The 142,098-nt window shown below is 46.8% G+C and overlaps 1 protein-coding gene across 5 annotated transcripts; it reads left to right on the top strand.

Moving 5' to 3' along the window:
• The first annotated feature begins 40,424 nt into the window (after positions 1–40,424).
• On the top strand, positions 40,425–127,650 carry TP63 (tumor protein p63). 5 transcript variants are annotated; one of them, XM_055723829.1, is made up of 12 exons: positions 40,425–40,551; positions 74,622–74,876; positions 104,442–104,628; positions 106,374–106,489; positions 106,816–106,925; positions 107,207–107,343; positions 108,382–108,464; positions 109,436–109,572; positions 121,113–121,270; positions 122,199–122,343; positions 123,237–123,330; positions 124,581–127,650. In XM_055723829.1, the coding sequence occupies exons 1-12, from the start codon at positions 40,504–40,506 to the stop codon at positions 124,875–124,877; spliced, it is 1,767 nt and encodes a 588-aa protein (XP_055579804.1). In that variant the 5' UTR covers positions 40,425–40,503; the 3' UTR covers positions 124,878–127,650. The 5 variants fall into 5 exon arrangements, with proteins under 5 accessions (XP_055579804.1, XP_055579807.1, XP_055579805.1 ...); XM_055723830.1 differs by having other exon boundaries at positions 40,426–40,551; positions 107,207–107,331; XM_027811878.2 differs by lacking the exon at positions 40,425–40,551 and adding an exon at positions 43,976–44,283.
• Positions 127,651–142,098: the final 14,448 nt, after the last annotated feature.

The following is a 142,098-nucleotide window of genomic DNA, read 5'->3' as shown; positions in this document are numbered from 1 at the left end:
ATGGACATGTACTCATCTGCAAAGGTGACATTTCAAATTGGACTGACTATTGATGCCGTCTGTGAAAGCTGGTGTAGGTATTTGCTGGACAGTTAGACTTCATTTTACAAGGTTACTATTCAGTCATGTTTTTATTGGTGGCACATTGACACACAGATTATTATGCAAACTTTCCGAAATGCTTATCTGTGGTTTGACACTGCTGATCTATAAACAGTTATGATCTCCCTGCCTTTATATCTTTTCCTTCTCTTGGAAGGTGTAAAATGCTACAGGAGAAAAAGCTGTTTTGGTGTGGTGGTTCCCCATCCTGGGTTCCTTGCATGTTCTATTTCCTAGTGATAATTTTAGGGGAAGTGTTTGAGTCTCTGGTAATCCATTCAAACTTCAAAACAATTGATGGATGAGCAATGATGTGAAGCAGTTCCCATAAAAGAAATCACTGTGCAGGTAGAGAGTTCCAGCCCCCAAAAAAGTGAGGGAGAGGGGAAGTATGTTAGTAGTCAAGAAACTAGTGAGTGGCACGGTGAAGGTTATCTAGATCCTTCATGCTCACTTACTCTCAGGAGCTGGAGTATAAAAGTAGACTGGTGGCTGCCAAGCACAGAGCAGCTCAAAGGAGACTGTCTGAAACTTGCAGGTGGGCATGTTCTTTCCTCCTGTTTGAGGTGTTCCCCCTGGCACACTGAGCAGTTACATTGTGTAGCTTACTACAAGCAGAAGCTGTGGATACAAAAAGCTTCTTCCAGTTTAAAATCAGATAACTGACGAAAGATAGGTGACTGGGCTACTAAATGCAACGTGAACATCTCTGGCTTAGGGGTCTCCCAGAGCTGAAAAACATTGAAGCTTGGTGAAGTGCTGCAGGCAGGGATCTGGTGAGCCTCGTGTGCTGCAACCCGCTCCTTTAACCCAAGGATGTGCTTGGTCCCTCTTCCTTAAGCTTCTGTTTGGGGTCAGACAGAAGAGCAGAAAACACGGGAGGTGAATTGTTCTGTTTCATCTACAGGATAATGGGCTTTCCAAGGCACCAGCTCAATACGAAAGATACTGCGTGACTGAGATCCCACCATCCTTCGGTGGCCATGCAAAGGGAACCCATGTTGAAGGCTAGGTTGAGGCCTCATAGGGCAGATTTTTTGGGCCAGCCCCCGCCTCCCCCCACCCCCTTTTATTTTTAAGGAAGCTGTAGCTGACTGGGCAGAACCTCAATGTCCTTCATACTCTAGCTGAAGCCCAGAGCAGGGGGTCTTTGGCTTGCCCTTGAGAAACCTTGAAAAGGACGAATGCTGAGTCAGGTTGAGTCTCCTCTGCAGCCAGAGAAAGGGAGTTTACAGGGGGATGTGGATTACTTGGGGTTGAATGTAGTGACAAAAACCAGATCATGCTGAAATACAATGCTGAATGCATGTAGTCTCACTGCAAAGAAGTTAGTTCTCCCTGAGGCATTACTTCTTGTGACAGAAGACCTGAAGTTCAGGAGGTTTCACGCATGCCAGGTGCTCCCAGGGCCTGTGGGCATCCTGGCCATGCTCTGTGGCAGGGCTGGGGCTGCAGGATGCTGCCAGCATCCCTGCCTCTGTGACACTTGGGAGAAGCACAGGGAAAAGTAGCTAGTTACTGTCAATAGCTAGGCTGCAGCTGATTGTCAAAGGCAGCCTAATTTAATTAGAGCTGAACTGGATCATTATTTAATGAGAACTGAGACTAATTAATTTTTGGAGTCACAGTATGAAAGATGCTTTGTTCATTTTGAATAGGTAATTGAGGCATACACAGACACCCAATGTTCTGCTGCCTTTGCAAAGGGCGAGTTCTCTTTCTTATCTCCATCTTATTTGTATGAGCACTTTGGAATTAGGAATTAATTGTTTTGTTGCTAATGATGTGTTGGGTATAATTATCTTACTTTAGAACGGTAGACTTTGTCCAAGTACCAGGGCTTTGTCTACCAGAGGACACCAGTCAGACCAGAATCGTGCTGCAATGTGTTCACTGGGACAAGACAGAAGATGAGCTGCCCAGGGATAATAAGTTGTCTCTGAGCTGCTCGGAGCTAAAGCTACTTCTGTGCAGGAACAGAGTGACTGAGTGGGAGCCACTGAAGTGGTAGGTGACAGCATTTCACAATACCAACTTCAGTTGGTTTTCCAGTGTAGACAAGCTAGCTTTCATGTGGCTTATCCTCAGCTTGCTCTGCCAGAGCACTACGGTGTCACCACAATGTTTAGCTGGCTGTCTCTGGCAGGAGGAGATTTTGTCTGTTCTTTGTTTGTAGTGGGCCGGTGTGCACCACTGTGCTGTGCTGGATCAGAACAGCTTGGCTGTTTTGTTCCTCACTCCCATAAAGGCCTCTGGGGCTCCAACATTTGCAAACACAACTCAGCATCTCATTAATTGAAGTGACATTCGTTTGCGAGCCATGAATTAATATTTTGAGTTGTGATGTTTCTGGAGTTGTCTTGTGTGACTTGTTCCTCATTGGCACCAGCAATTAACCCACAATGTTCAATATGCAGCAGGTCATTTCCATTAGAAAGCAAACTTGGTGTTTGAGCCCAGCATTTCTTTAGGATGTTCTAGATGAATCTTTTTCATTTGCAAAGTTCAATTCGGAGAGCTTCATGGTGCCTGGCATCTGAGTTAGCGCACAGCTGAGAAGATCTTTCTCCATGATTTTTCTCAGGACCTTCTTACTTTGCATATTTCATGTGTTCTCTGTGTTCCCCCACCGCTTTCTTATGTACATGCATTTATACCTGTGGGTGCATCTGTATGAGTCTGTAAGGAAACCATGTGACACCTACAAGACTTCCATGTGCTTTCTGTGGTGAAGCCTGTTGCAAAAGCTCATTCTTTGAAGGTCATGGGTTGCTATGAAAGCATGGTTGTATGACCAGTTTGTCACTGATATAGCACATGTACTAAAACTTACAACACAGCAGCACTTGGCCCATTAATCCAAAACCAATGAAAACTATAACTTCTTGTGTGACCCAACCTTATTGGAAAAAAAATAGTTTATACTGAAAATGGATAAAAGCTAGGGCAATAGTAGTGTGTCCCTGTCAGGATACTTCCCTGCCCCATCCCTAGATTGATTTTTTTTTTTTTTTTCTTTGCTTTTCTTCCCATCCATATCTTTGGAGATCCATTCTCATGCTCTGATGTCTTTCTATGATGACAGTAAAAGCCATTTTCAGAGGGCTATTGCAGAATGGTGCATGTTTCAGACCTGTTGTGCAAACAGGGAATGCACCGTTGATCGCTTTCTGCCAGCCCCGGTATCTACATATTCAACTTTGGAGGAGACCTGTGCTGAAACATGTCTTCAGAGTCCCTACAGCCTTAACTCTGGGACTCCAGCCTATCCTCTCTGCTGGGGTCTGTCTATGCTGGATGTAATCTCTGCTATAAACATGCTTTCCTATCTTTCATTGCTTCAGGGCTGCTTTCCTATTCCCTGACAGAGTCATTAATTTTTTCCTACTCTTGCACACCTCTTTCTACACCTTTCAGATGGTCCAAACCTCTCTGATTTTCTTCAGAAACTCCTAGCAAGAGGCTTGCTGGTGTCCTTACCTCTAGGGTCCTCTAACCGTAGGCACTTGCCTATGTCAGCTGGCTGCCAAAATGACAAGGCAGTCCTGGCAAGATTTGTTCTCAGTTTCATTGTGACTGGAGCCCTGGAAAGCCATGCTGGTGGCCACCCCAGTTGTGTGCCTGCTGAGGGGGAAACCTTGGCCCATATGGCTCTTGCTGGGCAGGGTATATTTTCATAAAGGGGCTGTTGCTCTCTTTGAGATCCTTTCCATTTGGCATCAGAAGCAGTGACTGCAGGGCTCTTCACCCTTTCTCTTACCCTTCCCAGCTCCCTATCCTAGCTCTGCCTGTCTCCCTGCTCATGTTCCTGCACTTCTGGGAATTCTTGAGCTGCCTCAGGCATGGAGAGGTGCTTCATGCTCCCCTTGATGTGGCAGCGCAGGGAAGGTGAGGTGAGGGTGCTGAGGGCTGAAGCAAGGGAGCCTAAGAGCAGGTGCACCGTGGTTAGGGCAGATGACTCCATCCAGTTACTCATCTCAGAGCAGGTCTCCACTTATTCTTCCCTCTCTTTTTCTGGAAAGTTTACTGTAACTTGCATATTTGTGATGCTTTCTGCCCCTGCAGGCAGGATGACTTATTTACTACTACCCAATCACCTGCAAATCACTTGCTTTTTGGGTCAGCTGCATCATCTAAGGACAGCCTGAATCTGCTGAATGCCTTTCCCAGCCTGATTTTGCAGTTCTTGGCTACTATGAAATGCAAGAGGTTCTCTTGCAGTTTATGGATGGTCTGACCTGAGATGACGCTGGGTGCATCATGAGGGGTGAGGCACAGCCTGAGCACAGAGCCTTGCAAGGTCAGACCTTGCTGCATGGAGAGGATGGCATTGCAGTGTTTGCTGACAGATGTGAGCCCCTGTCTGGTCTGGACAAAAGCCAGTGCTGGTCTGAGACCTGCAGCCGTGGCTATGTTGGTGCTGGGTATATTGGCCTGAGCTTTCAGCCAGGCTCACATAACTGCATGGCTCTTGGTCCTGATCTGAATCTTATCTGGTCAGGGTAGAGCTTGCTATGTGCCTGCTCAGAAGAGTAAGGCAGAACAACTCAACGTACTTATCCCACAGACGTGCCAAATGTGTCTACAGAAACAAGTAGTCAATCCCATCCAGATTCCTCACCATTAATCTTCATCTAGCAACACACGTCTTGAGGTCAACAGCATTGAGATCAGCCAAAATGAATAAAATTCTACATTGTTAGTGTCTCCTTGCTGCACTGCAGCTGTCCTTGCTATGCAGGGAGCATAACTTAATCTCCCAGTGCGACGTGTTGAATTTATTGCTTGGCGATGTTCAGTGAATATAGAGTGGTGGGTGGGGAAAATCCTGGCTTTTGATTCAGATTTTTACTACATCTGTGAGTAAAAGCACACATCTGATGTGCTGACTCAAAGCAAATGGCTCCCATTTGGACTGCAGTCTTTCACTGTGCTGCTTTCCTCCTTTCTCTGTGCTTACAGTGTTGATCTGGGGGGATGCAGAAACTGACTGGGTGAAGAAAAGGGACATCAGAAACAAAAATCATATTGAATAAAACGGATCATTAGTGGAAAGAGAAGAAAAAAGTTTTTTATCCTTTTATGTAAGAGGAGGGATCATTTAAATGAAGAGATTGTTTCCCTTTTAAATGAGCTCTTGAAAAATGCCACAGTGAATTATTTAATCTCCTTAAGCAGATCCCCTAGTCTAGCTTCCTCGCAGGCATTTGCTCACAGTATCTGTGTCAGCCTTTTAGCACAGGGAAAGTTGCTCACAATGCTGACTCCTGTGCTAAGATGGATTTCTGTGTACCTGTTCCCCAGGCTGCTTGCTTGCTGAGCACTCCGCAGGGCATGGAAAGTGGAAAAGTACCGAAAGGGGAAAGATACAGCTGTAGCCTGTTAATTAAACTGAAAGTAATATCCCAGTGGCAAAAACCTTACTTAAGTCCGCGAGAATTCTGTTGTGAGTGGAGTAAGGATAGTTTAAGCCCAGATCTGGATCCCATGTGTCCTGTTAATATTGCTTTTTGTGCCATGTGAACCTCTGCTTATATGTGGGATTTGAACTTCAGGCTGCACTCTCATCCATGGGTTGCCCTTGTGGGAGCTGGCTCTGGTCACTTCTCAGATGACTACTGAATGTGACATCAAAGTCTAAACCAAACATGCATCTGTGGCAGAAAGGGAAGCCACCAGTTACCAGGACCTTTGCAGAGATAAGAAAGACTGTGGCTTGCCTGAGGACAAAGTGAACTCTACATATGGTTCTGGAAAGCTGTAGGAGGTCTTTGGAAAGTGTTAGACTTTGATCTGCTTCTTCCTTGATGTGGAAGCAACTGATACTATTCTTCTGTTGCTTTCCTTATGGGTTAAAATTGAACTAGAATGACAGAGCAGGGCTTTCTGGCTTTAGCTCTGGGACTAACTTCAAGGAAATCATGGAAAGTCGCTTCTTTCCATGCATGGTGTCTCTTGCAGAGTTATTCTCAGTGTGCATGTTATCACCTTGTGTGATATATAATCACCCAGAGGCTAGGACATGCAAGCACATGGTTGTGAGTACCCACAGAAACACTGTGATCCCTTGCCCTGATGCCAGAGATAAACTCCTTGACTCTGGACTCTATTATATTCTTAGAACGAAACCACTCAGCAAATAAGCCTCGTGATTCCACTCAACTCTGTCATAATGATTTTAGAAGAAAACCACAAGAAACGTGGTGGGTTTGGGTCCTTGTCAAAGCACAGAAGAGGAGTGTTGGTTGATTACTTTTTTTTTTTTTTAAATTCATTTTAACATTACTTCAGAGTGAAAGTCTGGGCATATACCTAAATGAACTGAGATGTAAAGAGGGTCTTGCATATGATTGTGGTAAGAAACCACTGCATTTCATGTGAAAACTTACTGTGGATGTAAGAGACGAGATAATTTAAACTATAACTGTGTGAAATCCCACCATGAAAACTGTATGTGCTTCTGGGTTACTCTATCCTTAGCTTCTTTTGTCTACAAAGCTCTATTTTTCCTGGTGCACTACAAAAATATAAACATTCAAACTTCAGCTCTGTGAATGCAACTTTTTTTTTCCCCATCCACTTCCTACACACACATGTGCCCATGGCATACATCTGAAAAGGGGGTACCTTCCTCTCCACACCTGGGTACAAATGCAGTTGCAGATGCCTGCTGTGAATCAAAATCTTTTTGCGATGAATAACTGCTCTGGAGCTCACTGGGCATCTTACTGTTAACTGGTCCAGGGATTGCCTGGGTCAGTGGTGGTGTGCATAATTGCAAAACACTGGGCGGTTGTCCAGGTGGTTTGTGTAGACGCAAGCACACCCTATAGCTATAAGTGTGCTTGGAGGTCTGGACTGGGCAGTGCTGTGGACAGGGGATGGAGGTGGTGGCGGCGGCAGAGTCAGGCAGCTACAGCTGTGTCCCGTGACAGTGTGTAGAGCTATTGGGAAGGTGACAGAGAACCTCCAGAATCCTCAGCAAGCTCACCAGCCTATGGGCAAGGACAGCCAGCCACAGCTTTGCGGGGAGAGTTGGTAACTGCTCACAGTGAGCACATCATGCCGCATGGTAGCTCTGGCTGGTTAGGGTGCTATTGCATCTTCGTCCAGCCCCTTCTTCCCTGCCTGGCCATCGTGCTGAGGTGATTATTGCTGCAGCAGGCATGAAGAAGACAGGATGGGGGCTTTGTCTTTACCTGGTGTTTTTCACAATATGACATCTAAAGAGTCCCACCTTCCTTCACATTGATGAGATGCTGGGTCCATGAAGTGGTACAGCTGAAGCACTTTCAGGGACATGTCCTAGTAGGATGTGTATGGTGGGACAGCAGCCCCAGCAAGAGGAGGCAGGTGGGCAGCTATGCACGGAAGCATCTCTTTAGCCTCCACAGCAAATGCTGTAACTGGTGATGCTTCAGGGTATTAGCCTTTAGCAGGTGATCTGAATTGCTCATCCCTCTCTCCAGCTCTTACGGTACCAGCAAATCTGGGTTAGAGGCCACCAGCAGGTAGCACTAGTGTTACCCTCTGTGCCCTGGTAGATGGAAGTTTGTAGTCCTTCCAAGAGGTGTGAAAGCTGATGCAACAAAGGCCTTTTGGGACTAATAAGAACAGTGGGCTTCATGTACAGAGTATTCTTTCCTCTTCCCTAGTGCTTTAAGCAAGAGTGCAAAGGGTCCCAATGGAGCTAGCCTTGCACACTATAGACTGAGCTCTCTTAAATTTCTTTAACGGTTGGAATTGTGAAATATTTGTTGCATCTATAATTAGCAAGTAGAACAGATGGTTAGAGCTTAGTTATAATTAAAGCCTAATGCACAGTAAAATAACCCAATGCAGCCAGTGATTCAGAGGCAACCAAAGAATTTTAATTCTTTCTTTGGGCTTAAGCTTCTATTGCAAGAATTGGGACTTCAGGGAAAGTCTGTTGCACCCCTTATTACGTAGGGACATGGCTCTATATTAAAGCATTGTGTGGAAATTTTTGATTGCTATGTATTAAGTTATATTGTGTGGTCTTGCTTACCTTAGTAACTTGAAATCATGTGTGAAAAAGGCATGTGAATTGTTTTAACAACACAGAATCTGCATGTTGCAATCTGTTTTAGAAGATACTTACACTTTTTTTAAAGCCTGTCTGCCTAGTAATTGATTGCTAATGCTTTAGGATAAGTTATTTGGAAAAAGGCGTTAATTAGGTGCTCTTAGATAGGAACACACTTTATAAAAGCTGTTCTAAATTGGGTTATCAGTAATTTATTCATATTTAACAACACTTTGAAATACAGATTATTAGAGACCTCACGAGATCAGAACTGGAAGCAATTGAATAAACTTCTCATGTCTGGGAGACAGGAGACGTGGCTAGGAGTTAGCATCAGCAAAAAAACATGGAGAGGTGTTACTGTGAGTTTGGCAGGCTGCAGAAATGGGGGTTTTTATGTTTCAGGGTGTTTTCCTCTACTCGTATTTAGAGCAGAGAGAGGTTTGCAATCAATCTGCTAAAGGTATTTGATGTTAGCTCTCCCAGGAGGAGAACAAGCATAGTCCTGGACCATTCCTGGACACTGAGAAAACACAAGAGAAAATGTTATTATGGGCATTCCACTTCCCTATCTTCTCAGATCACTTACTGAAAAGATTCAGCTCTATCTACTTGGGATATTGGGACATCGGGACATCTATTAGTAGATTAGCAATGCGCTTGCCAGAGCTACAGCTGCCTGGAAGGTTTCAGAGGTGTCCCTTCCTTCCTTTCCAGCAGGCTGGAAAGAGCTGTGTTAAGTGGCAGGTTTTTCTCAAAGCTGAGATCAGCCTTGGGTGGCTCCTGCTGTTCCAGGACCTGTCCCAGAAGGACTTGGGTGGCACCTCTTGCGTAGTGAGTGTGAAGGGAACACCAATTAACTCATGTTTATTGTGGATTATAGGCACACAGGCAGCCTGCAACTGCTCTCAGTGGCTAATGTGTGACAGCATCCCACGAATTTTCGTTGTCCCTCTGGTGTTTTCTTAAGCTGCAGCAGATCTGGGCACAGGAGTCGTGTGTATGGTAGGTGGGCTGCACAGGACTTGCAAAAGCTGCTACTTTTAGCAGAGTTAATGCAGACTGTGGATGCTGCCTGGGAATCCTTGAGCAGGAGGCAGGCAGCATTAAGGTTTCTGAACTGATGCTGTTTGAGCTTAAGCAACTTGTACCGTGTCTTGGAGCCCTAATCCATAAGTAGGGTGACAAAAAAACCCACAAAACAAAACCAAAAAACCCCCAAACAAACCAACCAAAAAAAAAATAGGAATGCTTTCCAGCTCTGCATTTGTCTCACATGTGGTTCTAAGGGCTAAAATACCCTTGTTCTCACGGGGTAGTGCAACCCTGCAAGACAGAGCTGACCTCTGCTTTCACACCCACAGAGACTATGGTCCTTATGTGGAACAGTCCCTGGGAGAACGGTATGGAGAGTCAGGGGGCTGCAGAGACACTGTGGAAGGCAAGATTTGGCTCATTCAGCCTTTTGATGGATGGCCATAGGATGGAGAATGGAGGGACCCAGATCAGTTTTGCTAAAACTCATGCTTGCAGGACTTTTCAGGAAAGCTGGTAGGGGGAAAAAGCAATGCCTCACCCTTATCCCTCCTCCCAGATCGAGCATTTCTGACCCGCTGCTCCATGAGACGACAGCAGCGAGACTTTGCCCCGAAGTTCCTGTTGAACACCGGGGTGCCAGTCCCCCAGTGCCGGGTGGTCTGGGTGGCCGCCCAGCGCGGTGGCGGGGCTTACCGGGTGGCACTGTTAGTGCCCTGGCCTCCCGCACGGCATATGCCCGCTGCCCCGGAACCTGCTGAGCGTTTGAGGAGGCTGATTCTTGGAAATCAACTGTCGGTTATCAATCTGCCCGCTGCGTGCTGCAGCTTGTACTGGTGCTGCTGCTCAGGGGAGGCTCGAGCCCCCAGAGGGTTTCCAGCGCTGTAGGATCCATCGCTTGTGTGTTGGGTACCTCTTGTTCAGCTGGCACTGCCCAGCTTGGAGCATCCCTTCTGGCAGGTCCGCTTCCCAGTGAAAAGCAGTGCTGGCTTCTGCCGTCCCATGGCAAGGGGGGAATTACCATGGTTTGAGAAGCTGAAGGCTGAGTTGAGAGCTTGGGATAGAGGGTTAATCTTTTGTCTGCTACAAGGGTGCAAGGTATGACATGCTTAGGCTAAGTCACAGCAGAAATTGTTTCACTTTGGAAAAAGTTAAGTATGAAGTTTTGATCAATATCACATACAAAGTTTTGGTTTTCTAGGGGTTTTCTTTGTGGGTTTTGTTCTTTTGATATTTTTTTTTGGGGGGGGGGGGGAGTGGGTGTCCTCCCCCCCCCCCCCCCCCCCCGAATGCATATATGGGCTATTAATGTCAAAGTGCAAGGATGGGAGTAATGCAAGAGACTCTTCTTAAGCCCTTACCTTCTCCATAAAGACATGAAACAGTGGTTCTTTGGCTTTCCTGAGCTTTGCTCTGAAAGGGGAAAAAAGGTTTTATTAATTTTCACGTTACTTCAATGGCACCAAACTCTTACTTTATGCCCACGTACTTTACTGTCACTGATTAAGTGGATTTTGCAGTCTATCCTGAGGATGATAGCCTGACCAGCAGAGCTGAGCATGTCCTGTCCTTACTGTTTTTCAAACTGCAAGCCTTGAAAAGGACACCGATGCCCCTAAATGCAGGTGTTCTCAGGCTGTACCTACAGACCAGAGCAGTCAGAAGGGCAATTATTACTTGTGTGAACACACCCATGTTAATGGTAATTTGGGTGAGCTGTGTACTGCTGGCTGGGGAGGTGTGGAAGTGCAGGCTTCAGCAGAGGATGTGCAGGTTTGCAACCAGGGCTTCCATTGCTAGTGGTTTATGCTTTGGGGATTTTTGTTTTAATTGTTACTGGTTCTCAAACTGGCTTTAATCCTATTAGTTTGGGTATGCCTGCAGGAGCTGTGCTTGCACCTCAGCACCTCAGACTGCAAGAGAGGCATAGCCTTAATGCTGGGAACTACAGCTCTGCCAGCCAAGCAGTGAGTTTTTGTTGTATCCTGTTTGGAAATGAGAAATTCTTTTGAGACCAATGCTTTTGCATGGAGGATTTATTTTCTGAAGCTGCCAAAAGAACAGAGACGTTTCTGCTTGTGTGGGGTATGCAGGTGATGCAAAACAGCAGGGGATGATAGTAGCAACAAGACATTGCTACAATTCAGCTCAGCTCTGACTCGCAAGGAAAAGTCAGATTGAAAGACGAGTGATGCAGCAATAGTCAGTCTAGTGCATTTCTATGGCCTGTCAAGGCTGACAATAAATGGCATCCTTGCTAGTGACTTTCTCTGAGTGAACCTCTCCATGCAGGCAACTAGCTGAAAGCTTTTGCCTTGTTTCACGTAGAACAAGCCTCTTGTTTCACGTGCTTCTGGCTATCGTGAGCTCTTCCAAAGCTGATCTCCTCAACACCCATGCACAACCCTCTGTGAAAGCCTGGGAGATGGCAGCAGAGTGTGAGAAAATTCTGGGGTGGGTCTGTGGTGAGAGGATGAGTGTGAGCCTGTGCGAGCAAAATGAAGGGAAACTGCAAGGAGCTCCTGGTTCTGCCCTCCCCAGTGCACAGCAGGGCCGGGCAGACCTTCACCCATAAGGATGTGGTCCCAGGGGCTTCTGCCCCCAACCCGGGCTTGACCCTGCAGGGCGCAATGACACAGTGTGTATTTGCGGCACAGTTCTCGCCAGAATGCCAGACATGTCGCGTGCCAGCTGTACGGGGAGGCCAAGCCTTCCACCTACACAGCTCCTGCCACCCCTTTGATATGCAATCCCAACCCCACGGCAGGGTGTTGCCACCTGTCCCGGGGCGCTCCGGCCTCCAGCCCAGCTTTAGCCCAGGCTGTGGCCCCGCTGTGTCTCCAGCGCCTGGAGATGGTGGCACAGCTGCACTGACGTCAGGGAGGGAAATTCCCTCTGCCCAGCCGGTCTGTCGCTCCCTCCCGCCTCGGGTGGCCGGAGTTTCCCGTGGGAGTCCCATGGTGTCCTGCCAGGTCTCCAGGCCCTGCTGGGACCAGAGCCCTGCTGGGGAGCTGGCCGTGGGAGGGGACCTCCTTTTGGCCTTCATTCTGCTTTATCACTATAGTCGCTGCTCTCTGGCTCTTATTTTCTTCACATCTGCACAAATACCTTTTTCTTTTCAGTGGCATGCCAGGGCGATGGAGCAAAATTCCAGTTTGGAGTGTTAGTGTCCTGGTGTTGGTCTTGGACCTGGTTCCTTTTGCTCCCTCTTCATAGAGAGAAGAGCCCTGGTGCTTAGTAACAACTAAAAGGAATGCCTCTGGTGTCCTTATCTGCTCTACACTGATGTTATTGCCCTTACGGTTAATTTTGTTAGACTCCTCAATATTGAAAAAATTGAAACTACAGCTTCCAAAATGCATGTTCAGCTTCAAGCCTGTTTTCACACCATCTCCTTCTGGCTGTGTGAAAACAAAGGGCAAAATTCCCACTGCCCTCACTTCTGGAGAAAAGAAGGAGAAAGAAAAAAAAAAAACCCAAACCCCAAAAAACCCCTAATGTGGCCTGTGGCCCTCAGTGGTGGGATTGTCTCCAGAGAGGGGACATCCATAGCTGTACTGAGGTTTTGCCATCAGACTGTGATGTAGGAAACTACATCTCTGGGGATCTTGGTGGGGGGTCACTGAAATAGGAAGGCTGGTGCATTAGAAGCGAAGCCTCAGGGCAGGCTCTTTGGCTCAGAGTGAGCCCAAGGAAACAAGCAGAGCTTGCACTTGTGGGAGGCCCAGAGCACAGTCCCAACTAGCCTGCTGAGATGGGTGCTTTGGGCTTGTTCCTAGCACCAGCCTCTGCCATGGGACCTGGGAGACAGGAAAGCCTGGAGGGAACGAGGGAAGCCACTAACTGTCCCGTGGGAGCTGGAAGTCTCCGTAAATGTGTAGGACAACTGGAGAAGAGTAAAAAGTGCTTTGCTGGAAGCTGTGGGGTCAGAGTAGAAAGGGTAGCAGTGGGAAACTGCTGTTGTAGTTGTTCTGGGTGACTTGGAGGTATTAATAGTTTCAGGGTTGCTCAAGCAGAGGACTGTGGCACGTCCTACCAGACAAAGACTATGAAATAGGTGATGGGTAGGGGGTAGAACATGGAAGACTTCAACTTTTCTACTGTGGGGTAGTCAGTCTCGTAGTCCCTGTCATTTGAGTCCCTGCTGATATAAGATCCTGGGGACAAACGCTCAAGAAGTAGTTTGTGCCTCATGAAACCACTAGTTATCCCTGCAAAAGGAAACACTAAACTATACTGTCCTTTACTGCAAGTGGATGGTGCTCTGATACTATGGATGTGACAGAGGAGACACCAAAGGCAACCAGTCAGCTCTAAAAGTAGTTCATATTGTCCTGGGGAGGAGGGCTGGAACAGTGCTATCTCATTTGTTTCTTTCTAGCTCTGTGCAAGAGTTGATGCCAACATGAGGCTAGTGCAGAGCTCTGGGTGCGTGGTATCACATACAAACAGCAGTTTGAATCTGGTGTGCATTTTAAAGCTCACGGTTGTTAGCACCGATACGTTCAGATTTAGCTGGAGGAGGATGATGATGTGGGAGCCGTACGTGACACCTTTCTCAGTTTCTTTTTAGGTGTGCCTAGGGTTGTGTTGGACTGCTCGCTCACTGAGTTGTCACCAGTCCCAAGCTCAGACTTGACTATGGGTGACCAAACATGTCCCGGACCACAGATGTTGCAGCTGCACAGCACTGTCTCAGAGCTGCTGCTCGGGCTCAGCCCTTCATGCCCCTACCAGCAACACTGGGTTCCTCGCGCAGGGCAGTGCCAGCATGGAGGGGCTGGGGTATGAGTACCCATTTTTACTGGTTTATGCTTGCACTAGGCACAAAAGGTGCTGGGGGAACAGGGAAGATTGTATGTTGAATTGTAGTATTTTTATTATTAATTTATTTATTGAAGTTTGCTGTTTTCCCTGTCCCTTGTCTCACAGTAATGAGGGTGGGGGAAAAGGGTTGTGTGAGCCACAAGCCAGAAATCTGACACTTCGGGAGCAGTGGGATGAAGAGGTGGGCTGGAGGCAAAATGTGAATTGTTATGGAAGCTTTTCCCATCATTGTAGTGTTCAAGTAGACCCTCCAAAGCCTGTGAGGGTTATAGTCCTGTTGCCTCTTTCCTTTCACAGGAGTTGCTGAAAAGTTATCTTTCCTCTGCTTGCTTTTGTTCATGAAACTCCTAAAACCTGAAAGTCTTTGTGACCTTTAAACATCTGCAATATTTAGTTGAAGTTGGAAAATATGCTCGCAAGGGACACTGCCATTGTGTATTTCTGTTCCCTTGGACAGCCAAGCTAAAGATGTTTTATTGTTGGTGGGGGGAATTATTTCCCTCTTCAACTTTTTCTAACAAAAAATCCCCAAATATCCCACAGACTCCTTGCTCTTAAAAGAAATTAATTTTAACTTAAAAAAAACCCAAACTAAAAACAGCCAAACAAAATAAAAAACAATAACCAAAAAAAACCCACCCACCACCAAAAACCCCAAACAAAACGACCACAACCACTCCCCTAGAAACCCCAAGCTGTGAATGAAACGTTTCATCCCCTGGCATAAAGGGTGGAGCTGATTCCAAGCAAATCCTGAAGCCAGCAGTTGCAAAGGTGGCTCAGAGCAAAGCTGGCTTCTCCCCTTCCCTACCTGAGCTCACAGCCATTCAGAGGTCCTCCGACCTAGATCAGGACTGGAGCCACAGAGATGTCAGGAAACCATCTCTCCCTTTCACCCTTGTTTAGGACGGGAGCTGCCATGCCGGCATCCTGGCACCGAGTTTGGGTGGCGGTGGAGAAACCATTGTAAATCCCCAGCAGTCTCCTCCTGAGGATATAAATGTTTTCCTCTGCTAAAACATAATCTCGTGGTCATTTCAACGGCAGCTTAAATTGAAGCTGTAGAGAGGGTACGCGGAGGGGTAATGGGAGAGTAGTCCACAGCTGTTTCTCTGGCTGTTTTTCTCTCCCAGACATGAAAGCAGCAGTGGCGGAGCGATGCCCTGCATTCTTGCCCACCTACACACATGCTTCCTCCGCATATCCCCGTGCTGTCTGCTTACCGCAAGCACTAGAGGCTCGGCTGTAAATCCGCTAGCCAGACAGATCCCTGACACCCTGGCTTCCACCCTGCTTCTGCAGGACACGTGCCTGCTGCTGTGAGATTGGCATCACCCTCACTACCAGCAACACACCCTCCTAGGAAGGGCAGTGAACACTGAGGATATCACAAGCCCCTTTTCCTTTTGAGTTGACTCCCTTTGAGGTCTGCTGCTGCAAGAAGTCCCCCTTGTCTGCACTCCCAGGCTGCCATGGTGAAGTTTGCTAGTCCTCATGTTACCCGCTCAGGCCCCTTCTGAAATCTTCAGCTCTTGAGTGTCTTGGGCTCCATCTCCCAGCTTTTCTTCAAGGCAGTGCCGATAAGGTTGCCCAAATACCATTAAGCCTTGGGAGCCCCCCAGCTATGCATGGGGTACCGGCACTTCACAGGCGCGCACACCCCGTGGCTTGTGTTTCCACTGCAGGCTGTGCTATGAGCGCCTTACACCCAGGAGGAGTTCGACACGGGTTAGCTGCAATGGTAGATATCTCTGCCTAACTCCACGGTGTATGAACCCACAGCTAAATGCTGGCTGTGAGTAGGGGAGGAGGAAGGAAGCTGAGGTCGGGAGAGAGAAATCCGGGAGACTTGCTGGCTTTTGTGGGTGTTTTCTGTGCACTGTCACCAGTGGGTTTCCATGGCTTTGTTCTCCAGCTGGAAAAAGTGAAAGATAGACCTTCAGAGTTACTTCAGCACACGTCCAGATCTCTGTGGAAGGCTGAAAATGTCCAGCTCTCTGGGAAAAGCACCACGTGCTGTGTGTGCTGCCAAAACGAGCCAAAATGTGAGTGATTTGCATTTGCCCAGCTCCAGGCATGAGGGATGGTAAGGACCTTGGGCAGTTGGTGGCCCCTTTTGAAGTTTTTATGGAAACGTCCTTGCTAGACACCCATCAGTGCCTTGTGAGTGAGAAGAGAGCCCTGTTCCAAGCAAGTACTTCACATTACAATTATGTGGTGGTGCTTCTTTTTTAAATTAATATGTTTTTTCAGAAGTTATTCTTTTGGTGTGAACTGCAAACTAGAGACTGTCTCCCTCTTCTTGACTGTAATGCTGCTAGATGTGTTCAGCACTAAAAGCAAGAATCACAGGACTGGTAGTTTGGGCCGTAACAGACTTGTATTTCATGTGCCTGAGGTACCACGGGGTACTCGGCTGTGCAGAGTTAAGGTTAAGTAGCCAGAGGTCAGGTTCACCCTTAGAAGCAGAGACCAGCCCGACAGCATCAGTTCCAAGAGCTGCCTGTAGTACTTCACCAAAGCCCTTGGGATGTGTGATCTGGCCACGCAGCAGTATCTGGGTGCGTGCCAGGTGAGGAGACTGGCCAAAACCAGGAGAGCAGGTCTGAGTCTCCGGGTGAGAATTGTTCAGCCTTCCCTTGTTCCCAATGCATTGGCCCTGGCACCTAGGCTGTGCTGGGAAAGACTCTTCTCCGGCTCCTAGTGAGCAGCAAGATTTCACAGGAACAGCCATTTTCACAAGGTCTTTCTTTTGCATGAGGTTCATGCCTTTTAGGTTGAAATCTATCAGGAAAGACAAACTCTTCCAGGCTGTTGGGAGAGCACACAATGCATGACCACTCTTCTGTGAAGCCAGACCTGCAGAGGGAACAGCTAGTCCCACCCCGCGGGCTGGGCAGGAGAAATCCAACAAGCTTCTGGAGTGTCTCGAGGAGCAAGCACAAGGTCTCAGCAGCGTAGCCGCAGCTCCGCCTGGTGCCTGCGACACCTCCCCAGCCAGGCTGGTTATCCGTACGCACGCCTACAGGTGCAGGCTGAAGAGCATGAACCTAAGCTCTTGCTCGAACGGTTTCTGCAGGGAGAGGACTTGCCTGCCATGTCTTTGGTTAAAGGTGGATGTTCAGAGCCTGGCCAGCAGTGTGGGCCGCAAGTTTGAGCTGGCTGCTGGACCCCGTTGCCCATTCCCTGGAGGTATCTGCCGCATCAGGAGAGGAGGCTACACAGGGGTAAGCACAGCCCTGATCTCAGCAGCAGAAAGGGATGCAACCGCTCTGCAGCCATGGCTGCATCATGGGTACACATGCCCTGGTGCGATTTTCCCCTCTTCCCTCCCCAGCAAAGCCTGGTTTGGATATTTCCATGCTTCTTTCCCAATGATGCAGGCAAAAACACAAGTTTAGGTGTTTCTCCATGGCTTACACTAAGAGAAGAAAGTTGTTCTGTATTCCTACTCCTCCACAGGCCAGGCAGGGGAAGCAGTGTCCAGCAGTGAGGGAGCCCTTAAGTGCAGTTAATAAATACATCCTTTGCTTCCAGCCTCTCTTCCTTGGCAAATGCCACTTATCGTAGCGAAAGCTGCTTGAACTTGGCCAGGGATCAGCCCTGCGAGTTTACAGGATTCACAATTCACAGATGTTAGGAACTATCAGGCTGAGTGTGGGTGGAGAATGTCAAGTCTGAAATAGCTCCCCTGCCACCCTGGCACAGGCAGCAAAGAAAATGTTTCCACATGACATTCTTAGAACCAAAATTTCCTACAAGGAAAACACAGAGGGGAAAAATAAGAGGCAATCACTGCCATCTCAGAGGGCTCCTGGCTTTTGCTGGGGAGGTAGGTGTTGTGCTGACATCAGCACAAAAGATGCACTGTAGGTGAGCTATAGGGCAGCCCCTTCCCCTCTCTTCCTACACACAAACATATACATCTACTTGAAGATGCAATCCCACTGGTGCATAGATACATGGATGCTATTTTTTCCTGCTGGAATCCATTTTAATTTAGCTCCTGATTCATATTTCATTCATTCTCTAAAACCACAAAACCAGGATAGGTTTACAGCCTGTACTATTTGGATGAGCCATGGAGGGGGAAAAACAGGGGACCAAACAGGTTGCTTTCCTGAATGATTGTCTGTATGTCAAACAAAAAAAAAATTAAAAAAATTAAAAAAAAAAAGGAAAAAAAAAAAAGGAAAAAAAACCCCAAGGGGGTGGGAATTGAATCCTTTGTTCCTGGCTTTTATTTTCCTTCAGGAAAATTCAATCTGCTTTTCATCTTTGGTAGTTTGTTTTGGTGAACTTTACTTTGCTTTTGTTCCTTTAGGCTATAGTGGCCTAAAAAAGATATCATTTCTGTTTTCTTCTTTTCTTACCCTTCATTTCTCCTCAAGATGTCTGGAAATATTGTTGTTTTTCATGTGGAAAAGGTATATTATTTACAGAACACCAAAACAGTGAAAGATTTCTATATCATCTCAATTCCTTTTGAAAAAAAGGTCAAAAGATATAGAGGGAAACTTTAACAATTGCGTATGATATTTTTCTTGGGGGGAGGAGGGCAGGAAGGGGAAGAAAAGGAGCAAAAGTTCAGAGTTAATTTTAATTGAGGAATTTCCCCATGTTTTGTCATTCAGCTTTTGAAACTGTGACCACAACAGACTGTTTGAACTGTGGCATGAGAAAGACTGAAAATTTCCCCAGGCAGCTTTACACAGGTACTAGCCACAGAGCTGACAAGGAAAGCTTTTAAAGTACGATGAAATTCAGCACGGGAGCTGCACCCAGCAGAGGAAACTCCGGCCATCTGGAGACGAAGATGACCAGCAGCCACAGCAGTTTGCAAAATTGCAAGAGCTGCCAAAATTAAACTGTGAAGTCAGGCAGGAAGGCAACCAATGACAGGCGAGATCAGAAGTTCAGAGATGCCCCAGATGAGCTCCCAACAACAAGTGTGGCCGGTGTACACCAACGTTTATTAAGGATGTTGAGAGGAGGGGAAAATATCCATGCAGAAGATGCCCAGCTGGCGAGGAGGGACTGGTGGTGATGCTCAGGTCACTTGATGAATCCCATTGGCCAAGCCCCTGGGAGATCCCACCCATTTGCAAGTGTAAAATAAATCTCTAAAGTTGTACCTCATGTAACACTTGACCTTATTGCTTTTAGCCTGCTGGCTTTATATCTATTTATTTATTTGATTTTGGTTGGCGCCCAAAGAGGGGCTCGAAGGAAATGAATTTTGAACCAGCACCTTTCACCACCTTGCAGTACTACCCTGATCCCTGCATCCAGCGGTGAGTCTTGGCGTGTGACGTAACTCTCTCCTATCGCAGGTTTGATCTGAGCGACTTGTGTAATTGTTAACTTTTCTGCTATCGTCCAGTGGCAGCTGGGCTGCACGTGGAAAAAATGTGCCGCTCTCTTCATGCTCGGTGGAGCTTATTATTGTTTTTGGCTTTCTAACAGGTACTGTTTAATTATAGGCATCCGTTTAAGATATCTCCCTTTTCCTCTTTGGCATTAGAGGGGAAAAAAAATGTGATAAATAACATGAAAGCTGATAGTATCTTTTCTCTGTGTTTTGGAGCAGAAGGTTACTCTGTGCTTTGGGTAGTGCAGCTTTCTATAGTGTGTTTATTTGTTCCTTTAAATGAAAAAGCTCCTGGAAAAAAATATGAGCTTAACTATTAAGTTCTGAGATTTTAGAATTTAAAGGATAGCATTTAATCATTGAAAAGATTCAGAGAAGAAAAACCTGCCTTCTGAGAGACAGTACTTCTTCAAGAATATTTTTTCGCTCTGTCTAACAGCCAGCCTCAGAGCCTGACAACCACTCTTATTTTAGCTTTGTTGTTACGCTGAGTTTTGTAACTTCCCAGCAGATAAAAGAGCATGTCCGCATGAGGTATCACAGTATCACATTGTCAGTTTGTTTGTTTCTCCCAATAGAAGATACTATATTTAAGCATGTAAATGAATGTAGGTGGTATTTTTCCAGTCATAAAGTTCGGAGAGGTGAAATCCTCTGAGCATAGTTGCTTGTCGAGCTACTTTAAGGCTTGTTTCTGGCTGGGGTTTGAAAAAGCTCTGGCTGGTGTCTCCCAAAGGCATTGGATCCCTAGAAGGGTTAACTATTAACTGCATCCTCTGCAGGGTGCTGGGGAAGGCTGCTTGTGTGGCATAGCTCTCCGTTGAAGAAAGGGCTTGGCCACTGTCACCCAGCCCACAGCATTACAGGCAGTCTTGTGATCTCTTCTTGCCCCCCAATCCTAATTTGTTGCAATGTTTTGGGGGGGGGGGGGTTTATCCCTCCTTAATCCGCTGGGTGCTGGGTGCCACTGCTGTATGGCGACCTGGCAGCGAGGAGGGGCTGCATTTGGGGCCAGCGGAGGGGAGGGCGAGGAGGGGAGCTGGGAAATAGCGTGCAGTCCTTGGCCGTGCTGCCGTGGCAGAGGAACATGGAATGAAGCCAGGGGTATTGGTTTCCCTGGCGAGACCCTCCACAACACGAGCCCCAGGGCTGGCCAGGCACATGCAGCCACGCTCTGATCTCCTGCAAATCCACCCAGTCCCGCTGACCCCGGCAGGGATGTGTGTGTCCAGGAGAGCAGTACGAGAGTGGTGCCCGCGTGGGAAGGCAGGGTCAGGCTGGCAGCAGGGAGGTCTTTAGTAGGTGAATCAAATTCCCAAACAGAAAATTAAAAAAAAAAACCAAAACAAAACTAAAAATATTGGAAAGTGTAAAGATGCACTGGGAAGCGTACCTAAGCTCTGAGACAGCTTCCCAGCCCCAGTGAAATCCCACCAGTTGCATCCCACCCTGTGTCAAAGAACAGGTTCATAAAAGGCATGCTGTGGCTCAGGCAAAAAAACCCTGATGGAGCAGGAATTGGGGGGGGGGGGGGAGGGGAGGATAAAAAGTCCTTGGCTATATTCTGTAAGTTTTGAAATGGGCCTTTCTCCCCTTCAAATCTGCATCCTCCAGCAAGTTACTAGCAGTGCTGCTCCTTGCCACATGCCTTAGCATCGTGATGAGTTTTTAAGTGACCATTGCGGTGTGGGAAGCTTGAGACAGAATTGTGACAGTCCTCAGTCATAAAACCTGATCGAGATGTAGCTTAGAGTAATAATGTGTCTCAGCTGTTGTGTGTGTCTGTTTACATGAGCTGAGAGTGGCATTTGGTCTAGTGGAAGGTGTCCCTGCCCATGTCAGGGTGGTTGGAACTAGATGATCTTTAAGGTCCCTTCTAACCCGAACTGTTCTATGATTCTGTGATTTGTCTGGTCATTAGTGGCTGTGTTCTGCCACAGGTCAAAATCAGCTGAAAGCTTGCCCCAGAGGTATTTTTCTAAGTCTGAGAATATAGATGGTCTCCAGCTTTAAGCTCCGTTGGTTAGATAGTCATGATGTGCTGGGTGACATTCATCTGACTGATTTAACAAAATTGAATAGTTTCAGAATTGCATTTATTTTACACAGTTTGAAACACTTTTGCTTTGATGTGGTCAGAGTACTTTATTTAGCTAATATCAGTGTGCTTCTTTGAAACTTTAAAATTACATCTAGTAGGAATCTAAATAGCAAACTAATAATGTTCAGCTGAGGCATGCTGACAAAATAACAAGAGTGAAAAGTGTTTGAAAACCTGTTAAAATGGAGAGGTGGGGGGTGGGTACCACACAGATTTCCCTGTAGGTCACTGTAGAGGGGGAAAGCAGTTATAAATCCCAGTTAGCTCTAAGATTTGTAGCTTGGATTTACCCTCTGCCGGTGCTCCATCTGTTAGTCTTTTCACTTTGTGGGTGCCCAGCAGGCAGACAATGTGGGAGCCAGCTAAAACACTTCCTCTGTCAAGGTGAACACAGATCACGCTTAGGAGCATTAACTAATGTGCCGTTATAATGCTTGTGTACTCACTGCCTGTCATCTCACAGCAGTGAAACTATCTGCTGCTGCTGTGGTATATCCAAACAGTGCAGTAATTCAGCGCCACAGATGAGGAAATATAACTGGGTGACCAGACTCTTAGTGCTGTGTGTTATTGTTCACGCCACTCCAGCCTCTGTCTCAAACAGCCCAGCTCTCTTGTTTAGGCTATTTATTTCTTTGTAAATGTGGGTATCAAAGAAAAACACCCTCTGCATCATGCAAAAGTGCAGATGACTCAACTGGGGTACAGGATAGGCAGCTGCCTCCTTCACAACCCCACTTATTGCTGTGGGCACTGGAGTTCAGTGCTGGAGTTGCAGCCCAGCCGTGAGGGGCACTGGGCACGGACAGGGACATACATCCCTGTACGTAAGTGAGGGATGCAAATGTAGAATGTGAATGTCTAAGTTGAGGTTGAAAAGGTATGTCCCGAGTGTAGCTGTTTTCTCCTTCTTAAACAGAAAGATCTAAGAGATGTTAAAATTCTGCAATAACAGACTTGAGCAAAAAACAAAGTTTTTCTACTTCTGCTTCCCTTATAAAGGGATTTGCATGAAACGCTTGAAATCAGTGATAGAGCAGGCTCAATGCTCTGGCTCCCGGGCCTGGGAAGGTTGGAAGGATAGAGGCATCTGCAATGAAGTGCCAGGTCACTGACCCCCTGAGTTACTTATTTGAGTGGTACTGTGGGACCTTGTCCTGTGCTGCAGAAAACCCAAGCTAGCTCTGAGTCATAAAATGAGCTAACGTTCTGAAATGGACAGGATTTCCACCTTCCAAGAAGTGCCCACCTAGCTGCAGTTGAAAGCCACTAATGTGAGATGAAGAAGGCACTGTAATTATGATCAAAGTCCAGCTGTTGGGAGCTATGTAATTAGTCTCTCTCCCCAAAGCCCCTTTTCTTTTCTTTTCTTTTTTTTTTTTTTTTTTCCTTTTCCCCAGTTAATGCCTGGTTGGGGGAGTGATGTTTACAGATAAGTTACTTGTGTTCTTGGAAATAATGGTCATTAGGCTGTTTCACCCAGAAGCTCTCTTCTTCTAGGGCTGTTGGGAATGCACCTGCTGGTGCACTGGAATACAGTCCTGCCTGCTCGCCCCTCTCCCCATGCCCAGGCTAATTGGTGGCCTCAGGATTTCGCATCGTTGATGTGTTGGAGGCGTTCACTGTGGCCCACTCCTCCCTTTTGGATGAAAGGCCTCTCACACAGGCTGCTCTTTCCTCTTTCATTTCTGGCTTTGTATTCTCAGGACAACGTGATACGGCACAGCCTTCCAAATCTCACTAATAACAGAGGCTTGAGGAACAACCCTGAAATCCTCTGGTCTCTGTAGCATCTGTGCTGGAAACCTGGTTTCTGAGGGGGGTTGCTAAAAAAAAAAAAGTCATCAAACAAAAAACTCCCAACAAGTTATGTAGGAAAAATTCTGGTTTTGGAAGAGGATGAGGGGAAACTGTCAGAAATGAGTCGGGGCATGGTAGTATCTATTGGGTACTATATCTGGGTAGATTTTAGTGAGCAGCGTCTGCTTCCAGCCAGCCAGAGGTCCTGGGTTCAAAGGGATCTTTTGTCAGGAGCATTGCATGTGCCCCTTCACCTTTTTTCATTGATTCCCACACATATCAAACAGGGCTGCTAAACAGATTGCGATTATCAGATAGGAGTCTCGCCAATGATGATGCTTGCAGTGCAGCACAAAGGTGAAAAACTCGCTGTACCCAGTGTTCATCATCACTAATAGGCAGTAATGAAATGGCAGGTTTCCTCCCTTTGGGTTGGGAGGGGGCACATTCAAGCAAAACGTGCTGGCTACCCCTCCTCATCACAGGCAGCAGTGTGTTGTGCCCCTTCGTGGTCATGGGTTGGTGCTGGCGTAAGCAATTCTCCTTCTGCTTGGGTATTAGCTGGGTGACGTTGTGACAGAGCTTTGCTTAAGCTGTTACAGGGTAATGTCTTACAGGAGTGTTTTATCCCACGTGCAGGCTCTGCAGAATCCCTGCATTTGGGCAACTGCATGCTTTTTCTCTTTCCTCATACTACCCTTTGCTGAAGAATAACTGAACTGCTAGGACAGGGTGAACAAATCTTGTCTGCCTTCGCCTTTGAGATGGGAGCCCAAATCTGCCATGCTGGCAGAAAGACCTGAAGCCGAGTAAGGAAAGCCACATGACTTGGTATAGATCTATTTGCAGAAACAGCCAGTGATACAGCAGGTACTTTCCAAAGACTCAGAGAGGGGCCAGAAACTGTTCTGAGAAGCTTGTGGTGTGGTGCAGTTGAGAAGAGCTGGTGACTTCTGGAGGAGCAGAATTGGCTCCATGCAGCAAGGAAAGGTGGAGAGCAGCCAGAGAGGTTCGCGCTTTTTTTTTTTTTTTTTTTTTTTCCCCTCAGTGAGCTCTCCTGTAAGGTGGTGACCACCTTTATGGCTGTGCTGTCACCCCTGGTAGAAATCCCAGAGGGGAGGGTCCCCAGCTGGAGCCAGATGCACGCAAGGGGACAGCATGCAGTGTGCCAAACCCCACTGTAGCGGGGTGGCCTCATGGGCAAGAGGGCTTTGCAGAGCAGCTGTGCAGGGAGGACATACTGCTAGTGTGGGACCTCTCAGCTGCCCCCCAGCACCTTGCTAAGGCCATGCAGTGGTGGTGGTGCAGAAGGGAGAGTATTTCTCTCCTCTCTGAGGTCTGTTCTTTAGTAGCTCTCCTGTTCTTACACTGCAGTCTCATCAGAAGATGGGATTAGAAGATAGGATCTTTGCAAAATACTGCTCAAGAGCGTGTCAAATCCTCTCCAGTTCTTTCTTCCTGGTAAAGTCCTTGCAGTCTGCTCGTTCCTGCTGCCACCCTCTGTTTTGTCCCTGCTTTTTGCTCTGTGTCAAGAGAGGCATCGTTGTGCTGAGGATGTTGCAACCCCTTCACAGTCATTCCCAAAGACAGCACTTTTTCTCTCTTCAAAACTGTATAGGCCCCTCAAGTGTCACAGGAAAATATTAGTCTGCTTAGAGGTCCTTCTAGTGCTGCTTAAAGGGTTAAAGTGGAACCAAATTGACTGTTTTCTGTTTTTTTCCCAGATCTCAAAGGACTGTAAGGGGGATATGAGAAGTCTTTCATGTGGCCCTTCTTACTATGAGGAGACAATACCTAATTCTTGTTCAACTTCAAAAAATATGGAAGAAATAAAAGAAACATGTTCTCAATAGCTCATCTATTGATCATAATAGAGATGTTTAGGGTGTTTATGGTACATGTTGCAAATTATAATCCCCAGCTGATTTGTGTGGTACCTTGTGCTCCAAGCTAATTTACAGTGGCTCCTCTCAACAACCACAAGGGTTTCTAGCCTGATACAGATCAGAAGGGCTCAACTTCAATTTTTGGAAAAATAAAACCTTCAGACATCTAACAAGTAGCCAAAGGAGTACTGAACCCTTAAAAAAAAAAAAGAAAAAAAAAAAGGTCTATAGGTGTCTCAAAGCATGGGGGAGGAAGGAGAAGTCTTGGTTGAAGAAGAAATCAAGGAAACTTAGCTTTTAATTTGGTTCCTGGGTTTATGCTAGTTTTGCACTTACGTGAAAACCTTGATGGGAACATGGGGATTGTGGTGCAAGCCAATGGTTATACTGCTGTACAAATTTTGACTTCTATTTAAAATGTTGCAACCCATGATCAAAACTGAAATAATCAGAAGGAAAATGTTTTGCTATGATAGATTTCTGAGGTCTGTTTGACTAGGTCTGCTGGTAATAGATAATATCCTTCCATCTGTTTACTTTCATGAAAACATCTGTATGTGTTCCTGGGCTCGCTTGGGAGGTTTTGGTGCCTGTGTGTAATCACTTCCTACTGTGTAGCAGAGCATTTACTAGCAGGATTTGCTGCTGAGTCATCTCTAATCAGGTGTTTCAATACTGCAGGTGGCCTGATGTGATAAATACTGATGCACATAAGCAAGGGGAATTTGGTTAGTGTATGGAGGTATAAAGAGAACAACCACCTCCAAGAGTGAGAAGGGGGAAACCCTGCAGTAAGTGTTCAGGGGTTCGTTAGGCTCTTTACAACATAAAAATAAGTCCACTTACAAAACCTTGCCCTGGGAGGTTCCACACCCATCTAGTTCAGTAATGCTGATATACACCTAAGCCAATGCATGTGGGAAAGAAGCTTGTAGTGTGCTGGTGAGCCAGGCACTGCGAGCAGCAGCTGCTCAGCTGCGTGTTGCCAGCAGCATCTGCCTCTGCACACAGAAGTAGGAGCCAGAGCTGGTGAGGCAAAACGGTGGGATTGATGTGCTTGTTGTCAATGGGGTCTGTGAGGTGTGAAACTGTAGTTCAGCCGGCTCTGAGAGTTAAACATGAGCATTAGGTAGTCAAATATTGCAGAATGAAAAATCTTAATGTTGAACAACAAAATTCCTTTTCACTGTCTTCCAAGTTCTGTTGTTCATATTTGTGAATTTTCCTCTTAGAATATACAGGCTTGGAAACAACATTCCTGGTTTTGACAGAACAGGAGACTGATGTATTCATAGCACTCTAGGAGCTACTGCTTTAAGATAATCACAAGCAAAAATCATAAATCACATTAGATGCGGCAATGTATTGATGAAATTATAGGGGGGGCAACCCTGTAATTTCTTAGCACCAGGCATAGTTGCAAAAGCGAAGATCCTGTGAGCACTCCAGGTAACGTTCCCTTACACACCAGCAGTGCTTCTGATAAACAGTTCATTTGTTCCTGTCTTCCAGGATTAGTAACTGCCCTTAAGTCTTTGTCCTTCATCTGCCTTTTCTTCCAGCTATTTTGTGACAGAGAAAGATTTTTGCAAGTGCTCTTACTTTTGAGAGAATTCTTCTCTGCCCTTAGGCTTAGCAATAGCTGGCCTGCCACAGAGTTGTGCTGTAAAATGCTGCCAGCACAGTATTTAGCAGGAGACTTTATTTTCCTATATGAGTATCACTGGGGTGGAGAACAGAAGTTATTGCTTGTCATCCCAAATACATCCGATTTAGCAGGTTGGCTGTAACTTTAACCAAATTCATATGACGGGAATCTGCACCTAACATCTGCTTTGCTGGCATTTCTGTTTTGCATGTTAATTATTTACTGAAACACAGGATGCTGGTGTTTACAGTTTCATGCTTCTAAAGAGTTCTGGGGACTTTCTGTATTATCATGATGATTTATTTTATATTTTTGTGAAATTCTACCTACTTGAAAGAGTTTGAGAGGGACTTTAGATCTCCTGAGCCGTTCACAGAGAAAAGAATTTGTGTAACTGAAGACTGAAGCAGCTTTCGTAAGAGTAGGTGCCTTAGGGGAGCCAAGAGTCTTACCTGGCTCAACTCAAAATGTCATGCAGTAGACAGTCTCAGACCTTTATGTCCTAAAAAAGAATCACGTATTTCATGGTCTCTGTCCCTCTCCTCTCTGGCTGTATTTATATGACTACATGCCCTGCTACGCATAATATCCCAGGGCTGAAAATCGGTGTGGGCTGCATGATTTCTCTTGCTTTGCTTCTTCCCGGTGGAGGGCCATGTTGAGACCCATGTGGCATGTCCCCTCACCAGCTTCACCTCATCACCTCCTCATGATGGCCAAATTTGGGGAACGCCTGTCCTGTATGAACAGGGACAGCCAGCAACTCTGTGCCTGCAGCTTGGTGTACAGGGGTGCCCAGCACCTTCCCTCAGGGTTGCAGCTACAGCTCACCCAGCACTTGGGCAAACAAACCTCAGGAGCTGTTGGGGTGACCCTGGCAGAGAAAGCGTCTGATTCCTCCACATACCAAAAAGGTTCAAATCTCCGCAAGTTTAAAAGAAACTATTCTTGGCAAGAGTGCGTGCCCTTAATGCTACTGATAGTGAAATGGCACAAGCGGGAAAGAGGCTGCCAGCAGGAAACCTAGGCCAGGCTTTAAACAGAGCTCACAGCACGTTGCAGGGCTGCAAACCCAGCATGAGCAACTGGGGCTGCAAGCACAGCCAGAAAAGCCCATGCTATGTGTGCTTCTGCTGTGCCACAGGATCTGGGTATTCCTGTTGGCTGGGGTCAAAAAGCGCACTCGGTTCAGTGGATGCAGTTCTGGTGGAGGGAGGGAGCTGCATCCTGCATCTCATTTTGTTTGTCTTTGGAGGGTTTTGATAGCATCAGTGCTTGGGAAAGTTTTAGAGGGGATTGAAGCTTCCTTACAACACAGAAGAGAGGGAGAAGCTCCTTTCTCTCCTGCTGGCTGGAAACACCCCAGAAATGGTGTTTGGTGCAGGAGTGTGAGGACAAGCATTCAATTTACCAGACACCTGGAAATTTGAGCTGGGCTTATTGGTTTTCTGAATTCCACGGTGACATGCTGTGAAATTCTCCTCTTTTTCCACTACGCCTTGCAGCATCAGGCGGAACAAGGCACGCACATCTTGTGGTCAGGAGTGGCTGCATGCTGCGCCGACTCTTCACAGCTTTCATGGAGCCACCTTGGAAGGATTCCACATAAATGCACCATATCTAATAGTAGAGTCACTCCGTCAGTTCCCATACACTATACTTCTGTGTTTATCTGTCGCTATATAGAGAATACTGTGTTTGAAATGACCTATTATCTGCTTAGCTGGGTGCTTCCTGTATGTATGCCATGGTCTGGAAAATGTAATCAGCCTTGTGAGAGTTCCACAGATGATGCTTCATCCTTGCACTCCCTGGGAGAAGCACTGAGCCTGATTTCATCTCTGCAGGCATGTGTTGCATATGCAATGATGTTGGGTTCTGACCGTATCTTTTAAAAGAGGTACAAATTAACATGAGATGATTTTTTTCTGATTTAACCTTGTTGCTCTTTGGGAGAAATACTGCTCTTGCCTTGCTCCTTAAGACTGTAACAGTTGCTCTTTGCATCACATAATAAAAATGCAATTATGTGAATAAGCAAGCCAGTCAGGAACCCAGGGAAATCTCCCTGGCAGCTGCCCAGCACAGTACATGTCCCTTGTTTGGGGGACCAGCCGTGCTCATGGCAAACCCTTGATCCGGGGGTTTCTCTTAGGTTTGCTTGGTGATGTGCTGCCATTGGCACTTGCTCTGGTGGAGCACAATCCTTAGGAAAAGATGAGCTCAGGACTTTTTGGTGATGGAGTGGACTGTAGGAAGCTCAGTCTAGACCATGCCTAACTTGTTCATGCTACATAAAATGGAAGGCTGAGCTCAACAGTGCTCACAGTCATTTCCTCTCCAGACAGCCCAGAGCTCAGGCCAGGGCCACATCTGAAAAACATGCTTGCATGTAGGCAAGGGATAACAGGCAAACCAGACCATGAACACAGGCCAGACCAGTGGTGTGGATATAACAGAGGTCTTTCCTTACTGCCGTACCCTAGCTGCAAGTGGAACTCCTCTGTTGGGTTTGGTTGGTTTTGGTTCCCCCCACCCTCATCTCTGGCCTCTTTCGGAGCCTTGTAGTACCTAATGAGAGCCAGTTCCTGACACCCCAACGGCCTTTCTGAAGCTCTGATGCGCTTGGCTGAATTATTTTACTATCTGTATGAATAAAGTAATTTCTCTGTTCTGTGTTGTGGTCTCTGTATTGGTGTGGTGGAGGTAGAAGAGTGAAACTTGAGAGATGCTGGCTGCATTCAACGCTGCAAAATTTCAGCAGACAATACTTAAAAGCACCCTGTTTCCTGTGGGAAATACTAAAATCAAGCTCCTTGTAAAAGATAATAATAATGAACTGCCGTTGATATTGTTACTGGGTAAATGCTGTGCTTACAGGAAAAATACTGATGAGCAAAGCTGAAAAGGGGGAATTTGATTCAGGAAGCCTCAGGAAGGTTGGATTTCTGGCCATCATTTTTCAGAACTTTTCAGTTTTCCTTATTATGTACCTAAAGTCACTACAGAAGAATAGTGAAGGCCTGTAATAGCTGTATTTTGTCATGGCTGTCATCTCTCAAAAATGACCTCGCATGCTTTTATTCCTGGGGTTGTTGCTTTCTTTTCTTTTAATATTTCTTGATGCTGCAGAGGTCTTGATGCAGGACATAGTTAGCTGTTTTAGGCTGCTTTGGACATTTAACACCGGCTTCCCGCCTGAAGATGAAAAGATGAAGGGTCTCCCCATACTGTGCAGCAGAACCCAACAGCCGATATCAGAGTCTCCTTCTCCCCTGGTAGCTCACGGATGTGCCCCCAGGCGCCTGCTGCAGACCACTACCAATGGTGGATGGGTGGGTCATGGGCTGATTTGGGGTTAGGCAGACCCCTCAGAGGCACAAAAGATGGTCTCTGTTGTCTTTAATTGTAGCTGCAGCTGGGCAGCAGAGGTTGGCATGTGTCAGCAGGGCTGGAGGCAGCACTGACCTAGCAGGAGACTTCTCAGCAGAGATCTGCGCTCACACTCTCCTGCATGAAGGGAGGAGGCATCACTGTTTGTCCTGCTGTAAAACTATCGGGGCTGGCTGGCTGCGAGAAGTCTTGTGTAAACTTTGAAAGGCAGACCCAAATGCATGTTCTCAGCTGGGTATCTAAAACTGAGCAAACGATGTCTATTGTTTAGACCAAAGGGATTTTTTTATTTTTTTTAAATGGACTTGAAAATGTTTTGTGGCTTCTGAACGGTTTGCCTGTAAAGTTTATCTTACAATATTTATTTTTGGACTCGGCTCAAAAATACCTCAGAATTTTGAGGGCTGGGCCTGGATTTTCCGCTCCTGTTGCTTTTGAGAAGACTTTCTCACTTTCTGCAGTAAAAGCTCTCACCTCTGCCCAGCAGCTCTGACTCCTTCCTCTCCAGATGGGCACTGCTCTTAACCATCACTGCAAATAGGTTTGGGGAAGGGATTGAAAAGTGAGTTACAAAATAATACAATTGCATCTGCTTTTTAATTGGGTTTGGTGTTAACACTTTTTAAAAATGGATGGAGATTTAAATTTTCTTTTATTCTTTAAATTTGGAAAGTCTTGGGACTACATGTCTGTACTGATGGTCTCTGTATGCTTTACAAAGTCTGTGGTACTCCTGTGCCTCAGGAATGGAAGGGCACAGATGGACAGGCCACCCAGGGGCCAGGGGATGAGCTGGTTGTCCTGAGCTCCAGGCTTGCACTCTAACTCTGGGATTTCCAACAGGGTTCCTCAGGCTCCTGGAAGTTTCGAGGGCTCTGCACCCCAGAGAATTGCAGTGGGCAGGTGGAGGAGCTGCTGTGGCAGTGCTTTCACCTTGGCCAGAGCTCCGTCTCTCTCTCTAGCGTCTCACCCCCCTGCTGAGAACGGGAGTGGGTGCCAGGGCTGAGCAGGAGGGGAGGGGATGTCCGCACCTGGGTGGGGAGGTAATTTCCAAGGATGGGTGAGAAAGGGAGGGTGGAGAAGGGGGTGTCCAAGGTAGGGTGGGAGATAAGAGAGGTCTGTGAAAGTTTACAGGATGCTGAAGGAATCCTTAGAGGAAAAAAACTTACCTGCTCCAACAATTAGGGGATGGTTCCTTTAGCACTGGTGAAGTGGTTTGCTGCCTGAAACCCTGAGGACAGAGAAATGCCTCTGTAATGTAGACATGGTCACTGTTGTCAGGCTGATAACGATGACATGTAGATAGCAGATGTGACAAGATGTAGATAGGAGATGCAGTGGGTTCCCGGGCTGTAGGGGTTACTGATAGCACTTTGAACTCGTTCTGCTTCCAGAAGCCATTCCCATCAGTTTGCAGAGAGCAGGCTATGCAGTGCCCAGGCTGGGAGCCCCTCAGCACAGTAGCAATGGGAACACAGAGGGAGCCTTTTTCTCCCGAAGGAGCTCTGCTGCCAGCGTGGGCCCGAGGCTGCTGTGGTACAATGTGTTTTGATGGGCCACTGCAAACGCTGCACCTGCTGCAGGCATAGTCTTACTCAAGATGACTCTAACTGAAAGAAGATGATGAATGGGAAAAAAATCCCCCTTGTGTTTTGCGGCATGGTGTATTAGGAAGATCGTTCTGTGCAGCCGGTTTCGCTTTCTCTGATATAGGTCAGTCTTGCCCGTGCACTGAAGGCTCTAGTAAAGAGCAGCCAGAAAGCTGAACCATCCCTTCCTACCCCTTTCCATTCAGCTCACACATATATGCTTCCAAAAGAGGAATCAAAAGAGATCAGGATGTGCTGTTACAGCAGACTCCAGCAGACCACGGAGTTTTTATAAGCAGCGCAATCATCATTGCTCTGAGACAGAATTGCTTTAATTCCTCTAAAATATCATGTATCTCACAGCTGAAACAGGGCGTGCACAATACAAGTGTTGTTTGCCTAGAGAATAGGAAGAAGCTAAGTCTGTCCTCCTTAGGCTGTCCTCAGCAGATGTGGTAGGACACCAGCAGTGCCACAGAGCCCCTTGCCACTGTCACTCCTGGTTCCTTCTTGCTTTCCCCATATATTCTTGGTTGGCGGCTCCTTTTGAGATCAGGATTCACCCTTTGGGCAGTTAGCCGCTTTCATTTTCTAATGCATGTCTTCTGTGCCACTGGACCACTTTTCTCTCAGCTGCCCCTCCCCATAACCCATGCTGCTGGCCACATGTTTTTTAGTGAGATACCAGATATGGGAAATAGCTGAAAAACGTGGGATCTGGGAAAAAAGAATGGGCACTTAAACCATAGATGAAAGTTATATTCTGTCTCAAAGAAATCCTGCGTGTCGGTGTTAGTTCTTTCTTACATTCACCCTTCCAAACTCACACATCTGTCATTCTTCTTTCAGAGATATTTTCTAGGACCAACACATAGGAGCAGTGCTAAACAGAAGGAAAGTAAATGATTTAAAGAAGTTGCTGGAAGTTTAGATTTTATAAAGCTGAATCTGGAAGCTGGGCTGGAAGTCTAAAGGAGAATAAGTACTTGTGAGTGCAGTTCAGCAGGACCTGCCCCTGCTGGGATGGGACAGTCTCTTTTGGGCCAAGCCCTCAGAATACGGCATCAGGCAGAGAAAGGAAAAGGAAATTGCACAGTACAGTGTGGTTCGTAGTGGGAAGGGGGGCTGCTTGTTGGTGAAGCAGACACAGAAAGCGGCAAAGGCAGAGGGGCAATACAGGTCCCTGAAGTTCAGCAGCAGTCTCCTCTGAGGGGGCTGAGAGCCAGCCTGCCTACCGCTTGGCTTTCACTTTGCCCCCACCCTGTTATGACTACCAGAGGTCTCTAACGGGTGCTCCCAGGCTGTGCTTTGCCACGGAGGGTGGCTGTTGCGGCCGTGGGGGACAAGCGTGCTCCGTGCTTCGGGGAATTCCAGCTGACACTGCCTGCCAGGCACACGCTTGTCCCGTGCTGCCAGACCCCGCTTCCTTCTCCTCTTGCACAGCTGTGAGCTTCATTAGGTAGCGAGGTCTACAAATCACTGCAGTGTTAAAATGCGGAGTGGGGGGAATTCCAGCAGGATGAGGGCTGCCAAGTTCCTAGAGTTTTTAACAGTGCAGCCCGAAAAGGAGCCCCCTCCCCGCTCAAGAACCAAAAATACAACTAACACCAAGATTCAGGTAATTAACCATAGTGCTCGTGAACTTTAAATCATTTGTTTACCGTTGCTTTTGATGCACTTCAAGGTGTAACCAGAGAAGGCAGGGACCAGCATGTGGGCTGGAGTTGCTGGAGCTGCCAGCTTCTCTGCTCTGTGACTTACTTCTCTATCTGGCCCACATCCCGTGATAGTTGAGGGCTAATATATATTAATCTATGCATGAATTAAGGGCTGTTAAGTGGTTAACTACTGTAAGCACTCAGGAAGAAAGATTAGTTTTTAGTCTGGGCATCTGGGTTTGAATTCCACTTCCACCCTGAACTCCAAATGTGATTTAAAGCTGGTCATAGCATTTCTGTAGCCTTGATTTTCATTCCTGGGCCATCGGCATTTTGGTGCCTGAAAATAAATGAAGTTTGGGGGTTTCTTGCTCTAGGAAGTGCAGTGTACACTCTACATGGAGAAATTAAGGCCTCTTTGAATTTCTCTATCTATACACCCAAGATCACTAGTTCCTTTTTGAGCAGCACCAGACTGGGACTTAGGTGACCAAGGTTGTATTTCTGGCTGCACAACTGGCTTGCTGAGTAATGATGAGTAGTCCTATGACCTCCTGGTGCCTTAGTTTTCCCACAGGTAGAATGGGAGTAATTACACTGTCTTCCTTTGTAGAGTACTTTGAGAGCTATGAATAAAATGAGCCATATTAGATATCATTATTTAGGCATTATTAATTATTCTTTGGGTGCATTTGTATAATGTGGAAGTGCTTTCTTTAGAAGAGTAGATGTTCTTCTCTTTGCATCAAGGTTGCTTCTCTAGCAGGCCCTTTAGAGGAACATATCTTGTGGGAAAAAAAACCCAGCAAAATCTGCAGCTTACAAAGAAGGACTTCTTTGGCCCATCTGCTTGTCCACCAGCTGAGGATTACAGACCCAGCAACAGAAAATCATACACTACTGATAGACATTTAGTGGGGAAAGCAGAAAGCATCATCCTGTAACTTTGGCAGCAAACAGAAAAAAGCTCCAAATCATTTTGCTTATCCCTACTGTGAAAGATTTCTTCTCACAAGATTTTACACTGTGGCTTTACACCATTATCAAGCCACAAAGTTGAGAATCTACAGACCACACTAATAGTTTCCAAGGCTTTGCATACTATACCATACCAGAGCTCCAGCTTATGAGGGAAGCTAAGGAGAACTGAAGGTGCTTGGATCTCTTGAAACCCAACACAGCAGCTTCACTGAGATATGTTATTAATTTCTGGTTTCCCCATAAACTTCAGTATTAACCCAGGGGTATTTCAGAGTGAAGCTCTAAACCTTTTTGGATGAAAAAAACAAAGCCGTGCTGTCTCTTGGTTGAAACAGTCTGTCTTATTTTTGGGAGGAGGTTACTAGCCCTCCTTACAACATGTACCCTAGCAGTGCTTGAGCTGCACCCTGCATCAGATCCAACCCTATAGCAGTGAAAGCAGGTGGCATCTGCCTTTAAGGTTAAAGCTACAGAGGAGGGGCAGGGCATACTCCATATCAAACCTAGGTCTTGTTTTCCTCAGGAGCTTGTGCCTTCTCCCTAGCAGTAAGTCAAGCCTTGGTGTACTGGGTTTAGACCTTTCTAAGAAAGGTTGTCTGCAGTGAAAGGTGGCTTTTTGGGTGAGAAGTGTTGTCATGTGGCAACAGTTGATTTTAATAGCTGTCATTGTTTTCTCGTGTGGAAAGTGGCTTGGGTTGTTTTGGGGTTTTCTGTTGCTTTTCTTTAATGTCTTTGATGTGAAAGTAGGAAGGGGGAAATGTGGTGAAGAGTGGAAGCATGTGCTTAGAGTGAGCCGGTGGGAGCAGAAATGTCTTGTTTTCTTTCTGGTTTGCCACCAGTTTATGTCGTGCTGGGCCAAGCAGGCAGGGCTTTGTTTCTGCCAGTGTTGGGATCATTGGCTCCATGGAAAGGTAATAGCAGTGCAGATGGGCTAAAGGCTTATGAAAGGCAAATGCTGCGCTTGCCAGGGGTTCTTTTTGTTTGGTTGCTGGGTTTTGGTGGGGTGAGGTTTGTGTTTGGTTTGTTGTTTTTTGTTTTGGGTTTTGGTGTTGTTGTTTTTGGTTTGTTTTTTTTTTTTAAGTTTAACATTCCCAGTCTTCTGGGAGACTCTGAAATTGAGTGCTGTGTGGGCACAGCTACAAGGGCACGTTGCTCTCATTGCCATGTTTTGCAGAGATCTCACTTATCAGCATGATGGTAAACTGAATCAGCTGGGATGCAGTCCCACTCCAGTGGGCTGTAACACAGCACTTCTGGGGCAATGATCAGGAGGCAGCAAAACAACCAGTGTGCCCAGGACTTCAGCCCACTAAGTGAATATGGAAAAGTGCTTTCACCTGGGGTCTGAGCCACTCTTGCTTCAGCAAAATAAATAGGATGGAGCTGAGCTAGATATCAGTGCAAGTGCATTGCTGGCTGGAACTTGTCCTGGGATTCAGTGGTTCAGGAGCAGTGTCCTAGCACTGTACCAGGAAACCCTGTGCTCTTGGTGAGGTGCTGCTTCTTAGAGATTTAAACCTGTTATTTCTGTTGATTAATAATCCCCTGGTGGTTTTTAAAGGAGGGGCTTGTGGATGCAATGTCTTATTCAGCTTGCAGTTTGATGGGGGCTGTAAATGCCTCTGTAGTTCCAGCGTGGTGCAGCTAGTACTCTCTGCATGTGGCAAGCTGCCTGCCAACTATTTCAGCAGGTAATGCAGGGAATTAGCTTGTAGACATAAAGCAGAGGGCAAGCTAGACAAGACTTTCTACTATGCTTTGTCCTGTCATAGTCAGTAGCTTAGTGTAACAGACTGTGTTTGGTAGTGTTATATCCTAGATGCACTTTGGGATGAGTGGTTGTGGGTAAAAGGGATGTTGTTTAAATGTCTGCTAATAAAAAAAGCAGCTGGTAAGAGTAATTTGAACAATGCAAACTCCTGTTACCTTGTGATTAACTTTAGGCACTTGGGGGTTATTTTACTTAAACTAAAGTGTTTGCTGATGTGGTAAAACATAATTGACTAAAGTAGTGAAACTTATGCATAGATCTTGCTTAGGCTTTAGCTGTTCTTTTCTTGTGAAAGAGCAAATTTGGGCACTTGCGTATGCTGTTTAGTAGATTGAGGCTGCTCCTTTATGTTGAAGGCCATTTGTTAAGGAAAATGGCTTAGATCTTGCTAAGAACACAGGGAAGGAGGCAGTTCAGCTTGCATGGAGTTTTGTGCTGAACTGAAGTTGGTTTTCTTGCTGCTTGACAGCTCTTTCCCACCTGAGAGCAGAATGCACCGAATGTAATAAAAAGCCACGCTCACTCCCTCTGTAATGCTGTAGCCTTCTCACAGGTGCCGTGCCAAGGCTGGCCACTTATTCCTGCGCCACCATTTGGAAATAGAGCTCTACAGGCAGCAAAAGTGTTACAGAGAGCGTTGAAGGAGTCTGTCAAATTTAGTTTCTGTGAAAGCATTAACAAGGGAGCTTCTTTTGCTTGGTGTAGGGATATGTGCATTTTTTAGCCACCAGGTGAAATCCGATAATGCTTTTCTTTGAAACAGTAAGCCAGGAGCTTGGTTGGGTACAAGAGGTAAAGATGAGAGCTGGAGAAATTTGGAGTTGTGTTTAGCACAGAGATGCACCAGCTGTGTCCTTAAACTGATCTGACTCTTTCCAACAGCTCTGTTAGCTTCAGAGGCGCAGAATAACAAACCTGGCTTTATCAGTCTGTGCAGCTCATGTGTCCTTCCTCTCCTGCGCTGCAGGTTGTGGACATTGTAAATAGTGCTTGCTTATGATGAGCAACTTCTACTTTCCTCCTGAATGGGACCACAAGGGCCAGAGCAGGCAGGGCTCAGCTGGGTTGCTTTGCCTCCTTGAGACCTAGGACTTTGTTCAGCTGTGAACCAGAGCTTGGGCATGTCATGGCATGTAGGAACCTCATTGCACTGAGACTTTCTGAAGGAAAGAAGGTCCCTGAGAAAGGTCTGTTTTGTAACAGCTCTTTTTGGTGAAGTTGTTCCCTGTGTCCGTAGTAAAGAGTTCATGTCAATGGTTGTTGTTGCTGCCTTGGTAATGAATTCCTAAAAAGTGGTTTTCAGTGTTCAAGTCAAGGGCAGTTGTGAGAAGCGGTAAGTAATTGTTAAAAGTGAGCACTTCAGTGGCTTTGGAGAACATGTTGTAGGGTTTGTCTGCATGTTCCTTAGAGGTCAGGAGCGGGTGTGTGGTATCAAGCAGTGCCTGGGGTCTGCGGGTTTAGAGGCAGTGCAGGTTAGGGACCGTGCATGCCCCATTGCTCTCCTCCAAAGCTCGTGGTAGTGTTGATTTGCAGCTTATATAGCAGGCTTGAGGCCAGATCTGTTCTTCTGGGTTTCGGTATGGCACTCCTGAAAGTGCCTTACCAGACTGAAAGCTTGAAAGGAGTAATTTCTGGTACTTTGTGGGATAACTGCTGTTCTCTGAGGATTTGTGATTATTTATTCACATGTAGCGTGGGCATGTGCTCACATCTGAGGCAGAGTTATTAGCTACGACACTTCTGAATTTTATTTTTGTCTCTGGCTATTCATGAACTTTTAAAGGATGTTGGGGTTTTTTTGTTCATCACAAAAAGGATGAGCAACAGAAGTGATACTTTCACCTGTTTTGAGGCAAGCTGAGCTATGGTTCTGGGGGCTGAAACTGCTTTAATTTCTGTTAGCTTAGGAAGACTGTCCGCTCTTCTCAAAGAGTGTGCAGTTCTTTGGGCAGCAGAGGTGAGGAAAGTCCTGACTTTTGCATCCTTAAAACATAAGAGGCCATACAAATTCAGTAAAGAGAACCAGATCCCTCTCTGGCAGCAGTCAGATGCTTCAGGGAAAAGTAGAGCAGAAGAACAACTGTAGTGTGATCCTCCTTCAGAAACACTTTCTTAATTTTGACAGTTTAATAAATTGGTGTCTTCCGTACAATTTGTTTAGACCATTGTGTCAAACAGCACCAAAATGTGCCAAGCTAAATGTTAGTCCAATTCTCTTTGGAATCCGTTTATAGCCCTGGCTCCTGCCACAGCCGTTTCCCTGGCAGGGAGCACAGCCTTTCACTTGCGTCGTGCCGAAACAGCTCTTCTATATGAGAATTTTGCAGGGTGCCCTGTCCTTGTAGCAGGAAAGGCGGTCACCTGCCTCATACTCTAATTAAAGTTGAACTGAGACTTTTTGCCAACTAAATATACTTGAGAAAGTTTTTCTGCACCCCCACCCCCCGCCTTACATCCCTGCAGCCGTTGAGTATTTTGACACTGGTGTAAAAGCTGCTGCGTTTGAATTTAGAAATTGGCCAGTGGGATGAGAATGTGCAGCTGTGGAAGGCGCGAGTGCTCCAGCTTCGTCACTGCTCCTCTTGGGCCCACCTATTTCTGTGAGGCTTGTGAGAGCTTAAGGGGATAAAAATGGCCAAGGTAATTAGCAAATCTGGTGGAAATCAGCCAGTCAGGCTCAGAAATTATTGGAGTTGAGAAGGCAGTAGACAAGTAGATATAACCTGATGTGACGGAACTTACTTTTGAAGAAAATAAAGCAAAATGATTTTTTTTATTATTGTTAATGTTCAATTGTATTTTTTTTCTCCAAAATGCTTATTTCAGTCTAAGACCTCAGCTGCAGTGGCTAGGTATAGGAGAAGTCACCTAAATCATCCAAGGGGATGCAATCTAGAGACGCAACCAGCTGGGAGCAGTGGAATAGCACACTGCTGAGGTGTTTCACCTGCTGCAAAGACTACCCGCTTTATGCAGAAAGTTGGTTATTTGGGGGTAAAATGGAAGGTGGTTATCTTCTTTCTTCTGGGATTCTTATGATGCAGCATCCCAGTGGACTCTGAGAGGTATTTAACTTATTGGAAGGGTGGCCAAATTCTCTCCCGTCTAAATACAGCATCTGCAGCAGTGTGGAATGTCTGTTATACAGCTGTGAATGTTCCAGGCATTCAGTGTCGTGTCTCCTTTTTCACACAATAGCTTCTATTTCTGGGTTTTCTTCAACTCGGCCTCATGCATTCAACGTATCTCTCTGTGTTTTTCTTTTGTTTGTTTTTTTTTGTTTGTTTTTTTTTCTTGCTGTCTCTTTTTTTTTTTTTTTTTTTTGCGTTTGTTTTTTAAGGTTTGTAGAAACTCCGAGCCACTTCTCCTGGAAGGAGAGTTACTACCGATCAGCCATGTCCCAGAGTTCACAGCCCAGGGAATTCCTCAGCCCAGAGGTGCTCCAACATATCTGGGACTTCCTGGAACAGTAAGTAGCCTTTACATGGAACCTGTGGAAGGAGGTGTTTTGGGGCAGGAGGCCTCTGTAATTAGGCTGCTCAGGGGACTGGTGCTGGGGGTATTGGAGCCTTCTGCACATCTTGATTAGAAGAGGCGAGTGTGAGTCTATGATGACTGACAGCTGTTGAGCTCTCAAGAGGTTCTGCATCCAGGCTACGGGGAACAGATACAGAGATCATCAGTGACACTGACTCTCCTCAAGATCTTTGGATGCTGAGCTGACTGATTTCCAGCATGCGGTCACTTAAGGTGGAGGACTGTCATTTTCCTCTAAGAAAGTGAGGTCATTACTCTGTGTCCAGGCTGCACGTTCTCCCCTTTTGCTGATGCCAGGGAAGGAGAGGAGGTGGAGATAGTGCAGAGTTCACCCTGTCAGGTCCACTGAAGGAAATAAGACTCTGTTCCCATTCCTGACTTGCCATGACTGATGTTGAGACAGTTACTGCTATAAATCCTCCAAGAGTTCTGTCTTTCAGTGATTTAACTCTTACCTCATTTTTCTGGTCAAGCAAGTGAAACGCCCCTCCAGGCCCTGTCCTGTTCAGGGGCTGTTAGCATAGCGGGTAATGAGGTAGTTGTTCATTAGTAATTATTGCAACTGGTTTGTGGTCATGCCTAAGTCCTGGATGACACCCTAGCTGGGGAGTGGAGGGGTGAGCAAAGAACAGATTTTGGCCAATTTTAACTGTATTACTCTGTTCTTCTCAGGCCAATATGCTCGGTTCAGCCGATCGATTTAAACTTCGTTGACAGCCCATCTGAAAATGGCCCTACAAACAAAATTGAAATTAGCATGGACTGTGTCCGGGTGCAGGACACGGAGCTGAATGACCCAATGTGGGTGAGTATAGAGAAGAATTTCCTTCACTTTTGGGGACAGATGGGTTCATTAGGTCTCTTCTCCCAGATAACTAGTGAGAGGACAAGAGGAAATGACCTCAAATTACAAGGGGAGGCTTAGACTGGGTATTAGGAAAACTTCTTCACTGAAAGGGTGGTCAAGCATTGAAACAGGCTGCCCACAGAGGTGGCAGAATCACCATCCCTGGAAGGCATTTAAGAAACACATAGATGTGGTGCTTAATGACGTGGTTTAGTGGTGGATTTGGCAGTTCTGGGTTGATGGTTGGACGTGATGATCTCAAAGGTCTTTTCCAACCTAAATGATTCTATGATTTCTTTCTGCATTGCCCTGGGGCCATCTTCCCCCTCTTGGTGGAGGAGCTGTGGCAGCTGTCTGTGACTGAGGAAGTTCCTCCTCCCTTGGCCTGTTGTGCCCACCCACAGAGGCTGGCTGGGAGCATGGCTCTGCTGAGTGACCCTGGTGGTGAACAGCAGTTCTGTACGTGTGGCTAAACTGGATGGTGTGTTACCCGCAGTGAGGCATCGCTCCTCTGTGCTTCTCCGGGGCTGCAAGGGTGAGCAGGCTGGCTCCTTACCTGCTGCTTGCTCCTCTCCTGCAGCAGCAATGGCAGGAGAGGGATGAAGCATCTGAACGGACAGAAGAGCTGAGGAGTCTTTTGCACTTGCCTGGCTGCTCAGCTGTCTCTGGTCTCTCCCTGCTTAGAGCTAGTTTGTGTAGCCTTAGGGTTGAAATAGTTGGTATTCTAGGCACAGCTGCAATTTTGCTGACCAAGGGCAGGGGTTCTTCGCCAGTTTTTCTTCTCTTGAAGGTCAGATGTGAATGAAAGCTTGGTTTCAAACCGTGGTTGGGTTTTTTGCCTCTTGTGTCTCCAGACAGGCAAAGCTAGAGAGTGTTTGTAACAGGTCTTGGCCATCAGTGTCTTACCAGTATGGCTCAAGACTGGAATGCAGATGAGGCACTGGTGGTTGCTGGTTCATCGCCTTTGGCACAAACTGACCAGCTCTTAACAACAGTTCTGATGAAGAAGCCAGGTACTGCACTCTCCTGAAATCCCTCCTGCTCCAGCCTGCAAGAGTGTGAGCTGTTTGTGTCCTGTTTCTGTTCTTCCTGGGTTTTATATACCTAGGGGTAAAAATCACACGTAGTTTTAAGTCTGTGTTGGTATCTGCAAATTTTCTTGTTCCTCTGTATTTTCATCCTGAGAAACTGTGTCAATTAATTCCCTGGCTAATTAATCACCATTTTTAACGTGCCCGATGATGGTGTGTTAGCAGTCTACATCCTGGCAGTGTTTGTAACCTGAAGGATTGCATCTGCAAGGACAGAGCTTCCAGGTCACACTGATTGCAGTCCCCAGTGACAGAAGGCTTGACCTGTTACTGCTGCTCTGGTGTGACTGCTGAGGAGACTGCTGTGCTCTTCTATTTCCTTGCAAGATTGCAAAAGGTAAAAAAAGCCTCTTTGAAGTTGGGTATGCGCTTGGCTAACGTGGTGAAGTTAATCCACGCACACAAAGAGAAGTGACTGACATCAAGTCTGGTTATCTCTTTGATTCTGCATTTGAGTTGGGCACAGAGGCGTGGTGTGCAAGCCTTCAGTCAGCATCTGGATCTCGGCTTTTTCCAACACCATAGCACAGCTCCAGTCTGTGTTTAGAGGGGCTCCTAGTTTTCAAAGTGAGTGGTAATGTTCTGTTTGAACTAACTATGTCCTCTTAAAGAAAACAATCCCCAACAGTTTAAAGGTCATCAGCAGAAACTTTGTCTTTTCCATGCTCAAAACTGAACTTGCTGCACTGAGTGCTAGCAAAGCTTCCCCGTCTCCAGATCTTCCGTGAACTCTCTGCAGAGCACTGTGGTAGCTGGCAGGCTTACTTGAAACCCTTGTTCTGAGTGTCCCTCTCCTGCCTGTGGTGCAGTGAAATATGAATGGAAAATGCCCTCCTCTTGTCCTCTCTGAGCACTGCTCAGGTGAGCGCTGGGGCCAGGAGAGGAGGGCAGGCAGCTTTTGCTACGCAGTTACCTCTTGCTTATAATGGGTTTGATCCCAGCCTTGCAGGAGGCATTTCTGGAGAGGCTGAGCTGCACGGTGACTTCTTTTAAGAAGTGTTTTCCACTGACATGACAAGCCAAAGGGGGAGTGGGGAAATTCCATCCCATCCTCACCCTTACTGTAAGGCAGCGGCTCAGAGTACACTAATGTATGTACATTAATAAATGTTCCAGTTTGTCTTCAGTGGAAGACAGCACCTTCTCTCAGTTGAATGCCGGACAAAAGACTTTACAAAGCAAAATATGCATCGCAAACCTGTGCAAACAGCCCGTCTTTTTAAATGAGGAAAGCTCTTTTTACTCCCCTTACCACCACCACCACCTCCCTATAAATTTGCAAACGTCCCTGACAGGTGACAACTCCCCCTTGCAGAGGAGTCCGTGTTTGCTTTGCTGTTTCTGGGGCTCGTAGCCGCTGCAGCTTGCATTGGCGGAGAATGTGTAGCCTGGGGCAAGGTGTTTGCTGTTTGTCGGCTTTAATCTGAAATACCTTACAACCCTCTTCCCCTCCAGCTTCTTTTTTCCTCTGGATAGCTTCGGGGCAAGAGCTCCCCTTGCACCTGTCTCTTCTGTAACCTCAGCCATGTCACTTCCAGACACGAGGTGCTGCACGCAGCTGATTGCAGCAAAGAGTTGAAGAGGGCAGATAAACACAAAGGAATGCAGCAGAAACAGAGGGGCCCTGGGAGATGAACAGTGAGATCAAGGCAGAGTGCTTTTTATTATTAGATTTGTCTTAGGAAAAGAGCGAGGCCACCTTTTATCCAAAATGTACCACCACGTGAGATTTAAATAAGTGCAAAGCAATTAAGACTGGTTTATTTAAAGCAATTGTCCTTATGTGGACTTTAAGGCAATCCCAGGCAGCCTCTAACATAAGCTCTGTACCTTCTTGCAACTTATGGCTGAAAAATGAAACTTTCAGCCTTAAAAAGATGTCTGGCCTTGATCCCAAGAGTTGTGTTGGCAAGAGCTGTGGGGTTTTTTCTTTTAATTATTATTATTATTTAATTTGGGGGGGATACAGTTGCTTGTTCACAACAGAGCTGGCAGGGGGGAAGGAGCTACAGTGGAGCAGTGGCCACAGGTGGGCTGGAAAATGAGCCTGAGTCCTGCCCTGCTGAACACCCATCAGTGGCTGCATTTCAAAGCAACGAACGCTTTTTGGGGAGAGAGCTGGAGAAGAAGGTCGGGTGACAAAGAAATCTCTATTGTCTGAGCTACAGCTGTGTCTCTTGCTGAGCCAAGACTTTTCAGTTCTTGCACTCTTGTTTTTGAGGAAGGAATGTTCTTCCTGTGTCCCATATAAGAAAGGGGCAAGAGAAACTGGTCATCACCACTACCTTGGCATTAAAAGAGCTGGAGGGGACAGGAAGAGGGTTTGTGGGTCTGGTGTAACATTAGACAGTCAGCAGCCTTTCCAGGCTGTGTGCCTTGTGACCGGCTCTTTCACAATGTCCTGGGTGGCCCATCTGTGAGGCTGCTGCTGTGCCCCTTGCTCTCCCATGGCTTTAACCACAGGCAGGCTGGGAAATCCCAGCAGAGATCTGCCTTTTTGCATAACTGGAGTGAGGGGCTGGTGGTCCCTGTGGGTGTGGAGAACATTCAGTCTCTGCCATGGCCCTGGCACAGGAAGGAGCTGCAGATGGCCAGGAAGGTAAGTTGATTGTGCGTCCCTGTGGGCTACATACCGTTTGTTAGGCCTGCCAATGAAGGTGGTCCCCAGCCCCTTCCCTGAGCAAGGATGCGGCTACCAGCTGTGGGGTCTGTGATGGGGTGGTGGCCAGCTCTCTGCATTCAAGAGGAACACTGGTCTCAAAAGCTGTATCCTCCAGTGCTAGAAACCAGCTAAACTTATAGGAATATTTTTTATTTTTTTTTCCCCTTGGCTGACTAAATGCCCTGGAGCTACAGGCAGGAGGGGTCTGGAGACCACTCGAAGAACTTGTGTGGCAGCGCAATAACCCCTGCATTGCCTTGGAGCCCTCCTGGTGTGCTGTCAGCCTGCCGTACCAGGTGTAAAACTGCTTTTCTTACCATCCCTCAGAAGTCCTTTAAACTGCTCGCCAATGCTAAGAGATGCTGGTCTGGGCCCAAGCAAAGCTGGTTTGGGCTAAGGACTTCAGTGGGCAATATCCAGGTAAAATTGGTTTTTTAAGGGCTTGCAGAGTCTGAAATTTTTCTGCCACCATCCCAGCAGCATGTCCAGGGCTTCAGGGACCTCTCTGGCAGGAGCAGGAGTGCTGTCCCCAGTGATGGAGCAGCTCATCCCCCTCCCCCTGTACATACTTTCCTTTCATGCCCCTGAGCAAGCCGTCGTCCCACAGCCCCTTGCCTAACCAGTTCAGTGGAATGCCTTTTCCCCAGACAGTCGCTGTGGTCAGAGTTTTCTTAACCTGGATCTGTCCCTCCCCATAAAAGGGAGAGAGAATTCCTTGCCATTTTTTTTTTTTTGCTTTGTTTTATTTGTCCTTCCTCATCTTCTGCAAATAATGGTGGGGATTTGCTGTATGTGGCTTGTAGGCACTCTGTGGGGTGGGTTTGTGCCCTGGGGATGCTGCTGTGGGTGCTTCAGACAGGGCTGTGTCCTTTTGGGTTTGGGTCCTCAGCTTCACAGGCTGTGGGTGTCCCAAGTCTGGTGGCTACAGAAATTTTGAAGTTGCATCATGTATTTTATAGTTCTAAAAATGAAAGCTCCAGCTCTGTAACTTTGCTGTTCTGCTTTATACACAGAGGTGGAGATGAAAGTAGGTTGTAGGGGAGACTGGATGAGGCCCATACAGAGGTGTTGAGGGCCTCAGCTCTTGCACCAATGACAAATCTCAGAGTTGGTATTTGATGCTTCCCAATGGAAACAAGAAACCTCTCCCAGTCTTAACCAGCTGTAGGCTCATGGAGGTGCCACCTTATGCACCTCCATGTGCTGAAGCAGCCCAGCAAGCTGGAGAGGAGTGAGGTTGAGGCCCCTGCAGAGCTACTCTGGCCCCAGGTGGCTGCTGGCTCTCTTCTGCATGCTCTCAGCCTTAGCACAGTGTAAATCGGTTCAATAATTCATTTCTGGTGACCATACAACGAATTCCTGGGCCCCCAGGAGCCCCTCACCTGGGAACTGTGGTCAGGATCAGGTGTGCAACAATATGATGGACAGACATAAAAAAACCCAACCCACTGTCCAGAAGGATGTCCGTTGCATCCTATCCAATGACTCAATATTAAAGCACAGGCTCTGATCTTTAACTTTTAATTGCTTGCTTTAAAAGTGTCTTTCTGTGTCAGGAGAAGAGAACTTTTCTTGTTGCAAGGTCATGGTTGAGGAAGCAAATGAAAACTGGTTAAAGGGTAGTGGGACTGCAGGACAGGGAGGACATCCCTGTGTACTGACAGCGAGGCAGGGAGTTGGTGTGGCAGGTGCAGTGTGGTTGGGTAGTGCAGGGCGAGTGTCTTGGTGCAGGGACTGACTAACGCATGGTGCATGCTTCCCAGGGCTCTGGCAGGTGCTGCAGCCCTGCATTTTGTTGGGAAATGGCTTTGCACCTGGAGGATAAGGCCAATTTGATAAGGAGATGCAGCAAAGTGGGTTGTGTGGCCATCGGTTTCCATGCCTAAGTGTTCCCAGATTGATCGTGGAAAGGAAGGAAGGTCTTTGTACAGCACAGGGATGTGATCAAAGCTTTTATTACTGTCTGGTTTGTGCTTGAGAGAGTTTGAGGCTTGCCAAGTTTCTCTTCTTTGTGGGTATTTGTTCGTTCCATAGCTGTGCAAAGAAAGTTGAAATTATGCAAAAGCATTTCCATAATGAGCAAATGCATTATTCTGTTGGAAGTTCCCCTCCAGCACCTCTTGTTTGCAGTTGAACTCATAAGCTCTCCTAATTTAGGCTTGGCTTTAAACATTCAGCAGAATTACCATCTGCAGCGTAGGTCCCTCCAAACAATCTAATCATCACACTTAAAGCTGTAGGTCCGAATCCAGAACTGGTCAGTCCTTTCAGATAAAGGATGCACATAGAGAATGCATTTGTACATTCAGTTTGGCCAAAGCCTGAAGACTTCTCTCGTTCTGCCTGTAGTAAAGACATATTCATGTTTCTTTAAAATAATTTTTCACCAGCTCCTTTTCCTGCGCTTTTTCGCCCTGGTTCTGGCTGCAGACCAGGGCTGGCTGCATTTCTTTTTGTAGGAGTGCAGGCGGTTGATGAGTGTTGTTACATCAAGTGTTTTAATGCCAATTCCCTGAATTTTCAATGGTATTGAAGAAAACCAATGGGTGATCCGTCTGCTGTGCTATAAATCACTTTAGTACTGTATTTAAAATTCCTTTAACACTTTTGCCCTTTCAGTATCTTGCTTTAGATTCATCTTGGGAAGGAATAAACTAATTCTAAGCTGAAAAGAGCAAACCTGCTGGAAGAGAGCAGTCTGTGAGACAGGGCATTTTGCATTGGTTCTGGGCTGGCCTCTGTGGAGGGCTGGCTTTAACTCCCCAGCTCCTACAAGCACCTGAGGTGGAAGTGTTGCAAGTCCTGTCATCTGCCTACATGCAAATATCTCTGAACAAAAGCAGCAGTCAATTCAGAAAACACCATCCCCAAGCAGCTAGGCCTGCCTCCAAAGGTTTCCATGGTGCTGCACATGCTGCTTGCTTAAATATGGAGCAATAATGTGTTGGAACTTCTTTTACGTCTTTAAAAGGTCTGCACAAGCTTAATCAAAACACATCTTGATCTTGGAGCAACAGATCGTAGGCACTTTTGCCTCCCAAGCAAGTTTAAGATTTATGATGTCTTGGTGTGAATTTCACTGTATGTTTCTATCTAGTTGATAGGATTTTCCACCCCACCCCCTTTTTTTTTCCTTCTCTTTCTGTAAACTATAAACATAATTCTCATATTTGTTGGGAGCACTTTGATTGGGTTAGAGCCCATACTTGGTAAAACCTTTGGGCAGCTGGAGTTTCAGCAAGCTACGGAGAGCAGCTTGAACACCAACAGGAGTGGAGCGGCCATCCCCAAAGTTCACCTTCCTCTGGACTTTGTTTGTTTTGGTTTTTTGTTGTTTGATTTTGTGTGGTTTTTTTTTTTTTTAAACAAATTGCTGAAAGGAGGGAAATGAGGTTTTTTTCTTCTTGTTAGCTGGAGACGGAGTGATGAATTGAGCTTTCCACATCCAGCCAAATGATAACTTTGCCAAGCTTTGTAGCACCCCCTTTGTAGGGTGAGAGCGATGGAGAGGACATCACAGTGCAGTTGCAAGCTGCAGTGCTGGCCGTGCCTGGGAGGGGTGGCCAGGCTCACAAGGTGGTCCTTTCATGCTAAGACAAACCTGGAGCGCAGCCCTGGGAGCGTCCCACTCCTCTTCCTTGTCCAACACAGCCAAAGCGTTTGTGCTGCAGTGAGCTGTGGGGTGTAGCTTTTGTTTTTAAAGTCCTCTCTTGCATTAATTGGGATTCTTGCTTTGAAGAGTCTTATGCATCCAAAGTCTCACTACATATGTTGCTTTGTGGTTCTGCAGATCCTGCCCACAGTCCTGTTAATGACTATTATTTTTTCCTCCAACATTTCACGAGGAGACTTTTGGGCTAGGTAATGCTTTATTCTGAATGTCTCTACCATCTACTTTCTACCTCACTGTCACTGATTTGATAGCATTGAAATTAATGAGGGAGTGAATTGTCAAGCAGTCACAGAAAATTAAATCTATCTCTGTGAAGCATAGATTAAGGAGTGGTTTGTGGCCTGGGTTAGTTTGTTCACTACTGAATGAACTCTGCTAATCAGCATTTGAATTTGCAGAGATTAATGAAAAATCAAAGGAGTTTTCAGTAATGAGTGTAAATGTCACTCCAAAAGCACGGGGTTTTATCTTCAGCCTGCTTAAATAGAAGGAAAAGATACCCTGAAGCACTCCTCTTTGAGGGCATGGATGGGTACAGTGGGTCTGATGGTGATGTCCATACTGGATTAAAATTAAAGTCAGGAACTAAAGCAATCAATCTTTTTGGGAAGGTCTCTGCCCAGATAACTGAACCTGTTCACCCTATGGCTGCTGCCATAGTGGTGGTGGACATGGCACGTGAGAGCGGACAGAGGGCACCCAGACAAAGACCAGCACTGCAAAATACACTTCTGCATAGGAAATGAGGAACAGCTGGGCTCCCTGGCTGCCCCTGGGTGTATGTTGTGGCCCAACCCACCAGGGCAATACAGGGTGGTGATGTGCTCACATGAGAAGCAGGAATGGCCATTGATTGCAGGGTTAGGGTTTAACCAGAGATTTGGGAGACTGTTCTTGAAGTATTGCGAAGCGATAACTTTTTTTTTAATACTGGGTTATGGTACAAGGGCTTGGGTAGGAAGGAGCTGGCAGCATAGCAGAGGGCAGCTGGAAAGAGCTGCTGTGGCTGTGTTTATGAACACTGGTGTGTTTCCCGAGAGCAATCTGTAGTTTATATAAGATAAGGGAAGAATAACACTTTCCCCTCAGCTGCTTGTGCAACAACCCTGGTCTGTCAACAGTTGCTCCTCTCTGGTAATTAAAAACAAAGACTCTAATCTGTCGCTATCTCCTGTTTTTTCCCTTTCCCTGGCCAGAGCACTCTGTCTCTGGGATGCGGGCTTGTGCCATGACCCAGTCCCACCTCCAGCTGGAGGGATGGGGCTGTTCATGCTGCTCAGGAGCAATTCTCATTAATTTTCTTGTGTCGCTTTCTCCCTCTTGCTTTTGCAAAATATTTTATAAATATGGGGGGAGGGTTGTCAATCATGCTGTGCTGAGCATCTGAAGATCTTCCTCAGGCAAAAATGCAGTTTGAATGTTGATGATTTTTAATATGACAAAAGAGCTGCTGATAGCGGAGGCTTGAACCCCCAAAGTCCCCTTGTCATGTCTCCATCCGTGAGTGTCCACCGACCCGTGTTTTTGCACCCATCTGTGCAAAAGTGCCTGCTCAAGTGTCTGCTGGCCAGCGGGTTTGCAGGCTTATCAGCTGCCTTGCAAAGATCTCTGTGTCCAGGTGGTTGTTTCCTTTTATCTCTAAGCATTTTTAGTGAAAGCAAATCTTTTTAAAGAAGACAGTTACCAGGGTACAAAAAGAAGTAGGAAAATGATACTAAAGGAGAACCAGGAATAAACACACCTTTTGATAAATCATCTGTATGCTTGGTGCCCTGCATTGTATACCAACTGTGGGAAGCGTGTCCCTGCTGGCACTTTGGTGGGAATGACCTGCCTTTGATGGGGTTAGAGGGATTTTTGGCTGTGCAGACGGTGGGGAAGGCGTAGGGACCTTGCATCATCTTGGCTGGAGGGCTGAATCTCTCCAAAGGAGTGTCTTGCTCTTATTAGGTGGAGCTCAGCAGCTGGAGGGCAGAGTCCCTGGGGGCTGCGTGCACCCTTCCTAAACCAATATTGCACAGCGGTTGTGAAGGGAACTGGTTTTGTTTCACAACTCCTTTCCACCTTCCCTCTCCCTGCTTCCCCCCATGTAGCGTTATCTCCTGACATGATGCCATTAACTCTCTAATTAGCCCTAGGGGTGTTCTGGGGGAGATAACGAGGCTATAGGAGCTCAAATAGCAGCGTGCAGATGTTTACCCAGGGTCGGAGGGCAGGGCTGTTGTGACAGGCAATTGCCTTGGGGAGGGCTCGCTCCTGGGGGAAGGAGAAGCCAACCTGTGCATGGGCAGAGCCAGGAGCTGGGCTTTCCTCCTGCCCACAGCCAGTCCATCTCTTTACCTTGCAGTTTTAAAAACTGGGGAGGGTGTGATGGAGGAAAGTGCAATTGGAACTTCTTGGAAGAAAGGATTGATTCTCAGCACCAAGGACTTGCAGCCAGGGCATATTTCTAGCTTGAAGGCTCACGCTTGAGTGCTTTCTAAAGGAAGTTCTGGGCATCAGACCTGTCCCTGGGTCAGTGATGGGGAAGCCAGGAGGGCATCAGATCTTCTTGTGGGTGCAGCAGAGCAGTTAAACCTACAGGAGCTGGGGGTGCTCATCCCTCTCCTGCCTATGGGTGCACCTCACATGCAGTGCTGGGAGCAGCCAGCCGGGAATGTGCACAAGGCTGTAACCAGTCAACAGCAGGCAGGATGCTGCCTTTCAGCAACATATTTTTCTTTTATTTTTATTGGGTTTATTTATTTTGTCTTCCCATAGATTACTTTTTTTTTTTAAACAAAAAAAAGGGGGAAGTCCCTGTTTCAGTATGTGCTGGGTTCTTTTTCTTCTCTTTGTGGTTTGAGCAATGAAGCTCTGCATGAGTTTTCAAAGGCAGAGGGTGACTTTTACTTTCAAAAATGTATTTTCTTTTTGCTCTGGCTGCCTGCTATTGCAGTCTATCACATCTGTCCCTGTAAAGTCTTCACAGAAAGATTTCCAAAGCCAAGTGACAGAGCCTTGGTTTTTGAGCATTCAGCAGTTATTCAGATGTAACAAACAGCAAAAAAACCCAAATCCTACATTCTATTTTTTTCTCTCCTCCTGTTATCTCAGTCCTAATTTGTAAACACTTCTGAGCTGAGCGAATGTCACAGTCTGTGGTGATGCAGTTGATCCAGATGCTATTTTTATAAGAGTGGAGAGGACTGAGCAGGTTATTTTTTTTTCTTTGATCTGCAGGAAATTCTGCATGAACCGCCTAACATGCAGGCAGGTGTGCACACACACACCCCTTGTACAAGAAATTTCAGTCTCCAATTAACGCTACAGTTGTGGCAATGCTATTTTAGTCATTGTGATTTAGGGCACTTATGTTGCATCCAGGAAGGGTTATTAAGAACTTGTGAGTGGTACCAGTGAGAGAGGCTGAGACAAACCATATAACAGCATGGGGAAAGTGCATTCAAAGAAAGCATTTGAATCAGCAGTTTGACTTGGCTGATGCCTCATTTTGGAAACTTAGGGGTCTTGTTTGCATATTATTTTGTTCTTCGACATACCTGCAGTAGCCACAAAGCATTTCCAGAAGTTTTCTAAAACATCTGAGTCACACCTGGGAGGGACACAGCTGAAACTTTCAAATCTAACTAGCAATTACTGCTTTTAGTTTCCTATAGTATTGGAGGTAAATTGTTTTAAAAAGACTTCCTTTCCCAAGGATGAGCAGCTCTGTGGGTTTTTTTTTTGTTTTTTGTTTGTTTGGTTTTTTTAAGTTAAATCCAACTAAGCATTCAACCCCTGATGCTTTGGGTTGATTTCTTTATTTTCTAGTTTGTTATTTTTCTCTTTGGCATAGGGGGGAGCTTTTTGGACAAGAAGAATAAAGTTAAACCTTGTTCATCTGGCCTCAGTATGAAGTAATTCTTTTCAAAATGTGAAAGGAGGGCCTTTACCCAGATCTGTTTGCTTTTTCTGACTAGGCTAATCGGTATCATAAGGTATAATCGCTACCTGCAAAGATTGTCTTGCCATGGCTTTTCGACCATCACAGTTGCAAAAGGACTGATGTTGGTTTCCCTTGGAGGTCTGTCCAGAAGGCTCAGATAAATGATAACTATCGCTGTCCCATTGCTAGGAAGCGAGTGTGCAGGCTGAGGAGGTGGGAGGTGTCCCTTTGGTTTTGTGACTCAGCCGTTGGAGCACAAGCTATTTTGGGCTGTCAGGTTTCCCTCTGAGAGCCTCGAAGAGATGCTGCCTTGCTGCTTTTAGGTTGTTGGAGACTCATCTGTGGGAAATCTTTGCGTTTGCAAAAGGAGGGAATCAAATGAGACCCTAGGAGCTTCCTTTACTCATAATATAAGGCAGACAGGCAAGTGATCAAGCCTTTACTCTTCCCTTGTGCCATTGGTGTTGGTATGAATAGTTAAGGCATGACAGCAGCCTGTGGGCTGGGGGAAGCATCTTATGAGGAGGGTGCATTTAGGTCTGAATCCAGTGAAATAAGGTTTGGAGCCCTGGGGTGATGAGAGCGGTGCACTTGTGCCTGGGTTGCAGCAGTGCTGGTGGCCGTAGTGTCTGGTACATGCTCTGTTACCTCCTGCTGCCCCTGTCACGGTGGTTGTGGCCTCCTTTGTGTTGCTTGTGTATGACTGATTTGCAAAAAAAACACTTGTCCAGCATCCACTTCAAGGTGACTGCACAGGCTAATGCCTCTGAAACCCTGAGCCAGGTTGGGGCTGTGTGTACAGAGGGCAGGGATTTGTGCTGACATGTCAATTTATTCATGCTATATACCCTTCTCCTCATGTTTGACATGCAGATCTCTTTGGATAAACTTCCACATATCTCTCTGTAGTGCATCTGGGTGTTGCTTCACCCACAGCCACCTCCAGCCACCTGTGGGACAGAAGATAGCAGATACCTAACACAACAGTGCTGCATTAATGACTTGGAAAAGGAGGATCTTCTGGGTTTCATAGCACAGCTAGTAAAAGAGGTTTTTTGCAATGACTCACTGAGGTTGGGAGATCTATGTATGTACCTTCTGCTCCTCTTTCCTTCCCTTCAATATCTTTTGGACTTATGGGCTGGTACCAAAACCTTGACAGCGTTCAGGGGTCAAAATGGTCCTCTGAGCAGAGCAGAACTTTTCCTTGCTATTAGACAGAAGAAAATCCACAGGTGACTTCTACCTTGATGTCCAGCTCTGTGCAAGCTTTGCAGTGGTGCTATGAAGTGACCTGTTTGGCAAATGGTGCTGTGGCTGCTCCCTGCAAACCTTGCCTGTATCTCCAGATTAGTGCTTGTGCGGCTTTTTTGGCTTGTACCCATCTCGGGTGAGATCAGGAAAGTGCACAAGCTGTAGCCCCTGGTGTCAGGCAGTGCTGGGGTGGATGGAGAGGAGGGGAAGGGGCTGTGGCAGTGGTCTGTTGAGTTATTCCTGTGATGTAGGAAACCTGCCGTGTGCTCAGCAGGCTCTTGTTGGCAGTTCAGGAGTGCTGAAGGTGTGTGCGGCCCCAGCTGAAGCTGGGATGTTGCTGGTGGTGGTAGGTAGGGACCTCCCTTGGCTGGGGAGTGCTCAGTGCTCCTCTCTGCAGCCCATTCTTGAAAGCACCTCCTTGCATAGTCCTCGGTGAAGGAGAAATTGGGAAGGTGTGCGGGACGTACTCGAAACCTTTTGCTTTTGGGCCCAGCAGTCCTCCACTGAGCTGTGCTCACAGGGTTAGAGCTAAAGGAGGTACCTACCCTGCTTCTCGTGGCAAGGAGCTTTTGCAGAGTGGGGAGGCACTGCAGTTCTCTGTGTTTGCTCTTATGTTGGTTCCTACCTGAAGATGGTTTTGGCCCGTTTTATTAGCAGCAGCAGTCTTATGAACATGCTGTCCATCTCTAGCCTGGTAAGAGGCTGGCGCGAGCTTGCAGTGACCTTTAATTTGCAGATTGGCAGGAACTGGTGGCTCCTGCTGCTGCCGTACACTGGGGAAGGCAGAGTAGAGAGCCATTAGCACCTTGAGCAGCACAGCTGGCTTACTCGCATCTCCTGTGAATGTGGACTCCCCTCCCTGTGTGCCCAGAGAAGCTGGGGTTAAACAGTGCCTGGAGGTGAGGGAGCTGGCATGGCAGGGAGCAGCAGCTCCTAGGCAGAGGCTGCACAGAGGCGCTGGGTCCGTGGGTGGGTTCCAGCCCTGCTGGGACCCCTCTCCCCGCTGCAAAGCCCCCGTGGGCGGGTCGCTCACCACCCGCAGCGGGAGGTTTGGTGTTCGATGCAGCGCTGTTCGTGCAGGTACTCGGCAATTAGGCACCAGTCTGCTTGACAACAGGTCCTCAAATAAGAGCTCTGTCATTAGGCTGGGAGGGCAGGCCAAGCTCTGATCTGGATGTTTGGTTTCCTCTCTTTCCCCCTCCCCACTCCTTTAAAGAGGTGTTTTGTTTCCCTTTTCTTGATGGCACTTTACCCTGCTCTTCGGGAGCAGGCAAAGCGAGCCGCCTTTTGTTCTCACTGTGCACCCCGCTGGCTCGGTGGGACGGCAGCAGCGGACCCCTGGACCCCTTCCAGAGGGACAAGCCAACCCCGCTCCGGGAGGGCAGCTGGTGCTGCCCCTGGCACAGCCCAGACCTCGCACCACTGGCATGCTTGGGCATCTCCGCTCAGGACACTGGGACAGGATGGGGGACTCTGCTTGTTCAGAGTGAAATCACTGGGGCTGTTCTGATCTGCCTGTCCGCTCGCTCTGTTCTCCCAGAGGCTGTCTCAGCTAAGTGCTTTTCCCATCTTTCTTTCCAAAATCTTTAGTTTGCTGTGGGCACGGTGTCCAGGTGGTTTTTCCTGAGCAGTACTCAAACAACTTCTCCCATATATTAATTCAAAATTGCAAGTCCCTTTGGATGAGTTACCTTTTTTACTACTTTATTATTTTTTTTTAACATTTCCTGGTTTAAGAGAGATTATTTTAAGATTTATTACTGTGGCGTGAGTTAGAAGTAATTGCAAAGGAGGGGAAAAAAATGTAGCTGGAGTGATGTCCTGCAAACACAGGACCTGTTGGCTGTGAGCATGGGCGAGAGCACACAGATGACTGAGAACGTAGCTGGATCACGGCGCATGTAACAGCGATTGCTTCTCGGAGAGCTCCCTGTGGGTTTTGTCCCAGACCTGCGTGCTGCAGCAGCCAGAGCTCGGCTGTGTTACTGCACCACCCGTCTTGAGTGCTGCATCTCAGTCTCTTCCCGAACATTTTGGGCTTTGGCAAAGGCAAAGCCTGTGCCTGAAAAAACACCCTGGAGTATTCTCAGAAAACAAATAAACACGATAAGTTTCTTGGAGCAGCTCCTTTGGAGCAACTCTGTGCCTCTCTTTTGAGTTCCCAAAATTGTAGGAAAGTGACAAGGGAAAGTTATAATTTCCTTTCTTCTTTCTTCTGCTCTCTCTCCTTTTCTTTCTCCCTCCCTCTCTCTCTTCTGGTGTGTCATTTCCCCCCCTTCCCTTCGCTTGCTTTTTAGAGATTGGTGATAAGGAATTCTAACTACTTAATGAGCTGGGAGAGGCCTCTCTCCATTGGAGTGGAGGACTCCAGGTGGCACTTTGACAGATTGGACAGGTAAGGTAGGAGAGCCCCACCTCCTCCTCCTTGCCTATAGTTAGGTATATAAGGGAAACTTCAATTATGCAGAAAGGCACACTCCGAGTCCTGTTATCTTCCAAGTAGCATCACATATTTTTAGGGTCTTCTAGGGGGTGGGAGGTGTTTGTCAAAATCCTGGAGCCAGAAGAAAGAACAGCAGCACTGATCAATTTGACGGCTAACATGTTGTACCTGGAAAACAATGCCCAGTCCCAGTATAGCGAGGTAAGGACTCTAGGTTTGAGCTATAATATCTTCAGTATATTTTTAGTGAATGCATGCGATTTCTTCACCCTTGTAGTCCTGAAATTACGTGTAGAATATACACTTCTTTTCTGAAACTTTTGCACTTTACAATGGGCAGTGGAGTTTGCTGGGCTAAATACCTGAAGGAGAGTGAACTTTGAGTCTTTGAATTTGGGACCGTGAATTTGTTTGGGGAACCTTGATCAGTCAAACATAGCTTCCTTCCATTGGAGAAGCAAGGCAAAGCAGTCGCTTACTGCAGGCAATGTGTACAGGTTGTGTTCCTGTAGCAGTCCGAACAGTATCGGTGTTGACTGCATTATAACTCATTTACTAGTCTTTTATTGCCAAAATTGCTGCTCATTGTTAGAAGAGGATAGTATCTAGGAAATAACTAGAAATGCATTATAAATGCCTTCTTAGGTTACCTTTTAAAGTAAAATAATATAAAGACAAAGCTTCTCTGCTGCAAGTGTTGCATTAGCGTCCACACCAATAACTCTTTTACTCAGTGCTGTTAATACCTTTCCTTATGACTTGCAGCAGCAAGATATTTTATACAAGGTGTTTGTCTAAACATACGAGCATGAATGTGTGTACAATGGATGCATTTTGCTTTCTACAGCCCTTTCTACCGCGTGGATGTGAGTGGAATGCAAACTTCAGATGAAGCTTTATTTTTTTTAATTATTATTATTATTTTTTAAAATGTATTTAATCACTTTTAACCAACTGGGCCAATGTTTTGTGAGGTGGTAGTGGAGAGAATTGCCACACACTGTTGAAATCTTTGAGGAAGTTACCTGGGGTTGAGGGAGATCTAGCGACGATATTGGTTTACATTCCAGCAAAGACAGCAGCTGTGTTGACACTCGTCAGAATGGCAATGCAGCAAAAGCTCCTCTGTGCGTGTGTGTGAGTGTGCGCGCGCATGTGTGTGTGTGTTCCTGGTGAAAATGCTTGAAGTGGAGGGCATGGGGTACGAGACTTGAAGCAGACGGAAGCTCAGCCACTTGGAAAAGAAAACAAAATAGGAATTGCAAGGCCGGCAGCACAGCTAGAAGATGCAATAGCTGGCGAGGAAAAACCAGTTAAAAGTAGACTTGGGGCTTGCACACCTGGGATGGCAGGTTTGCGACTCGGGGGGAGCAAGGGGTAAATTGAAACCGGTGTGCTTTCCCCATCCCCTCTCCTGCGGGGAGTGCAGACGCCCAGTGTGCATGTGGGTTTTACCTGCTGCCGCCAGGCAGAAGACCCGAATTGGTGACTCTTTTCCACCCTCCCCAGGTTAATTATAAACTCTTAAATGTGGAGAGAGCACTTCTCACAGTGTTTGCTTGGCATTATTTGTCTGCTGCTATCTGATCAACTTTCGCTGAATAGCAGCAGTGGGGCTGTGGAGTCCCTATGGTTGACTTGCTGGGCTCATCTGTCAGAAGCTATGCGCTCAGGAGCGTTCTCGCTCCGCTTAAATGCTGCTAATCACCGTTGCTGTCAGGGGAAGTTTTTTAAAAGGCTTTAGCTCTGATTTTTTTTTTTTTTTTTTTCTCTCCCCATCACCAACCCCTCCCACCCCTCCTCCTTTCCCCTTCTTGGATTTGAACATGGTGCACTGACTTTGTTCAGCCAGTGAAGCATTGCACGCTGGGGAAGGCAAACCTGATTAGCATTGACTTGGCTGTATTTCTGAGGAAGAGCAGCCTTTCCAATGACTCCTCTCAAAAGAGAGGGAGACTCGTTAATGCTCAATTAAAACCTATTGGTGATGATGAACCTTGCTCAGCCTAAGCTTGAAAACCAGGTGTAGGCTTTGGCATGGTTTCCTTAAAAAAGAAAAAAATGATAATAGTTCTCAGCGTAGAAATAGAAGTAATGATTTGTTGCAATTGGTGCTTGCTAGAGTTTAGATTTTAGAGCTGTTGCTGGATTGTGCAGAAGGCGGCCATACCAACTCATTAAAAACTTGCTGTAGACTATAGTTTGGGTTTAAAAACAGACAAAAGAATTCATTTGAAGGGGAGGAGTAATTTTTTTTCCCCTCCAATTTATGTCAAATTTTAAAATGGAAAGCAGGGAGTCCCCTCCTCCCCAAAGCTCGTTTCTTGGGGTGCTTGGCCCAGCTGCCCCAGGACACTCGCTGCCTGCTTGCAGATGCCGAGCTCTGCTCTCTGTGCCAGCACACAGCCTGGGAACTGGCCCTTGCACAAGCCCCAGCGCAAGCTGCGTGGCCAGGGCGGTGAGCTTGCACCATCGCCCACAGCCCTACAGCACCCATGCCCGCAAGCGTGGTGCCGAATGCTGCGGTGGGATGAGGAATTCTTCCCAAATAGGAAAATTCTGGTTGTGAAAAGCTGAAAGAGGGGAGAAGGGTGTTGAAGTGAATCACAGCCCTGAAAGGCTGGAGATGGAACCTGCCCCAACCACTTTTGCAGCTTAATCTAACCCAGCATTTGATCTGGGTTGACTATAAGAACAATTAAGCCCTTTGTTGGCAGAGCACCGGACTTGATGACCCTGGAGATCCGTTTCTGTGTGTTTATGAGTAGGAGATGTGAAGAGGAGAGAGACGTTGGGGCGGTTATAATGGGATGATGAGGTGCTGATGTGCAGGAACCTTTTGGATCTCACTGTGTCTTCCTACCGCGTCTCCGCATCTGGAATTTTAGGTGTTGTGCACAAATGCTTGCAGAGGAACGTGCCCAAAATTGGGTGTGAAGAGTGTATCTGCAAGTTTGTCCATTCTTGTCCAAGTTTCCTGAGTACTGGGAAGCGAGGATGAGAGCACTAGAGATTCCCTTTGGAGACTCTGGATTCTTCTGCCGTTTGGCTGAGACAATGATGCAGAAGTTGGAGTGTTTGCTGAAATCAAATTAAGGCATTGCCAAAAGGATAAACACCTCTTGTTCAAACACTGATAAGAAATGCGTGCTGTGATTTTTATTATATCCCTCAGCCTTCCCAAGCACCTTCCTGCTCTTTGTGGGAGAGACACAAATTAAAGAATCTCTTTCCGTTAAGATTTTTATCATAGTTTTGGGAGGGGAGTGGGGAAAACTGGTTTTATGCTAAAAAGTCTTATGCTCTGCTTTATGGCTTTTTGGCAGCATTCCTTCACACTGCAGATTAAGAAAAATTGTATACAGATTGCTGTGAATACCTTTGAGGGTTAGGATAGCCTGTTCAGAAGGGTGCTTTTTTTGTTTTTCTTTTCCCTCTTAGCTTTTTAAAATAACTGTTCAGATGCATGTGCTTGACCTCTAGTGCCCGAGATGCGAGGCCTTCCTTTTTGCAGGAGCAGACATGTGGGTCTCTGGGGTGGTCTGGAAGGATGTCCTGAGGGAGATGGATCTCCTCAGTGAAAGGAACATTTCTTGCACCTATCTTGGGATGTTGGTTCAGCTAACATTAGTTTAAGGTTAAGGGAACCGAGCTGCAATTCATTTTTGAGCATCAGCTTCATTGGTGTGCAGTAAAAGCATGACTGGGGTTTATTATCCTTGCTGTCAGCCTTGATTTGGCTGTGAACTACCAAAGAGAACAAAGCCATGGCCCCTCTGGTGCTCCTTTCTTTGGCTGGTTTCGCCACGTGGCAGAGGTCACCCTGACTGCATTTGGCAAAGGGTCTTTCCCTCCTGCTGCGTCTTCTCTGTGGCTCTCAGCCAAACCTGGGGCGAAGGAAGCGGTCTCTGAAGGACACTGCCCGGTCGCTGCCCAGGAGAGCAGCTCACCTGCTGCCTTCCTCCAGTCTGGAGAGGCGAGGGAGAAAGACCCATCTGTGCAGTACCCTCTGCACCCCACAGCTTGTCCTACTGCAAGATGAAAGCACTTGGATAGACACTATGTGAAACCTAACGAGTTTCTCAAGGAAGGTTTTGGCTAAACCTGAACCTCTGTCCTGGTCCTTCCTCCTATTAATTGTGATGATGTCTCAGAGTTCCGCTGGCTCGGAGTAGGCAGGCAACTTTCAGTCCCTGGGAGGAAATCTCTCCCTGAGCTGTGCAGGACTCAGGTACGAGGGCTTTGCCTTTCAGTGGCCTCTGTTTATTGAAATGGTATCAAAGCCCTACAGGTTCGGACACAGTCTCTCATTAAGAGCAAGAAATAGGGAGGTGCATTGGGGGTTGTAGTCCTTGATGGTGTCCAGCTGCAATTCCAGCTACGCTTTTTGTGTATTCATCCTTCATTTTTGCTGTAATTGCACTCAAGGGGCTAAAGTTTTTGTCATGTATCTTCTGTGCAGGTTTGTGAGGCATATGTCTTATCCTTGGGCTACAAAGGTCTTCTGCAAGGATGTAGAGGCTCTCTGAGGGGTTTTTAAACCTTTACAACTGGACTGCAATTTTTCCTGAGATAGAAAAGTGTAAGGTTAGGTATGCCCAAATCTTTTGTTTGGAGAGACTGAGCGGATGCTGCTGCCCTGTTTGTGTGTGCCAATGAAGAGACTGAAGTAGTCTAGAGAGATGGGCAGCGGTAAGCTGGGACCTGCCTCTTGCCATGTGCTCCCATCTCTCTCCCACCTGAAACGAGAGGACTACTCTGGGGGAGAAATGCAGACAAGGGCAAGAGTTGAGTGTGTTTCTGATGAGGGTCCAACCACTTGCTGGAGCAGGTTTGTCGTGCCGTGGATGGCCTTCTGTTGTTTCATAATAGAGTACTAAAAATTTTTGGTGATATCAGTCTTGATAGTAGAGGTAACGTGACCCCCAGGTTGAGCAGTGAATTGGGGATGTTACCTGGAGAAATCCTCTCCTTGCTTTAGATGGAGGGACTGGACCTCGGCAGTCTGAGGCTGTGGGTGTAGCCCAGAAATAAGTGATTGTAACCTGCATGTGGGTGGAAAGAATGAATATATCCCTTAATAGACAAAAATGAAACCTGATGATATTCCGTCCGCCTGCACTACTTTACCTTCTCTGTGTGTGTGCAATACTTCTGCAGCAATCAGGATAGTTCTTCTGTGTGTAAAGTGTCATTACTGCTCAGTAACACGTTTTGTGGTTTGCACAGTAATTTAATTACACTGGACATCAGATTGGAAATTACATCTGTTTTACAATTTTCCGTGCTCAAAACTAGTCTTAATAAGCAGTATGAAATCAGGGACGAGGATCTTCTTAGTTGTTGGCAAATTTTTAGCATGCTTCCTTTGTCAAGAAACTAATACTAGATATTTTCTACAGTGAAAAGGTTTTTACTGTGAGAGATGGAAAAGAGCTGCCATTGCAGTGCAGTGAGGGCATTTTACATCTTGAGCTGTTGGTTGTAACTGATGATCCATTTTTGTTTGCTGTAAATTAATTTCATCCTGTCTCAACTGAGGCTATCTGTATACTTTCTGTTCAGGATTATTTCTTGGGGAATACATGAACTGCTGTTTTGACTGGTTTATTCATATCAGTCTGATTATTTGAATCTTCCACAATGTCACCAACACCTGAATTCTCTTTTTTTTTTTTTCCCCAACACAGGCTCACTTATGCTACTGCCTAGCTCCCTCAGGAGCTGTTGTTTTTTCTTTTTACTTTGTCTTTTTCTAATAATGAAGTAATGGTTTTAAATCAAGTGGAATCGTTTTTCTTCTCTCCCTGTCCCTGAGCATACAGAAACAACAGAAGGAAGCTTTGTCTGCCTTGTGTGTTTCAACCCATCTGGTGGTGACCTTTCGGGCTGCATCTGCCAAGTTCTGCCCAGTAGAAGGGTTTATTTCCAATTGCAGCTGTTCTCTGTGAGACAGAAGCTTCACTAGTTCAATGAGGAAGACATGGCATCTGCAACAGGAAAGCTGTGGATGTGGGATGTGAGAGGGTGTAAACCATGTGCTTTGCTCTTTCTTTCCTCTGGAAGACGTTGGCTATAACCGGTGGAGAAACTACTTATTCCATTATCGTGAAGGGCTGAATAAAAGCGGGTGTTGCCTGGCTCAAGGCAAATTTTAAATTCTATTTACAAAATGTTCCCACTGAGGGGAAAAAAAAATATCTGGAAACGCTTCAGAAAGGAGCTCTTGCACCCATGGATTTGTGCTAGACACTGTTAAACCCTGTTATTTTTCTGGCACTGCCTCCAACGCCTCTTGAGAATGTGCAGAGTAGGCAATAAAATGAATGCAACTCTTTTAAAGTGAGGTTGCATAAATCATCAGAAAGGAGAGGAGCTTCTCATATACCAACAGAAACACTCCACTCCATCCTCTCCAGCAGAGAAGTGAGCTCAAGCTCTTTGTGCCACTTGGCCTGGATTAGTGTCAAGTCAATTTTGGTATCAAGTGGAATTAAGAGGAAAATAATTTCTCTCCGAGGGTGTTGAGGTTCAACTTTTTTTTTCACTTGTACACGTTTTCTAGATTCTCTGCTGTCTCAGCGCCATGCAAAGCCACTTTGCAATCCTGTGACAACTAACCAAGGCTGTGATCTTTAGAGAGATACATGAGCTCAGCCATGGTTGGGCATGCGAGTGGGTCTTTCCAAGTGAATAAAACTTCCTGGTTTTTTTTTATTATTTCTTTAGTTATAGTATTAAATTCTTTCTGAGGAATCTTCCAATCTGTAGTCTCCCAAATGGAGCTTCTCACCAGACGTTTGATATGCTGGGAGAAGATGCTGTAACCATTGTGGGGATTTGGAGCTGCTTTTCAGTAGGGGCAAACCATGGGCTAAAGCCTTAGCAGCCAAGCCCAGGAGAAACAGGAGTCTGCATGTTGTGATTTGACTGTAAGCTACTGAGAAGGAAGAGCAGTGAAATGCAGGGGTGAACCTATTTCCTGTAAGCAGACTGGCTCCTGCGGAGAGTCCCAGCTCTCTTCTAATGAAAAGCCTGAGAGGCTTTCCAGGTTTACCTTAGTTGCTTGCCATTACCTTGAGCAAAGAACAAATAGAGCAGGATGAGATTTAAGATGACTGGGCTTTTATTTCTGTAAGATTTCTAATATAAGGTGTAAAATCAGTAAGAAATGACTGTTCAGGAAGTCTCAGAAAGAAGCGTGGAAGTTTTAGTTCCTTGGCATTGGCAAAGTAAACTTGAATCCTCTTTGGGAACTTGAATCTAAACTTGATGATTTTGTTTGAAATTACTGACTATTGTTATAAGCTCCATGCACAAGGAAGCAACAAAGACATTAAATATGTGTTCATGGTGGTGTTTTGGGGGCGGTGTTGGTGGGTTTTTTAGGGGGTGGTGAAGTGGTGTTGTTGGGTTTTTATTTGTATGTTTTTCTTTTAGTTTGTGCTATGTTTGACTGATTTGGAGTTGATCCAGGAAGACTCAATGATATCTTGTATTTTTGCAAATCCCCTGCCACTGCTGTTTCACCCGGAGTCTTAATGGTACAACTAAAGCAGCAGTGTTTTCACCAGGATGTGCCTGTTAATAACTAGAATAGATGGCTAGAGGTGTGATGTATTTCTGGGCTTGGGCTCAGCCGTCCGCTCTGGTTGGAAGTGGACCCAAGCGGCAAGGCTGAGCATGCTTGAAAATTAATGCATTGATTGGATCCCAGCAGCCTCTTGGGATTGATTCCAGAGTTTGGATCCGGATTAAACTTCCCCCCAAGGACTTTGGGAAGTGGTATACAAGGGGACCTGGTGAAATTTGAGACGAATCCAACTTCCTCAAGATGGCAAGAAGATGAATGTTTTTACCAAGGGCAAGAGAGTGGGAGGAAACGCCCAGTTTAGGGAGGGAAGGGGAAATATTTTATGGTGGGGTAGTGTCTGGGAATGAAAGGGATAGATTGTGTCTGGGCAGATATGAATCTTTCAGTTTTAATCCAGATCTAGGAAGTAAATACAAAGAAACTTGCCGACTTCTGGGAACGGGGAGAGGGGAGGAGGAGCAGTGCTGGGCTTTTTGGCTGTGCGCTGAGGCAAAGATCCCCATGCCACAGAGCCGCAGTCTAGGGGCGTACGGGGGCTGGTGTGCGGGGCTGGTGCGCGGCGTCTGGGGAGCGGGGGTGAACAGAACACTAGGAATAGGTGGATGTGCCCTCTCAGCCTGCAGCTGCAGAGGACTGAAGCATGCTGCCAGCAAAAGTGTCAAGTCAGCAAAGTGGATCTCTCTGCTGCATGGGAAATGACTTCAAGTATTTAGTCATTTTGCTTGGGTTTGGTTTTTTGCCTTTTTTAGGTAACGTTATGACATCTTTATGCATCATGAAATACTTTTTTGGGGTGTGATTGCTCAAAGAAAAGAATAAAATTCTGCCTGACTGCTCTGTAAAATCTGGATTCTTCAGATTTATGTTGTGTCTCTGAGAGACCCTCAATAGCCTCTGCGAGCCTTTACTGTGATTTATCACTGCTGCCGTTTTAGTCTGCATTTGATCTGTAGCATAAGAATTTACTCTCTCAGGAGTGCTGGTGGTGACTGACCAGCGCTAAGTAGATGAGTGAATTTCCCTCCACCCTCTTTCAGCAGCAGATAAGCGTGCAAGTTCTTAAAAAGGAAACTAGAACATACACTGGCTAGGTGTGTTCTAATATTTTGCAAACAGGGAACTACTACTTGAATACTGAGGTGGGAAAGCTGTAGAGATGAGCCTTTGTCAGTCCACTGTGCTGTGTGTCTGAAAGCAACTGTGAATGTTTCAGTTGGAGGGGTAAGGAGTTTAATGTGGTATTGGATGGAAATTGGTAGGTACATTGTTTCTCAAGAGATCTGGAAGACCCCCTCTCTGTCTTTGGCTATTGAAATCACATGCATTGGGGGGCAAGCAACTAGAAATTCCTTGCAGTTAGCTTAGCTAACTTGCTTATTGCAAGCAGCCACTAAAATTAGGAAAATCTAAGCAGAAAATGTTCCTGTCTTTCTGTTAATGTGAGCGATTCCATTCCGAATAAATCTATTAACATCTCAGTTTGGACAGTGAAAGGTCTGTCCAGGTGAGCACATCAAATGTAGATCTCTGAAGCCATGACTTGTGTAAGTGACCCTGGCACCAGGTGTCTCGGTGTTTGCCGAAGTCAGCAGGATTGGACAGAGAGGGAAGTACTGAGAAGTGGGTTTGATTGTGCTGTTAGACATTGGGGGGCACACACCAGAGAGCCCTGTGGAAATCCTGGGTGTGCAGAATATGTGTTAACATGATTTAAATCATTGGGGAAAATATTCTTCATGGTTGTAAAGCCGATAGGGTGAAGTCACTGTGGAAGAAGCACTGAGTTGGCATGCATGTTGTGTCTGCCTAAACACACACACCCCGCAAAGACCAGCTTGTGGGTCTGGTGCATGCACAGCTGGCATCTTTGGAAAACACCATGTAAAGCTCCTGCTGGTGTCTTAGGAGTAGGTTGCAGCAGTGATGTGAAGCGGTGTTCCTGACATGTACCGCAGAGGGAGGGGCGGTTAGGGTTGTCCCCCAGCTTTGTGTGTGCTGCTGTACTGAACCCCAACAGACCCAACCTTGGGTGCAGGCAATGCCAGCTTGGTGCAGGTCAGGAGCTGCTTTAATATACAAAATAAAGTGTTGGAAGGCAAAGCCCTGCCTCCTTTTGTTCTCTGTAGTTGGGGCATAATCAGAATTTGGCAGCCAGTCCTTTCGACTCCCTGCTCAACCTTGAAAGCCTCTCAGTCTGCTGTTTGGTGTCTCAGGCTTTTGAGAACATCATCCAGGAGTGTTCTCATCTCATTTGGATGGATGAAATGGCCAAATACAATAGAAAATCCAGTAGATCTTCCTTTTAATCTATAGGGACTCTCGTGCTGCAGTGTAACCTTTTTCCTTTGCTTGCTCTAACTTGTTTTAATTTGCCCTTTGCCCTCCTATAACTCTTCTTGCGAATTCTTATATTCTGTAGTAGCACCACGCTTCAAAGAGTGGGTGTGGGGGATTTATGTGTGGCTGCTTTTTTTTTTTTTTTCTTTCTCCTTTTTTTGTGTATGTTTAACTGCTTGGCTTATTTTAACTTGCAGATGATCTGAATTTCTTGTTCTGACTAAAATGTTACCTAACTGGAGTATTTTACCTTGGTGTCTGAAATCTGGCATAGTCAGATCTTATTGAGCATAATGATGAATTTTGGAGTTAACCTCAGGCCCTGGTGCTATTCTGACCTGATTATTCATTGTCCTTGTGCCCTATGGCCATACTTTGGTGGTTACAGTGTCTGCAGCCTTTCACTGTGGATGACACACAGATATCATGTCCAGCCTAATGCTGCCCTCTCAACACAATAAAATGCTGCATGTCTGAAATGACTGATAACCATCAATGGTTACCGTCCAGTAAAAGCTCAAGAAACAAAGCAGCTTTAATCAGCTACTGGAGTTTTCCTCTTCAGCCCCTGCTTCACCTCCCCCTTTGTATTTTAATTGGTTCCTCTTATATTTAAAAATTCTTATTTTTTATCCAACTTTTCAACGTTGCTGTACAAACTCAGCACATAGGATCACAGCTCAGCCAGGTGCCCAGAAATCCTACAGTTCTTCTCAGCCACTGAAATCAGGCGAAAAAAAAGCCTTGCTGAAATCTTGCAGTCTTTCTCTGGTTTTCCTGATGTAGGTCTTTGTCTTCAGTTATGTTTACATCTCTTGGGAGTGTGAGAGGGTGCCTTTGTAAATCATCCATACTTCATGGCTCTTCAGATCCTTGTTGACATTATGTTGTCCAGCTGGTAATAGGAGAACATAAGAAACTCTTGGTCTCTGTTTTAATTCTAGGAAGCTGAGTGTTTGGGTTATTAATCAATTTGATTTAAGATTATGGAGTTCTGATGTCTCATGATTTGTTGCATGTCATGGAGGTAATATTGTATGATTTTTTTTTCACCACCTCTTTTTTTTGTTTATATATTTTCCTATTACATGTCAAATTGCTGTGCACAAGCTCAGAGTAAAGAAACGACTGTGTGCAGGGGGGGTGGATCTTGGACTTTTTCCTGGTTTAAACTGTCTGAATTTTCAAAATAACTAAGCATAGCCTAGATACTCTAATGAAAGCTTACATAAAGTGGTCTGACTTTTGGAAATGAAGTTGTTTTCTATGTAAGAAGAACTTTTTTTCAAGAGTGCAATTCAGAAACTTTTTTCCTGTTGTTTTTTTTTTTCTTGATTAAAACCTAAATTACAGCTCTAGGGAAGTCAGTGATACTATTTTTATGTGCATTGGAAAATACTTAGAAATATTTACAAAATGTAGGATATCCAGACTTAATATTTGTGTGAAGTGGGATGTGCTGTCATTCTGATAATCACCAAATTAGACAAGCTCTTTTAGGTGAACCTGTGGCAGGTGGTAGGAGTCAGGAATTGCAGGCATTCCTGCTTTGGGCTGTGCTTGTTTAAAAGGCACCCTGCTTCTGGCTGAAAAATACTTCTTGCTGAGTTAAATGAATTAACCAAGGGGCAAAACTCAAAGTTTAGGTAAAAAGGAAAACAATTACAGCTGGGGGGAGTAAAACAACTCCAAAGCTTACAGCCTTTATGGGTGAGTAGAAACTTGCCCTCACATTGCTTTTTCATGGATTTATCTTATTCTCCAAGCCTGTGAATACCTGCATATGTGGACTTTAACTTGAACAAGAAGTTCTGCTGAGTTCCACAGAACTGTGTCTAGGTGGAAACAAGTAGGCTGCAGCCTTACAGGGTATGGCTCTTAAAATTGTGCTGTCTATGTAAACCTAAAGGATGTAGATGTGGCATGATATGCAGAGTGGAATAGCTAATCCCAGCAAAAATCACCCAGACTTTCCTCCCTCCCCCAGCAAACAGAACATGGCATTTTTCAAGCGTGATGGTGTGTGTTTGCAAATTATTGATGTGCACCAATTTCTCCTGTTTAGTGTATGTAGGGTGTTGGCTACCAAGCTGGCTGTGGCCGAGGGGCTGATTGGTGGTTTCTGGAAGGGAAGGCATGCTGCAGTTTAGTTGGGTTTTTTGGTTTTGTTTGGTTTTGGCAGGGGGAGTTGTTGATTTTTGTTTCTTTCTTGCCCCCTGCCCCGTGAAATGAAGGACTCTGTTTTCTTTAGGTTGTGCATTACCTGTCTAGTTGGTGTTGGAAGCTACCCAGGCAACCTGCTGGGGTTATCTTCCTACTTAACATGAAATAACTGTGCAGGACGTTTGCATGGGGTGGAGAAGAGAATCAGTCTCTCTGCCTTTCTTACAGGAGGCTCGTCCCTTTTGGAAGAAGAATATTTTCTTCTTTATTGTTCTTGCATTTAGTTTCTTAAAATTAATGTGGTGGTGCTTATTGCACAGCCCTATGGATCTCAGATAGATCCCCTTCTAAATAGTGCAGGAGATAGTGTGCTTACAGGTGGGATTGAGTTGAGGAGTCGTTGGTTATGCTGTAGCAGGTCTGGTAGCCAGGACAAGAGTTACTGACTCCAGGACCTCTTCTAGTCCAATGCACTCCATCAAACTGGGAACCTGTAATGCTACTGGGATGTGAAATAGTCTCCTCTTTTCCTGGAAAAAGCAATGACCCAACAGTAAGATTACTCACACAGATTTGTTATAGCGCTAAAAGCCATGACACATGGTAATTAGGACTTAAGAGCTATAGTGCCTGGGAACCTATCTTGGTAACTGTTGATGTCTTTGGTTCAACCAAAGCTATTTGGTCCTTCGCTCTACACATTGAGTATATGGTGCACATTATCATTCTGTCTGTGGGCTTTCGAGTGTTTGATGTATTTAGCTGCACAGTAGCTCTGAGGGAAAAGCTCTTCAAACTAGATTTATGGGGTTTGTTTCCATTTTAGAAATAGAGCTGGAGGGAGTGCAGAGTCTGTGAGACCTGCCGCTAGCACCCTGGCATTCTGTGGGGATTTGGGTCTGAGCTGGTGTGGAAAAGACTGTATGCATCTTCCCCTCGTGGCTTGGAGGGGACCAGAGCAATGTCCAAACTTGAGCTTGTTCCTCCTGAAAGGATGGAACATCTTCCTGAAGGATGTATGTGACCTGAGTGGAAAGTCTGATGCATAAGTAAGTTTTTCAGTCTTTTTTTTTTTTTTTTTTTTTTGATTTAATGACAAAAGAGGCTAAAGATGCAAACCAAATCATTGCGATGAGTGAGTTAGATATCTCTTTCAGTTCCAGCCCTGATCTTAGCTGAAGGGGTGGGTGGAGCCTTTTATTTCTTGGCACTTCTTTGTAATGGCACAGGCAGTGTGCCTGCATCGGGTATCAGCTGCCTTCAGAGCAACTGGCAAAGCTGTACAGTCTTGCAGTCAGCAATAACTTGATAATAATTATGGTAGGAGCACTTCTGTTGGGCTTAAGTGCTTTACTTCCACCTACCAAAATCCTTTGCTAGGAAGGTGTGAAAAACTAGGCTGATTTAAATCTTTCCTGATACATTTGAGGTGTCTGTCTGCTGATTTGGATAGGCATTGAGCACTCTGGAAAACATTTATCCTGCTGCTCTTGAGAACTGTTTTCCAACAGGAATCTGAGTCTTTACCTGGCCCAGTGCTGAAGTATTGCTGTAAGGTGCTTCCTACCAGCCCTGCAACTGTTTAGCCCTAGTGCATCGGCTGTGGTGCAGTTAAGGACAAAGTACAGAATTAGCAAAGTGCCTTGCAAAATCTTGTTGCTGGCAACCCACGGTAGTGTATTAGTTTCATAATCTCTTATCTTGGGAGAATAAGCACCGGTGGTGATGTTTTGCAAGGCCTTCTGAGTAGCTGGACAATGCTCTTGAGCTGCATAGATTCAGCAATGAAAATTAAGATTTTGTTGGTATGTGTGCATGACACATGCATATTCTTTTGGAGATACAGGGAAGGGTTTTGATGGGGGTGGAAGGCGTCTGTGTGTTCTACACCTGGAGATGGTAACTCTACCTTCATTTTCCCAAGCGGAGAAACTCTCAGAGCTTTCTCTGAAAGGTCGATAACTGGGGAGTTAATAGCTCAATCCGTGTATTTTAGGGGATTTTTGGTGTGGAAGTCCCCTTGAGAACTTTATTTGCATTACTTCCCTCCTACTTTCATTCTGGGGGTCTCTTTGCAGATCTGTCTCATAACCTTATCAATTAACACAATGAGCTTAGAAGCAGGCTGTGGCAGCAGAATGTGGGGGGGGTGGGGTGGGGGGCGTTTCTTGCTGCAGGGTAGGGTGAGAAGGGCCCCTCTTTGAGTGGGTTGGGGGCTCTGCCCTAGCAATCGGCTCTGGAGCATTTGCATTGCCCTCTTGTGGCACATGCCCCGGAGCCACTGGGGTCAGGAGGATTCGGTGGGGAGATCTGTCCTCCCGGCAGCAGAACCGTGATGAAACAATTCTGCAGCTTTCAGGCAGGTTTTTAATTCAGCAGCCTCTCCAGTGAAATCATGGCTCTTCTAATCTGGAAGCGTGAGTTAGCATGAAAACCTGAAAGTGAAGCTGATGGGGTGTAGGAAGCGAAACCGATCATTCAAAATACATTATTGAAACGATGTGCCAAAATACATAGCCTAAGATTTAATTGTAGCACTCTATTTGCAGTTAAACTCATTGGAAGGTTTTTACAATGCCTCAGTGATATTAATAATTTCAGAAGCTTGGTGGAGGGAACAAAATAGAGAACAAAGGCACTGAAAATTAGATAATCCTTTCTCCCAGCTTTGCATGCATTTCTCTTCTTGCCACCGAATAGCATTCTTCCGCCAGGAATTGGCGGTGGGACTACGTCCTGCAGTTGTTTAGAACAGCGCCGCAGCAAAACATAAGCATGTGCTGCATTCTGGGCTACCACCCTGGCAAGAGCTCATTGCCGAGTGAAACGCTGTTTTTCTCTTGGTAAGTGGTGAAAGGAGGCTCTGTGTGTGCAAGCACACACCCTGCGGACCCCTCCTGGAGGGCGATGCCTTGCAGACGTGTCCACAGCCCCTTGCTTCCTTTGTTCTCTCCATCCACAGCGTGGCTGAGGCCAAGGGGTTTTATTGCGGTGGAGGGTGAATTCCTGCGCCCGACTTCCCCGGGCCTGCTGCCCCTCTAATTGTTGTGTTGTCAGAAGGCGTGTGCCTCGGAAAGCCTTATCTGATTCCTCCAAAAGCCTTGCAAGCAATTCAGATGTTGACCCCTTGAGCACAAACAGCTCTCCGCCTGCCTTGGGGCATAGCTGCGAGACCAGCTTTAGTGCAGGGGGTGTGTGTGTGCAAACCCTGCGCTGGTTTTGTCCCTGTGGATGGAGCACCTGCCTGGGGAGGGGAGCAAGGGGCCAGGGAAGGTGAAAGGCTGGTGGGACTCAGAGGGGGAGAAGGGGAGTCCAACAGCTGCTTGTGTCAGCACGAGGGTAAGTGCAAGGAGATTAATAGTTATTTAAAGAGCAAATGGGGACATGGCATTCGGCTGTGGCATGTGAGTGTATAAATGTGGTGGAATGGCTGCTCCACTAGTAACATTTAGACAGATGGTCCCTGGACTGAAAGGAATGAAAAGGATCTTTGATTCTCTTAAGGATATCTTAAATTTTAATGGGGCACTTATTATTTTTCTTTTTTTCTTCCCCCCCCGCCTCCCCCCCCCCCCCCAGTTGACTCTCAGGCAGCACCTTCAGCACTTCCAGACTGTGCTGTCTTGTTAACATCAACTGACTGCTTGGCCATCTTTCTCCGTCATCTTTAAGTAGCCCAGGATTAGAGGGAATAGTTTTTAAGTGAAAGCTGAAACACTATTGTTTTGCTGTCTGTATGTCTGAGCTGGTTTAGGAGACTGTTTTCATCACAGCCGTCTTTTCATCATTTGTTGGTTAGGGAGTGTGTCTGATGGTAATCTCCATGAGAAATTAAACAACTGAATGATACTCCTACATTTTTGAGACATCTTCAGGACTTAGTTTTGGGGCAGGAGGGCAGGGAGGTTTGTTCTTTGATTAAATACAAAAGTATTGAACAGGAAAAAGACTGTCCCTGGGTGCAGTACATCAGCATTCTGGCTCTTGCCATACAGAATGAGCCTTAAGGGAAAACATGTACCAAAAGTCCGTTAAATAGGTCTTGACTGGCTGAATAGCCCGCAGGAGATGAGACATAACTGTCATCTGTATTGCCAAAGCTGCAATCTCCTTTTGGAGAAGAAGAACCAGTCTGGATTGCTTTCTCCTGCGTCAACTATTTAGCGAGCTTTGAGTCCAATTGCAGATACTTGCTTGCCCATCTAACAGGGGTGCTGGGCATCTATAACGTTCCCTGCTGCTGTAGATGGGGAAACTGAGGCAGGGAGGGCAAATGCCTAACCTGAGGCAATGAGGAGAGTCACTGGTTCACCCAGGATTAGGACTCAATATGTAATTGCTTTTATTACTCTGCTGCCTGAAGGCCTCAGACAAAACAGCGGCCCATTAAGCAGAGTGCTTTTTACAGTGAGGGCAATCCTTGCCCTGCAGACCTTGCTGCCTGAAGTAGGCTGAGGCTGGGAGGGGGATGCGAGGTGGCTTGCCCACGGATGCAGCACCTTTCTGACAGTGCAAGGGAGGGAAACAGCTCTCCCTTCTCCCTGCAGACCATCCCAGCTCCCACAATGAAGTCCCTGTGCTGTTCTCCACCGGACCTTCTTCTTCCCAGCGCAGCTCGCAGTAGCAACCTGATCCATCTCTGGGAGGTCCCATGTGCGTCACTGAAGACCCCAGAGCACCAGCCTCACCTGGAGTTTTTAATTAAACCCCCATAAAATATCGGCCTCTTCCAGTGAAACAGAAACCTAAGGAAGAGCTCTAATTGATGGTTTAAATCTCTCTACTTCCTCCCCTCCTGGAAGGACAGCTGAGAGCATAAAGTGTTTGGGTATAGGGAGGGCACTTTATCTTTGCAAAGGGACCAGCCATTTTCCTCCATAGCTGAAATGACTGGCAAAGCTGGGTGTTAAATGGCTTGTCCAAAGTCCCTGGGAAGCTCAGCAGATAGCTTGTGCCATTCCCTTTCAGGTCCTTTGAGGAGTGACAATGTGCTGCTCCAAACTTCAGTAGGACTGGTGGGATTCCCAGTATTGGGAAAGCTTTTTGTTATGGGTCTTGCCATTGGTGCTCTGACTCAGGGAATCTTTGCTGTTTGGCCGATAACACCAAGTTGTCTCTGGAAAAGGGAGCAGCTGTTGGAAAGAAGAGGGAAGCTGGGAGCAGACTGGCTGAAATACTGAGAGATATGTGAGCTTGATGGTTCTGGGTGGGATTGAAGCTATAGGATGTGCAGGGATGTGAGGTGCTCGGACCCTTGGACAAGGAGAAGAGCCTGAGGGCATTCTGCCATAACAGTAAAACCAGGTGCACGTATTGCTGCGTGTTCATTGTTGTTCCCAGAGCTGCTGGGGGTGGGTACCACAAACCTGTTGGATGCTGCTCTGCCTAAGCTGGGCACAAACAATGCCCTTTGGACATACACAAGGATCAGGCTACGTGTGCCTGGCTGAACCCCGTGTACCGCTCACCTGCTGCCCTGTCTCTGTGGCCAGTGCTGGGTCCTTTGGAGGTTTAAAAGAGTGGGGTAGTTGTGCAATTGTCTTTCCCCAGAGTACTTTCCCAGCTTACAACTATTTGTGGTTCAGAATTTTAAAATCAGATACGCTTGCCTTGATGGATTTTTCTCCAGCAGAACTTGTCTGATGCCTTTTGGAACATATGTAAACTTTTAGTATCCGCACCATTTTGTGGCAGAAAAATCCATGATTATTTGTGGGCTTTGTGAAGAACCACTCTGTGTGTGTTAAACCAAAATTCTGCTCGAGATGTTTTGTTGTTCCCCAGCTTCTCTATTAAGAGATCATGAAAATTAATGTCCTGTTTCTTTTTTTTTTTTTTCCATGTAACTTAGGAATTTATCCACTTCTGTCATACTGAGTTCCATCTCTCTCCTCATTGTCTTTTTGTCCAGGCTGAAAAGTAGTCAGCTACTGCTGTATTACAGGAAGACACTGAAAGGGTTTGCTCGCTCTTGTCACCTTTCTCTGAACTTTGTTCCCCTCTCATCTCTTTGAGGCAGGGGACCAGGGCTACACATAGAATTCAGGACATTAGATTAGGGAGAGGTTAGCAGAAAAAACCATATGCCTAATCCTAGCCTTTCTGTGCTCCATTCCTTAGCCTTCATTTTTGATATCTTCAATTTTTTCACATTGTTTGTACCTGGAGGCTACTTTTGGGGCACAGTGACATCTGCTAATTTAAGTGCTGCACACTGTGGCAATTGCTGCTTTCTAAAGTATGTGGAGAAGCCTTCCATGCTACTTGAGGAGACCTTTAATTCCTCTCTGTTACTGCCTGTGACTGGTCACTGGGAATTGAGTGCATGGTGCAACCTGTTCAGTGCTATGAACCTTTTCTCCAGTGAATCACACACTTCAGTGCAGTTACTACTTGAGTTAGAGGTCCTAAATGGCACTGTGCATAGCAGGGTCAGATCCACAAAAAGAGGAGCAGTCTTTGTGTAGAACAGGAGACCGTCAGAGACGATGCAGCCTTGGGCAAGTTAGAGCCAGTTGCACTGTTGTGAACCTGGTGATTTTTATCGGGTTATAGCAGCCCTTCTAAAAAGGTCTAGGTCTGGGTGTTCTAGACATAGGCAGCCTGTCTCTTCGAGACAGCTTGCCACCCTGTGAATCACATCCTTGTTATGTGTAAGGTCTTCTTCCCAGCTCGGCTGTTGATCTACTATATGACTGAGAAGCTTCTTTCGGTTTCAGTCACCAATGTGAAGGGGTCTATTCTTCACAAATCTCTTTCCTTCTGGTGTGACACGTGTGCTGAGGTCATGCTGTGCATCCCCAATCATGAAGGCTATGCTGTGGCTAGCCAGCCTGTGCTAATGTTGCTTCTGTAACATTCCTGTGCATCTCTTTGCCTCTAGCCGCAGTACACGAACCTGGGGCTCCTGAACAGCATGGACCAGCAGATCCAGAATGGCTCTTCCTCCACCAGCCCCTACAACACGGAGCACGCGCAGAACAGCGTCACAGCCCCCTCGCCTTATGCCCAGCCCAGCTCAACTTTTGACGCCCTCTCGCCCTCCCCAGCCATCCCTTCCAACACAGACTACCCAGGACCTCACAGCTTTGATGTATCATTTCAGCAGTCCAGCACAGCAAAGTCAGCAACGTGGACGGTAAGGACGCAGCATCGCTTTGCTCCTCTGGCTTCTGTCCCAATGCCAGTAGTAACATTATTCATATGATACATACCCAGGCTTGTGCAAGAGCAGTGTGACCTGTGTCCTCTTCAGTGCATGACATGTCACACAAGAGGGAGAAATTTATCTTGGCTGCTCTGGGAGGGTGTGGTGGGAATTTAACCCTCAATAATATCACTAAATCCCAAATGAATAAAATGCCTTGCAAAAAAACCAGTCGCCTAAAGACCACGTGTGATAAAACAGTGGCTCTCCACTTGGGTCGAGCAGGTACACTGGTGTAAAGCATGGGGTGGGCATAAGTATGTCTTCAGCACTTCCCCGGGCTGGCTTCAGCATCCATGGGTTCATGTGAGGTTTGGCATGCAGGGCCATGCCAGCAGCACAGAGATGGTTCTGCTTGCTCCGACCCATGGAGTGCAGGGCTTTCTTCTTGTCTATGTCCTTCCCTTCTTGGAGCTGATGTGGGAACCCCAGCGTCACCAGCTCAGGTCAGCCCTGAAGTACTTGGCTTGTTTGTGTGTATATTATTTTAATTTTTTTACTTAACGTTTTTATTCTTGCTGTCAGAATAGTACCTTTCTTCTTATAAAAGGAAAAAAACAAAAACAAACAAACCAACCCAAAACACTCCAAACCCAAACAAAACCCAAACCTGATGGATGGAGCTTGAAACCAAACTTGATTTTTGGTGGAGCTGGCTTGATTGTTCAAGCTCTGGAATCTTTGTAGCCCAGGACACAGAACTGCTGGAGATGTACATCTGCTGTGGTTCAGGGCTCTGGAGCAGAGATGTTTGCCGTGGAGAATATTGCTGTCTTAAAGTTGTTCTATATTTGCCTTCCTCTCCTTCAAGCACTTGGAGTAGGTGCACTGAATAATGTCCTATTCCATGATACCTGAATAGAAGCAGGGACTCAATTTTCGTTGGGATGTTTTGGGGTTTTTTTTAAGCAAAACAGATACACTTTTTACCTAAAGCTAAGACCATTAAAATAGTGTGGGGTTTTTTTCCTTTTTAATCCTTTTTAATCTGATTAACTACTTCAATCTCAAATTTAAATACAATCTAGCTGGAATTGCAACTAACAAACTCCTGCCAGCAAAGCAGTAGAGCCAGTGTGCTCCACTCTAGAAAAAGATGCCATGTAACAATAAATCACAGTAACTTCACATACTTATATTTTAAAAGCCTTTCCCAGTAAAATTTCTCTAAAACTCATAAGAAAAACTTTGTTCAGAGTATTATGATAAAGGGAGTTAAAATGTGATATCTCTGCTCAAAACTGCACTTTTCATTTGTTTATGTATAAAAGAGTGAAGGGTTTTTAAGTGAGGTCGAAATCGCACCTTTCCTTATCTGCACTGGGAGTGATGCCCTGCTGTAGTTTACACTTGTGTTCATGTCCAGGTTTCTCCTCTTACACTACACACACTATTTATTTTCACTTCCCTTCAGGTAAGGAAACCATTGGTTAGCTCTACTTTCTGTTTCTCAGAGCAAGCAAATTCTACCCTTGGATTTTTGCAGGCTGTTCTGGAGAGGGTCCTTTGAAGGAGCTATGAAAAGACATTCTGTTTTGTTACCTATGGTACAAAGAATCATCTAGTGCAGCTGGAGGGAAGCAAAGTGTTTGATGCTGTCCTTTCCACTACTAAAAGCGGTCTTTTGAAATGCGGTTTGAATGTGTGGAGTAGGCTGTTGGCAGAGCTGAAGACAAGCGAACTACTCACAAGCTTAAAGTTAAGCCAGCACTTGAGATGTTTCCCTGCAGTGATAGTGGCTTTCTAGGGTAGAAGTGGAAGCTGGGTTTTGAAGTGGATCTGGGTAGCAGTTAAAGGTCAGATTACATGCTGGCTTTAAAAGATAAATAAAATTACTCCTTGGTGACTACAGTCACCAAACATGTGCAGCCTGGGAGAAGGCATGTTTAGCCTCCCCTCCTTTTCTTTTGCCCTTTTGTGGACCACACTATCAACAGATGAAGGTGTGCTCCCCGTAACTGTTGCAGTCTGTCTAGGTGTAAGTCCTTATATTTTCCTAGAGGAATGGGCATCCAAACAGCTCTCTGATCAGGGAAGACTGAGTGTGGTCCAGGTGTCCCTGTGCTGAGCCAAGTGACCTAGTTTTAGCTGCTTGTGCAGGAGCTGGCAGTGTACTGTATGTTCACAGTGGATGATGACGGTCTTGCGGTGGTGGCTGGGGACCTTCAATCAATACGCCTTTTACAGTAGAGCATCTTTCCATCTTCGGAGCTCTGCCCTTCTGCTAATTAATCCACCAACTCATTTCACATGGGCTCTTGAGTGGTTGGTAATATGCGTTCGACAGCTTTATCAGTGGGGTGGGTGGGGAAGGACGTGAAGGCTCTCTTTCCCGCTGCCATCCTGAGAAATGTGGAAACATGCATGAAATGTTGATGAAAGGAGGAGTGATTGCCCCATCCTCTTAGCAAGAGCAAGTTCTCGGAGTTGCTCATCCCCCCCATGTGACTTCATGTGCTTTGATTAATGCCTGTCGTCTTTTTTTTTTTAATGATGGATTAGGAACTTACCCAACTGGAAGAGTTTCTTCCACTGCAGTGACCTATTAAAAGTTTAATTACTTGGTGGCCCCACCCTTATTAAGAGTCCAAAACTTGAAAGCCTTGTTTCTTAGTTCTTTTTTTCCCCTCTTGCTGTTCCCCAGGGTAACAGTATTAAGTAAAGAAATCCACTGTATCGCACTTTCCCCTGTTTGGGGGAGGATGAGCCAGGCTGACCCACCTTGCCCTGCTGGGAAAGCTTGGTGGTGACAGCAGGGGATCTGCTGTCCTGGCTGACAGTGCATTTCACTGGAGCTCCTCTGAGCTTCTGGGTTGAGTCATGTCAGATTAGGTCATGGGAGTGAAGGCTGTGGGCTTGGTAAGAGGACTGGGTTATTTCTTTAAAAAGCTAGAGCTGCTTTCATGGGAGGACGAGAGACCTGTGAAGATGCTCCTCCAGGTTTCTCAGCCACTTTGTGCATTTAGCTCCCAATCTGAGTGGTTTGGAGGCAATAATCTGGAACCATGTGTGAATCCAAAGGTTACTTCTGTTGCAAGTGGGGGAAAGGAGAGAGGGTACTCGCAGCGTACGTAAATGCCACGTCTCTGAAAACAGCCCTGGAATCATATTTTTTCCTAAAACTATCTCTGCTCCTCCCTTCAAGTTCTGCAGACTCTTCTATGGGGCAGGTTTATTGTCCTAGGACAGTGCCAAATCATCAGGATTTGTATAGGGTAGGCTGGGAGGGAGATGAGTCTAACATCAGGACTACTTCTTTGCTTAGGTTCACGATGGGCTCCTAATTAAAGGGGGGGTGGGGAGAGAAAAGTAAATGCCCAAAAATTTCAGAGAGAAACACTAGCTGCTGCTAGGTGAGAGGACGATTTCATATGTATGAGCAGTTCACTTTGAAAATATTACAGATTTTTCTCTCTGAAGTCTTTCATGACCTTAAGTAGGAATTCCAGTAAAACATGCTGTCTAATCAGGTTAGGTCTTCATTTGTATGCAATGTTGAACTAATTAATGATGACAAATTGAGATTGGATTGCAGAGGACTTTATAAGCATCCTTGATTATTTTTTTTTTAATTAATGACCTGAGAACACAAGAAAGAATATAAGCAGGTTAATCAGTCTTTTCAGAAGGAAAATCTTTAACAATGGAAATTCTACTGAAGTGTTTAAAAACAAAAGCCATAGTAGTCTAAATTGAACAAAGTTTCTCACATGCATACTCATAGTATGATAAAACCTTGAAAACCATGCTACAAAGGAACAAGCAGTTATCGTTTGTAATGCTGAGATAGAGAGTAGGTTGTTGAGGATGAGCGAGAAGCCCTATGAATTGGGTGCAGTAAGACCTTATGCACAACTGTGTCTCATTTATTGCGGGATATTTCCCCTGCAAGAATTCCCATATTCCCATGCCTGCAATATCTCCTCCTGTTTCTGCAGCAGAAGAAAACAAGGCATTTCAAAAGTGTGCCACCTCAGATTTTTTTTTTTTTTTTTTTTGTGGAAGTAAGTTGTGTGCCAATCTTCCCCACCCACTCTGAGCACAAATAAATAAACAAACAACTGCACTGGCTTCCCCCCCAAAAAAAGATTTGGCAATCACCTGTCACTAGCAGAACCTGTTACATGGGGAAGAACATGATTGCAGTAGGAAAGTAAAAATTAAAATTGTATGTCAAGGTAAGTAAAAGTTAACAGTACTGCCAAATGCAAGCTATCAAAAAATGAATCGGATCCACCCATCCCCATAAGCAAGATACCACCTTATAAGTCATGAGACTTTTAAAAAGACAAACAGGTTCTTCTTATTCTCCCCCAGGTTTTTGAACCTTTAGGGTGCATCTACTAAATCTTTTCCAAGCTTTTCTTGGTAGTCACGAGGGTTAAGGAAAAAGGAGGTAGAAATTGCTTTAAGTTTTTAAATGAAAACTGAAATTTACTTGCAAATTTTTGATTCTGCTGAAGACAGACACCCAGCCCTGCAAGACTTGCATAATTCAGGTGTTGGCAATACCAGAGTTTTCCAGTTTATTCTCATGCCCTGCAGTAGGCTGAAGCTAAGCTGGGTTGGTCCTTTCAGGGCTTTGTTATGAAACACAGAGCTCTGCAAAGCTGCAACCTGTGCTCCAGCCAGGCTCCTTGTTCTCAATAAACTCTACTGTACCTACAGCTATAAGAAAATGCTCAAATTTTGGACTCTTTTTGCTAGCAAAGCTGGATAACAGCCTGTGCAACATGCATGAAAGCAAGTAAAGGATTGTGCTGGCTGGGGTTAGTTTATTTGGAAAAGCTGCATTTTAAGGAAGGTGAAAGGAATGCACTTAAATTAGTCCACGCGAGCAATAACAGGTTTCTGTGGTTGAGAGTACAGATTCCTTGGCTGGGCTATCTCAGCCTTTTTATTTCAGATTGATTTATTCCATTTTATATATATATTCTGTGTCCTGAACCACCTGGTAAAATTGGGAATTTTTTTCCTAATCTCTATAAAATGAATTAGAGGACCATGCACAAGCATAGTGAAGTAGTGAGAGGGTAATTAGATGTGCGCATCGCCTTGACTCAACAGCCCTTAATTAGGTGTTCAGTGTTCTCTTAAATAATCTGTTCAAACAGTGCATTGCTTCAATAGAACTGGTAATGTCCACTATTGTCCTGGCTGTTGATTATCTTTCTGCATCATACATGAGAACTTTTTATTTGAAGGCTGGTGACTCTCCCAGTGAACACGCTTGTGGGGCTGTGCTAAGTGTTCATGTGAAATCTTTGCTTTCTTACTCCATGGTGATGTGTTGGTCAGTGCAATCAGAGCTTTCCAGTTTCACCCTTCAATGTTATGTTTAAAGCTGTCAGGAGAAAGGGAGTGGAAGTGGTCTTGTTACAGGATTTTGAATTTCCCTGCCCTCAGAGGCTCCCAGTCAGCAATGATGTAGGCTTTAGCGGTATTCACTGGGCAGCTGAGAAGGGTCCTTCTAAGAAACTCATTTGTGCAGAGGGTCTGGAGTCTTCACCGAGCACTGAAATTGGGAGCCTGCCGGCCACTCTGCTAACCTTCTCATGCCTCTAAACGTAGGCTTTCTCTTCAGCCCAGCGTTGCCCAGCAAAACTGATTGTGCTGGTGATGACACCACTTGTTACAGCAGGAGTGAGGAAGGGAAAGCCAAAGGGGTAATCCAAAGGGAGAGAAGCGATCTGGAAGGAGAAGGCAGTGGAGGAGGAGATGGGGTTGCAGTCGGTGGATGTGCACACTGGGGGCTGGGGGAGCTGATGCAATGGTGTGAGCTCAGAGCCTGGCTGGTGGCTGCTGGTGGCAAAGCAGGAGGCTTCTGTATTTGGGCATTTGTCTCGGGTGAGAAGGGTTAAGGTTTGGCTTCCTCAAGCTTCCTGCAGCCTGCCTGCCTGGAGAGGCTGTTTCCATCATCATGTGCTGCCTCCTGGCCCAGAGCAGCCAGGGAGGCAGGGAGGGTGTTGATTGCCACCATTGTTCTCCTGCACAGGGAGGTTGTGATCACGCTTCCCTGCTTGAACAGCTTGTGAATTGTGTTTCCCTCTCTGACATTACAAAGCCTAACGCTAAGGTTGCTGAGGCATATGTAACTTGTCCTAGGTGTCATCTACCTGGAAACAGAGGAGTCGGGCTTGTCTTTGAAGGAGGTTCCTTTCTCACGGCAGGGAGGTGTTTTCAAGCTAGCGAAGCTGGGAAGAACCAGTTCACCTGTGAGAACCAGCCAGGAGGGGCCTGCTGGCTTCTGTTTGGGTTTTTATGCTTGAGTAAAAGGAGATCTGAGTGCATTAGGTTCCCATTAGAATGTAATTGTGCTTTTTCCCCTTAATATCATTGTCATGTATATTTGTTTTTATGAGCAGTTATCTTCTTCTGTTACTCTTTACAAGCAGCCATAGAGATCTGTATAATAGTTTCCAGAAAATGTCTTACGATATGAGCTGTCTTGGTTCGTTTTTTCATTTTCCTTTTTGTATCCGGTATTGTTTTGTAAATCCTACCAAGGGAATATAGCCTCCCTACATGAACTGGGTATTTGCCATATGCTCCCTATTAGACCAGTGCCTTCCATGATGACAGAGCTGCGCTGTGGTGTAAGACCGCGCAGTGGGGGGCAGCCTGTACCCCATGCAGCTAGCGATGCCCAGGAGGGATGAGAAGGGAAGTTATTTACTTATTGTATGAATTGCTATCTGCCAGCACTGGGAATGGAAAACTTGGGTCTCCTGCCTTGCAATGGCATGTGCTTTGCTCTTCACATAGTTGGTGTTGGGCACCCAGCAGGCTTCAGATGGTATGGATGTCCCTCTCTTTCAACTAAGATTTAGCCTCTTGGTTGCTGTTAGCAGCTGATTCTCTCCCAGTGTAACAGGAAACCAGTTAGAGCTTGCTACAGGTGCCCCAGGATCTGTAAGTGAAAAACACTGAGACATTAGGATCAGACACAGGAGGATGGAGAGGAAAGTCATTGGGAGGGGTCGTGTCCTCCACAGGGGCAGAAGATCCCTCAGCTGTTTCACACAAGCAATTTCTAGTTGTATGTGCATCACACTTCCCCCTCCCCCCCCCCTTTAGAAAATGTGCTTTAAGGTTTTAGTTATTTTTGAAGAAAAATTCAGAGGAGAATTAAGTGCAAGAAACTTTCTTTGGTTTTTAATGAGAATTTTTTTTTTGTCTATGTGGAGAGAAAAAAGTGTTAATTAAACATAATTTTCATCAACGCAACTTGCACAAAAAAGCCCCACCTACTTTCATGAGAAAGGAATAAAGAGAATCATAATCCTGGATTAGGTATCTTTCACTACACATATATAAAAACAACACCGTATGAAAAGGGGGAAAATATATATGTGTATATACACACACCAAACATACCAATGCGCCTCCAGCAATATTACCAAAGGAATTAACTTTACAAGAAACAGCCACAGCCTGGAAAGAAGCCATTTTTCAAATAAAAGCTGAATGAGACTTGTGGTTTCTGAGAACTATGAGAAGGAAGGGTTAAAAAAACATTTACAGATAAGAATAGCTGATGTTGGGAGATGAGTGAACATCTTGAAGTAGGGGAGGGTCACTATTTAAATTACCCTTCCCCCCCTTTCCTCTTAGTTAAAAATTGGCTTCTACTAAGAACAACATGTAGGATTAATGTAGTACTTTAAATCTTCAAAGTGCTGCACAAACATTACTTTCCTCATCGGCAAACACCTTTGCTTGCTAGGCAAATCAGGAGTGTAGTCGCCATTTTAGAGAAGGGAAACCAAAGCACCAGAAGTGCCAGAGTTTTCCAACTAGTAGTTTTTTTTTGGAGTGAGGTGTTTGCCTTTCTGAGGTTTTTTGCGTGGTGGTTGGGTTTTTGTTGGGGGGGGGTTTTTTTGGATGCTTTGGGTTTTTTGTAGTGTTCAGCATGGGGACTGCCTCTAGGCTGCCTTGTGAAAGCTGCTGTGCTCTCCTGGGTTTCACAAGTGCTAAGCATACAAAGTCACCCGGCAGAGCTTGAATGAGGCATCAGCGGAGTCACCTCCTTACCTCTCCAAGGGTCATGGCAAGCTGGGCCAGAAGGAAGGCAGCCTGCTCTGGGGCAAGGAGGGTTTCCTACAAAGGTTGCCAGTTTCCCCCATACCATTAAGCCGCGTAACTTTAAACTGTATCAACTGAGCACTGTTAAAAGATATTTCAATAGTACAAAAATTTGTGCAGAAAATATACCAATAACTGGTTTAAGTTACTTTTGGGTAAAGGTTTTCAGGTAGGCTGGTGCAAGAGATATTGCTCACCTTGCAGACAGACTGACCTTGGAGCTGATCATTCCTTTTCCCCAGGTCGGCTGAAGTATGGCAATTGTCATAAATACTCTTTCCCTGCCAAATTGATACAGAACAAGCAGCAGTTTGGCAGCGTGCTGAAGCAAGCAGAATATTGTGTGTGTTGTGTGTGTGGTGCTCTGTATGCTGAGGGTTCAGCTCCAGTGCTTGGCAGATCATACGCTGTGAAGAAATTCCTACTTTGTTTAAAAAAGTAGTGTGCTGGGTAGGGATGGCTTCTGTATAGACAGAGCATGAACTTTATTATGCAATGGAAATCTTTTCATGAGGTTTTACTATGTGCAGGTGTGTCAGATTTGATATTGTAAACACAGTAGGATAGTTACCCAAATAAGAGCTTAGATCCTCTTGCAAACATAACCGAGTATTGATACAAACTTTATCATTTCCAGTTGTTAAAGATAACACTTAAACATCGGAGCAAAACTCGGTGGAGCCACTGGAGGAGAGTGCTACTTCTCCCTGTATTTTAGAAGAGCGTTTTCTTTGAGGAGAGCAAAATATTACTTGTCTGATAAAAAGGAGTGGTTTACTATCTGCTGATATATGTTACCTGCTGAAATTAATCTAAATTCAGCTTTACAGAAAGCTGAAAAATGCAGGAAAGCAGCACTCGAGGCTGACCTGTATTTCCTGAACAAATGAGGTGGGACTTGGGTTTAAACTTTGTGGCTCTGCTGTTTTCCCCATTGGCCACGATGGCTGTACTGCCTTGGGGCTCTCCCCCCTGCCTGCTGTGTGCCCCGGGGTGCCCCACACTCCCCTCCTGGGCAGAGAAGCCGTGTCGCCCGCAGATGCCGTGCTTAGGGAGCAGCATGGACGAGCAGCAGATTTGGCTCGAGCCCAGCCTGAGAGCTGCTCCTGCTCTGTGATTTAGATGTAATCAGGGTGATGTTGTGCAAGTCATCCCTCTGCCTCTGTTCCCTTCTCTTCCCCCTTTCCACATACCCATCCTCAACTTTGGGACTGTGTCACCATGATGCTGTGTTGTAAAGCGCTTAGACCCCTGATGCGAAATGCCCGGGGGGACAGCGGGGGACTGCTGCTTGCTGTGTGTCTGGTATCACTAGACTTAGCTTTCAAGCCTCTTATTTTGACTTGTTTACAGGACATCAGCCTTTTTACAAACTAAATATTGAAGGAACCAAAGCATATCTCCAGGCTAAAGCTTGAAACTACCTGGGTGTTAGTTGGCTTATTGCTTCCCCTGCTTGAGATCTCCAGCTTTACCAGCATCAGGCCTGCCAGGTGTGAAAATTACTGCTGCAGAGGCCATTTGAGGGCTACAGCACAAGGGAAAGCCTCTTCCTGTTATGTAGCCAGAGCATGATGCTATAGCAGCACTGCTGTGTTAGCTGTGGTGCAGAGCCTTGGCAAACTCACCCTGCCACTTGTCAGGGCTTATTAGTTCATCCACGTGAGCCATGGCTGGGAGCTGACTTGCTCCTGACCTTGCAATGGAACCAGAGAGAGCCCAGGTTTGCAATGAAACCTGCACCCACAGTTCCTTGGACACGGTTTAAAATGTGGGGCTGGAGGGGGTGCCCACAGGGAAGGGACAGGAGCAGTGCTGCTGGCCTCGGTGCCCAGCCTGGAGGGTGTTTGCAGGGCAGGCAGCCCACCTGCTCCGCTTGCATTTGAGTGTCAGCATCACCATGGGTGGGAGAGAAAAAGTCTTCCTGTGAGATGTTTGTCAGGTGGCTGAGCACTGAATGACACCTGTTCATTAATCAGCGAGGTGGTGGCTGGTTTTCTGATGAGTTCCTTGTCTCCTGTCTCTTTGGCTGCAGACCGCTCATATTACTCATTCTTAGTCACTTTTTTTTTTTTATTTGACCCATCCTTGGTTGTGTTCTTGTAGGCGTATGCGGAAAGGGGACTCCAACAAAAAACAGTCTGTGCATTTCTAGATATCCTACTAAAATTTCATACAGTACTGGCAGTCACAAAGCAAGAGACCCCTAGGAAAAGCTTCAGAAGAGTCCCAATTTAGTTCTGTAAGATTTAACAAAGACAAAGCATGTGGACCACTTGTTTTGCCATACAGTTTCTATACAGAATTAATGAATTTGGCCTTTATTTGGCATCCCCTTTGTGTGTGACTTCTCTGAGTCATTTTTGCCTGCCTTTGTCAAGCCTCTCCAAAAAGCTACAGAGGTTGGAGTCTTTCTGGGTTTGTTTTTTGGCAGACTGATCCATGCAAGATAAAGATGGGGAGAACTGGGTTGCACTGGTGCGGCTGGTGTTCAGAGGGAGCACCACAGCACGGTCCCTGGCCGGCGGGAAGAGCAGCTCTGTGGGCAAACCAGGTTCCAGGTTGAATTTGTAGGGACACACGTTGCAAGAAAACAGTTTCTATGCTGCACATCTGACTTCATGAGCACAAAAACGCTCTGACGCTGTTAGTCACCCTGCTGATCGCTATCTGTTTAATGGGGCTGTTTTGTTTCAGTACACTGATATTCTGATGCATGTTTTGCAGCTTATTTCAGGGAAGCTTCCTAAACGCAGAACTCGCAGGGTCTTTCTCTTAAGTGGGGTGGCTTGGTAGCATTCTAAAGGTTGATAATGCACATGGCCAAGATTGACTCTGTTGGTTATGGATTGGGAATGATCACTTCCCTCTCCACCACGCAGGTCTGAGCTGTTGCCAACTGTCCCCTTGCCTCTGAAACTTGAACTCCTGGGGTGCACCTTACCCTGGACCCCCCAGATCATGCAGAGTCCACAGTATGACCCCAGCATAACCTGCTCACTGGGGAAGTCAGCATTTCTCTACTCCAGGAGAAGCAGGGCTGAGCACGCAAGCAGGCGCTGCCTGCCAGGGAGTGGTGCAGGATGGTCAGGTATTCCCGTGTGCTGGGGGCTCTCCAACTCTCTGCAGCGTGCTGCCTTCAGCCTGCCTGGCATGGCTCAGCAAGGGTGTAACAGTTCACTCAGCTTTTTTTTGCTTTTTTTTTTCTTTCTTCTTTTTCCACTGGCCATACCAATCTGATTACACCTTCCAGGGATCATCTACCCCTAAAGCTTAATTAAGAGGCTCTTGTCTGACTCGTCACTGACTCACCTGCCACTGTATGAGCTCATGTCTGACTTGTCCTAGGAAGATAGTGAAATATGTCAGGCTTCTCTGAAATATATCAGGTTTTTGTTTTATTGCACCCCTGACATTGCTGTTGGCTGCTGCAGAGGTGAACAGAAAGATGACTGCCCCAACTTTGTTACATTTATCTAAACTTAGTCGCTTGCCTCTTTGTGCCTTGAAAAACCAGATGGGGTTTTGCTTGCACAGCTGTAGGTATGTTAGAGTTAATAAAAAAAAAATATTAAAAATTAAATAACCTTTGAGTTTTGGCTTCAGGCAAAGTAGGTGAAATGATGTGTTTTGGAGATGAATGCTCTTGCAGGAGACAAGATGTAGCTTGCAGGAGAACATCTGCAACCAATCCATTCTGTATGAGATGGGGCCAAGACTTGTTTGTATCTCAGTACCTGTTCAAACATGTTTTAGCACAGCAAAAAGAGGTTTTGAATGCATTGAGGAAGGGTGGGTAAGAAGGGAAAGAGACATCAAGCTGAATGTTTGCTTAATAGCTTTGATTTCTTCATTAAACTTTTAAGCACTTTAATGATTTGATTAGCTGTTTTCAGAGCACTGTAGAATCCCCCCTTTTTTTCTTTCTTTCTTAAAAGAAAAGAGGAAAAAACACTACTCATCTTAGTGCTGCAAAATGAGCTTGCTTTCTGGCCTGGAGCAAATCTGGTAAGCGTTCGCTACCTTTGTGTACCCACCCTGAGGACTGTCGGTGGAAGGATGTTCTTTAATACATCGATCAAAGAGTGTGCAGAGATCCAGTTACCAGGCTGACTGCCTGGACACCAGAATACAGCTTCCCAGTCAAGTGCTCCTTGCCAGCTACTCCCATCCTCTTTGTTCTGTAAGAGCCGAATGTGGAATGAACATCTACCAACTGCAGTTTGCAGAGCTCGTTTGCCTGCCTTTAATTGTACCTTGAAATGCCTCTTTCTCTAGGCCTGTGGCAGTGTAGAACAGTTATATGACTCAGGAGCAGCTGAAGTGGTGAGGCTGGTAATAGAGGTTCTCATATCATCACACTGATGGGTTCTCATTATCATACTGAGATTTGCAGTTTTATTTATTATTTTTTAAGCTGACCCCCGAGATGCACGTGCAGCTATATTTCTGGTTTGCACATAAAATTAATGTGAGTTTTGAATGTGCAAACTGTGTGACTAGAATCTATTACCGGTGGAGTATAGCTACTGTTGCTCAGATCTTTTTTTTCCTTGTCTTGTGGGCTAGATTCCTTTCTGGAAAGCTGGGGGTAACTAATTTGGGCTGAATAAGGTGAAGAATGTGAACACACTGCCTCTAAAATCCTACCAGAGGAAAGGGGCGTGCATTCAAAGTGCTTTGTTCTACATAGATGGAGTTGTAATACTACTTGGGTAGTATTTTGCCAGTGCTTAAGATCAGCAGGCTATAATTTTTTTTTTCTTGGGTTTGTTTTTTTCTTTTTTTCTCCCTTTGCCACGCACCAGATTCTGCTGTGACTTTACCAAAAGTGCTTGCCGAAGTGAGGCAGCCCTGGTCATGTGCTAACATTCTTCAAGGCCCCAACACACAAGTGAATTATGGAAGTGCAAGATGCAGAAATGCCTGTCCTCTGCCTTTGATGTAGACAGGGCTCTTCCATTGCGCACTTGCTCATCAGAGTGAGGTTACTCTTCTTACTCTCATGTTTTTATGCATTTGTCAAGTCCCTAGTGACTGTGTTCCCTGGCCAGCTACCAGGAAGGCCTCCTACAGCTTGTCCGTTCTCAGCAGGTAGACACCCATGCTAGGGATAGCCTTAGGCTCCATGCCATGCTGCATGGACTCGTCATGCTGTGCCTAGAAAGAGAGCTGCTGTGTCTGTGTGGTGCTGCAGAAATGGGTCAGGTTCATTACCTCTGGCACGTTGCAACTTGAGTGTGACATTCTGGGGGCTCTGCCGAGATGACTTGGCCATGGCTGAACTCCTCCTGCCTGTCACACACTGAGTTAGCATGTGGCAAGCCAGCAGTCCCCGCAGCTGCACTATGGGCATGCCTTTAGCAGGCATTGAGCAAGAACACTGGTTGCTTTTGTCTTGCCCTGCAGGAGGCATCCTGACCTAGAGAGGTAGTCAGAGCTGTGTTCAGGTGCAGGTTGTACCTCACTCCCTCTGCTTAGGGCTTTCAGTCAAGAGGGCTTTAGGTGGCTCTCTCATCCTTCCTTGAGTTTGCTCTGCTGGACTGCATGAAAAGCCTGATGCGTAATTCAAGCTACCCGAATGGATGTCTGTCCCGATGCGCTGGTGACTCATGCAGTCTTTCTTTTCTGCCTTCAGAGCTGGGTTGCTGTGAAGTTCTTGAGCAATAGCAGAGCTCATCTCTGGAGAAATCTTTTTTTTTGGAGAGAGCTTCCAGAATGGTTGGCTATTCAGGGGTTTGTTTCCTTGTTTTAGAGCTCCCATCTCAAAATCATTGAGGAAGGTGGCCAGAGCCACATGGTGGGAATGACACTCTCTTCCTCAAGTGCTGGCTTAACTTTCAGGTTTTATGTCTCTCCTGTACAAACTTTGCCTTGTCCCCAAATCCCTCCAGCCACTCTGGTACCACACATCAAAACCTCTTCTCACTCTTTCTCTGAATTTTGTGATGTAATTAAGCCTCTCAGCCCACTACTGCAATGTGAAAATGGGTCCCTCTTGCAAGGACTTTTCAGGACCTTGCTCTTTGGAGAGGCAGCACATGGAGAAGCATACATCAGCCTGTGTGGGAACGGGGGGGGGGGGGGGGGGGGGGGGGGGAGGGCGGCAGTGTTTTGTTTTGTTTTTTCCCCTTGGCTATATGAGCAGCTAAAACCTGTAACCTACAGGAGTTGGAAGCTCCATGCAGAAAATTAGCTTAGGCTGGTGGAAGAGTTGAGATCACATTTTTCTTGGCTAATTAAAGGATTAAAGGTGCAGAGATTTAGAGTGAACTGTCAGTGTGCTACAGAAGAGAGCCTTTGATGGTTGAATCCAACTTGAGATTAAACAAATTGCATTTAAATAAGAAATATGTGGCAACAGTTACAGTCTAGCTAGGCCTCTATCGTTTGCTGTCCTCCAGGACCAGGTAGCTGGTGTGTTGTGACGAGGGTTTCTTCTCCCTCACCAGTTTGCTTCTTCCAAAGTGCCTCCCTCTGGGTTGTGTCAATCTGTTGCCTCCATGCTTTGTAAAACCCAGTTTATTTCTTCTCACCTGGTGTTTTGTGCAAAGGAGCCTTGCGAGCCACCTTAAATAATAATGATCTTGCTGTCCATCATAGCAGTAGCATGGTTGTATCCTTGTAGTGTGTTTTGTCATATCTCTGATCCTATTTAGAGGGGGGGTTGCATCCTGGCACTTTGCTGTCTGCAACTGGAGAGATGAATACTTGTTTTCCTATGGGGCCTTTTCTGTTATTCAGTTGTGATGCTGGTCAATGGAAAGAGGTTTTTGGGGTTATACTGATAGTTTAATGGTGTCTTTCTCTGCATAGTGGTGGCTGATAAAATTCTGGAGGGGTAGTTAGCTTCTGCAGTTTTGAAGTCCTTGCTTTCTTTGGTGCCAGCTGATTGTCTTCAATAGGCTACGCTTGCAAATGGCTTGCCAGCGTTAGTCCCAGCCCTCTCTCTGTCTTCTCATTTTGGATAGCGTTTGATTCAGAGCTGCTAAGGGGCTGGTTTTAAGTCTTACCTTTGATAGCACTTGCAGTGGTGCAAGCTTATGAGACCCGTGGTAGCTGTCTCAGGATGAAGCTTGCTTGTTGCAAGGGCAGGAATTCACCTGCAGAGCATCGCACAGGGTAACAGCACATTCTGTCCATAGAGGTTTTGCGCCTTTCTCTGATGCATCGTGTATGAGCTGTAAGGAAAACGGGAGTGCCGGACAGTGTGAGCCAATAACTTCTGATGTTGCAACGCTGTCTTGTTTTGATCCTTTTTGTTTTATTTCTTTTTAGGGAGAAAGGAGCTTGCCTTTAATTACCTCCTATCTATATGAGGGGGTGGGTGGGTGTTGTCTTTGCCTTTTTTGTTGGGAAGATGGAGGAAATCGCAAACTTGCAACTAGTGAAAAATCTGCAGGGATTCCATAATTGCTCAGAAACATGGCATTACTTACTAATTGGGTGTGGTTAGTTAGGAAATCTGACTTTAAAATTATGTTTCCCAGGGAACTATTCCTGTTCTCATTGTTATTCAGTAACAAAGACTGCTTTTTGTTTGGGAAAGCAGTCTTGCTTTGAATGGGGTAGGTCTTCTCACAAAGCATCCATGGCTTGGGGTCTTCAGAAGTTGCAGTTTGCAAATGGAGCAGTACAGAGGTAGGAGGTCTGCAGGGACAAAGAGCTGTTTGGTGTTTTTCTTGGAAAGCCATCTTCAAATTGTGGTCATGAGGATTTGCATCTAAATCCACATTCGTTCCTGTTAAGTTTCCAGTTAGGTCATGCAGATGACATTATTACCTTTCATTTACACAGTGAAATAAATTGCTGGGTATTGAGAGATTTGCTGTAATCTGTTTTCAATAATTTATAGATCTGTAACTATGTCATAGAGCATTTGGACAATTATTCCTGATGAGTTTACCTAGCAGGCTTCTAGATTTGCGTGTAAAGTGCATCCAGGTCTATGCAAGCTTGCTTTATGCACTTGCACATTCTTGCTGAGATTATCAAGCAACGAGATATTGGCTAAATCAGGTGTGAACTATGCTGTGTTCAAGCCTTCCATTTCTCATGTGACGTATTACTGCACATCTTCCTTTGGCCTGCATACCAACTGGGATGTGGTTTTTCATTCTTCTCTTGGAGGGCAGGAGATGCAAAACTGAAGATTTTGATTTCTTTAAGAGGGATAGGAAGGACTGCTGCTAACATTCCCCATTGCAAGCCCTTTCTAAATCCTGCCCTGCAGAATGGCTGTCTTCCCTTAGCTGCTGCAGTTGCATAGCTTCGGGGCTGCTGGAGAGCATAACGAAAAGCTGGAGGAATACCCCTAGCCTGGGATGGGCTTGTTGCACTTCCTAGCAAAGAAGATGCCACAGGATTGACTTCGCTATCTGCCTGGGGGTGAGGTGCTGCGTTCTGGACTTGGGGATGTCTCAGTGGCCTGATGGCTGCAGCAGCAATGCTGCTGCATTCCTCAGTGTAGTTCTTGACAAGCTGTTTCCCACGGTATGTAGGAAAATCAAGGTCTCTGTTCAGTAAGGCGCTTGAGTGAGTGCATAACCTCTAGCACGTGAATATTCCCTGTGAAATCTATTGGTTCTGTTGGAGTCAGCAAGGCTGCTCCCATCCTTAAAGGTAGGCATCTGCTTAAACACCTTGCTGAATCATGTCTTGACTTTGAAAGTAGGCTCAGGAGAAACCACATGAGTTGACTCAAGGACTGTGCTTAGCTAAGTCATTGAGGATGGAAGGAGAGCGCTGAGAAAGGGGAAGATCTGGGTAAAATACAGACCCAAGAACCTTGCAAATGCTGGTAATAGCTAGTGATGATGTTCTTGTCTGACTTTCTTGCTATTCATCCCCAAAGCTTAATTGTATGAATAAAAGGTTTAAAGGTTTGACTTAGTCACCATTCATCCTAAGTATGCTAGAGCTGCTGTCATGCTTTATTGATCTAGCTTAGCGCTGAGTTACTACATCTTTATGTCCTCAGTAAAACTACTACTTGCTCAGTTAGGTGTGATTTTTTGTCTTTCCTAATCCTTACGTTCTCTCTGTGACTCAGAACTAGAGAATGGCCTCATTGGGTCAGTAAATCCAGAAGACAGAGGGACTTTTATAGAAATGGTTTGGTCCTTTAGGAGTAGGAGAGGGCCTTTATCAGGTGGTCTTCATACAGAGGAAGAATATTTGCCCGTGGGTTAGTTTGTTGCCTCACTTGGCATCCTGGCCAGAAGAGCTTTGCTGGCTTTTCACTTTAATTATCAATGAAATGCTCTGCAAGCAGGGGAACAATATTTGCATAGATGTAATTCTGGAAATTGAGCGTAATGTGATCAGGAAATGGGACAGGCCCTGGCTGTTATCATGGAAGAGACTTGCTGGTACCTGCACTTTGTTTCAAATGTAATAAGATCTGACTCAGGAAAGTTTCCTGGATGTTAATAGAGAAAACTCAGTGCCCTTTTGGCAAGGGACTGGTGCTCACCTTCTGCACAGGAACAAAAGAGATTTTTTGCAGATTCAGAAATCTGTTCTGAAAGGGCTGCTCACAGTATGCTGAAGATTTAGAGGGAAATGGTCTCCCTCAGAGCAGAAAGGCAGGGGCGTGTGTGTGTGTGTGTTCAGGACTTTCTTTTTCTGAGATAGAAGCCAAGGAACAAGGCACTTGTGTGCACTGCCAGTGAAATCTCAGCGGGAAGACATGATGCTACTTGCAAGGTATGCACAAGACAAGACCAGAGGCGCCGCAATGCTTGATTACTGTCAAGGGCTCAGTTGGAACTTGCCTTTGCTCTTTGGCCTGCAGCATTTATGTAGAAATTGGGGACGCTGCTGCTTGCTTCCAAAGCTTTGCCTTGATGGGTCCTGCCCACATCTTAGGTGGAGAGGAAGGAGGGGGGGGGGCTTAGAGCCTATGAAGTAAACAGGAAAATTACTCACCTTAATGATGCATTTCACTGGCACTGCCGCTTTGAGAGCCTGTCAGATTTAATACTTTCTGTCTTTCCTTCCATCGCCTCCCATAGGTGCGATTATTACTTTATTAGAAGGATGAAGTGGAGAGGTATCTGTACTTCCCCTCAGGTGGAACAAACGGAGAGGGGGGAAGGAAGGCAAGTAGGAGAGAAAGGGGGTTGCCTTTCTCCATTGGAGCCATTCGGTCTTTGTTGAGAGCACACATATGGAAGAGTGCTCACTGACTGACTTGGCTGGTGGCCCCTGGTTCTGTTGCAGCACTCTGGTTCAGAGCTGAGATCCTTGGACTCCCAGTTAGCTACCAGCCCTGCTCCGTGGGGTCCAGTGGCTGGTTCTCTGCTCGGGAGACAGCCAGGGACCATTCCTGCACTTAGTCACAGCATGGCATTGAAGTAGGCTTGCCCAGCCAAGAAAACACCCACACAGTCATCAACCTGCTCAAGCTGCTTAGTCGGCTGTAGAGGCAGAGGTGTCCTGCCCTCTGCTCAGGAAAGACCTAATGTGTTTTGCCTGTGGATTTCAGTATAGGTAATCACCCCCTGTGAAACATGGGGTTTGTCTCAAAGGTTTTTGTGTTTTCTGTGCTTGTCTGGGCTGTGGTGTCACAGAGCTCTTGCACTGGCTGTGTCTGACCTGTCTCTTTGGATGGAAACTTTGGATGAAGAGCTACGGAGGGCTGCTGTGGGAGAGCCCTGAGCTGTCACATGCAGAAATGCAGGATCTTGGAGGTGTGTTGCACTATCTGAGGAGGCAGGAGTGTTCATCCAGACCTGCCAGCTTTCCCTCTGGAAGAATGTTGCTGAAAACTGCCCCCTCTGAAATAAATCTGGCATCCCTCGCTTGCACTGAACTACACTATGTGGAGATGTCCTGCAGCTTGTGTCAGTAACGCACTTGCCAGCAGGAGGGCTGTTGTGGGGCCATCTGGAATGGGTAGGGAAGCTGATCCTCCATGTGGGCTGTGGGAGGAATGGAAGAGGAATCTCTTAGGGTCATTTGCACGAGGCTTAGCAGGTAACAGAAGTCCAACTATGTCTTCAGTAACACTTTAGGAAGGCAAGGAAAAAGTACAAATCATCCCTACGTGAATTTCATCAGGGGTTATTTGTCCTCTAAGTAGAGTCCATTGATTCTAAACCCTAAGTCAAGAAAGAGTGAACAGGGAAGAAAATGTGTCTGGGCAAAGGAATTACGTATGAGAGGTCAGAAGATGTTGCAGCACAAACAAACCAGCAGGCTGCAACAAGGCTTTACTGTTGGTCAGATTCTACTGTCTGTGCTGTATCTCCTTCCTCCAGAGGTCAGACCACACTGCTCCTCCTCCATCCAACCCCCTCTCCCACCATCCTCGGGGCTATTTAACCACTTAGTGGGAACGAGCTACAGCTGCACATCGTCCATGTCAATCAACCCACTGCCTCTGAGGCAAGGCCACAGCTGCACGTTATCAATGCTAATCAACCCACTGCCTTCATTCCTCTACAATAAGACATTAAACTTGGTTTTAGCTTTGAATTGCTGGAGTTTTCTCTCCTTTAGCCACCTATCAGTATAAGAGTGTGTAAAGGCAACCAGCTTGCATCTCCTCTGAACCTGTCAGTGACCCAGCTAGGAAGATGTGCCCATATTTGACACTCAAACTCTTACCCTTGCAATATACTGACCCTGTAGCATTTTACAAGTAGGTCAGCCCTTTGACATGAGCCAGAATTGTAGTGGAACCATGTCACCATCTAGCAAAGTGTCCTGCTTTCTAGGGTGTTGAATAGCTGGTGCAGTCTGTAGCAGAGTGCCCGATACCTCTGGGCATGATTCTGCCCCTAAATCACAGTCTTGGGATGTTGCTGATTGAAAAGACTATGTTGCCAGAACAACTTCATTGTATGGTGGCTTGTTTTTTTTCATTTTGTTTTGGGTTGGGTTTTTTTGTTTCATTTTTTTGTGCGTGTTTTTTGTTTGTTGTTTTCTGTTTTTAAATGTGTTCTCTTGTCCACCATGGCTTCCCCTCTGCTGTAGCAGATACTATACTAATGACTCATTTACTTCCCTCTGAGATATTTATGAAAACCCCTGATTTGCAGATGAGGGAACTAAAAAGAGTTTTGGAGTTAGGTCTTACACTTGGCATTACCTTGTACCGCGCTTCATCCTGTTGATCTTCAGCTGGTGTGGAGCTATCTGAACCTGTGACTATATCCTGCATTGCTGAGGATCCAAAGCCTATGTCTACTCTGTAGGGGGCTGCAAGGCTTGACCTGCTTGTCTGGGACTCTTACAAATGACTCATGTTGATGAAACCAGGTTAGATTTGGTGGGAGCAGGCTTATTTTGGAGAGCTTTAGGATTTTGTTTTGCTTTTGGCTGTTTGCTTTTTATAATTGAGCATGCACAGGAACAATCAGTAGTGACAACCTTTATGTGCTGCTTTGGTTCTTCCCTCCTTATGGCCGAGTTAATCACCCTTTGACTTCCAGCAGGGGACAAAAGTGACTGGAACATGCATTAAAAGCTGGCATCTGATTATTCCAGGCAATGTTTCCTCTGGCTGGTTAGAGTTCTTGGAGTTTGACTGGTAGGATGAAGCATGCTGGAACATGCGGACTTGAAACAAGTGAGATCTGGGAGGCTAATAGGAAACAAACAACAGCCTTCCTCTTTGGCTGAACCCAAGACAGATGATTGCAAGAAGGTTTAATCCCCCACGCCAAGCTAGGAGGAGGTTTGAAATGGCCAGCCTGGGCTTTACTTAAAGCAGTGCATGAACAGAACAGGTTCTGGTGCTCAGTATCTGAGGCTGAGGCACATGAGTCAGAATCAGTATGGTGGTGGGGTGGGTTTGCTCTCAGGAGCCTGAATATGTTCTTTCCAGTTCATTTTTGGAGTCCTTTACAAGAAAATCTTCACTTGCTTTAAAATACAAATTGAATCAGACCACCTTAGGTCTAGGTTTGGCTTCATAAATGCCCTTATGCAGAGGCATACCGACTTAGGCAGGAGGTGGTTAAAGCACTGCCAGAAGTTAAGCATGTACTGAAGTTTTCTTGCTAAATCAAGGCTTTTTACCTGCAGCTTTGGGGTATACATTCTGGTGTAATGAGTACAATTGCTTGGAAGGACTATTGCTGGTTATGTCACTGTCACAGTTTCTAGCTGGTGTGACACTTGGTGTCATACTAATCAACTTAGTTTCATGTAAGCAAACACGTGGTCATATATATACTGTACACTCGCTTGGATTACCTGCAAGCAGGTGTGTGTATCTTGTATAGGTGCAAATACTTGTAACTTCAGTGTAGCACTTTGTTTGCAGTGGGTTCCCGTCCTGCTAGGAGGGTGTGAAGCAGCCAGGTGTCTCAGGATAGTGGAGCTCTGAGAGGAGGGAAGAAATGCAATGGAGTCATTCATGGACCACCTTCTGCATTCACTGTAATGATAAGAAATCTTGCTGTCAAGTTTTATTGGTTTACCAATTAACATTCAGTAATTGAAGGGCATGTTTTTCAAATCCAATTTTAACTAATTTTTTAACCTAACTTTTTTTGCTCCTCACTATTCTGCCAAATTTTAACACTTCATAGCCTTTAAGTGAGATTGGGTAATGTGAGAGTGGGCTTCTTGCAGTGTATGTTTCTTAGTGTTGCATCTTCTTTGGTAATTAAACAGGTTGCTTATGTTGTGCATTTGTAATACAGGAGTCACTGGGAGAATTAGGTATCAGTTTGAGAGGCTAAGAGTTGAACAGTATAAACAGAGCCTGTGCCCAGCCCTTACAGACAAAAATCAAACCAAAACCAGCACACAAAAAAAACCCCACCAAAACAAAAAAAACCCCTACCACCCAGACCCCAGTGCTTTAAGCGTAACAATGCAGCATGTGGCCCCATGCATGGGAAGATTTATTTGTGAAATTATCCTAAAGAAAAGTCCTTTGAGGAAGAAAATACCACACAGTGTTTTACTGGTGACCTGTAAATTGGCAATGCAGAGCCTATGAAAATAGCATCACAGGGACATGCGGGAGACACTGATCCGATCAGTGAAATCAGCACAGCATCTGGAGCCCGGTACAGTTTCAAAGTCCGTGTGCTTTGGCCAGTTCTGTTGCATCAGAGGGAACCGTGCTGCAGGCAGGATAATTCTCAGGTGTTTTGTGCATTTGTGTAAAATTGTGTTTGCAAGAAGGTATCTGAGAGTGTACCTCAGGCTTTGGGGAATAACATAAAATAAAATGCTTCCTGTGGAAGCTACTCCATTCACTGAAAATGTCCATGTTTTGTAACGTGGGATCTCGCCATCAGTGCGCGCTTACTGCGACCCACGGGGGAAGGTGTTGTTAAGCATTGGCTCAGCTTTGGCTTTTCAGCACATTTTCTATTATTTCATACCTCCACCTCACTTGCAAAATTTCTAGTGCAAAGTAGTCTGTCAGAAATGCAAATTACTAGACATTTTTAGCATCCGAAGCTTATTTGGTACTGCTGAAGTTTCACTTTAGAAACTGGATATGATACACAAGTAGAGTGTGAGCTGGGTATGCAAGGTAAGGTCATTTGACTGCAGGAGACTTACTATTTTAGTTTTAAAAGAAGTTATTTCAAAAAGATTTTTAAAAAAATAGAACAGCAAAGGAAGAGAACTAGCAAAATAAAATAGTGAAGCCTTGCTTCACAGCCGTCAGTTTGTATCAGAAAACATATGTAAAATATTTCCCAGCTTGCCTCTGAAGTTTTCCATCAGTTTTGGGTTGGTTGGGGTTTTTTTCCTCTTGAAACAGGATACTTTCCAATTAATTTTTTATTTGTTGTTCGTTTAAAGTGTTTTCAAGCCAAACCTCGAGGTCTTCATTTGTTGATGAAATAGTTCTGTAGATATGAAACTGCAATGTAAAAGCCCTTGAATGTAAAGTTTTCTAATTTACAGCTGTTTCACAGTGCAAAGGTAATATGCGAAAACATCAGTGTTATTTCTGTTATCATTATGACTTTGCTGGCAGTGTTAGGTAGGAGTATTCCTAAAGCAGATAGTACATCCTGATCAAGGTAATTTTGAATTAAAATCTCTGGGGAGCCTCAAGGGAGGTGCTGAAGTATTGTCACATGAATGAATGATCTCATTTTCCTAAAGATGGGAGAACCCAGCAGATGCTCCAGATGCAATGATTTGGGGATTTTCAGGGGGGTGTCCTACAGCATGACCACTTGTGCCTGTCCCTGCGCAGACTTTTTGGCCTGCTTCAGCGCCGCCCTCCGAGATGGGGTGCGTGGCTGGGTGTTTGCAGGGCGGTGGTAGGGGGGGGCTGGCCGGGGGTGCAGCGTGGAGGAAATCGCAGGGGGTTCTACGTGGAGGGGGGAGCACGGAGCCGGCGCTCTGTGCCGCGGTGAGTAGGTGGCTGAGCACGCAGCTCCGCATCTGCCCGGGGGGGGGGGGGGGGGGGGGCGGGGAAGCGGCTTCTGTCCGCGCATCGTGCGACAGCGCGGCCGAGCGCAAGCATCCCTTGCCACCGGCATGTGGGCAGCGCTGCTTTCCCCGGGTCCCTGCCCCTGGGCTGAGCCGGGGGGCGGTGGGCAGGGGGCAGCCCACCCCACGGCCCGCACGCAGGGGACCGGGCGCGCCAGGCACCGTCCCGCTGAATCCTTGCCCGCGGGCTACGTTTCTCCCTTCCCCTCCCTGCCACCCCTCCTCTTCCCCGTTTACCTAAGCAGCTCAACGCACGTATAGGTATTCGTTTATTAATTTTTTTCCCCCACTACGGTTTCCGAGGCCGGCACCAGCGGCGGGCGGGGGGGTGCCGCCTGCCCCGGGGCTGCGCCCACACGCTCCGACACGCTTCTCCCCTCGCTCCTGCGGTTGCGGCGGCGCTGCCCGTCCCCACGCCCCTGCGCCGTCCCCTGCGCGCTGCCGGCCGGGGGACGCGGGGCCCACCTGCCTGATGTCAACATCTCGGAGGGTGAGGCCGGGGAGGAATGTGCCGCTCCCAGCCCGGCACAGGTAATTAATCCCTGCGACTGACAGGTGGCAACAGGCGGCCTTTGGCTGCGGCTCCCGGGGAGAAGCGCTGGGAGGAAGGGTTTTAATGGCTCATCGGCACCCTGCGTGCGGGGCGCGGGGAGGGGCAGAGGGGCTCAAGGGGAACGTGAACTTTAAGTCCCTGCAAAGACAGACGCCCTTGCATGAATCGCTGCCCATCCTCAGGAGGAAAAACAGGGCGATGTGGTTTTTCCTTTGCCCCGGGGTGGAGAAGTTTGGTAGATGTCTGCAAAGCACTGGTGAGGGCTGTGTCAGCATCCCCTCTGCTCCCATCCTCTCTGGCCGTAGCACAGTGGTTTCTCCTGCAGATGGGTGATGCTCGCAGGTGTGTCTCACTGGTGCAGTGGGCTGCGAGTCTGGGGGCTGTCGTCGCCTGTGGTGGATCTGTAGGGCCTGATCTATCGCTGACCTGTCAGTTGTGCCCACGGGTTGAACGTCAGCTACGTCTGCTAGCAGCAAGATTTCTGCTTTTCTCTGGAGCCTGGTGAGACAGAGAACCTCAAACTGGAGCTGCAACATGTCAGCTAGTGAGCAGTGGGGTTAAGGTTACGCTGATTAAAGTTAAATCTAGCAGGAGACATCCATGTCTGCAGCGCTCTGGGAAGAGCTCTTCTTGCACTTCCCTGCTGTGAGCATCCTCTGGGTACACACTAGTTCCAAAAGTGTGTGTGTGTGTGTGCGTATATGCACACACACTCTTATCTGGTGTGTGTCCCCCATGGCCCCAGCAGTTGTGGGATTTTTCTTGAATGAAAATTTAAATCACTGTTCATCAAAGCAGAGACATTTAAGGTACATGCATAAATCTTGATTTTTATTTTTAGTAGGTACCTTCCTTTCCTTCCACTAGCTTTTTTTTTTTTTTTTTTTTTCCCTCTTAAATGAATAAAGCTTATGCAGGTGATTTTTCTATTTCTTTGTGAGTCTGCTTGTTCTCATCTGTGAATACTTTGGTGCAAGTAAATGTTGCTTTCCTGCTCTGCTAAGCTGTTCTTTTTTTCCCCTTCTTGGAGTTACTTAAGTAGGGGAGAAAGCATAGCAGGCCAACAGCTTTTGAAAATGAATGTAATGTAACTGAGTTGACTAAAACATGACTACTTGAAAGAAATTTGCGAAAGATTTGAAAGACCTGTTGATCTGAGCAGAAGGGGCTCAGGGAGCTGTCATGCTATAAGCCAACCTCTGGGATCACCTCCAAATTGACATCCATCAGCATTCGTAGAGCTCACCAAACCCCGCTCCTTTTAAAGACTTTGGGACCATAATCCCTCAGCTAGATCAGATGGTAAAACAGATATTAGAGGTAGATTTCCAACGTAGTGTTTGGGGGATTTTGCTGTATCGGTATTTTGCAGGGGAATTGAATTCTCAGTGAAAAACCATTGCAGCTTGTATTGCACGGAACACTTATTTCCAGGAGACTTCTGTCCTTTCTAACAAAAATTCTCCATTTGAGAGGTTAAAAAGTGTTTTGTTTTGTCCTTTAAACCCTTTGTTGACACACCTTCCGGAGAAGAGGCTTGCTAAGAAATCAGACAGGTGTTGCCTGATGGTAGCTGGCGTGTGTGTATTGTGATACTGAATTACCAGCCAGGGTGCCAAGAGTGGGTAATACGGTATGTCTGCACAGGCAGGTGGGGAGGGCAGAGCTGCAGGCACTGGAATGTTTTCTTCTTTCCTTTTAAAACGTATTATTAAGCAAAAAGCTAAATTCACTGTTGTACTTAATCTCTTGAAGTCTACTTATGAAGTGCTACATGCAGCACTTGAACCCCGAAGAAAAGTCAGAGCTAAAGCTCTTTCCTCACCCTCTTGAATGGGTAACACGTTGCCAGCTCTACTGTCTTGTTTTAAATAACTTTCTGGTCCATACATCTGGTAGAAGCAGTGTTTGTGCTTCTCGGGCTGTTGGCACAACTTCTGTGCCTGCTGCTAGGTGATTCGTAGTCTTGCTAAATGATAGGCTTGTTGACTGGGCCGAGCTCATTTTTGGTTTTTTTTGCTCTTAATTTAGTTTTCTTCCTCAAGCAGGTAACAGAAGCACACTGATTAACAGTCATGCTCTGCATTTCTGGGAATTGCTCACCCTGTGGTCTGACCCCTCATACAGTGGGCGTCTGTCAGTTCCCATAGCAGAATGGTGGGCAGGGGGACTGTGACCCCTGCAAGGTGGGGTCATTTGGGGACCGCTGGGGAGAGGCACCTTGCTTGCAGGCACTCTCTGAACACAGACAGCTCCTTCCTCAGAACTTTTTCCTGAGGCTTATTTGCTTTGAAATCTATATACAATATCCTGTCTTGCTCTGTGGATATAGCTATTATCACTGATCCAGTACCCAGTCACCATGACCTAGTTGTTTGCATCTATTTATGCCAATAGATGGCCGGGCGTCAGGTTACCCATGGTTGCAGCAAAGTTGGCAGGGTGGGAAACTCAAGCCCCTTACTGTCTGACAGCAGGTACCCCGTGGACAGATTTACACCGGTGTTAAATGACCAGCCGCTCAGTGATTACACGCTCACGGGCGGCTGTGCCTGGGGTAGATGTGAAATCGTGGCTGCGTGCCATGTCCCTGAGCCCTGTGTATTGCCTGTGAGGACTGAACTCCTCTTGCAACTTGACAACAAAAAGGCAGCAGAGCCCTTTTGCCGTCTCGTCTGCCTCTGTGCTGAGTGCTGCTGCTTGCCTGCCTGTGCCCTGACCGTGTCCTGAAGCAGAGGTGGGCTCCTGATCACCCTCCTTCTCCAACAAGCCAGGTTCAAGGTGTTGGCTAGTCTCTGGAGCTCTTGAGTCTGCCCTGTGTTTTGGGGACGTTATATTTGTATTTCTTTGTTGGACAGGCTTGTTCATCATAACCCGTTAGCCCGTGGCTGTTTGCTTTCTATGAACTTCAGCTGCAGGTCCAGTGCCTGCCTTGCTGGTTGTAGTCAAAGGCTTCTGGCAGTTGGGGTGCTGAAGGGTGGGTGAGGAGCCGATCCCTTCCTTTGCTGGCAGGAGGGCCATGCTGGTTGACCTGGAGCCTTGGTATTCGTGCTGGTGTCAGGCACCTCTCCTGTTCTTCTGAAAGCAGTGATTTTTTAATGTTTTCAATATTTTTTTCCTTCTTGTAACCCCATCTTTCTGTCTTTGAAGCTATTACACATAAAATTACAGTCAACACCAACACTTCTGATCCGTGACCACGGGGCGTATATCTCCTTCCATTTGTTCAATTCTCCGAATGCCTGCAGACACCGGACACGTTGGCTTCTGGCGTGTGCTGTGCCCTCTCTGCGCCATTGCGCTTCCATATTTATGCTTTCATTTCAGCCCATCGTCTTTGGGTGCCCAATTTCTTTATGCTTCAATGATGTTAAGGCATCCAAGCAATTAGTTGGCTTTTTGAGATATTTAAGGTTTTCTGTCCTTGAAACCTTCACAATGCTATTAGCAAACCGTTGTGTTGAAGGAAACAATGCTTTCTAAATTTTCTTCCTCTTCACATAGAAGTGATTCTTTTCCTGCCTCTTGAGATGAAAAGACAACATAGTGAGCTCACTCTTACCTTCACTAAGGAATTGCTTTTTAATTAAAAAACAATAAGGAATTTCAGGTTAAAGAGATGTATGATATAAATCACCATCTAGATCTTTCGCAACTTTTTTTTTTTGTAATTGTTTGGCATGTTCCCCGTTTCCGCGGGCTGGGTAAATCCTTTGTGGGTTTAATCTCTAGCCTGCAGGCACATAAAATACATTGCACAACTTGGCCTTTGCATTTTAAAGATGATTTTTCCCCCCCACCTTAGCTTAAATACCTGTAGCATTTTCTCTGCCATGTGGCAGGGTGGCGTTGAGTGAGGAGGGAAGGGACTGGCTTGGCTTATTTTTAATCCCTCTCTCCTCCCAAGTGTCTCTCCCAACTTTGGTTTTTCCTGTGTTAGCAATGTGTATGCTTCAAAATGCAAATAATCCCCAAATATCACTGGCTAATCCTTATGCTGCCACGTCACCCTCCACCCACCCATGCATGTGCCAGCTCTTCCCATCCCAGTGGGGTGGATGGCCATGTTGTGCTCTCGACCAGTATGGACCTGTCTCTGTGCCTTGTTTGAACACTTGGGACTGGGGCGGTATCAGCCACGGCTGCTGGAGACTTTTTTTTTTTGAGGAAAACAACCACCTTGGGGCTTTCACTTTTCTTTCTCTGCAAGAACCAAAGAGATGGAAGTGGGGAAATGCCAGTAATTCCTGTGGGTTGCGTGGTTAGAGTTACTGGGAGAGCTCTGCGCTTGTGAATGTCTGAGCACCAGGAGAAAACTGGATGCCTCCGGAGCGGGGTGCTGACAAAAACTGCTGTATTTTAGAACAACCTTGTGCAGCAGAGGAGGCTGGAGAGTCTCCTTCATGGGGGACATCCCGAAAAATAGATTCAGGTTATACTGCACTGAACTACGTAAGAGTTTCCTTGCACCACTCCTGCTAAGCACATGTCCTTATTTTAGTGAGGATTTTTAAACAGAAACCAACACCTTGGTGTTTTGCTGAGGAAAGGTTTCCAGATGGGAACGCTCTTCAGGAAAATGCTTCACCAGTGTTACTGTTTTAGTAGGGAACATCTTAAAAGAGGAGATCTAATATGCTCCAAATTAGCACAGTGAATAAGAGCATCTTGTTCTGCTCCAGGTGTTCATTGCACAGTCACACTCTCCCTTTTTAGAATCAGCTGCTGGGTTGTGCTCTAGGTGTCATCATGGACCTGCTTTTTGGGCTGTTCGGTGCTTCTGACCTTTGATTATTTTTTTTATATATATACTATTTTTTACCTCTATCATGGATGTAACCCTTTGCATTTAGAAGTGTGGAGATTGCTGCAGAGGTGGTCAGCAGAGGTGTGAGATGCTTTTAAAAGATAACTGAAGTGTCAGATTTGGTACAACTCCCAAACAGGTTAGGGTCTTGCTTTCAATTACTGTTCAATTCCAAAGCTCATGCTTTTATTTCATCCCTCTGCAAAGGTAGGAGGGCTTCTTACAAAACAGGATGAAACACTTTACGTGTGTAGCTTCCAGGATTATAGAGTGCTTTGAAAAGAATAGTGTCTGTTTTGTTAGGTGGGTAATATGCACCCCTTGGAAGAGGGGGTGTGTGCCCAGGAGAAATAAAGGCTGTATTTGTTCTTGTAAAAGCAGTACTCTTTATCTAAAGATTTTTGCCTTTGGGAAAGCTAAAATGTAGATTTATACTCTGCTATTTTAAAACAGTAAAGGTCTAGGGGTTTTGCTGCTTGTGTGGAAGTGTGGCTGCTGCATCAACAAATGCAATGCGCATGCTGGAGCTGGTGCATTCAGTTACATGTGCAAACCCATCTCTGTCCTCCTCATGCCTCCATTTCTAGCTGAACATCCTGACTCTCTCTTGCTCTTTTTCCCCATCCAGTATTCCACTGAACTGAAAAAGCTGTACTGCCAGATCGCCAAGACATGTCCCATCCAGATTAAAGTGATGACCCCACCACCTCAGGGAGCTGTCATCAGGGCTATGCCAGTCTACAAGAAAGCTGAACATGTCACCGAAGTGGTCAAGCGCTGCCCGAACCACGAGCTGAGCCGGGAGTTCAACGAGGGTAAGGAGGGCAGTGGTTTGCTGGCAGTCCCTCTCTGAAGCTGCCAGGCAGATGGGTGGCCAGTGCAGGGATTTGGTGGCAGCTTCACAGCAAACCTGCTAGAAGCAGACCTCCCTGCAACATCTTGTCCAGCTTTTTATTTCCCATGCTTAGCAGGAAGCTTCATACTATACCTTAACTGTCCCTGTGCAAGCACGTCCTTGGGAAGACAGTACTGAAATAAACTTCACGCCTGCCCAGGCTGGATGGATATGTGTCCCCATGGCAGGCAGTGCCCTGCTGGCAGCATTTCCCCACTCTACTTTTGCTCCTGTGATGCGAAGCAGCTGTCCTTGTGCTCAGGAATGAGCTTCCACGTCGCTGGGACAGGGATCTAGTAACAGGATGCAATATCATCTCCAGTCCTTAATCCGTGCCTCAAAGACGGAGAGGCTGTTTATCTCTAGCAGGATAACACTAAGTGCCAGCATCAGCTGTAGGCAGCCTTCCTGTACATTTAATGCTATCAGTTCAGTATTAATGTTTTAATCTTTTACTTGCTTCTCCTCATGTTAGTGAAGTGGCAGCTGTTTTAGAAATGTCCTGGAGTTTTCTGCAAACTCATGGGCTGGGCTCCATTTTGCCTTGGCCACTTAAGTTCACATAAGTTCACATGAGCATCTGTTTTATTCTACGTGCATTATTTATCTCCTACTGTAAAAAAACCCGATTGGTGTCAGTTATCAGGATGTCTTAGGAGCTGGATCCCTTTGCTGGTTGCAGTGTACCCGGCTAGACAAGCCCAAAAATAAGGAAGGACTCGGAGTGAAGTGAGACAGTTCTTCAGAATAGTTTTTTGTATCAGAAGGTGCTTTTCTGACAGAACTGGATTTTTTTTAGGGTTGTTACCTGGTTCAATAGTGGCATTTTAAGTAACAAAAACCTAAAAGTGTAAGTTCTAGAAAAATAATTATTTCAGAATAAGAAGTACACAATACTTTGAGTGTATTCATAAGAATATGAATATCATATTCATAAGAAATTAACAGTTCAAACACAAAACAAACTCTTGAGATGAATCCATTACAGGCTGCTTTTCTCAGAACTTAGTTGTATGTTCTAGAAACGCTGAAGAAAATTTGCAGGAAGGAAACTATTATTTTTTTTATTAATTATTGGGAAGGGTCCTAGAAACAAAGAAGATATGTTCCGTTCTGCTGCTGTGGCAAGCAAGCATGATTTTTCAAGTTGACCATTAATTAAATGCATATTTCTTTTGCTGCTTGAATCTTTTTTAGCTCTGTAGGATCAAGATTGATGGGAGGGAACAGAAGAGGACTAGCAACTGATAGGGAAGAGTAGCAATTGAGACCTCAAGGAATTCACTTTGTGTATGCATTAGGGGGAGGAAAAGAAAGGCTTTCAGCTGCTGTGAAAATCCGCGTGGGGTTACCTGCTGGAAGAGTTACTGTGAACTGCGATTAAGCTCACATTTGGGCTCATTTAGTCTGGGATCTTGGGAAGCCCGTGTTCAAGTTTACTCACAGGTGTCCAGCATGAGCTTAAGGAAGTCTGTGTTGCCTTTGGTGTCTGGCAGCAGGGACCTTGGAAAGGGGATGCTTTGAGGGCTGGGAGGCACATGTGTGCTCTGATAGACCTCTGGGGCTATGTGCAGGGGTTTTCCTTGGTGGAAGATCTTGCTGCCCTGTGTGTGACCTTGCTTCACTGAATGGTGTCTCTTGCTTTTTGCCTCTTTTTCCTCGCAGGGCAGATTGCGCCTCCCAGCCATCTGATCAGGGTGGAAGGGAACAGCCATGCTCAGTATGTAGAAGACCCCATCACTGGGAGGCAGAGTGTGCTGGTCCCCTACGAGCCACCCCAGGTACGTTGTGAACTCAGGGTGGTGGCATCCCAGCACACAAAGGGATTGGGATTGTGTAACCCTAGTCAAAGGAGTCAGGGTCTTGTGCTTTCCCCATCCTCATCACAATGAATCCTTTCTTCCTCTTTGTCAGATATGAGCTTTTAAACACCCTCTTTATCCCATGAGAGCAGGAGTTCTTCATGTCTTTTAAGGAAGCCTTGTGCTGGGGCCTATGTCGTGCTAGACTGATTGCAGCACAGCTGTAGAAGTACAAGAAGGGAGCCTGGAAAAAGCAGAGCTTTCCATCCACCATCTCCTCTGTTCATCCCCTTTGTCTCATCCAGGTTGGTACGGAGTTCACAACAGTCTTGTACAACTTCATGTGTAACAGTAGCTGCGTGGGAGGGATGAACCGTCGCCCAATCCTCATCATTGTGACACTGGAAACCAGAGAGTAAGTAGCACATCATGAGTGTAGCCCTTTGCTTGAGAGGTGGCCTTCTGGCCCCTCTTCTGCTCAGGGCAGCATTGCATATCCTTAGGGACAGTTTGATCTAAGGGGCCACAGAATGTTTTTCAAATCGTTGCAGTTGGGAGTTTCCCAACATCTGGGACATCTTGACTGGGAAATGGGAGGTTTGAGTCTGTCTGTGCATGGTCTGGTGTGAAGCTGAGGGATGCTGCTGACCCACATCTGAGCTGCCAGCTGACACTTCCTCTCACCTCTCTTCCCAGTGGGCAAGTCTTGGGCCGCCGATGTTTTGAAGCCCGCATTTGTGCTTGCCCAGGCAGAGATCGCAAAGCAGATGAGGACAGCATCCGCAAGCAGCAAGTGTCTGACAGCACAAAGAATGGTGATGGTACGAAGCGCCGTAAGTAGCTGGCAGAGCTGGGCAGATTGCAAATTGTGCTGTCACAGGGCGCAGGTGTGACCCCACCGCTTGTGCCATGGGGACCGAGCGGTGCTGTGCATGGGCTTGGAGGCAGAAGGGCCTTAGACGTTTGTTCTCCCAGGGTGAATGAGCCTCAAAAATGAGCTGGTGTTCACAAGCTGGGTTTGTGGGCTCCCTTGCAGTGCTGCCTGTGTTGATTAGCCTTGCCTGGCTGGAGGGGGTGTTTACTTGCCATCCTCAAGGTACATGTCTGGGACTCTGTAACCACTTTTTGAACCTTTACTGCTTGGTTAGGACTGCGCTGTCATTCTCTGCTCCTTATAGCCAGTGTCTTGGGCTGTGGCATATGTCTTCCAGCTACGGGGAATCTAGATTAAGAGTGCACATAGATCCTGCTGTGCATCGGAGGTACTCTGACAGGTAGCCTCTCTCTGTGCTCTAAAGAGCGCAGTGTACTCATCAGATATGCAAGATGTGGAAACCCAGCATTCGTTTCCCCCGTACACTCAGTGATGGCACAAGGCTGAGCAGCAGGGAAGCAGGTTTCAACAGGAGGCAGATTGTAACGGAGCTTCATTTTTGCAGTGAATTCTGCACGCTCCCTGCCTCTTGCCTTGCCTTCCTGGATCACTGATCCACCAACAGCTCGTGAGCACTGTTAAACTAAAGCTCTCAATCTTCCCTGCAAAAAGCCGGTGCTGATTCTAGGTACAGAATTTGTTGGGGTTGTGCCGTATATCCAGCACTCCTCGGCTGATGTGTTTCCCCAAGCAGTATGGCCACACAACATCTGCAGAGTCATGTCTGCCTTGTGGAGCCAGGAGCTGCAAGCACAGTTCTGGAGGGGCTCAGGCACAGACCCTTTCAGAGCGCTGCAGATATGAGCTGAGCTGGCCATGCACTTCATGTCTCTGTGTGTATCTCTTTTTTTCTTATTTTTCTTTCTTCCACTCGCACACACACCACCCCCCCACCTTTTTATTTTTTAATGGGATGCTTTTGGGATTTCTCTTCTAGCTTTTCGACAAGGAACGCATGGCATACAGATGACATCTATCAAAAAAAGACGTTCCCCAGATGATGAGCTCTTATACTTGCCGGTGAGTTTTCTCCTTCTTTGCATTTACCTTATGTTTAGTATCTTCTTCCATGACTTGAGGCAAGTCAGCTGCTCACCTAGACCTCAGAGAGACCTGGGGATGGGATGTGGGATTTTTTATTTTTTTATTTTTTTAATCCCCAGAGCTACCTATTTTAAATACAAATTGCAGAGGGAAAATATGAAATATCCCATTAGCTGCTGACTGAGAGTGGCTTGTGCAAGGCACATGAGAATATCCCAAGGGATCTGTCTGTCCTGGTGGAAATGTTGTCCTGGAGACTGAGTTTCCCTCGTCTGTCATTTCTGGGCCTGTGGCACTTTAGCTTTCTCTGGAGATAATGGGTGTTGCCTTACTGACAAAGGTGGATGCTCCTGTGGCTTTTAGATGTATTACCAGTGTAATGTAGTGATAGAAGTGATATACACTGTATTAAGTGTTTGGATTAGAAAGGGCAAGAAGTATCCATAACTGGCCATTTAGCTGCTTCCCCATGAGCCACACTTAGCTGAATAAATCACAAACCATGGTGTGCTCTAGAGGAGAAGGGAGATCCAAACCTAACACCCAAATTTAAGTACTCTTTTTAGTCCTTGCCCCTCCCGCCACCCTCCACCCAAGGCATGTAAGATTCAGCACCAGATCTGCTTATTCAGAGGCAGATAATGCCATTGCCTGTCTAACAGATTGGATCAGAATATTGCTTTTGGCTGGCAGAGATTTACATCGAGCCAGATGACAACCTCAAGATGTTCACTAGCCTGCAGTGTCAGATTATTGCTCTTTAACATTATCTGCTGTACCTCTAGCACAAGGCTTAGCCGTTTTATTGCATATGCAGTGTATAAACAGAGCATTTACATGCTACTCAGGTCATTTACTTTATCTAAAAGTTGCTAAGGTGGCCGTCACTAAGGACCATAGAAGCAGTTCTTTAAGGCTTTTCTTTTCCCCCTCTTCCCATGATCCAGGTGAGGGGACGGGAGACGTATGAAATGCTACTAAAGATCAAAGAGTCCCTGGAACTGATGCAGTACCTTCCCCAGCACACAATTGAGACCTACCGGCAGCAGCAGCAGCAGCAGCACCAGCACTTGCTCCAGAAGCAGTGAGTATGAGTATGCTTGCAGCGACCTGTGCAGTGAGGATGATGGGGAAGGGGAGAGAGGAGAGAGACACAGAAGGCTTCTGCACAGTTGTTCATAGGGATATGGTGCTCAACCAAGAGCCAAGCACTTGTAGAGTACTGCATTGGCAAAATCCTTTCCAACAGCGCACCTGTTTGACCCCATGGTCAAAGCTGGCAGAAATCGATGTCAGGAGTTTGGCCACAGCCAAGTTTCTGTACAGAACTTGAAAGACTCTTGAGTTTGAGATCCACATTTCATGACCTGTGCAATGGGACAAAGCAGTCCTTCGCCAAGCACACGTCCTGACTGCTTGCAAGGTCCCCCTCATCTCACACAGTTCACCTTTTGGCCTCAGAGGATGAATGAGGACAGGCTCGGTCCCTTGTTTCTGACTTCCAGCCGGAGCCCAGGGCGTAGCGCAGCCAGGCAGTGCCATTGCACAGCCTGCAGGCAGAAACCTGCTGCATGTGCGTGCCCGACCTGGGGGCCACAGGGTGGGTGCGCTCTGCTCCCCTCTGCTCTGTGGGAAGGGCAGCAAGCGTGGAGCCATCTCCATGCCTTCTGCCTTCTCCAGGGTATCCATCTGAGCATCTTGTCAAGAACTTGTGGAGCTGGGGCTGTCAGCACCAGCTCAACCAAGTGCTTAGACTCTACTACTGCGCATCTCTGGTGCTGTTGGAAGGCTGGTGTTTCAGTGGGATATAAATACCATAGGTTCCACAGCTTTAAAACGTGAAGATGAAAGTCATGAGTGAAGATGAAACAAGTAAGAATTCCTTTGTGACCAGTGGGTGCTTCAAAGACAGACTCTATGCCTGCCCTTTTAAAGTGTTTTTAAAATCTGTACTTTGTCACTGACTCTCCACATTGCACACAAGAAACTTTCCATCTGGGCAGGCATAGTCCCTATCTGAACTCAGCTGGCAGGGCTGTGCCAGGATTGCTTTGGGTGGTGTAAGTGCCAGGAGGACGAGGAGAAGAAGGGCCAAATAAGTGTCTGGTTTCCATTTTCCCCTCTGTTCCCAAAGCTTTGCAGTAACAGGGACTGAGTCAGAGCTTGACTTCCCAGACGGAGTGTAAGCGGTGTCATTCATGGGCATGCATTGCTTCACCTGCTGTATCGGGTGACAGAAAATAGCCCCCCGGGCTGTAGGTAGCCACCAGCGGTAGTGCTTAGGATCTCACGCGTTCCTGCTGGTAAGCTCACGCATCAAGAGGCTGCTGGTATAACTCATTCCTCTGCAGAGGTTAGCACGAGGCCAAGGCACCACATAAGTCCCACTTGAGCCTGTAGGGATTTATTTCGGTGCCTTGGCCTTGTCTCAGGACTTCTGCAATACCGTGGCTTTTTGCCAGATCTCTGCATGTGTTCACATTTCAACTTGTGTGTTTTTAGTGTCAGCTGGAGTCTTGTGGAGGTGTGAAAGAAGCCTTGTGCCAAAATGGCTGGAGCATCCAGGGGCTCCGGACTCTTTTGGAGGGCACTTAAAATTCTCATTATTATTACTATTTATTTTTATCAGTCATCTACACTGTTTGTATATACTATAGCTTGTATTTACTAGCTCCTAGGCTTTGCGGTCTTTGTGCATTCAGCTGCGTGTCTTCAAAGCTCCACCTGAACTACAGCCATTTCAGTTGAGAAATGGTTTTGTAAGCAGAAATGGACGGCAGCAGATGACAGCTTTCACTTGGTGCTGACAGTTGCTTTGCCATAATTACTGTTTTCATTCTTCCTATATCAATAGGATGGGTTCCTGGCAACTGAGGTTGGTATTTGTGTTACCTTTAAGACCAGCATGTATAAGTCCGGCCATTTAATTTAATGAAACTTCTTTTGGCATGTCTCATGGCGCTTTTCCAGTTATAAACTCATTTTTCTCAGCTGCTGAGTGTGCTCAGATACTGAGGAGAAAGATTAGGAACTTTCAAGGATACCAGGAGCAGGGAGAAAAATAACTTACAGTGTTTGTCCAGAGCTGCTGCAGTTGTCTCTGCCGACAGCCTGCCATCCACAGGGTGTCCTCTGTGCTGAAACGTGTGGTCAGGCAATAGTTTCTTAGGTGCAGTTGGGTTCTGGTGCTTTTTCCTCAGTAATCCAGGGTATGACTTAATTCCTGAAGGAATGTGTTCAGGGCAAAGGGGCATTTAGGCTGAAAAGACCATAGATGCAATTGCACCCCAAAAAATTGTAAAGGAGCTCAATGGTCTTGAGCTTCAGGTCTCAATGTGAGAATTTGTAGGAGCTGGTTTGGGTAAAAGCAGCCTTGCCAGGTGGGTAGGTTGCTGGGGGATGTCCTGCCACTGCTCCCTTGTCAGGCTGTCCAAACTCAGCAGCACTGTGACTCCTTTGCGAGTCTGTTCTGGCTTTAAAAGAAAATGCCTTTAACTTTGTAAGGTAGGGATGTACTTTCAAAACTCTGTCTCTGCTTTTGTTCAAAGTATATGTTAAAACTGGGAGCTAGGAAAGTGCATATGCAGTGACCAAGTTCGAATGTGCAGGAAGCTGTAGGGTCCCAGCAGGGCTCTGTGGAGCTGGAGTGTTGGTGAGTTGCCTTTGGCTCTCTCTTCTCAAAGTAGAGCTGCATCATCCATATGTGCTCCACAGTCAAGCCTTGGTAGAGGAATTGCTTGATTTTACAGTTTACTTGCCTGAGCAATGGCTAACATAGAAAAGCTATCTAGGTGTGTGGGAAGAAGTTTTCCTTTCATTCCTCCAACATGGAAAGCTTCAGCTTTTTTTGAAGAGTAGGAAAAGCAAGGATGAGATTAGCATGGTGAAAGGTGGTTTTAAAAATATAAATCTGTCATTTTGGAAAAAAACTGTATAGTTACTCTTTGTGCACATACAGACCAGCATTGCATTTGGTAGGCCAGCAGAGGTAACTGCCTTACTGTTCTGGAATAAAAAGGACAAATCTGGTGACAATCAGAAAGCTTTGTGTCCCACAAGATGACTAAAATACTGCAATGCTTCACGTTGTGCCAGACCACAATCTTTCTCTGTCTCATCTCCTCTCTGTTTGCTCCTTTGTGCATGGTTTTCTCTTATTTACTGTTATGCCAAATACCTTCATGATCACAGGTGGGAAGTGGGGGGGGTGGGGTGGGGGTGCTGCATTTTCTATTCTTCCTTTTCACTGCCAGATCCTGGGGTCTATATTTGACCAGCAGAACACAAATTTATTAAGAATACTTCCTTTTTGTGGTCTGTCACCATTTAGAACATGGATTTGCCGGAAGACCCCTGCTGCCAGGGATACCAGAGGTAGCCTGTGCTTTGTTTAGGAGGGAAGGTTTCTTTGATACTCTGCTGTGCAATACTTTTACCATCAACATTCCCAGGGAGTATCTGCACGGTCTTTAAGGGTTTCACTAGAAAACAGGTTTTCAAGTTCAGCAAAATTTCCTGTGGTGGGTTTCACCCTGCTGAGCACTGTTTTCAGAACAGTCTTTTTTCAATTGGACGTAGCATAGAATCACAGAATATCTCAAGTTGGAAAGGACCCATAAGAATCATAGAGTCCAACTCCCATGACTGAAGGATTTTCACAAAGTCTTTCAATGGCTAGCAAGAAGAGGACTTTTGTGTTCGAGCAGTATCTTATCTCAACAAATGTTCCTCTCACATCAGCAGGGCTGCAGCCTACCAGCCCACTGGCTGCCTTTCTCAAACTAGTGAGCAGCACAGCTCTTTATCCAAATGAGAAGGAATTAACCCCGTAAGTGATGTATGACAGAGCCAAACTATCCAGTGCCTGGAGTGCTCCAGCTGAGATGGGAATTGCAAGGATCCCTATGCTTGCTGTCGTGGGTAGGGGGCTGGGGGGGAAGGTATTCTTCATACATCCACCTAGTTTTTCTCATTTTTGGTGTGGAAGCTAGATTATTGCATGGCTTGGTTTGGCTCTGTAGCGCTTGCTTGCATGTGTTGTGAGCTCCAGGCACTTGGATAGAGTTCTCACCAGAGAATGGCCGACGTGAAAGTAAGTGAGAAAACAAGTGGGATTAGGTATGTGAAGATGTGCTGCATTGGCTTCGCTGGCTGCAAGGGTGCAGTGCCTTCTGCATCAGCTGGCAGCCCCAGGGACCCCTCTGCTTTAGTGCAGAGGGTCCCCCGGCTATGAAAAGGGGAGTAGTTGAGATGTAACTATTATGGCCCTTTCACAGTAGGCACCATCCCTTCTCCCTAACACCAGCTTCTGGGTTTTAAATAACTGAAGTTTGAAGCGGGGTCAGTGGAAGCTGCTTCTCTCCTTTTCCCCTTTTAACTGGGTGCTTTATTTTATTTCCTCTTGTATTTGCCACTGGAAACAGTATTGGGGCACCATTTGCAGTATGAGACTGGAACATAGAAATCAGATTTTATTCCCACCTAGTTGTTTTCTCTTCCTTGCCAAGCACTTGCTTGTTCCTCAAGCTTTCCAGCTTTCTAAATCTCCTGTCACATAACCTCACTGTAGGTGCTAAGACATCTGCTTTTCCCCTCTTTCAAAGCCCATACTGTGATCATGAAGGTGGAAAGTGACTGTTTCTCTCTCGGTGGTTGGCACAGGGTCCTGTACATTCATCTTTTTCTTTTCTCTGGTTCCTTCTCTACAGTCTCCTTTCGGCCTGCTTCAGGAGTGAACTCACGGACTCAAGGAGAGACCCTCCCAAACAGACCGATGCCATCCTAAAACATTCCAGCCCCCCAAACCCATCAGTATATCCATAAACAGAGCTGGTGGGGTCACTTTGTCCAGCTGGCGGGACTAGGAACAGTGGGGCAAATATACAGCCTGATAGCGACAGAGTAAATAGTGAGAGTAATCTTCCGAAGGGACTCAAACTTTGCAAAAACAACAGACACTTCAACAGACCTCTTAACCATAGCCCGTAGCATTGGGAGGTTGGGAACCATGATGTCGTCCGTTTTGGTGTAACATTTTCTTCCTGTTTTTGTAACATGTTGATACTCTTTCCTCTTCTGTATGTGTGAAAATCAGCAGGGTTTCTCTGAGCAGGTCTCAATTTTAAAATGCTTCTTGTCTTGTTTAAATTAAAACGTGTTCATGGGCTGGGAGGGATGAAAGGGGGTGTTTAAAGAGTATGTGATAGTAAATTTGGCCTGTTGAATGCTGGTCATGCAGCAATAGTGCAAGTAGCTGAAGTATTTGTACTGCTGGACAGAGGGAGGTAATAATTATATCAATTGGCACTGGTAAGAAGTCGATTTTATTTTTTTCTGTAGAAGTGCCCACTAATTTGGCTTCATGAATTGTTTCCCCTCATTTTTAATCTTAAAGGGTCTGATCTAAAAATACATCTAAAATTGTAGGAAAGACGGGGTGACTCTGACTTTGCACCAGCACCGCTGGCATTAATCCAGTTTTGCTGAACTTACGAAGGTCCTTCCTGACTGTGGGCTTGATCTAAATGGTGGGCTGAGCTGCACAAGTTGAATGTGAGGTTGAAGTCTTTCTGTATAATGACATCTGTGTGTGCTCAGTATCCCTATCCCTTTGCAGCTGAGCTTGTAAAGGCCAGAGTGTACAAAACTGCTCATTGCCCAGCCTGTGGAAAGGGGTCAGAGCTTGCTCCTTTCCTTGCAGATGTTTAGCAGTTATTAGATGTTGCCTTAGAGTTTTCATCAGCCCTACTACGTTTTAGCCCATCACTCCAAACCTCATAGTTCAAAGGACAGCAGTGCCAGCATATGTTGCAGTTGACTTGGCCAAGTGGCCTCAGGCCATGCCCACCTTGTCCGTTAATCCTGCGACCAGTGGCTTTTGCTTATTGTGTCCATGAAGCGCATCCTGGCTTAGCAATTCCTGCACAGAAGATTTTCTTAGCAAGGACTTGTAAATCCTTACACTACTTCTATCAAACGCTACCTCTGAAAGCCATTTGTATGGGGCTTGACAAGGAGGATTTGAATCGTTTGGAAAGTTCATCTCTAAGTGTCAAGCCCAGACCAGCACAGAGGAGGAACAGGCAAGTAACATGCTGTGGAATTAACCTGGCATTGCTGAACATGGCACTGGGTGTGGATACTGGTAATGAGGGAGGAGCCAGTTGAGGGTGGGCATGATGCCTGCTGTGGCTCTTCCCACTGAGAGGTGCCCAAACATCCTTACATGAAGAACAGCCCCTAATACTGGTAGAGAAGTGTCTTGCAACCTATGCCCTCAGGCAGTGTCATCTCTCCCGAGGAACCCTCTGATGTCGATGGCTGCAAGAAACAGAAATGTGAAGGAATTACTGAAGGTCCGTCAGGAATGCTGCTCCCTGAGGGCTGGTGTCTGCCCATATCAGCCATGGTTGGGGAGCAGAGCTCGATGGCAAATGCCAGTGATCAGCAGCCCCCAAGAGACACAGGGGGTTGGATCAGTACTGATGGGGACCGGTGTGCCTGCAGTGCAGTCCATGCTGGATTTATCTGGGGCAGGTACATACCCAGCTCTGACACACTTGTGGTTAGGCACAGCCTGAAGAGACGCTGCCTCCCAAATGCAGAGCGGGCCTCCTGGCCACCCACCAAGGATAAAAGCCTGATGCAGTGGGAGAAGACTCTTATCTCTGAACATCACACCATCCGCTTCCAGGCAGCAGAGCTGCGATCCGAGCAGGTGATGACTTGTACTAACATCTCCTTTAAGAGCCGTATCCCATCGCTGGATATCTCCTTCATTGTCTTAGCAAGACTTGTTCTACCATAGCAGTATGGGGGAGGACTGATGGAAAAGAGCCCCCAAAATTGTGATTAAGTATAAATAATAGCTAATTAAATGCTAGCAGTAACTATTTCATACAGTTGCAGCTCTACCATCATTCCTTGTGTAAAGCTAACCAAATCAAGTGCCTCTTTACTTTGCCTGGAAATTTCAGGAAGCACTTGGAGATCACAAAGCAGACAACTATTGCTCTGTGCCACCTTATTTGGGAGAAGAAAGGCAATGCTATTTCTTTCCCTCTGAGAGGTGGGCATCTGAAACTGCAAAGGCAGCCCAGGCACAGGATTATACTTTGCCCTGTCAGTCTGTCCTTCCAGTGAAGGTTTATTCCTGGATCTTGGTCTTGTCTCCTTGTGGATGGCAATACTGGGACACACTAATCTGTGTCTAGAGCTCTGCTTCAGGGCCTATTCACGAGCAAGTTTGAGGAGGCAGCCCACCAGATAATACAAGACATCGGCAGCCTGCACTGGGAGATTCCAGCCCATGCTACAGTTGGTCAACTGGTCCAACCTCTAAGAAATCTCTTGTACTGTGATGGGCAATGCAGCACCTGGGACTTCCACCAAACAAGAATATAAATTATTTGGATCCAGCTGTCCTCTGGAAAGGCTTTCCTGTTTGTCCTCCTTACCTGTAAGAGGATGATGATTGTGAAACTGGTCTTTAATGGTCACTTGGTTTGCTCTTCAGCTATAAGGTGCATATTCTTATTTTTTTATCAAATAACTTAGAGCTGGAAGCAATTTGAGCTGCTTCATAGCCTATCCTCTGCAGATAAAAGAAGAAAACCTTTTTCCAGCTGTCTTTTGATTGCTTCTTTGTCATCTCTGGGGCTTCAAAGTAAGCCTTTTCCTTTCAAGGAATACCGGGTGGACTAATTGAGCCTTATCAGTCAGGTCATATCAATCTATGTCAACTAGTTCATGTATATCCACTTGCCATATTATAGCTCCATTCCCTGGAGAGCAGATTGCATCCACTGCGTGCCTTGGGAAATTCCCATACCTGAAATCTAAGGGGAGTTGTTATTGCCATCCTTATCCCCGTGCTGTAGTTGCTGTCTGCCTCATGCCTGTCAGAGCTTCCCCTTTCCCTGCTCCCAGTTAGTTACCAAGCCTACATACCATTTCTGTGGTTGAGAAGATGCACTATTGCTTGCTATAGAATAGCAGCTCTTTGAGATATGGAGAGCAAGGGTATCTCTCTGCTATTTAGTGTCCCACTTCATGGGCCTTCAAAGTGGATGAGTGCAACTGAGCATCATCTATGTCATTTGTGTGCCATTACTAGACTACATCAGTGACATCTCAGTGTTATGCAGCCCAGTGGGCAACCTTAACTGAAAAAACATTGCCAATGGGCACGCTGACCATGTGTGAACTTGGGATGTATCCTTGCTGCACTTGCTGTGGCTACAGTAAGGAAAGGCAGCCCGGAACTGGATGGCTTTGATTCCACCGGGTCTCTGCATTGTGACTAGCTCTAGGGAGTATTCAGGGATAGCAAAATGTCGGTGCAAAGGGCTTGGGTGCAATCTAAAACTCTCTGAGCCTGAGCTGCCCTATTCTTGCACTTAATGAACCTTTGATGTCATTTGCATTAAGGCTGCTTACATGACGGTGTGCTCATCTAATGTGAATGAGGACTCTGGGACTTGTCTACTGAATCAGGTAATTGGTCTATCCAAGCAGTTTCCTACCTCTGGTGAAGGGCTGATACCCAGCGAGCTGGGAAAGCACGGAATTTATACAAGGTAACCTGTGACCTGAACTGTGCTTCATATGTGGGAGAGGAAGGAAGTTCCTTCCTGACCTCCTCAGATGATCAGTATATGCCTTGAAGCATGAGAGGTGATTGCCCTCATCTGAGCTTGCATAACTACAGATGTTATTGGCTAAATAATTACATAGTCTCTTGAAGAGAGAAAAATCAGTTGCAGAATGTGACTCAGTGCCTTTCATATCAGACTGTTCCAAGAAGTATAATAGTCTCTTAATTGAAGTCCTTATACCTTGATATTAAAATGCATTTCATTGGCATTGATATCAAAGAAATGTTAATGCTCCTACTTCTAATCTTTCTTGAGACATAGTAAATATAATTTTAATGAAAACCACTGTGCATGACACTCTTATACCTGTTTTTTAAAAAAAATGAGAAAAAAAGCAATATATTTTAAATGAATCCTCAAAAACCATGTAGTCTGTGTGTTTAATACCAAAACCATTTTCTTGTGTTTCTGAGGCTGTGGCTATGTTGATGTGTGACATTAATTTTCAATAAAATTTTGCATCTTCGTTTATCTTGGGACTTTTCTTTGGCTAGATGACTTTCTCTAGACCTTTTATAAATCCACTCATGTGATGGAATAGTTTAGTTGAAAGAGCTATGGGTATGAAGAAAAATACTTTTGTTTCCTGTTTTATTCACTTGAGCTTGATTGTCTTAGTCTTGATTCTTGTATGAATGAGATAAGAATGGAGTCCTTAAGCTATATGTTAAAGTTTGCATTTGTTTTCTATAATGTAGGTTGCTTTGGGTTGGCTTGTGTTTGCTTGCTGCTTTTTTTTTCTTTAATCCCTGAAGTATTTTGTATTCTCCTAACTACCTTTGCTGAGATCACTGTTGGTGGTGGAGAGGGCAAAGTTAGGCCCACTACTGACCTCCTCGGAGACCCTTGTTTCATAGCAACGGTCATCCTTTTAAAAATAAGTTGAAAGTCATGAGTTTTTAACAAAATCTGTCGTGGGCTTAAACAATGCAACTAAATCTTCTTGGGGAAGTCTTTGCTGATTTCATTTGGAATTTCATTGTGTATGTGGTGGCCTACTCACTTGCAAATTGTGCAGATTTTGCCCTAAAAGACTACTCAGTCTTAATAACGTGTATTAATTTCAGCTGAGGCTTAGTTAAGATAGGTGCCCAAACCTGTAAAGTAGAAACATTAATTTTGGTCCTAAACCCAGAAGCCTCTTTAAGTTAAGGGTGGTGTCAACCTGACTTGAATTTCATGGCTGACCTCAACTTTCATAATTGGTGAATTGAAACCTCAGGTCTGAATCATTCCCTTCACCCTGCAAAGTTGGGTCTGAGCTTCATGGCTCGGTTTCACTTCCCCTTGGGAGTTGCTGCCATCGTTAATATTAATTTGTGAAGCTTCTTGTGCTTTCCACTTCCTTGAGTCTATGAAGTTTGCTGGATCTTGTCCTGCACCTTCACTGCCAAAGGACAGTTCACACCCTTCTGTACCTCCTGTAATTGTGTAATTAGGTAACATTTCTTCGGGGCCTTAGATACTCTAGCCTGTTAGCATAGATGTTTTCTCCACCCAGCACTGCAAGTCTTAAAAGTGCAGGAAGCTGGAGACAATGTAATTGTATGAAACTTGACCTTGAGTGCTGAAGGTTTTAATAAATTATCTAGGAATAAGCCTTTTCTTTCCTTTTACACTTTGCTTATTTGAAGTAATAACTATTCTCTTTGCATAGAAGGAAAGCCAGTTCCCGGGAATTGGTGTGACCAGTTATACCCAGACTAACAAGTTTCCCAATGGGAAATAAGGTGGGAATGTGCCCTTACACATTCACTGTGGGGTCACCATGATATGGCCAAACGAGTGCCAGGCTCCGTGGCAAGCCAGGCAACCTCTGCTCACTCTGCTGGCCGAGCATGGCTTGCGAGGGTACGTTGTGTCCGGGAAGCATGCCCGCTTCCCCAGCGCCTTTGCCCAGTCTTGCAAATCCTCCTGGTGTCAGAGAGAGAAAAACCTGCTGTCTCGTGGCATGGCGGTGCTCTGCCAATTGTGCTGTTGGACCCACTTTAATGATCATTTTCTGCATATCCCAAATAAGACCCCACTCCAGATGGGATGCCACAGCCGTAACTCGATCTGAGAACTGGGCTGCTGTTCAGAAGCGGTCTGGTCTTCGCACACTGGATCGCTTACGAGGCAGGGTTGCAGCTGGGACCCTTGGGGCTGGGCAGGGGGGAGCTCACCAGCAAGCTTCTCTGGCCCAGTTCATGGATATGTTGGATGGAGTTTGGGGCTGTCTGGACTTGAGGGAGGCTAGTGTTGCTGTCAAGTGGTAGTAGGAATCTGATACTCTTTGCAAGTGGCCTGCGGGGTTTGGATACCAGGTTCTTCTTAACACCAGCAAGAGCTGCATGTCGGCGTCGCAGGCAGCTCTGTCCATCTCAGTAGTACTGGTCCCTAAGGTGTACGGAGTCTGTCTGGAGCAAAGAGCCTCTGGCTATTATATATACACCTGATGATAACCTGATTATATGAGTAACCAGGAATTTTTGAGAAACCAAGGTCGTAAGTATGACCTGATCTGGAAATTGTTTCTGCAGTCAGGTTTTAGAAGTAGTTAAGATGGTTTGAGAGAGCTTCCTCAGTTCTTGTTCTTATGAAAAAAGTCTTTGACCACAAGGAGAGCTTAACTTAAAAATACTCCTTTTGAGTTTTGGCAGCTGTTTGCTGGCTTTGTGTATGTTCTTTTCAACTGAAAACGTACATAGAAACTTTTCCGTAAATAAAGCATTTGAACCAAAAGTGAAGCTTCCTCTTACTGGTATTTCACCATTTGTTTTTTTAAATGCCCAGAATATCTGGGAAACGTCTTACTTCCTGTTGACTCTCTCTCCAGTGAACTTTTATCTGTGATGCTCCCATGGCATCAGTGATTTCACTAGCAGTAGCTCACCACTACCACAAGCAGAAAACATAGTTCCTTGGATGCTTAACTCTTAATAACCAATTGCTATGATTACTGTCCTAACATCTCTTTGGTTTGCAGGACCTCCATGCAGTCACAGTCATCCTACGGCTCCAACTCTCCACCTCTCAGCAAAATGAACAGCATGAACAAGCTGCCCTCGGTCAGCCAGCTAATTAACCCTCAGCAGCGCAATGCCCTGACCCCAACCACCATCCCTGACGGCATGGGAACTAACAGTAAGAAACCCTTGCTCCTTCTTCTCCTCTTCCATGTGTGCTCCCCGCTAGTCTAGGCAAGGAGACTTGGCATCACCAAGTGGCTAGTGTTAGGCTGAGGAGCCCGGAGTCATTTGCTGGCTGCAGAACTGAATATTGCTCACTGCTGTGCCATGGGGCAAGGCTTCAGCATCCTGCTCTGAGCTCAGAGGGGTGAACAGAGCTACTTCTTGCTGCTGGTCTGGCTGGCTGCACTGTCATCTGTCTTTCAAGATTTGTTTCTTCTTCCTTTCCCAGCAGAGGAGATGCAAATGTTGGCAAAGTTTTTTTTCCCTCCGTTCAATTAAGACACTTCTTAGTTTCAAAGGAAATATCTGCACCTCACAGCTCTGTAACCTGCTTCCTGAAGAGTGCCCAGCAGCCCTGTAAATCCAGGATGACAGACATGGTTCTGGGGCTGAGTTTTGTTGGTTTTCTTTTTTTGGTTGGTTTTTTTTTTTTTTATTATTTCAAAAGCACTGGACTTTTGCCCACACCTGTTGCTGATCCCCTTCGGGTGTTCTCGGTGTCTCTGAAAACAAAGCTGTTTGGCTTCTGTATTGGGTTACTCTGCTGGCTCTGTCCTCCTGCTCTCCCGTGGCAGGGAAAGCAGAGACGAGGCTTGCTTAGGTTTCTACCGAGCCTGTCTGTAAAGGAAGGTGACGCGGTGGCGCTGCCGACAGTTGCTCCAGTAAGGGGAGAGCGCCTGGAGGACTGTCTGTCATCTGGTCCTTGTGCAGTCATTGCAGCCCTGCCTGAAATTCCCCGTGAGCTTGCTCCATGCAGGGCTTTGCAGGGGGTTGAAGGCTGCTTCAGCTGCGGGTGCTGTCCTTCAGTGCCATGCTGGGGGCGAAGCGGGGGTCTGGGGATGCCTGGGTAACAATGTACTCCTCCTTCTTCTCTCCTCCAGTTCCCATGATGGGCACCCACATGGCCATGACGGGTGACATGAATGGCCTCAGCCCCACGCAGGCGCTGCCTCCTCCCCTCTCCATGCCTTCAACGTCCCACTGCACCCCCCCTCCTCCGTACCCCACAGACTGCAGCATCGTCAGGTGAGCTGGAGCAGGCTGCCTGGCGCACGTTTCCCACCCACAGGGAGTGGAGACCTCATGCTGGGAGCCTGAAGGGTCCTGCCAGGTCCCTTGCCCCGTTCTCCTGGAGCACTGGATCCCAGTGGGTCTTGGCAGTCCTAGGGCTGGCACCCTCTGGGCACTGAGCCTCAAACCCCCACCTCTGAGCAGCTGAGAGAAATAGGGACATTAGGACTGCAAGAAAGCCAGGGGATGCAGCATCTGTTGGACTGGTGGAGCTGAGGGTGCCAGGCACTCTTGCAAACATTTCTTGTCTCTTTTTTTCTGGTTGGTTGTTTTTTTTTTTCTTTGGTTTGTTGTGGTTTTTTCCCCTTTGGTCACTCAACAACCCATGGCTGGGGTCAGAAGTCCTTCTGCCCTCCGTGAGGTCAAATAGGTTGAAAGATGCTGCCCATAAAAGAAGAATCCTTTACGTTTAGGGAGGAATGTGCTGATTTGAAGTATTTTGTGTGCATATTTCTGAGCCCCAGACCCACTGCCTTGCTGACGCCCTCTGTCCATGCAGCAGGCTGCCATGAGCTCAGCCACCTTCTGGGTGAAGTGACCTGGCAGGAGGGTCCATGTGAGCCTTTCTGCCCCAAGATCCAGGCTGTGTAGCACCAGCTTTTGACTAAAGCAAGGTGCTGCCACAAGGGTTGTCTGCTAGGTGCTGAGCTAAAGGACTCCCTCACTTGTTTGATGTGGCAGTGATGTGGCTTGCTGGCCTGGAATGTCTTGGAGAAGGTCAAGCCAAGGGTGAAAGCTTTGTTTCCTGTTGCTGTAGGTTGGCTGAGTGTTTGGTTTTTCTGTGGTTTGGGCTGTTGCAGCCAGGGTGATCCTTTTTTCTCTCTCCTTCCTTCCTTCCTCCTCTGCAGCTTCTTAGCGAGGTTGGGCTGCTCATCCTGTGTGGATTATTTCACGACCCAGGGGCTGACCACCATCTATCAGATTGAGCATTACTCCATGGATGTAAGTAACTCCTCACCATTTCCTTTGTTTGCACTCCTGGCCCTGCTTTAGGAATGGGTCAGAAATCCCAGACTCAATATATTTTTATTTTTGTATGATTAGTTTGATTTAAGGCTGTTGCACACAAAGAAGACTCGTTGTGAGGTGAAGAGAGGCTAGATGCAGGGCCAGCATCATAACTGCCTTGCCTGGTACAGAGCAAGACTGTCTTCCCCTCACCACCACGGTGTTTTAACCCCCAAAGTGGCACGCCTGCTAATTCCGCAGGCTTAGTTTCAGTTTACACTGCTCTGAAACACCTTACTCGCCTGCAGGCAAGTAGGCTGTCCAGAAGTGGTCTGCATTTCCCGGCCCCCCCCCCCCTCCCCCCCTGCTTCTGTTTTCTGGCCTTACCTTAATGATCTTCCCTTGCCATTGGTATCTCAGCCCTATTTGGGGTGGTTTTTTTTCTTTTGCATGGCTTTTGCTGCAGGGTTGCTGCTTCCTCTCCTGCACCATTGCTCTCCTCTGAGCTGGCTGTCCCATTTTTTTTGCCCCGAGACTTTGCAAGGCTGTGGTGCCTTTGCTTCCTAGCGTGGGCTGCCTTCCTTCTGCTGCTGCTCTGATTAGAAAAGCTGACCCAAATTAACCAAAGCTGGTTGCTGATTTTTTCAGAAGCTGATATTGCATTTCCCAGAATTTAGGTAATGCTACCCTCAGATTCTGTTCCAGAGATGATGGGGCCTCAAAGTCCAAGTTTTCTAAGGTTATGTGTCTGTTCTTAAATTTTGGTTGTGTTCAAGTAATTAAGGCAGTTCCTACAGAGTCAAACCCAGACCTTTGAATACTGGAGCTCAGACTTGGATACTAAAATCCTTTTGCAGGCTTTGAAATAAACACAGGAATTTTCAAAGCTGTTGAACTTCTGCCACCCAGCATCCCCCACCACAGACAATCAGATCTCCCTGAGGTTGTCTTGGAGGTCTTGCAGTCCAGTTAAACATCTAGCTTTAGGTCACCATATCTTACGCATGGATGTGTGTTTTGTGTAACTTCAAAACACCCCTTGTGTCATTAGTCCTTGCTGCCTCATGGCTACACATGCTTGTTCAGCATTAGTAGCTTGTCTTCTACAGTGCGTCATGGCCACCTGGATTTTGGCAGCTTTGTTGGTTAATAGGCATTGGCAGGGTGACCCAGAAGCTGCTTCTACTCCTAGAGCCCAGCTTGCCCAGGGGCTTGCCTGTTAAGCCCTCTACCTTGCCTTGCAGGATCTGGTGAGCCTCAAGATCCCGGAGCAGTTCCGCCATGCCATCTGGAAGGGCATCCTGGACCACCGGCAGCTCCATGACTTCTCCTCCCCTCCCCACCTCCTGCGCACCCCCAGCGGCGCTTCCACCGTCAGCGTGGGCTCCAGTGAAACCCGGGGGGAGCGGGTCATCGACGCGGTCCGCTTCACACTCCGGCAGACCATTTCCTTCCCTCCCCGTGACGAGTGGAACGACTTCAACTTCGACATGGATGCCCGGCGCAACAAACAGCAACGCATCAAGGAGGAAGGGGAGTGAGCCCTGCGGACCCTGCTCCACCCCGCCTCGGCCACAAACTGCTCAGCCCCTCATTTGCCTGCCTTCTGCTTGGTACTGCACCCCTGGACGAAGGGCAGAGGGAACCTTCTTGCTCACCCATGCTAGGTTTTGCCCTTGATGCTGTCTAGGTCATACTCCTGGACCACACGACCTCCACCCCAGCTCTTGCAAGGGGAAGAGCTGAGCAAAGGGGGAAAGCGGGTGGTATTTCCTTGAAAGCCGTTGACCTTCTCAAGAAGGCGTTCTTGTTTCGTATTTTCCTTTGGGGAGAGGGCTTCTTTTCTTGACTTTTGAATCCTCACACACCTTGTGGGTGTCCTGACCTGTAAATTTGTTTCTCTCATCTAGCGATTCTGCTTTGAAAAGCAGGAAGGTTAAAATAAATGTTTAAAAAGAAAAAAAAAAAAAAACAAACAGCCAAAAAAACCCCTAACTCCAAAACCATATGCAAAAAACCCCAAAGCTACCAAACCCTGAACTGGCAATTCATCTGAAAAATAAATGGGAATCGGTCTGCTGAACGTTGCACTTAAAACAGCCTCTTCCCACGGAGCTGAGTGCTCTGTTCATGTGTAATACTCTCCAGCGGAGACAGCACATGCACTTTGCTGGGCAGGCCAGCGCTTAGGGTCACCTGCAACCCACTTTTTTCCTTCTCCCTCACCTTCTCTGGGAAAAACCAAGCCTGCTGTCTCTTCTTGTTCTGAATTTACATTCATGTGTATGTCCTGGTTTGCTTGTTTCATTATATAAACATAAATACAGCCACTGGTCACTCCTGAATTCTGCCCCCCACCCAACCTTTAGCCGTTCTGTTCTACTACTGACATTTAAGCTAGAGAATTAGGCTTTGCCACATATGCAGCCTGGTTAGTTTAGCACAAGGATTTGCCTGCCTAGCCTCCAGTTGAACAGAGGACCGACTGAGAGATGCACACTGATTTGTAGGGATTCAGTTATCCTAAACCCAGACAATCTTTTATTTAGACCATGCTAGACTGGTTTCTAGAACTGTCTTTAGATATACCTGTAATAGGCTGGAGCCTGTAGGAGTTTCTTGCTGGTGACTACAGACTAAGTGATGAGCAACTAGAAGTGGGGAGTAAAAAAAAGAAAGAAATTTCCAATTGCCTTGGAACAAGGACCAGTTCCTGGTAATAAGTCATGTTTACATGAGAAATTGATTTTTCTCTGTTTTTTCTTTATTGGTTCTACAGCAGCTGTGCTCTGAGGCATTTCCTCTGACTGCCAGTGATCCTGTGGACAAGTAACTGAACAGAGTGTGTGTTTTCACATTTATCTTGGCCAGGGTAGTGAGACTTCAACGTATACAAAACAAACCTAAACTGAGGAGCTCGGCTCAGCACAGCTGCTTTCAAGTTGGCTTGCTCATTTTAACAGTAAGCCTGACTTTTTTTTTTTTTTTTTTCCTTGGCTGGAGAAAAATGAAAAAAAGCAGCTTAAATGAGTTGTCGTTCTACCTTGCTACAACCAAATAATCTTGTTTCAATGCAGCGGCTGTTTTCTGGGCCCTGCTGTGTGCCACGTATTTCATTTAGGGTCCTATATTGTTAGCATCTTCCTCCATCTGTCTGTTGCGCCAGGTCTATGTTGCATTCAAAGACTGCCTTCCGTTAACTGTGCAAGCCTCTTCTGGATAGCTCTAAATGGTACTGCAAGATGGTTACCCTGTAAAGTGTATGTATATACATATTTTTTTGTATGTGTAATTTTTGTTTCCTACAGCATAACATGCCAATTTTTATTTCTTCTTGGGCTACCGGGTCTGACAGAACCACAATAAAATGTTGTTTGTTTTTCTGGTTTTTTTTAATTATTATTTTTATGCAGAATGCTTACAGTATACCTTGTAACAAATGAGTCACCACTGGACAAATATATTTGTATTTTTCATACTGAGATCCTGGTGTTACTTTGCAGTTGAGGGGGGAGGGGGCTGGTACTGAAAGCCTGTTTTATCATTTTATTTTGTAACACTTCAAAGAGCAGTGTCCTAGATTTCAAAGTATTTAACATGCTCAGTGTGAAAACTTACATGTCTTTTTTTTTTTTTCTTCTTCTTTTTTTTTTCCTATATGCTACAAAAGAAGCGAGTCATCCTGCTCTTGACTCGATGCAAGAATTAATTCAGCGGGGCAGCGTTAGTGTGGGGAAAGTGTTAGTGCAGGTACTTTGCAAATTCCTGGAGGTGAATTAGGCTGTTCCCTTCTCACCTCCAAGGTTTTGCATCTCCATTGTGTAATCCTTCTGAGCTGCTTCAGTATTGTACAAATATTGATGCAAAAAATACCGTCATTTTAGGAACTAGAAAGCTTCTGACTATAAAGGTTAATGCAGTTAATGCTGTGCCCAGAGTCTGGGTGCAAGAGCTTCAGTATCTGCTTTTCAGTTCAGCAGTGAGATGGAGCTTTTCTGCTGTATCACTAATGATTTAAAATATATGCTGTGAAAACCTTCTTTCTACTGTATACCACTGTGGAGCCCACTTCTGTATAACTGGAATCTTCAAGTGAGTTTGAACTGCTGTAGCTTTTACCCTCCCCTGTAGAGCTGTGATTTTTTGTTTTGTTTTGTTTTGTCTTGTTTTGATACATCAAAGCATGTGGGTTAATTGAGCTGAGAATCTGCCAATGCTTGTAGCAATGACAGTGTTGCCTGCACCAAGACCTGTGTGTGTTTTGGAACACCTTGTTGTTGAAGTCAATGAAAATAAAAGCCAAACTGAAAATGACACTGAATTCCCAAACAAATTTTCTTGCCTGTGCGCCTTCTTGGAAATGAGCAGGAGTCTTTTCTACTGCTTCCTCCTCTGAGCAGATGGGGCTTAGTGTCGCCTTTGCCCACATGTGCAGTTTTCTCATCCCCACGCCATCCATGTGTTATAAGGTGCCATCATGCACCCATCTGCCTTCTTTCTGCCAGATCAAATGGGTTAGCTCCTGTAAGCCTCTTGCTGAACTGCGAGATCTTCTGGGTTTTGCATCATTTGCATGGCTCTTTTTTTGGCCTTTCATCGGGCTTCTTTATTCTGTCTCTGAGCAGGACACTGGGACATGCCCCGTGTTCAGTGTCCTGCTCAAACACAACAGGGCTGTGACTGCTATATGCATTAGCTGGGGGGAGGGAATCTGCCTGCTCAAAGTGCATGGTCAGTGCTGCCCTCTCCCACCTCCACACTTGTGAAATAGCCTTGCATGGCCACCTCCGCCATTCACCTCAGAGCTTGGGGGGGTTGTCCTTCTTATTTAACTCGCACCAAAATTTTTCTGCATCACCTCATACACCCTCTCTCCTACCAAAACCTTTTTTCTTTTCTTTTGCATCTCAGTTCTTCCAAGGATTTGAAAGAAGAGCAGCTCAGAGCCAGTGGGGTAGCTGTTCCGAAAGTGACAGAGTGGCTTCCATCAGCTGGGGGCTTCAGTCTATCCATGGACCACCACATTAATAGCCCAACTTCATCAGTTGCTTCTATGTGGGGTCCCTGTCTCCTACAGGTTTCCTGGGTTATGCTTGGGGGAGGATGCTCAGGAAGAGCGAGTGTCCAAAAAAACCCCACAAAGATCTCGTAAGAAGAAAAGGCCATGACTTTCTGTAGAAGTGAACTTTCACATTTGCCATTAGGGCAGGGAATGCCTGCCTGATTTCTTTGATTCTGGTCGCTGTTTCTCTTCCCTTTTGCTGAAGGATTAGAGAAGCAGTTGTCTCTGGATATCAATATCCAGAGGCATCAGTCCCCTGGTTGCACTCTGGCAGTCAGGGATTGCTTGAATGTGGTGTTAAAAACTAGCATGTTGCCCTCAAAGAGAGACATGCTACTACAATGGCTGCAAGAATTTGCTGTTTTCAGCTTATGGACTCTTTGCCTCTAGACGAGCAAATTGGATCATGTAAAATAGAATTTCAGTTTCCATTAAGTAGGTAGGCTTGAAATAAGTTTGCTGATGGTTGCAGTTGCTATCCGCTGTGATCCACTGCAGGCACAGGGAACTTCTTCATTGCTTATGTTACAGCAAGGGTTTCAGTGCTGAGGAATCCCAAACTGGCACGCTCCCTTTTGCCCTCCGCCCGTACCCATTGGAATTTTGTCTTTGGATATTGGGATGCTTCATATGCAGGCATGAAGTTTTCAGGGCAGGGATCCATCACAAGCTTCCAGGCTTTGCAAGCCTGGGTGGACCTCTGAAGACGTGCATGCCCTTCCATGCTGTTGGTTTTAAGTGTGCTGAACCTAGCAGTTCCCTGGAATGAAACTTATGCGGACACAACAAAACTTGGCAAACATCCGAGTGGAGCCTGTGAAGGGTGTTCTGCTCATCACGTTCTTCCTGTCCTTTATGGCTTAGCAGAAACCCCTTCCTCCCTGATGGCAAAGTGGCTGCCTGCACTGTGGTGGGAGGACTGCAGGACCCGGCCTCCCCGTCTGCCTCTTTGCAAGTTGTTTCTCAGTGGGAAAACCATGCGGGCAGCCCAGCCCTAGCACCAAGTGGACCTAGGGCTGTTTGACCCTGATGTACTGAGCTATAAAATGTGTAGCTTACATCAGCCGCTGTGTGAAGGTTAGCGAGGAGCTATGCCAGGCCATGCAGAGCTCCCTGCGTGGTCTGCTCTGTGGGGCACCAGTGCACAGCCACTACCCACACGTGGAGCATGGGCTTCACCAGGTAGGTCTGGCAAACAGCCTCACCTCTCTGCCAGGCTCAGCCTGGTGGTTTCTGGGTCCCGAGATGTTCTGGCTCTCTGCAACCCATGACAGCAGTGAATTGTCTTCCTGGGCGTATAGCAAAGGGTGGAGGCTGGAGTTTTGGAGCCTTATTGTTGATTCTTGGATACACTGGCCATGGAGGTCAAATAAACTTGGAGGAAGCTAATCTTTATGCTCTGTTGGCAAGGACTGGCTGTAACTTTCTGCCAGCTTGCTTCCCTAAGATGAAGGAGCCAAAATTTTACTCAGAGGTATATGGCAGCTGCCCTTTGCTACAGCTTTGCTCTCCTGATCTGGGCCCCACAGACTGATCCCTTTTCTATATATGCCCAGCCTCTCCCAGCTGTATATACCAACCCTTCAGCACAAGGTCTTAACACCAGTGCTGTGGAACCAGGTGTTTGTAGTTTTGTATGTGTATTACTATTGGTAGGTGCCTTTCAGTCAGGGAGGAGTCAGAGCCCCTCTGCAGCCCACTCCATCTGCCTGTCTGTTGCAGGGCTACTCATTGCAGCCATGCCCTGCTGCTGGGTGAGTGTGACCATGTGCTCCCTTGGCTTAAACTGGTCAAAGTCCTTTTTTGGTGAGGTGGGAGGATCAGATGGTTTTGTTAAATGCTTTGGCTTCCTTGTAAACACTCCTACAATGTCATATGTTTTGTTCTTAGGAATCATCAGCCCTACCTTCATGAAGCAAGCCAGATGCCTGGGACCACCGGTGAGTAAAGGCAAGGCTATGTGGGATTGGGGGAGCAGGAGACAGAGGATTTGGGGTGGGACAAGGAGGCTGCAGCCCCAGAGCACGGGCAAGCACCAAGGGGCATCTTTGGGGACAGCATGCAGTGACTATGCCTTGAGCATTGAAGCCAAGGGCTGAAAGGTCCCAACTGCACCTGAGGATGTTGCTTATACCCAGCATGTTTCTGCCTTGGTGGCTGCAGTCATAGCAGTACCACACCTTGCTCTGCTCCCCCAGCAACATCAGACACAGGCCTGTGGGCAACTGGATTTCAGCTCGATAGCTTTGAGATTGGGTGTTTAGTGAGGGTCTCCATGCACCATTCAGCTGCTTTTCTCACAGCCATTGCAGTGCACTGCCTTTGCATGCAGTGATAATGTGAGCATGGCAGCCGGTGGCTTTTTTGGCTGTGCCACTTCTCTAGACGATGGGGATACGTGCTCCAACAGGAGGTGGGTGCCTTCTGGCATGCTCAGCAATTACTCACAGGCAGCTGGGCTGATACCAACCATTACAGCATGCAAGGGAGATGCTTACATTGTCTCTCCCAACTGCCTAGGGTAGGAGATTAGGCTCTCTGCATCATCAGTGGCAAGAAAGTCCCTGGGGAGCCATTCAAAGCATATTAGCTTCCCACTCTGAATCATGCCCTGGAAGATGTGGTCTCATTATTGCCTTCATCAAGGCCAAGGGAAGACTAAGCTTGTTTGTTACTATTAAGCAGGACAGCCCTGTCCATGCGATCAGCTTTGATGAGTTCCTAAGGCTTGTGGCCACACTGTGAAAGACAGTCTCATGGCACAGCCATGTGAATCCAGCTGCAGAGCTCTGCGCGCAGCAAAGAAACTCATGCAGGGTCTGCAGAGTAAAAGGGGAAAATGGAAACAAAAATTCGGCAGATCTGGGGAAGAGCTGGTGCTTTTCCTTTTCTGTTTTAATGGCCATTACTCTCAAAATGAGTGTCTAGCAGCAGCATAAAAAGAAGAAAGGAAAGGGAGGAAGAAAGAATGTACAAATGCAAGCTGGCATTAAAAAAAAAAATAGAATTAGAAGTTGAGGCAACGGGAGGTCTGGCTGCACTAAAGCCAAGGCGCTTCCGAGTTTATCTTCTCCACGCGCGATGGTTCCTCTGTCAAGGGGATTTGTATTGCTGTCGCGGTAAAACAGAAAGAAGAGCAAACCCCGCGGTGCAGCGGCGCCCCCGGCCCAGCGCCCCCGGCCCAGCGCAGCGGAGCGGCGCGGCCGGAGCCGTGCGGCGCTGCCCGGGCAGCCGCTGCCCTCTAGCGGGGCCTGGCGCGGGGGGTCCGGGCTCGCTGCAGACCGGGGGGCTGCGGGTGAAGGCTCACGGTGCCGGCCAGCCCTCCGCCTGCACAGGTGGGCGCCACCTGGATTGCTGAGCCTGCGTCCCCCTCAGCCCCGCAAACGGCTCCCGTGCCCGCAGCGTGCGCGTGAGTTTTATAAAACTGCCTTTTTCAACGCCGTTCCCCTCGCATCCCGCATGCAAGAGCTGCGGCAAGCGGCTCTTGTTTGTTTTGCATGAGGTGAATAAGCAAGTGACCTATTGGTGTTTTAGAGCAACTTGTGCTGTAGCTGCCTCTTGGGAAAGCTGCTGCTCTCTGTGCACCCAGGGAATCCTGTGCCATGCCCATGACAACCAACACCAGTGCAAATGAGGAATTCAGAAGAAGAACAAAACCCGTCACCTGCCAAACCAGGAAAGACAACTGCTCTCACCCCAAGCAGCTCTTGGGTGCAAAAAGCCTGAAGCCGTGCCTTCACTTGGTGAACTTTTGCCCAGAGATGTCCCCAGAGCCAGAACCTCCCTGCCCCAGGAGGCTGGTTGGAGGTGCATTGGAGGCAAGGAGCCCTGCACGGTTACCCTGTGCAGCAACACCCTGCAGCCACAGCCGGCGTGCAGCAGCACCGCGGGCTGCCAGCACCGTGCGTGCCCTGCCCAAGGGCATGAGAGGTGCTCCACCTTCCCTCCACACACACACAGAGCCTTGGCTGTGAAAGCCCTCGCTGCCAAAGCGATACGCATCTCTTCTTCCAGCTGAGAAAATACCACCAGGTATTTTGCAGGGAGCACACACCGCAGCCAGGAACTCCCACAGCAGCACCTGGCTGGAGCACCGGCGGCCGGCTCCGGGCTCCCACGCCGTGAGGGCAGCCAGCTCAGCCAGTCTGGGTGGGGAGCCCGGCACCCTGCCAGGACCGACCCGCCTGCAGCACCCAGCACCCTGCTGTGCACCTGCGCAGCTCTGCTGGGCGCTGCATTCGGCGGGGGGGGTCTCCCCTGGGGCTCCCCGTGGGCTGTTGGCTCCAATGCCATGAGCTGGCTCCAGCTCAGTTTGCTGGTGCATGCTTTTAAAAGCTCGCCCTGCTCGTTTGGCCCACATGTGGTTCTGCCCCAGGGGAGGCCAAACATGAGAGCAGCCCCCAGCACCAGGCAGGTACCCACTGCAGTTCAGGGCTGTGCCACGGAGGCAGTTTGCGGCTCCCAAGCAGAAGCTGGAGAGGATGGCACCCACCTTGGCTGGCAGGTGGGGAGGGGTGGGCCACGCTGGCAGCCATGGGCAGTGCTCGCGTGAGATTTGGGCTCCAGGGCTGTGCTCTGCCCACACGGGCTGCTTGACAGCGAGGTGCCCTGGTTGCTCACCCCTGCCCTGGCCTCCAGGTCCCAGCCCAGCTTTCCTGGCTGTGGTCACCATGGTCTCCAGGGAGCCCAGAGGGGAGAGTGCCCAAAGCACTCTTAGCACACAGAGGTGTTCACTGGGTGCTCGGCTCTCAGGTGTGGACAAGTGTTTGTCAGGCATTTCTTTTCAGGTATTTAGCATTCAGCTGAAGCGTTTCCAAGCGCTCCCCTACCTGGCCATCTACGGTCTTTGCTTGCACTTTGCTTTCCCCCATCAGTAGCTGCAACATGAAGCTGGGCAAGAGCAGTTTTGGAGGGAAAGATGTGGGGATGACCCCTTGGTCCCTAGGAAGGGAATTTCAGCTCTGTTCTAGAACAGTGAATTCTGGCAAGAGGTTTCCTAGTTTTCTAGAACAGCCTCTGATTTTCCTCCGGTTTTTCCTGAGCTTCGTAAATGGCACCCCGGTGAACATGCTGACTTCTTGCTGTTTTCTTCCTGAGATTGTTTTTGTTTGTTGGCTGGTTCTTTTTTAGTTTAGTTTTGTTTTCCAAAATCCCTCTGTGAGTGTCTGATTGATTCAGCTTCTGATTCCTTGGAAATCGCCTCTGGAGACAATGCTCAAGATTTCTACACATGCAATCCATCTTTTTCTTGGCTGTGTAGCCCTTGGTGCTGGAATTGGGTAAGAAATATTACAACAGATCCTAATACTCTGTAGCAGGGGTGTTAGGAAACAAAATATTGCACAGTGCTGTGTGAAAAACTCTGATTAATTAAAGGTGTGGGTGGCTACACAATTGCATCAAATTCTCCACGCGCCATGGTGAAATGTGAGATGAATGCATCAATTTCTTATTCCAAGGACATGGTCAAGTAGCCCACATTCAACCTGGAGAGAGTTACCAACCTGAAGGTGAACACAAGTATTTTCACGGAGGTGGAGGCAACAGGTCACCTCCAGCACGATGTGCCTAGAAGGGGCTGTAATGCCTCTGTGTACAAAGCTGGGCCCCAGAGCCGTGTCCAGCACCCTTCCCCCAGGCCAGTATTTGGCCCTCTGAAGGCTAATGCAGAGCTCCTGCACGCTGAGCAAATACCCAAAATACCCAGCCCTGAGCATCAGCCTGTGTGAGCTCGTCCCTTCCCTTCTGGCATTTAGGCTCTGGACTGAGCCTCAAACCAGCAAAATCCTTTGAAAGTCCTGAGCAGGGCTCCTGTTTTCTAGAGGAGCAGCCTGTGACGGTGCGTGCCTGCCGCTGAAAGTGATAGGTGGAGGATGCAGATCTCGGTTTGCCCTCCCTATAAAAAAAGTTTTCTTCCAGCTTGAAGTGTGATGGGTAGCAAGACAGTTACTTCTATTATAGTTTATATTCTAGCCTTTATTGCTGCTTAATTAGTGACTTCAACAGAAGGATGTCAGTGTTTAGGAGGTATCAGCAGGCGGGTTTGTTCTGTGCATTGAAGGTTAAGGGCTCACGGTAAAAATACATGCACCAAAACCACACACAAGGTCGATTTGCACAACGCTAACAGCAGTGACTCAGCTTGCTCCAAGAAGAGATGGCTGAACGTGTTCCACCTGGCCCTGAACCTTATCATTTCACCCAAGGGTAAAATATTAGCAAGTAACCATTAAGGCAAGTACGTTACAGTCAGTCCATGGGCAGCAGCTGTCTTGGATTATTTCAGCCTTGCCTTGGAGGTGAGGAAATTGGACGTGACTGGAAGCCCTGCCAGGGATGCCAGCAGCTAGATGAAGATGGGCAGGTGAGGAGGTGAAGGCGAAGGCACTCTGTGTCTCACGCAGGCTGTGGCTGGCTGCTGCCTGGAGGTCTCAGGAGCAGAGGCAACTCACTGAAATGTGATTCTTGGGGTTTTTTTCTGTTGTTTTTGTAGTGGTGCTCCCACCACCAGGAAGCAGCACGGAGTTCCTGCATCGCTGCATGAAAGGTGAAGCCCAGCAAGACAGTCTGGCTGGGAAGACATGGAACACAAAATTCAGCACGTGACTGTTTTTCGCATCTTCAAGAGGAATGAGAAGAGCCTTCCTTCTGCTCTATTTGAAGTGATGCTGAGCCCAAGGAGCATGCTGGTTAACCCTTGCATGCCTGGTTAGGCCAGGGCATCTGGAATATATGTCAGTCAAATCAAACCCAGTGAGGCTGCAGAAAAGGGTGCCCAAGATGGACATCTATACGAATACAGACAAATTTCCTAAGTCTGATTTTCTTCCCATTCGTGCTGCTTTAGCTGGTTGTGAGCATCCCCATTGCAAGTGAGAGAAGAGCAATGCTGACCGGTGGCCAGGCATAACAGGGAGGGAGAAGGTCTGGGTGATGCTCCCAGAGCTGTCCTGTGTTTCCAGGCAGCACTCTGGCCTCTTACACCTCCTAAGTTAGAACAAGAGGATCCCTCCAGTGAAATTTATCCCTGTTTATGCTCACTGTGTCTGCAAGGCAGAGTTGCCTTCTGACTACCATGGCCTGGCAGCATGGCAACTAATGACTTCCAGAGCTGCCGAGGGAGGGGAAAGCAGAGGCCTGTTGGGTTTCTTGAAAACTCAGAGGTATTTAGGAGGAATTATCAGCAGCTGTTTATCCTTTGGGAAGAGTGGAAGTGCTGAAAGTGCAGTTTGAAGGCAGCAGGGGCTAACCCAAGGCAGTGCCTGAGGCGTGCAGTCCTTGGGTGTCCCCTGTGTGCCAGTACTACACAGTGTTCACAGCTGGGGCAAATTGGTGCTGAGGGGTGGCAGCTCTTCTGCACAGCCTGGAGCATGGGCTGCCCAGCAGGAGCTTCTGACGTGGAAATTTTCTTTTGCTGCTAGGCCCATCATGAGAGCGGGAGCGATATTTGTTATCTTTTGTCTGGTGGCGCCAGCAGTTAAGCAAGAAGAGCGGGCGGGCAGCTGCCGGCATCTGTATTCCTGCCATCCGGAGCTCCCACTTAATCCTGATGGGTGGAGGACTCGCAGGCTTGGTAACATTCCTGGTATGGTGTATCTCACCTTTTGTTTCAGTGTAATTAGTCTGAAAGGGGAGAAAGGATGTAGCCTCTTCCACCTCAAGGGGAACTGCTAAAGATTCGTTATGCTCCCAGAGCAAATGCAATTTGTAGATTTGGCCTGATTCCCTCAAAGCAGCAGTGCTAGCAATCCGGATCCAGCCAGCACGACTGGTCCCAGCAGCCAAGGGGTGGGCAGGCGTGCCGGCAGCTCTCGGCCAAGCAGACCCCATGGTCAGGCTGCTTTCAGGACACCGGCAAGGTGCCGGTCATAGTTGCTGGGTCAGTGCCACAGCTCCCACGAAGATGCTCAAGCAAACAGGGAGGAGCATGCGTGGTGCCAGCTGCACGGGGCAGGGTGTATGCTCATCTGTCAGGCTTTCCACTACCTGCGGTGCCTGGGTTTGGTGCAGGTATGTTTACTTTCCCCACAACCTCTCGGGTGGTTCCAGAGAGGTGGGCAAGCCCAAGTTGCCAGGAAAGCCTGGTGGCAGCACCTGGCAGTTTGCTGGCTGCAGGAAGCATGGCAATCGGTTGCTCATGGCTAAGCTTTTGAAAGGTGCATGTGAACACCCTCTTCACAGGCGTGAGTAAGAGGGGAAAAACCCTCCTGGGCTGCAGAGGTGCTGTGAGGGCCGGGTGAGTCACCTGGGAAAGCACAGGGCACAGCCAGGCTCAGGAGAAAGTCCATAGATACTTTGTCCCATCCCTAAGAGTCGCTGTCAGGGCCACGCTTTGATGTGGGGATGGTTATTCTGGAAGTGTTTGCTCAGAGCATGTCAGTGTCAACCGCACATGGCTCAGGGCTTTCCCTGAGGACCTTCAGTGACAAACCCCTTCCCCATAGCTGTGCGAAATAAGGCCAGGCTACAAGATGGGAATTTTCAGCAATCACCCCACTGCTGCTGAGGAGCTCACAGCCTGCCCCATCGATTTAAGGTGCCACAGGCTGCCCTTAAAGGCTTCATTTTCCCTTTGACCTGCTGGACAGAGCAAGGAAGGATGGGCTTACAGTTGAGCTTTTTCTAGTGTGCTTGAGGAGGTGGAGGGGGGATAAAAAACTGCTGTGTGAGGTGACTGAGGGCTTTCCCCACCCGGCCAGCAAGCCGGTCCTCCCACACCCAGCTCCTCTGCTTGGAGGAGCCAGGCTATGGCCCAGTCCCTGTAGGCAGGAACTGTCACAGAGAAGATAGACATGAAACTACTTAGCTCCTTCTGCCTCACCCAGGGCCAGAAGGGTTTTTTGAAAAGAAAAATAAAGGGGAAAATTCAGCCTCCACCCATCCACCCCAATTTGGTCGGCAAATCAAATAAAACAATCTTGGAGCTGGCACCGCAGGAGCAGTGAATGCCAGCTCCCAGCCTCTCACACAAGGTGTTGAAATGAAAGGCAGTGAACAAACAACCCCCAGGCGCCTGGGGGCAGCAAACTGGTTTTAAGATGCTGGTGGGTTGGTTTTTTCCTGTGTTGGTGGGAGCAGCCCCCCTCAGTGCTCCTGGCACTTGGCTACCCCTGGGCCATGGGCACATGTTGATGGGGCTCCATGAGTCAGGCTTCATGCACATCACCACAGATGGTTTTCGTGGGCATCGTGGTGTGGGGTGATGTGGCCAGTGACTAACAACGTGGTGAAGGGGATGTCAGGCTTGGGCATCACCTTGGCTGTGCCCAGCTGCTGCAGAGAGCCCTGCGGGCATGAACCTGGTGCCACGGTGCCCTGCAGCAGCTGGGGCCCCTGCCCTGGATGGGCAGACTTGGCCAGTGCCTGTTTGGTTGCTGTGACTAACGTGAGGCTTTTAAAATACAGGGGTTTTGTTTCAGTGGTTTTCCAGCCAAACCTCCCCTACTAGAGCTACGAACACTCGGAAGTGGCACAGGTATGACAGAGTTCTTTGCAAAATTTGCCAGGGGGTCCACATTCTCCTCTCCATGAGCGGGATCATAAAAGAGTTTCTTCTCCACCTTTGCTCTGGTCTGGTTAAAGTACCATGAGCAGCTGGGAGGTGCCTTGCAGGGCATTCACACTTCTTCCCAGCTTCTGCCTCGTTGCAGTCAAATCAGTCTGTTTCATTTCTTGCACTGGAACTGCCCAAAGGACATTAGTGGCAAGCGGTGGCCTCATTTCTCACTGACAAAGCTGGGGCCAGCCTTTAGCCCGGTGCTTCCAGCCGACATCGGGTGCAGCAGCACTGCAAGCAGGGGATGGTGATGCTGGGCTGTGCTGGGGGGTCAGCCGCACTGCCGGCACTGCCAGGAGCCCCTGGGCCAGTCCAATGAAACGTGTTTCCCCCGACCTTGGGAGCAAAGCCACCCTAAGGCCATTGCAGAAAAGCCATGTATGATAAAAGGGGTGGTTTTTTCAGTGTTTTTCCCCGTGTGCCGGAGCCATTGGGCTCCCATGGGAGGCAGCACGGGAGCTGCTTATCGGCTCTCCCCATCGCGGCAGCAGACTGATGGTGCCGCTACCATCTCTGCTGTTAATCTCATTACAAATAAAGGAGGGGTAGAAGCTAAACTGAGCTCATATTAATTCCCCCTGCCCTGCCCTGCTCAACCTCAGGAAATACCTACTAGAACTGCCATTCTCGTTATCCAAACCACCCCTGGAAATGATCATTAGCTGCCTTGCTCCTTTGCCAAGCGTGTCCACTCGCCAGCCTGGCTCCAGTTGCCTACGGGGCCCTTCCATTGCCCGCTCCTGCCGTGGCACGCACTGCGGTTGCTTGCACCCGCGCTCTTCTGCTGCAGCCTCACACGCTGCCCGCTGCTGCCCAGCTGGACCAAAGCTGAACCCCACTCCCCTGAAGCTCACCGGTGCTCTATCTGGCCCCAGAAACAAGGTAAGGGTGGCCAGGCAGCTTTTCAAGTTGCTTGTTTTGCTTTTTCAAGTTCTTGTAGTGTGTTGGACTTATTTCTGGCAGGGTTGGATGGTGGCCGGGATTGGGACATATTATTTACAATTACTATTTTTTTCATAACGAAGTTTTGCTAAATGAGAAGGAAACAAACTTGCTGCCAGCTTTCATCATGTGTTTAAAACAAGATACAAGTAATGCTGTGCTGGCTATGGCATCTACTAGACAGTGTGCTCTGGGGACAGATGGGTGACCCATGCACACCACACTGTGCTCCAGGAGGATGAGGGGGGTGGGGGAACTTGTTCTCAGTGGCATCTATTACACCTGTCCATGTGGGCCCCCCAGGCCCTAAGAGAAGGCAGGGCTGTGCCTGGGGTGAACAACAGTGCAGGATCTGGCCTCACGTACAGCTGCACTCTGTTGGTTCTAGGGTGCCAGTGCTGTGTTGGTCCTAGTCCTGGGTACCAGCTGTGGAAATGGAGTGGTGAGAGGAGAAGCGCACACATGCATGTGCCCATCCACACCTGGGGAAGAGCACAATGTCATGGGACCTGGCCAGGGTCATACCCTGAGGTACAGACAAGCAGCAACATTTCCCGCAGGAAAAGGTGAGTCTTCTGGTGGGGTGTGGGTGTAGGAGCAGTTGCAGAAACAAAAGACACGCATGCTTCTTTCCTTTTTTAATATAGTTCTTCCCCAAAGCAGGACTAGCCCATTTTTATCTCACTGCCAGCTGTTTTGTTCTTTTTTCCCCCAGGCTGGGCAAGGGTGTGGACAGGAGGAAACAACCTTTTTTTTTAATGACAGTTTTTCATGGGAAGATGTTTGGCTGCCTGTGAGTGCTTAGGTTGGCTTTGCCTAGGTTTAACCGAGCGGGATAAGCAGTGTTCAATGCAAGTTCCATCTTCTTCCTCCACTCGCATTTTTCCCCTGACCAAGTTGCTGCAGCTCGCAGGCAGCCAGCAGCTGTAGTGCAAAACCAACAGACCAGCCCAGGCTCTGCTTCCACCCACAACTGCAGTGCCTCCAGGGTGGGAGACCCTTTCACAGGGACCAGCCAACCTTATGTGCAGCCATTGATGGGGATGGTGCCACCCAAATTGTCCATCACCAGGACAGAGACCAAGCAGCTGCGTGGGGAGGCAGCAAGAGGGACACAGCTGCATGGTGGGATGGAGTGGCAGCAGGAGGGTCTTCAGCCAGGCTGGCTGCTTGCAGTGCTTGTCATTGGGTCTCTGAATGTGGCCAAAGCTGCTGCATTTTTGGGCTGTCAGTCTAGATCCTGGGAAATAAAGGGGACATAAAAAAGGTCCAAATACACCATATTTTATAAGCTTATTATGCCCCAACTTGGAATCAATGGAAATTAGTCATCATCCAGCGGAGCTGCTGGAGACAGACTTGTCCACGTGGCCCTAAGCCTCCACAGCAATACTGGTGAGGTTCAGTTGCTTAAAATTAACACTTCAAAAACTCTTGCAGGCTAATGCCTATGGACATGCCCAGCTCTTATTAGACTCTATAGCCACTGGACATAAGGCTGAAATACCTGAAGTTCTTTGACTATGGGTTCAGGAATCTGTAAGTACCTGCAAGTCATATTTTCAAGTGAGGTTTCAGGGGTGAGCTTTTGGCTGAAGGGAAACTTTAAGCAGCTGCTTGCAGTAAGGGATTTACAGCCCAAAGGGGATCAGCCTCAGACTTTCTACTGGTCCCTGTGGGTGGTTCTTTACATGTACAAGGTGTTTTATGTGCTCCTACCCTCTGTACCAGGTGTCAAGTGCCTTGCTGAGACCTACTGTGACCCCTGCCAGCCACTGCTGCCCATGCCTTGGTGCCCTTGCTGCCACCAGCTCTGCACACTCCACTGTCACCTCGACTGCAAAATGCAATGGTTCATCTTCTCCCTAATGAAGGTATCCGTTCCGTCTGTATTGTCCTGAAATGTTACTGACTCCCTGTTGCTGAAGGCATGGCTGTGGCACAGGCCAGGCTCTTCCAGCAGCCCACCCCCTGCAGTCCTTAGCAGCAGCTTGGTGCAAGGGGTGACGGAACTTGGCTGGGGCCCACCTGAATGTCAAAACAAAAACAAAGCTCCTTGCTAGTAAAGAACCCCTGGCACTGAGTAACACCACGCAGGGCTTTGCTTTCAGAGCAACGGCTGCACCCAAGCACACACACAAACAGAGCCACTTCAGTTGTTCTTTTAAATACTTTTGAATTCCATTACATTTCCTTTATGAGTAGGCTTTTTTCTTGTTGACTGTCATAAATCAATCCTGCTAATTCCACCCTACATATACTATTAGTATTAGGAGGGGCACAGCAGAGGTAACGTGGAACTAAGACATGTATGTTTCAAGCATCTTTGTCTCCAAACTGCTGCTATTGCTGGTGATAGAACTGGGGTGCGTGTAACAAATGGCCAATGCCTAAGTAGGTTGTGACTCCCTCAGTGGCCAAGCCTTGGCTACAGGAGCTCAGCACTGGCCTGGGAGCCATGAAGCTTGCACTGAAATGCACATCAGCTTTATTCTCAGTGGTGTGACTTCAGGCACTGCCTCCTTGGGGAGCTGCTGAGTGTCAGGGCTTTGGGAAGCAGCAATTATCACACTGGCAGGGCAAGAAGGAATAACCAACGTGAGCTAACATAGCAGGAAGCAAAAATATCAGTGCACCAGGCTGTCCCTCGGGCATATTTGACCAAGGGATTTATATGTTTAGTATTGTTGTTAGCTTTCTTTTTCCAGAGATACAGATGCCCTGCGGGCAGTCTGGATGTGACCCTGACAGCTCTGGCAGATACCCAGGCCCCTACATCAAATCTGAGAATTAAAATTCATTTCTCAGAGGCCAGGCCACCCTGGTAGCAGCCCATCCCACTCAATACAAGAGAGACCCAAAAGCATACGTTGTATTTTGCTGCATGTACCAAAGAACTCTGTAACTTGCTCCTGCGAGGCTACAGCGTGCCAATAAACTTGGCAACCACCACTGCTGCTGCAGCAGAACTACAAATCCACTTCTGAGCTACACTTTACCAGAACAGAGAGCTGGAAAAACAAACAAACAGGAAAAGTGCCTTTGACTCACTGCATTCCTGTTTCCTGGCTTCAATGCAAGCAGGTCTCAGTAAGCAGAGCAGCATGGGGAGCAGCGTGGCCCAGGCAGCCCAGAGTCTTTCCCCTTCTTGGGGATTTAGGTGTCATGTTTGCAACCGAGTCCTGAAATGCTGCATCCTTCT

The sequence above is a fragment of the Falco cherrug genome, chromosome 11 (genome assembly GCF_023634085.1).
Source record: "Falco cherrug isolate bFalChe1 chromosome 11, bFalChe1.pri, whole genome shotgun sequence".
NCBI lineage: Eukaryota > Metazoa > Chordata > Aves > Falconiformes > Falconidae > Falco > Falco cherrug.
This window is presented reverse-complemented; position numbering and strand designations above follow the sequence as displayed.

Coding starts and splice junctions, on each gene's coding strand:
- TP63 (XM_055723829.1), top strand. CDS start 40,504: ATGGACTGTGTCCGGGTGCAGGACACGGAGCTGAATGACCCAATGTGG. Junction 106,926..107,206: donor GTGACACTGGAAACCAGAGA/GTAAGTAGCACA, acceptor CTCTCTTCCCAG/TGGGCAAGTCTTGGGCCGCC. Junction 123,331..124,580: donor TTGAGCATTACTCCATGGAT/GTAAGTAACTCC, acceptor CTTGCCTTGCAG/GATCTGGTGAGCCTCAAGAT.